This window comes from Bubalus kerabau, chromosome 16 (assembly GCF_029407905.1).
Source record: "Bubalus kerabau isolate K-KA32 ecotype Philippines breed swamp buffalo chromosome 16, PCC_UOA_SB_1v2, whole genome shotgun sequence".
Lineage (NCBI taxonomy): Eukaryota > Metazoa > Chordata > Mammalia > Artiodactyla > Bovidae > Bubalus > Bubalus kerabau.
Window position 1 is genome coordinate 9777295 of NC_073639.1, and position 144179 is coordinate 9921473.

General features: G+C 43.8%; 2 long non-coding RNA genes and 1 other non-coding gene across 3 annotated transcripts; 2 read left to right on the plus strand and 1 right to left on the minus strand.

The window, feature by feature from the left end:
• Positions 1-31400: 31400 nt before the first annotated feature.
• Positions 31401-39937, minus strand: LOC129629995 (uncharacterized). Its single transcript, XR_008703455.1, has 3 exons — positions 38963-39937; positions 33642-33774; positions 31401-32066 (listed from the first exon to the last, which is right to left on the minus strand). It is a non-coding gene; the product is annotated as an uncharacterized LOC129629995 (long non-coding RNA).
• Positions 39938-40085: 148 nt separating this feature from the next.
• LOC129629994 (uncharacterized) lies at positions 40086-89199 on the plus strand. The gene is made up of 3 exons (XR_008703454.1): positions 40086-41870; positions 46216-46373; positions 88535-89199. It is a non-coding gene; the product is annotated as an uncharacterized LOC129629994 (long non-coding RNA).
• Positions 74307-74412, plus strand: LOC129630477 (U6 spliceosomal RNA). The gene has a single exon (XR_008703731.1). It is a non-coding gene; the product is annotated as a U6 spliceosomal RNA (small nuclear RNA).
• Positions 89200-144179: the final 54980 nt, after the last annotated feature.

Genomic DNA, 144179 nt, shown 5'->3' on the forward strand with positions numbered 1-144179 from the left:
GGCTGCTGACACATGACCATGTCCATGGGGCTGCACAGGTAAGGCTGGCTCATGGAGAGAAATGTCAGCTTGTATTTCTGTATTTGAGGTGTTTGGTTTAGTGGTCTCATCATGTCACCTTTAATTTATATTTGAAACTTACAATGTGCTTTCTAAAACACAATTTATTTTAATCCTCACAATAATCCTGATGTCCAGGATTTGATCTCTGCTTTACAAATGAAGACACTGAGGTTAAGTGGTTGTTCAAAGTCCCAGGGTTAATAGAAGCTTTTACCCGTGGTGTCAGGGTAGTTCTGGTGTTTCCTACTCCCCAGGCTGCTTTCCCAGCAGCCCCATCCCTTTCAGAAGGGGAGCTTAGGGGTACTTCCTTATAAAGAGGGTGAGAAGAGAATTCCAAATCTTGAGTATAGTCCCCTACACACACACACACACACACACACACGTTCTTTCCTTGGCCTCAGCTTGTCTCTTTGTTTTCCAGTTTCCAAACTATAAAAAAAGAAATAAAAATAGCATAAGAGTGTTCCGTTTCTTCCTTAATGAACCCACCTGCTGGCTATTGCCAGAAATTCCTTTAAAGAAGCACAAACCCCTTCATTCTGCAGGTAGAAATAAAAAGCTTAAGATGCAAATGCCTGGAAGCCTTAACACAGAGATATAAATAAATTCCCTTCAAGACGAAATGATAATAGACTATTCTATCCCGCTTGTTCTGAGCTAGAGAGAAGAAATAAAAATCACCAGTCTTATACAGACTTTATAGTTCTAAGGCAGTTTTACTAAAATCTCATTTTTATACATATAGATAATATAATAAGTCTATATGTTTTTGAGCATCTATTAGGTGTCAGGCACTGTGTTGCATGCCAAGGACAGTGGTAAGTAAAGCAGATTTAGTGCCTTCTTCCATGGAACTGAGAGTACAACATTAGAAAAATAAATCCCACCAAGCTTGAGGAGAGCTATGAGGAGGAATAGGGTGGGGAAAGGCTTCTGGGGTAAGAGAACAACATATTCAAAGGCTCTAGGGTAAGTATGGGGCGTGAAAAGACCCAGGAGTGGAGAGAAGTGGGGATGGGCAGGTTAGCAGGGGCAGGAATGGACTGAGAAATGAAGGCCCAGGAAACCCTGGTTTAGGACCTTGGGGACTTGAACTCAAACTTACAGGTGCTTAAGGGGAGCTTAAAGGGAATGGGGAGACATTTGAGAGCTTTACAGAATGCGGGATAATAATATGATTTGTATTTGTGAACAAGTTAATTTTGTGGCAGGGTCAGGAATGGGTATGAAGATAATGAGAAGGATGCCGTTGTGATCCTCCAGGTGAAGGGCGCTGGGGGTTGGACTAGGATGGAAAAGTGGAGATGGGAGCATGGACGATTCCAGAGACTCTATAATCTTATTAAACAAAATCAAGGTGGTTTGATGATGAAACATGGGAATAGAGCAGAGAGGGGCTGGGGAGGACCCAAGCTCCTAGCACTCCACTGAGACAGGGTTGGCAACAGTGCCAAGGGTGGGACGGAAGATGGTTTGTTCACTTTGGGGGATGGTGGAGTTTAGGTCTGCAAGAGCAAGGAGATGCAGAACCTCCATGTGACATGTTTCCCATTTAGTGGCTGAAGCTGCCTTCCCTATGCCATGTGGCTGGACCACGTCAACACTCAGCACTCAGCATTCAGTCGGGTCCCTCCTGTTGTCTTCCCTGTGTCCATGGAGCACAGACCCTAGAGACAGTGAGACAGAAAGAGCGCGCCTCAGTGAACACTCGAGAACATGCAGTGTTCCTCCTCTGCTCAGTCTTCACCTACTGGCAGAAGGGCAGAAGAGAAAGCAGTGTCTGCAACTGATGTTCTGGGATGTTCTTGTTTACGGGCTGCAGAGCTGAGCCCTGACTCCCAGCAGCGTCCAGGGGAATTCCAGAGTCAGGAGCAGGAGGGAAGGCCACCTACCTGTCTGCCTCTGCGAACTCTGCCTGTTAGCCCAGCCCATAATGGGGTGATGGGCTGCTACCAACACAGCCCATCTTCCAAATGGATATAACAGTAAACCTCCACAAGAGGAGCAATGCAGATAAAAAGCCTGTCTCCAGACTTCTCACTGCTCTCTGCAGTTCATTTTTTATAAGTTTTGCTATTGATGATATTGTCTTGAGAAAGTGAAAAAGGGAAGAGAGAAAGAGAAAAGGAGTCCTCACAGAGGCTGAACTGCGCCTGCTCGGATTTCTTCTTTCTGAGCAAGTTTTTAGTCAATGAACAGAGAAGAGCCTCTTCCGGTCTGGAAAAGCCAAACTGTTCTCCCTGAATCCCACCGCCCCCCCAAGGTTTCTAAAATGATTGAAACTCTGTATACAGAACAGCCAATACCAGCTCAGGATAGAAGAGGGTCTGCAGTGGGCTTTTAGGAGCAGGAAAGTGACCCCGCCACACAGGGGTCCACTTCCTCACAAACCTACTTACTGAACAAATATAGAGGCCGCAATTCTCGCGATATTTCAAATCCCTCTGAGAAGAAGTAAATGAGCAACTTCACTCACAGTAAAATAAGAGGCGTATCTTGGTCTTCTTCTCTAGAAAAGCAGAGATAGGGGCAAAACAGTGAGAGGTGCAGGTGGGGAGTGAGTGAAGATCCAAGGCAGGTGGGGTGGGTCAGTTGAGAAGACAGTCTCCAGGATGTGCTTTTGGGGCTTCCCCAAGGTGGCTCGGAGAAGACAATGGCACCCCACTCCAGTCCTCTTGCCTGGAAAATCCCATGGACAGAGGACCCTGGTGGGCTGCAGTCCATGGGCTCGTTATGAGTCAGGCATGACTGAGCGACTTCACTTTCACTTTTCACTTTCCTGCACTGGAGAAGGCAATGGCACTCCACTCCAGTGTTCTTGCCTGGAGAATCCCAGGGACGGGGGAGCCTGGTGGGCTGCCGTCAATGGGGTTGCACAGAGTCGGACACGGCTGAAGCGACTTAGCAGCAGCAAGGTGGCTCAGCAGTAAATAATCTCCAATTCAGGAGACTCCAGAGACGCTGGTTGGATCCCTGGGTCAGGAAAATCCCCTGGAGGAGGAAATGGCAACCCACTCCAGTATTCTTGCCTGGAGAATCCCACGGACAAAGGAGCCTGAAGGGCTACACTACAGCCCATGGCGCGTCTCAAAGAGTAGTGAGCATGCGCGCGCGCGCGCTCTTTCTCTCTCTCTCTCTCTCTCTCTCTCACACACACACACACACACACACACACACACACGATGTGCTTCCACTCCACTCGGCCAGGCACAACTGGGTTCCTCCTGACCACAGGGCTCCCTCCCAACCCCACCTCCCATCTGTCAAGACTCATCCCAGAGGGAGCAACCCCCACCCCCTCCCCCAAGACATCCAGGTTATATCACTCACATCTTCCTCTCAGAAACCAAAGTGCACATCTGGTACGTGGTGTTTCTTTCAACGCCAAAGTAGAATAGGTGGAGCTCTGAAAGAGGAGAAGAAAGGGGGAGGGAGGGGGGAAGGAAAGGAAGAGAGGGTGCGGGAGGAAAGGTGGGGAGGGAGCCCCTTCAGCTAAAGACATCAGAAAAGAAATGCAGTGTGCCTGCCGGTGCAGTGGGTTCAGTAGATACACCACCTTTTCTTTCCTGGAGACAGGTTTCAGTAGAAGAGAAATGACAACCGTAAAGGGGGATAGGAAGGGGGACTAATCAATGGCACCCCACTCCAGTACTCTTGCCTGAAGAATCCCATGGACGGAGGAGCCTGGTGGGCTGCAGTCCATGGGGTCGCGAAAAGTCAGACACGACTGAGCAACTTCACTTTCACTTTTCACTTTCATGCATTGGAGAAGGAAATGGCAACCCACTCCAGTGTTCTTGCCTGGAGAATCCCAGGGACGGTGGGGCCTGGTGGGCTGTCGTCTATGGGGTCGCACAGAGTCAGACACGACTGAAGTGACTTGGCAGCAGCAGCAGCAGCAGAAGGGGCATACTGAAGGTTCCCAGAAGGAAAGGAACCCAGCAGAACACTATGGGGCCTTCCCAGGACAGCCCCTCCCCTTATCCTCCGCTGTAGCTCCCAGATAACAGAATCTGATGCTCACTTCCTGAGTTTTCTTACTCAGGAAACTGAGTAAGAAACTGCAACCCCCCACCCCCCACCCCCACCACAAAGCCCCTAGGCTCACTGGAACCTAAAGATCAAATGTTAACCCCTGTGACACGGTTCTGCCATGTTCTTACCATCAGCCAATCAGAGAACTGTACACAAGCTGATCCCAGATCCTGGGACCCTCCCTCCCTCACCTGACAGTCAAAAACGCCTTTCTGAAACCCATCAGGGAGTTCTGGTATTTTAAGCACTAGCTGCCCTGGATTCCTGCTGGGTTCCTGTGATAAATGCTACACTTTCCTCCACCACAACCTGGTGTTGGTAGATTGGCTTTACAATGTGTGGGCAAGTAGACCCAAGTTTAGTTCAGTACCAAAAGGACTGAGGGGGTTAGGCTGGTTATACCTGCGTATTCCGTGGGTCAGAAACCTGGAGCAGACAGCAGTGAGGAAAACTGAGTAGGGAACAAGGGCCAGGCTCTTCACTTTGGAATAAAGGACTCAGAGAGGCACCTAGGCGCTTGCTCACAGAGACGAGCTCATAAGACCAATCACAGTGACTGGTGATGAGAAATGCTGGTCTGTACCCTGAATTACCTGCCTAAAAAGGCCCAAGGAGAGATGGCATCTGATGCTGCACTGTCTATCCAGCTAGTCCAAAGGATAGACTATTTTGCATCCCTGGTGAGAATGGATGATGTCAAATTGAGCTCCTATGGATGTAACAGAAACAGAAGAGGTGGCAAGAATACACAGAAGAACTGTACAAAAAAGATCTTAATAACCCAGATAACCTCAATGGTGTGATCACTCATCTAGAGTCAGACATCCTGGACTGCAAAGTCAAGTGGGCCTTAGGAAGCATCACTACGAACACAGTGGAGGTGATGGAATTCAAGCTGAGCTATTTCAAATCCTAAAAGATGATGCTGTGAAAGTGCTGTGCTCAATATGCCAGCAAATTTAGAAAACTCAACAGTGGCTACAGGACTGGAAGAGTTCAGTTTTCATTCCAATCCCAAAGAAAGGCAATGCCAAAGAATGTTCTAAATGCTGCACAATTGCACTCATCTCACACACTAGCAAAGTAATGCTCAAAATTCTCCAAACCAGCCTTCAACAGTACATGAACAGAGAACTTCCAGTTGTTCAAGTTGGATTTAGAAAAGGTAGAGGAGCCAGAGATCAAATTGCCAACATCTGTTGGATCATCGAAAAAGCAAGAGTTCCAGAAAAACATCTACTTCTGCTTTATTGTCTATGCTAAAGTCTTTGTGTGGATCACAACAAACTGGAAAATTCTTCAAGAGATCAGACTATCAGACCACCTTACCTGCCTCCTGAGAAATCTTTATGCAGGTCAAGAAAAAACAGTTAGAACTGGACATGAAACAACAGGCTGGTTTCAAATTGGGAAAGGAGTACATCAAGGCTGTATATTGTCACTTAACTTACATGCGGAGTGCATCATGCAAAATGCCAGGCTGGATGAAGCACAAGCTGGAATCAAGATTGCTGGGAGAAATATCAATAACCTCAGATATGCAGATGACACCACCCTTATGTAGAAAGCAAAGAGGAACTAAAAAGCCTATTGATGAAAGTGAAAGAGGAGAGAGAAATAGTTGGCTTAAAACTCAACATTCAAAAAACAAAGATCAGGGCATCTGGTCCCATCACTTCATGGCAAATAGATGGGGAAACGGGAAACAGTGACAGACTTTATTTTGGGGGGCTCTAAAATCACAGCCATGAAATTAAAAGACATTTGCTCCTTGGAAGAAAAGCTATGATGAACCTAGACAACAGAGACATTACTGACAAAGGTTTGTCTAGTCAAAGCCATGGTTTTCTCAGTAGTCATATATGGATGTGAGAGTTGGATCATAAAGAAAGCTGAGCACTGAAGAATTGATGCTTTTGAACTATGTTGTTGGAGAAGACCCTTTAGAGTCCCTTGGACTGCAAGGATATCAAATCAGTCAATCCTAAAGGAAATCAGTCCTGAATATTCATTGGAAGGACTGATGCTGAAGCTAAAGCTCCAATACTTTGGCCACCTATTGCAAAAAACTGACTCATTGGAATAGACCCTGATGCTGGGAAAGATCGAAAGCAGGAGGAGAAGGGGATTACAGAGGATGAGATGGTTGGATGGCATCTCCGACTCAATGGATATGAATTTGAGCAAGCTCTGGGAGTTGGTGATGGGCAGGGAAGCCTGGAGTGCTGCAGTCCATGGGGTCACAAAGCGTCAGACAAGACTGAGCAACTAAACTGAACTGAACTGACTTGGCAGAGAGGAAACCAGGGTTCCCTTTAAAAATGTTCCCTGATCCATTCCATTTGCCTGGACAAAGGACAAACTACACCACACTGCAGTTTCTCTTCCAGGCCTCATCCCTGCATGGACTTGCTGACAAAGAATTCATTCAGAGAGCAGAGTTTTGGGGGGGGGGTCCCTCTGTTGATGGCATGTAGATCTCTTGGGAGTAAGTTCATTAACTTTTCCCTGGCAGAGCCCTGTGCAAGTTGCCGAGGGCATCTGAGAACTCCTGGACCACATGCTATATGGATCCCCATGAAGTGAGTTCCAAGGGAGCCACAGCAGCTGGGCAAGATCACAGGATATCTATTGAAAATGGCCCAAAGTATGGACCTCTCACAGCTAAACCCGGCTTGTGATAAACAGGCATTTTCCACCATGCACTCCACAGCATGCACAGTGCCTTCACCTCCCTGGCTTCTGTTTTAATAATAAGACTAAAGTTGATGATGAGCAATCTAGATGAAAGAGGTTATTAAGACAATTTCCCAAGGTCACACAGGTGATAGACTTGAGCGCAGGTCTTTTATTCCTCAATTCTCCTCCAATTCTGGGCTGGCAACCTAAAGAGGAGCCTGAGGAATGAGACTTTTGCATTTAATTTGATTATTCTTATTTAGAGACTTGGTGCATAGTTCTTGCATCTAAGTTAGCAAGCAAAGTATTTTTCAGACGTTGGTCTTTGGACCTCACCTACCCCACACTATCGTGGGCACCAGCCGTAATATCCTTTGTATCATGCATTTTCATTCCTGGTTATCACCTCTCCCACCTGGACTATTTCAAGAAGGGAATCTCCAAGCATTTCCCAGGCAGCTTCTCTCACTTTCCACTTCCCCCATCCCTCCCTCCCTCCGTGCACATCCCCAACTCCAACACCATCAGAAATGCTGATAGCACAGACTCCTGGGAATTTTAACAGCATCAATCAGCCTCACAGCTGGGGGCAGAGATAAGGGCATTCCTCTTTGAATGCCCTTTCCCTGGGTTTGTGGGTAGAGCCCTCACTTCTTCCATTTGTCAGCCTTCACCTAAAGACAAACAGATAGTATTACAATTATCTGAGGCCTTCTTGAGGACACAGGGTAGCCCTGTTTGACTATCTGGGACATTTTTAGACTTAAGACTGTGGTGGGTCCCAGAGCAGGGAGTAGGGCCTGCTTTCTACCTCCCTCCAACCTCAGAAACTTCAGAGGAAACAGCTTCCTGAAGACAACTTGTTTTGTCCTTCCTTGTCCCTTATTTATGCAGTAGACATTCCTGGACTTTCTTCCTCTGCCTTCCAAATTTTACATGGCTTGAGGGAGAAGACACTGGCTTATTCATGATTTTATAGTTTTTAATGGACTAAGTGGCCTCATAATGTAATGTAAGAAAATGATCAGAAATTGAAATATTAATTTTTGTCCCTTGCTGGTGTGCATCCTGCAGCCCATTTTGTTGTTGTTCAGTTGGGGCTCAGTCATGTCCGGCTCTTTGTGACCCCGTAGACTGTAGCATGCCAGGCTTCCCTGTCTTTCACCATCTCCCAGAGCTCGCTCAAACTTGTGTCCAGCGAGTTGGTGATGCCATCCAACCATCTGTCATCCTCTTCTCCTGCCTTCAATCTTTCCCAGCATCAGGGTCTTTTCCAGTGAGTCAGCTCTTTGCATCTGGTGGCCAAAGTATTGGAACCTCAGCTTCAGCATCAGTCCTTCCACTGAATATTCAGGGTTGACGTCCTTTAGGATTGACTGGTTTGATCTCCTTGCAATCCAAGGGACTCTCAAGAGTCTTCTCCAACACCACAGTTCAAAAGCATCAACTCTGCATCCTGCAGCCTGTTACTTAACCCATTTCTGCCTTAGTTTCTCCATCTATAACATAGAAACAAGTCCTGTCTGGGAGGATCATTGTAAGGACTCAGTGAATTAACACATGGGAAGCTGTTGCCCCCACTTAAGGGCTCAGCGAAGCTGAGGGCCCCTCCCGGACACAGGGTCTTCCTGAGCAGAGGCTCAGTGCCTTTGCACTGAATTGAGAACCAAGAGAATATATCACCCTTCCCTTTGGAAATCACTTTGTCCTTATGGCTCTTTATTTCTCCTCCTATAAACACATTGTCATGCATACAAAGACATCACAGTTATTCTATCACTGTTGCCCACCTCATTTCACTTCAACTCTAAGTTTAAAGTTTGCCTCATTCCTATCCCAATTCACCAAGGCAATTTTTTTTTAAGAATTTATTTTAATGTGAACCATTTTTAAAGTCTTTATTGAATTTGTTACAATATTGCTTCTATTTTATGTTTTGGTTTTTTGGTCGTGAGGCATCTGTGATCTTAGCTTCCTGCTAATGCTAAGTCGTTTCAGTCGTGTCTGACTCTGTGTGACCCCATAGACGGCAGCCCACCAGGCTCTTCAGTCCCTGGGATTCTCCAGGCAAGAACACTGGAGTGGGTTGCCATTTCCTTCTCCAATGCATGAAAGTGAAAAGTGAAAGTGAAGTCACTCAGTCGTGTCTGATTCTTAGCAACCTCACAGACGGCAGCCTATCAGGCTCCTCTGTCCATGGGATTTTCCTGGCAAGAGTACTGGAGTGGGATGCCATTGCCTTTTCCGCTTAGCTTCCTGAGCAGGGTTCAAACCTGTACCTCTGCCTTGGAAGGCAAAATCTTAACCACTGGATCACCAGCAAAGTCCCTCAAGGCAATTGTACGTTAGCCATCTTTTCTTATCGTCCTAATCCCCCTGTTTCATACACCTGCGTGTACAACTGGGGGAGGAAGAGCTCAAGGGGTTGTTCATGTGTTTGTATCCACCTTATCCTCAATAGGATTTCAAGTAATTCCAACTGTATGCTACAATAAGATACAAACTTAGAGGAAATTAAAGGTAAGCAGGTGAGGGCCTTGGAGACCAGCTGTTCGAGAGGTAAGAGGAAGCCAAGAGTAGAGTCAACACACAAAACCATGTCAGTTAGTGAGATCTGAGAAGAACCGGATGATTGGTCAAACTCCAGCAACTTGCTCTCCCTGCCCCAGCTGGCATCTTGGGGGAAATATCTGAAGAGAAAGCCACAGAAAATGATGATCTTGGCAAGCTCTGGGGCCACTGAAGTCTCCACGTGGAGTCAGGAGGAGGTGGAACCATGGTTGCTTTCTGGATCATCACTTGTCAACGGTGGGTCAAGTGTTTGCATTCAGGGAGAAAACACACTTGGTTTAAATTACTGTTAGGTAGTTAGAATAGGAAACAGGAGTCCAGAATGGCAGTGGCTAAAAGACAAGGAAGGGAAAAGCCCTTGAAAATAGAACAAAGGAAGGTCTGAGGACTGGAGTGAGGACCTCAGGTAGAACAAACAGCACTCCTGGCTAGCCCAGTTTACATAGGGCAGGCAGAGGGGGAGGAGAAAACATATAAAAAGAGGAGCCAAAGGGCGGGGGGGGCGGGGCTCTCTCTCTTCTCTCGGCGTCTTTTGGATCGGCATGCCCTCATGCCTCAAGGATGTATTTTCCTTTATTTTCTAAATAAAACTGAGCTGTAACACAGAGCTGTAACACTGGTGCGTCGCTTCAAATTTTTGTTTTGACGAGACAGAACCGAGGAAATTACACACTCCCCCGACATTACCAAACCTAGATAGCTTGGTGCTTTGCTCCAGAAACACAGTTTTATCACAAGTTGAACCTAGCTGTGACTTTTTGACATGGAACCACTATAGACATCATCAGTTTAGTTCAGTTCAGTCGCTCAGTCGTGTCTGACTGTTTGCGACCCCATGAATTGCAGCTCTCCAGGCCTCCCTGTCCATCACCAACTCCCGGAGTTCACTCAGACTCACGTCCATCGAGTCAGTGATGCCATCCAGCCATCTCATCCTCTGTTGTCCCCTTCTCCTCCTGCCCCCAATCCCTCCCAGCATCAGAGTCTTTTCCAATGAGTCAACTCTTCGCATCAGATGGCCAAAGTACTGGAGTTTCACCTTTAGCATCATTCCTTCCAAAGAAATCCCAGGGCTGATCTCCTTCAGAATGGACTGGTTGGATCTCCTTGCAGTCCAAGGGACTCTCAAGAGTCTTCTCCAACACCACAGTTCAAAAGCATCAATTCTTCGGCGCTCAGCCTTCTTCACAGTCCAACTCTCACATCCATACATGACCACAGGAAAAACCATAGCCTTGACTAAATGCACCTTTGTTGGCAAAGTAATGTCTCTGCTTTTGAATATGCTATCTAGGTTGGTCATAACTTTCCTTCCAAGGAGTAAGCGTCTTTTAATTTCATGGCTGCAGTCACCATCTGCAGTGATTTTGGAGCCCAAAAAAGCAAAGTCTGACACTGTTTCCACTGTTTCCCCATCTATTTCCCATGAAGTGATGGGACCGGATGCCATGATCTTCGTTTTCTGAATGTTGAGCTTTAAGCCAACTTTTTCACTCTCCACTTTCACTTTCATCAAGAGGCTTTTGAGTTCCTCTTCACTTTCTGCCATAAGGGTGGTGTCATCTGCATATCTGAGCTTATTGATATTTCTCCCAGCAATCTTGATTCCAGCTTGTGTTTCTTCCAGTCCAGCGTTTCTCATGATGTACTCTGCATATAAGTTAAATAAGCAGGGTGACAATATACAGCCTTGACATACTTCTTTTCCTATTTGGAACCAGTCTGTTGTTCCATGTCCAGTTCTAACTGTTGCTTCCTGACCTGCATACAGATTTCTCAAGAGGCAGGTCAGGTGGTCTGGTATTCCCATCTCTTTCAGAATTTTCCAGTTTATTGTGATCCACACAGTCATAGTAGTCTAATAAATTAGGTGGCACTAAGAATTAAAAAAACACTATGATCAAAGATGGACACCCCTACGTTCTGTCTCCCTCTCTCCCTCCCTCTCCCTCTCTCATCTGCTATGTAGGTGAAAGAGCTGGAGGGAAACTTTGAGAGCATCCTTTATAGGGAAGGAAATGTCCCTCAACTCTCAGACTCTGGATGGGTCTGAAAATGCAACTGACAAATCAAATTAACAGGAGAAAAGCATATACATTTTATTGAATTTGTGCATGTACATGGGAGCCTTCATGAAAAAATGAAGACCAGAAGTGACCAGAGTAGGAAGCTTTTATGCCTTTTAGGCCAAGAAATGATACATTTGTAAAGAATTGACAAGACAAAGGAGTTTCAGTTGGGGGTGGTCCAGTTAAGGCTAAGGAGCCCTTATCTTCCTTCTTAGAAAGAAGATAAGGGTTAGTTTATCAAGGTCTGTCTGCAGATTCCTCTGGTGACTTCCCTGGAATGATAAGAGTCTGTCTCCAGGAGAATTTATTTCCTGCCTTTAAGCAGAAAAGGGGAAGATTTATCTGCATTTACTGCTTTTTTTGAGTTACTTTCAGCTCAAAATAATTTTTATGTCAAAGGGACATACTTTGGGTTGACATAGTCTGGTTTTCTCCGGTGGATGAAGATCCCAAGGGACATACTTTGGGTTGACATAGTCTGGTTTTCTCCGGTGGATGAAGATCCCCAGGGACATACTTTGGGTTGACATAGTCTGGTTTTCTCCGGTGGATGAAGATCCCCAGGGACATACTTTGGGTTGACATAGTCTGGTTTTCTCCAGTGGATGAAGATCCCCAGGGACATACTTTGGGTTGACATAGTCTGGTTTTCTCCAGTGGATGAAGATCCCCAGGGACATACTTTGGGTTGACATAGTCTGGTTTTCTCCGGTGGATGAAGATCCCAAGGGACATACTTTGGGTTGACATAGTCTGGTTTTCTCTGGTGGATGAAGGTCCCAAGGTTATCAGATTGAGCCATCAGTGGCTGGTGATGGCATGGAGCTTGGCAGAGCTCCTGATGCCCACTCCAATATGTATGTCTCTCACTGAAGCAGGAGGGAAGTGGGCAGGGCATAACCTCTTAAAGAATGGCATAGCCCTTGAGGATACAACATAAACTCGTTAGAATCAACTAGATCCAAAATGACAGAAGATTCAACTTGCAGTAGATCTTGAGACTCATTGTAAGCTCATGTAATACACTAGCTGCTAAATGACACACCCACGAGTGCTATGGCAATTCCAAGGCTGACCACAAAAAGCCAAAAAGTGGGCAGTGGCCCAATTCCTGGAAATAGCTGCCCCTTTCCCAACATTGTTGGAATAATCCTCCCACTCAGTTCAGTTGCTCAGTCATGTCCAACTCTTTGTGACCCCAAAGACTGCAGCACGTGAGGCTTCCTTGTCCTTCACTGTCTCCCGGGGTTTGATCAAACTCAAGGTCCTTTGAGTCAATGATGCCATCCAACCATCTTATCCTCTGTCGCCCACTTCTCCTCCCGCCCTCAATCTTTCCCAGCATCAGGGTTTTTTCCAATGAGTCTGCTCTTTGCATCAGATGGCCAGAGTATTGGAGCTCCAGCTTCAGCCTCAGTCCTTCCAATGAATATTAAGGGCTGATTTCCTTTAGGATTGACTGGTTTGATGAAATTACCCAGCCCATAAAAACTAACCACCTCATATTTAGGGCCTCTCGTCTCCTGAGACGGCCCATGCCCTTCTGTGAAGTGTGTTTCTCTCAGGGCATTCTTGCCTCTTTGAGACAGGCTGTATTCTGTCTATGGAATGTGTATCACTCTAAATGAAAGCACTTCTTACCTATCACTTTGTCTCTCACTGAATTTTTTTCTGTGATGAGACGTGAAGAACGAAGGCTTCATTAAGTCCTGAGAACGGGGCATGTGATCTCAATTAAAAGACTGTGGGTTTAAGTCCCATCTGAGTCGTGTGGTTTCACCACATCTCCACTTTTTTTCTCTCCCCAGGCCTTTGGCTCTGAACATGCCACTCTCAACACACATTCTCTTCTCTCCATCTTCCTTTGCTTTCCCACCTCTGCAGCAAAGCCGCTGCTGGTCTTCTGACTGCTCACATGTGGGAATTCCTCCCTGGGGCTCCTCAGAATCCAAAGCACCAGGAATTTGCTTCTCCTGTCTCTTAGGTGGCATTTGGGTTATTTGCAATACAGGTGTTTACACCACACACCCAGTAACCACGTTGCTTCCTTTCTGTTAAACTATTGATTCTTCCTCTTGGCAGCTGAGGGAGGCTTTGATGTGGGGCTCTGTTGTCGTTTCTGAAGGAGGGAGTTGTTGGTGGGAGGATTTACAGCTGTTTGAAGAATTCCTCCGCCCCAGCAATTGTTCTGGAGGGAGGAACGGCTGGTGCAATTTCCCAGCTGGGGGCAGATTTCCTGAACCCTGTCTCTTTCTGAGAAGGAGAGACGGGAAACTGAAGTGCTTCCAAATAAAGATCTGAGTGATGAGATTTGATCTGAAGGGATTTGGTGGTAAACTCTTAAGAATTTCCAGCCTCCAGAGTACCAGCAGACTGTGTCCTTCCAGGCAGGCATAGGGGTTGCTCTGCAAGGGGAGGGAGCAGAGGGAAGGTGTTTATTGGTCTATATCCACCCCATTTCCCCTTTAAATTTTTCTGCCCTAAGAGACTTCCTCTGTTCTGTTGCAGCAACTCTCAGCAAGTGTAGAGTGCTTTCTGGGGACCTCGCCTTTGTTAAGTAGATCCGCAGTAATACAGTAGAGATTTTAATGTGCAGTGCTGAGTTTTAATAGACTATTAAACTACAGCATCACACATTAGCTGGCTATGGCACAATTGCAGAAATATCGAAGATGTGCTCTTGGGAAAGCACTATTTACTTTAATGGGGAGATGCTGCAATAGACTGAAAATCTCCGCAAAGGCAAAGCAAGCAAGGCCGGTGGGGAGGACCCGGGACTGTGACCTGGGCTCAAGCAAACCCTTTTCTCCTTCCCAGGCCCTGAGCCAACTGACAACCAACCCAACACTTGTGGCTCCCAGTTAACAAACGATTTTGGCCAAGTTGTGAGTTTCAAGATCACCTGGCACTCCAGGCCCATTATGAGTGGCTGCAAGGTCAGAGTGACTTTGAGGCATGTGGTCATTTTGATACTAACCAGGGTTCTTGGCCTTCTGCAATCAATAGAAATTGACTAGAGGCCAGACAAGAAATTCAGGCAAGGTTTTTACAACCTCCCAACCCCTTCCCACCCCGCACCCCCTCGGCCCACCTCCCGTCCAGGGCAGCAGCAAGGAGCAAAATCTCTGAGGAAGTAGGGGGCAGGGAGCTTGTTCCTTATATGGGGTAAGGGTAGGTGTGTGTCCAGGGGTCTGGCAGGAGGGATAGCTTAGATGCTTTGCCCATCCCTCTGGTGGTGTTGTGAGCAAGCGGCATGCGCAGTACCCTGTTTTCCTCCTGGCTCCTCAAAAGTAGCAGTTGGGTTTTTTGGTCTCTGTATCTTTTGTCCATACTTTTGCCCCAACTACCAAGCACGCAGTTATTTTTAGTCCCATATCGTTTCTTAGTATTTTGTTGCTGGAGGAAAGGTGTGTGCCCATGTGAGTGCCGCAAACCAGCCCATTTCCCAGCCTGTGTCAATTTGTCTTGGTTTATTGGGGGCTGGAGCTTTCCGTTTTATGGTTTTCTCTGTTCACTCTGGCCTGAGCAACGAGAACGCAAGGCAGATTCTTCAGAAAAGTCATTTTGCTCTGGAATTTTCTCTGCCCAAGTGCCTCCACTCCAGCACACACAACTACGTGCACACACTCAGCAGGTTTTTGTGAGGAACTCAGACTCCTGAGGTCTGTTCTCTCATCATTTCAGAGGAGGCTGGGCCTGGTCTCCCCCCAGGAGAAAGTCAGCAGCTTTCAGATCAGCTGTGATGTCAGAGCTGGACTCAGTAGTCGAAGGACCCTATCCAGCCATTATGCAAAGTAAAACTCTGAGCAGGTTGTCCACAGTCTTAAACTCTGCAGCAGAAATAAACCTTGAGAACAGAGCCATCCAAGCCTTACCCAAATGAGAGCCATGAACAGCATTTTCCAAAAAAAATCTCTCTTATCTCCTATGCCTTTTCCTACTGTGCCTTCCTGCTGGATGGCAACATTTAAAAACTAAATTGCAAATTCTAAAAAGAGGCCTGTGCCTTCCCAGAATATGTTCCTCCAAACATACTCTTTATACAAACCCAGGCCCACAGGAAGCCTGAAGGAGGCAGGAAGAAATGGAAAAGACAAGCGAAAGAGCCCCAAAATCAGTAGTACAACGAGACTTCCCCATCTGCCTAACTGGTTTGCTCATTCAGCGTTGGTAGTCACTGCTCTGTTACTCACTCGGTGACATTCCATTCTAGGTGAGCAGATGAGAATATTAATTCCGTTCATGCTCTCTTCCATATTATTATGGAATAGGGTGAATGGCTCTTTTTCTTGTTCAAAATAGACGGCTCTGTGAGGAGGGGAGGCAAGCCTCCATTCAACACAGGATTTGCTTCCTGCAGCACTTGCTTCATCTCTCCGGGGCTTGAAAACACACATCCAAGAAGGGCGTTTCACAAACTGCTTCTTCAAGCCTCTTTAAAAAAATGTATTATAAAAATAACATGTTAGACTTCCTCCCCACCTCCAACAGCAGGGGAAGGCATAAAACACAAAGGGAGTATCTCCTCCATCATCTTATATGTGCTTAGTCACTCCGTCATGTCTGACTTTTTGCAACCCCATAGACTGTAACCTGCCAGGCTTCTCTGTGGGGATTCTTCAGGCAGGGATACTGGAAAGTGAAAGTGAAGTTGCCCAGTCATGTCTGACTCTTGGCGACCCCATGGACGGTAGCCCACCAAGCTCCTCCGTTCATGGGATTCTCCAGGCAAGAATACTGGAGTGGGTTGCCATTTCCTTCTCCAGGGGATCTTCCCGACCCAGGGATCGAACCCCAGACTCCCACATTGTAGGCAGACACTTTAACCTCTGAGCCACAGTGGCTCAGGCCGAGGGATACTGGAGTGGGTAGCCATTTCCTCCTCCAGGGGCTCTTCCCAACATAGGGATCGAACCCAGGTCTCCTTCATTGCAGGCAGATTCTTTACTGTCTGAGCCACCAGAGAAGCCCAAGAATACTGGAGTGTGTAGCCTATCCCTTCTCCAGGGGATCTTCCTGACCCAGGAATCAAGCTGGGGTCTCCTGCATTGCAGGCAGATTCTTCACCAGCTGAGCTACAGGGAAACCCATCAGTTTTTATATATATATATATATATATATATATATATATATATATCAGTTCAGTTGCTCGGTCATGTCCGACTCTTTGCGACCCCATGGACTGCAGCACACCCAGCTTCCCCAGTCCTTCACCAACTCAGTTGCTAAGTCTTTTCTGACTCTTTGAGACCCCATGGATTGTAATCCACCAGGCTGTCTATGGGATTCTCCGGGCAAGAATATTGAAGTGGGTAGCACCCTTATGGTGGAAAGTGAGGAAGAACTAAAGAACCTCTTGAAGAAAGTGAAAGAGGAGAGTGAAAAAGTTGGCTTAAAGCTCAACATTCATAAAACAAAGATCATGGCATCCGGTCCCATCACTTCATGGAAAATAGATGGGGAAACAGTGGAAACAGTGTCAGACTTTATTTTTGGGGGCTCCAAAATCACAGCAGATGGTGACAGCAGCCATGAAATTAAAAGATGCTTACTCCTTGGAAGGAAAGTTATGACCAACCTAGATACTGTATTCAAAAGCAGAGACATTACTTTGCCAACAAAGGTCCATCTAGTCAAGGCTATGGTTTTTCCAGTGGTCATGTATGGATGTGAGAGTTGGACTGTGAAGAAAGCTGAGCACTGAAGAATTGATGCTTTTGAATTGTGGTGTTGGAGAAGACTCTTGAGAGTCCCTTGGACTGCAAGGAGATCCAACCAGTCCATCCTAAAGGAGATCAGTCCTGGGTGTTCATTGGAAGGACTGATGCTGAAGCTGAAACTCCAATACTTTGGCCACCTGATGCAAAGAGTTGACTCATTGGAAAAGACCCTGATGCTGGGAAAGATTGAAGGCAGGAGGAGAAGGGGACAGCAGAGGATGAGATATTTGGATGGCATCACTGACTCAATGGAGATGAGTTTGAGTAAACTCCAGGAGTTGGTGATGGATAGGCAGGCCTGGCGTGCTGCAGTGTATGGAGTTGCAAAGAGTGGGACACGACTGAGCAACTGAATTGAATTGAACTGAACAGAGCCATTTCCTTCTCCAGGGGATCTTTCCCACCCAGGGATCAAACCTGCGTCACCTGTGTCTTCTTCATTGGCAGGTGGATTCTTTACCACTGAGCCACCTGGGAAGCTCAAAGTAGGTTTCTTACCCCTTGACTACCTCTTTTCTAACTTCTCAAGGGAGCCACCATGAAGAGCTTCAGTTTTGTTTTTTTAAAAATAATTACTATGATTTTAAATGATTCTTTGTTTCAACTCAAGAAGCTATATAAGGACTGCCTGTGATGGAAAGACAGAAAGGTTTTTCCACTTTGGTTGTCCCTCTACCCTTGGTGCAAGGTCTCTAGGTAGCACATTGGAGTGAATTGCAATCTTAGCAACAATTAGTCAAGACTGAGCTGAAAACACTTAGATTGGGTACTTGGAGGAGCAAACAGGAAAGACTAGAGAGAAAAGAGGGAACTCCAAGAGAGAAGGATTGCAGTGAATTTCTTTTTCTGCATGGCTTTGTCAGGTCATGTAGCTGGTTTTCCTACCATTAATTAAAGGATTATGAGCATGGGAGAAGGAGACCCTTGATGGGCAAGGAGAGGGTCTGCTTTAAGAACCTCAACTATCTCACCTTTGTCTTCCTACATTCAAAAAACCTATATATTCATGTCAGCGGTAGATACTGGGTTGGCCAAAGTGTTCATTCGTAAGCAACGTCTTATGGAAAAACCCAAATGAACTTTTTTGCTAACCCAATAGTTGATCGCATCTTGTGGCAGATTGCATTAATGGTCCAATTCTTTGCCCTCCATCCATCCATGACCTTTGGCATGTAACTCTGCAGTCTCTTCCTGTTGTGAGGGCAGAGTGAAATTCCCACCCTTGGGTGTAGGCTTTTGTCCTTGACCAATGGGACAACAGCAGACAAGGCACAGGCATACCATCTTGCTTCATCTTATGCTTCTGCCATCACCATGAGAAGGACCAGCCCTTAGGACCCAGAGGTGAATGCGAAACCATGGATCAGGCTTGCCCCAGCTGAGGCAGAAGCATGAACCAGTCCAGTGAAGACAAACCCGGCCCAGCCCAAATCAACTAGACCCTGCAGACCTGTGAAGAGCCCATGTTGATGGTGATAGCCATTACCACTGTTTACGTTTTGTTATGGGCTTCCCAGGTGGCATAAGTGGTAAAGGATCTGCCTGCCAATGCAAGATATACAAGAAGAGTGGGTTCAGTCCCTGGGTTGGGAAGTTCCCCTGGAGTAGGAAATGGCAACCCACTCCAGTATGCTTGCTTGGAAAATGTCCTGGACAGAGGAGCCTGATGGCCTACAGTCCATGGGATTACAGAGAGTCAGACACCATTGAGCACACAGGCAAGGTTTGTTATGCCACAATTTTGTGGCAGTACAGATGATACACACCCCAACTATCTTCTAAGAACTGTTCAGAACCCTGGAGAAAGTAAAAGGAAATAAAACTGAGCCACAACTCTCATGGAACCAACGTTCTGATAGAGCACTTCACATGTGTGTATCACCTGCTTTGCGCTCCTAAGCCCAGGGGGCAGTCCCATTTTGGGGATGAGGAAATAGAGACTCAAGAAAGTCAATTTGCTTGCTGATGATAACAACCTAGTAGGTGCTGTGGCTGGGATCTGAACTCATACCTTCTGAGTCCACGTGTTACACCCTTTCCATAGCAACCTCTACCTTCTGCTGAAGTCAGCACCTCTCATGGGAGTTACAGAGGGACCTGACTTGGGTGGGAAGACAGATGGGAACTGCACGTCGGACCCAAAGAGGACTGCTCTGTTATCTGCCAAATGAGAAACAACTCTCATTTTTATCCCCTGAAATTGTTCCTCCTTGCAATTAAACCAATCTCTGTTTACAAGTATTTAGCATGATTCTAGAAATTACATTTTGAAATTATGCGAACAGAGAGAGAAAGCAGCCCACACAGTGAGTGATTTCTTGTGGGTAATTGGCTGCTGGTTCTGGCTCCAGTGATGCCTTCTCTTTTAGAGCATAATTAGTGATTTCAAAGGAAGCTGTTAGAAATGGCCCAGGTCTCTAAAGAAAGCCTTTTCTAGCTCTTAACATTAGGAGATCTACTCAAACGCATGCTGACAATTTTTCCCTTTTTGTTTTTTCTCCCTTTTATAATGACCTCTCAAGCAATTTTCCAAAGATTGGAAAGGCTGTGGATGTGTAGAACTCTTCCAGATATGGAAGATACCCCAGATTCTCATCAGAACACTTAGAATTTCTTTCTTGCTTCTTGACACAGAGTATTTGGATTTTAACAAGGCATATTCCTTTGGAATAGATTCAACAGTTTAAAAACAAAATACAAGTTTATTTCTCTCTCCTATTAGAAAATCTTTAGGCAGTCGTGGGTTGCTGTCATGGTTCCCTGTTCAGCAAAGACCAAATTCTGTCTATCTGTCATCCTTAATCTCACATCCCAGAATGGCTGCTGGAGATTCATTACATTCAAGAGCCATTACATTCAAGCGCCAGGAAGAAGGACTAGCTTCTTCCTGCTGAATCACTTTTAAGGAGATTTGCCTGAAGTTCCACAGAGCAATTCTACTTAAACTCATCGATTAGAATGGAGACCCATGGCCATACCTAGCTACAAGGGAGGCTGGGCTCAGTGCAGCTATAACATATATAGGATTCTGTTGCTAAGGAGGAAGGAAAGCTTGGATATTGGGTCAAGAAAATAGTTTCTGCCACAAATGCAATAGTGGAGAAGTGTGGACATGTGAACTGAATGAAGATACAGTTTGGTTCATTTGAAACCAACATTAAAGCTAAAGATAGGGTTAATCTGCCGGCACCAAGCTAGGAACTTGGGGGTGTAAAAGGGCTTTATCTTTTGTTCCATTCTGTTCAGTAATGTTATCCATAATCCAGATGAAGACTTTGAGAATCCTCTGCCCATCTCTACTGATGGCACAGACCAGGAAGTTTAGCTACCATGAATTAGGAACCAGAAGCTCTGGAAAGGCGAAGATAGTGGGCAGAAATAACAAGAGAAAATTTAGCAGGAAAAACTTTAAATTCAATACTTAGATCTAAAAAGCAAACTATACAAGTACAGGATGAAAGAGCCATGGCTTAGCTGCAGATTTAATCTCCACGTGTTAAAAGTAAGAAGTGACTCAGAGAAGATGTAATTGGATCTGGCCTTTGACAGGAAGGAAAAGGAAGCTAATATTTATAGAACACCTGCAATATGCCATACCCTTTGATGAGCCCTTATGGTGATTCTAGAAGATAAGTGTTACTATCCCTTGAATCACAACAGAAATAGAGACAAAGACAGAGAGAACAAATGTATGGATACCAAGGAAGAAGTGGGGGGCGGGATGGGAAGAATTGGGAGATGGGGATTGACATATGTACACTATGTGTAAAATAGATAACTGATGAGAACCTACTCTATAGCACAGGAAGCTCTGCTCAGTGCTCTGTGGTGACCTAAAAGAGAGGGGATATATGTATATGTGGGCTTCCCCTGGTGGTGCCGTGGTAAAGAATCTGCCTGCAATGCAGGAGACACAGGAGGCTTGGGTTTGATCCCTGGGTTGGGAAGATCCTCTGGAGAAGGAAACGGCAACCCACCCCAGTATTCTTGCCTGGAGAATCCCATGAACTTGCCTGGAGAATCCCATGAGGAGCCCGGTGGGCTATAGTACATAAGGTTGCAAAGAGTTGGACACAACTGAGCAACTCAGCACACATGCACACACATGTATACGTACAGCTGGTTCACTTTGCTGTACAGTAGAAATGAACACAACATTATAGAGCAACTATACTCCAATAAAAATTCATCTTTTAAAAGAAGAGAGAGAGAGAAGAGCCTCAATCATGGCCCAGTTTCACACAGCTTGTTCTTTCCTCTTTGCACAGATATGGCCCCACTGGGGTAGGAATGGAGGCACCAAGAAGCCGTGTCCTTTACTGCTGGCCTTGCCTGAAGTTCTTTCTGTAGGGACAGCTCCCTCGGGGAATGAATTCTAACTGGCTTGGAGAACGCTTTAGCCAGGTACTGTTAACAGCAATTAGTTCTCTGATTAAGCAATCAGCACTCTTTGTCACTTAGCAGAGAGCAGGGGTCCAGAGGAAGCTAAGCAGAACAGATAAGACGGGAAGGGGGAGAGATGGGAGGCAGACACCCCTGGGAGGAACAGAGTAGCGGAGAGAACCTGAGGCCTGTGATGAGAGCAGGACCTCTAGAGGCGGAGCAGCTCTGAGGACGAGTGGCCCCTTGGCGCCTCCCTCAGGACAGATGAGGAAACTGAGGCACCAGGCCAAACAAGAACTTCCCAACTGGTGGCTCAGTTGTTATTGGCCAGCTCAGTGGTTCTCATCCCTGGCTGCATGTTGGTGTCCCCCAGGAACTCTGACAAATACCTATGCTGGGATCCCACTCCAGAACCATCATGTCAGATTGCTGGGAAAGGGAGCAGGCATTGGTATTTGCAAAAGCTCCCATGTGGTTGCAATGATGGTTAGGGGGGCTTGGAGACCCGGGTGCCGGGCTGCTCAGGCAGGAGGTGCAGACTTCCCTGGGTGGTGGGGGATGTATGGGCTTGGGGATTTCATCACTGTTAACAGCCTTCTACCTAGACTCATGGCTTTGGGGATGAAAATACTTCCCCCTCAAAGACTGAGGGTCCCAAATCCTGGAGTCATTCAGTCTGGCCTCGTTATTCCTCCCAGAAGACTAAATTCCCCTTTATTCCCAGCCCACTTCTGAAACTCTCCCTCCCTGCATTTCTGCCTAGAATGCCCCGTGCCTCCAAGAGCTGTCTTCATTCGGGCTGATCTGAAATGCCCACTCTTTCATGAATTGCTCCCCAATTTCAAGAAAGGGGGGTTTTCGCTGCTTTTCTTACTTTGCACAATTATGCAACATCCTCTATATACTTACTCTTCGCTGTTATATAACTCCAGTTTTTACATCTGTGCCAAGCGACTCACCAAAGGGGTTAGCTAGACATAAGGACTCTTAGGGCTTTTACCCCAAAGGCTCTAACTCTGAAGGTCCAGGGTGGGCTCAGGAATCTGTGCTGCTAAAATCACTGCCCGCCAGGTTTGCCCCTCGGCTTATACAACAAGGTGTAAAATGTTAAGGAGGAACTCTTCTTAGAGAACACTAGTTTTATGTAATTGTGTATGTTTGGAAGCGGGTGTGTTGAATTGTGTTACACTGGACTTACCAAGTGTTCTTATTTCTGCCCCAAGAGGAAAGGAAGCTGAAAATTAATTGTTATTTTGTATCTCGGGTAGAAAGTGACTCTTTCCAACAAAAGAAATGTAAAATTCCCCTTCCATCTTCACAGTATGGAGAACACTGTTCGCAGCAGAGAATGAAATGACAATATAGGCAGATACCAAGGGGCAGAGAGAGACAGAGCTGGAGAGACAGAAAGAGAGATGTATGAGCTGCAGGCAAACAGCCTTTTGAAGGGATTTTAGAAACACTAGCTTTGAAGGAATTATAATAGTTGATAAAGAATGTAAACTGAAAAGAAAGTTTCCTGCAAATGAACAAGAAGGACTATCTTCGGTCCCTACAAAATGATAGTATCTTAGGACTTATGAAAGGGGAACAGGCAACATCTCCTCAAAGAGGAACCAAATTCAGACCGGAACAGATGATTCTCTTTGACCTTCAGACTACACGTCTGAATGTGTATTCAGAACCTGAATTCGCTGAGAAGGTGAAGCTGGAAATTGCTATTAGATCTCCAAGATATGATATACAGAGCTGCCTAGTAATAAACACTGGAGTAAAACTTGTATTTCTAGAATGTTCTCATTCTAGAATGTAGGTCCAGTGATTGTCTTCTCATCTTTGGATAAAATCTCAAGATTAAAAAAAAAAACACCTCAGGGGACTACTCTGGTCCAGGGGTTAAGACTTTATCTTCCAGTGCAGGGGGTGTGGGTTTGATACCTAGTCAGGGAGGCAAGATCCCACATGCCTTCTAGCCAAAAAACCAAAACAGAAAACAGAATGTTGTAACAAATTCAATAAAAACTTTAAAAATGGTCCATATTAAAAAAAAAAATCTCTAAAAATAAACCCCACCTGTGCTACTGATTATGAATATGTAGACTCAAATTACTGATTACATTCAGACCATTATGGTCAATGGTCAATGGTCAAGATTCAGTGCCCAGAGAAACAGGAAAGCAGAAGTCCTTCCAGACCACGTCCCCAACAGGGCTAACGTGTGTACCAGCCGCTTTGTGGTAGATGGGGGCAGGAGCAAAACTTCATCTCAAAGTGCACTGAATAGCACTTAGCCAGTATTTTACCCATATGTTTCTGTCAATAGAGACTTCTTAAACTGAAAGTTCCTGGAGGGCAGGAATTAGGCTCAGCTCATGAGGTCCCTAAGAGTCGGACATGACTGAGTGACTTCACTTTCACTTTTCACTTTCATGCATTGGAGAAGGAAATGGCAACCCACTCCAGTGTTCTTGCCTGGAGAGTCCCAGGGACAGGAGAGCCTGGTGGGCTCCTGTCTATGGTGTCGCACAGAGTCGGACAGGTCTGAAGCGACTTAGCAGCAGCAGCAGCAGGCTTTTCTATGCAAAGAGTCAGACACCCTGAAGCGACTAGCACAACACACTCTAGCAACCACCTCTTGATGCCTGAGCAGCTCTTCTCCACTTCATCCAGATCTCCTTTGTGGGTAGTAATCTTCCTCCTCTTCACTTGAAATGCTTTATGAGAAATGGAAGTTTAAACAAATACAGCCCATTGGGAGAAATAAAGCCTATGGCTGAAATTGGATTGACCTGCATTCCTTTGAGTTGGGTGATTTATTCTCCATGTTTCTCTAAGAGTTGAATCTTGGCTAATTATTTCTCTGGGAGGATTATGATCAAGAGGAGTTACATTTGGAGGCACAAACAGCCAAACAAACATTTTATTCATTGCATATAGATACTGAAAGGAAAGTCAAGGTAGAGAAGGGGCGTGTGTGCATGCTTAGTCGGGTCTGACTCTTTGTGGCCTCTTGGACTGTAGACCTCCAGGCTCCTCTGTCCATGGAATTTCCAGCAATAATGGAGTGGGCTGCCATTTCCCTTTCCAGGGGAATCTTCCCAACCCAGGTATCAAACTCCTATCTCCTGCATTGGCAGGCAGATTCTTTACCACTGAGCTACCGGGAATCCCAGACAAGGGGAGTCCAGGAGAAACAGAGTAGTAGAGAGCTGGGGCCAGCTTCTAATGGGATTTGAATTCCTGTTGCAGGCATCCAGATGATTTTAATTCAAGAGTTGATCTTTATGCTCTGAGCTGACACTCCTGCCACCAAAGCCCCATGGAAAGTAATCAGAACCACTTAAAACTGACATTTCTCAAGCTGAGAGCAGCTCCTTTGTGCTCCTGTTGAAGTATTGATTAGATTTGCCCAGGGAATTTTCCTATCAGAGGGAGAGACAATTGCAGAGGATGTTTGCATCTATTTATAAGTTCCTAGATGTGCAAGGACTTGAGGTCTCCGTAATGGATCTCCTTTCCTCCCTGGCACTTGGGGAGACCCAACTCTCTGGAGAGGTCCTTGAAACTTTTTCCTCAATGACAATTTATTGGTTTTCCCAGAAGAGGCCCTGAACCTCCAAGTTCCTTTCTTCTCCCCTGCAGAGTCCTTGTAAGAGCCTGCTGCTAACTTGTTCGTTCTTCATCATGGGCTTTCTGAGGATAGGTAGAATCTAATCTTCTCAAGGACTCTCTTGGAGTCCTTGGCATTCTTCCCTGAAAACCTCACCCCCCACCCCTGCCCACGACCATCAAAGAGTGTGTCCTGTGTAGAAGCCCCCACTGTCACCTGCACGGGTCTAAACTCAGGTGTGAAATCAGAGTGACCCAAGGGAAGAGTGAGGAGGATGCTCTCCAGGGAAGGGACTGGGACACTAGTCCTGAGCAGGGGTGACACTTGCCCTTTTGGGGCCATGAGGATGGCATGATATCCAGAGTGGACAAGAGGGGGTTGCATAAAGAGTTTCCTAGGTAAAATTTCAGAGGAGGAGACAATCAGGACCATATGTTAGATGGCAGAAATCATTTGAAATGTTTTCCTAGATCAGATATTTATTTATTTTTAACATTGTATGATTTATTTATTTATTGGCCATTCCACATGACTTGTGGGATCTTTGTTCCTTGAGCAGGGATTGAACCTAGGCAGTGACAGAGCCAAGTCCTAACCTCCAGACCACCAGGGAATTCCCTGGATCAGATATTAACAAATGCAGTAGGGCTGGGCTCTTAAAATGAGCAGGAATAAACAGGGCTTCACGATAGACTTTAGATAGTCTATAAAACCTCTGAAATCATTGTCAAAATCATAGATGTGGTCCATAGCTGTTATTAGAATCTCAAAGAGATATTGGGCTTCCCAGATGGCTCAGTGGTAAAGAACCTGCCCGCCAATGCAGGCGATGCAGTCTCGATCCCTGGGTCAGGAAGATCTCCTGGAGAAGGAAATGGAAATTCACTCCAGTATTCTTGTTCGGGAAGTCCCAGGGACACAGAAGCCTGGCAGGCTACAGTTCATGGGGTGGCAAGGGTCAACACAGCTTAGCAACTAAACAATAACAATAAAGAGGTATCAGTGGCACTTGGAAGGTTAAGAACCACTTAATCATTAGGGATGGTACGGGGAGGGAGGAGAGAGGGGGGTTCAGGATGGGAAGCATGTGTACACCCGTGGCGGATTCATGTTGATGCATGGCAAAACCAATACAATATTGTAAAGTAATTAGCCTCCAATTAAAATAAATAAATTTATATTAAAAAAAAAAAAACCACTTAATCAGTGACTTGTGTGTGTGGCATCCCTCCCCAGACCCTAGCAACCAGGAAACTTCTGGGAAAGCTGAACTAACTCCACATCAGGATAATATCAGTGGTAGGAATATTGCCCAGTGCAGCCTAGTCTCCTTGAAAGTCTACCCTCAGTGGGAAAGACTTCCTAAGCAAAACAGGAAACCCAGAGTTCATAAAAGAAAATATAGACAGATTTTATGATGTAAAACAGAAAAGTTTTTACACAGTAAAAACACTATAAACAAAATTAAAAACAAATGATAAACATAAAAATATTTATAATCTATATAGTAAAAGTTAATATTCTTAAAATACAAAAATAAAGTTTAAACATTGGGAAAAGACCTGAAGAGTTTATTTATAGAGGTAGATTCAAACAGCAATAAATAATTAAGAAAACCCACAAACCTCCCTAGTGATCAGATACATAAAAACTAAAACAGAAATACATTTCTCAACAAATAGATTAGAGAAATGAAGATCAATGATGTCTAATGTCTAGTCATAAACTGTTGTGGGAATATAAACTGATGTAATATTTTCAGAGAGAAATTCTCTAGCACCTAATTCAAACTGCATATAATTTTTGACCCAGAAAATTCACTTATAGAAATTTATTCCACAGAGAAGTCTTGCAAGTGTGTACAATGTTTACTGAGTCAATACAATAGGAAAAAAATCTGATAACAACACAAATATTAATAGTAGAACGATTCAAAATACATTACAATTGACTTGTGCTGTGGAATACTATGCAGTCATTAAAAATACTGGTGTTCCTTTGCATATATTGACATAGAAGAAGGTCCATGTTATAATACTGCACTTAAAAAAATAAATTTATGCCACAGTATAATTCTGTTTTTTCTTTATTATAAATTACAAAACATTTGTATATACCTGAGTTTAGTATATGTGCATATATTCATGGAGAAACATTTTATATAGGAATAGCCAACATTCTGGAAAAATGCATATTTATCTATTAAATTTCTCTTGTGATGTTGGAGAGTCACTTTTAAAAAAAAGTTTTCAGTGTATTGTTGAAACTAATACAGTTATGTAAAGTTTAAAAAAAAATAAAAAATAAAATAAAATTAAAAAAAAAAGAATGTTAAAAAAAAAAAAAAAGAAATTTTCAATCTCTGTGTAGTACTTTTATAATTATAAGCAAACAAAAATCTCCTTAAGAATGCTTCCCAACCTGGCTGTAATCTGGTTTCTACAAATCCTGCCTTGACCTAGTTTTGAGGTCCTGGCTAGAGGCTGGTCAGTTTCCCTTCTTGAACAGCCAATTAATTTCACACCCACAGCCACCTCTTTATGGGGCTCTCACAACTCTAGGCTGCTATTCACCTCCCCTAGTCACCCCAGGGCCAGGTACCAGACAACTAGGGACAGCCTCTAGGCTCCTGGTGAAATTACTCAAACAAGCCAACGCTAGGTCTGCTTTTCATGACTCCTATTCCTTCCCAAGGAAATGAGAATAATGGCTCTGGCCCACAGTTCCACTTTCTTTCTCTTCCTGTGACTGACCATGGTGCTTTCCTGGGTGGTCCTGCATGGGGCACTGTGTTCTTCCCAGGGAACTCTGCTCTGAGTATAACCAACTGTAAAACTCTTTCCCAGCTTTCCTCTCTTGATGTGCATCTGGCCCCACCATGGTTAATATGGTTGAAATACTAGTAAAACTTGTCTGTCCATGTTTTCCAGAAACACCCCATGGATAGACGCCCAGTGGTCACAGGGTGGATGCTGTCTGCTGCCTCTCCCCACAGGGCTTGCACCTGATGCACTTCAGCTCCACTTCATGGCTGAGGTGACTTGGCCTCTCACATCTGGTCCAGCATATCGATGGAGCAGTCATTGGCTAATGACCTGCTCATCTGGCCCAGCTCCCATCAAATACAGCCCAGCTTCATGGACCATCCTCCAGAAAACCTGACCAATGAAGCATACACAGAGCAAAACTCTGGGACTGTTAAACATGAAGCAGGCTGAAATAGGGGTCAGAAAACAGGCAGATAGATTCTCAGGAACTTGGCAGCAGGGGAAACCAGCAAGCTCTCTGAAGCCAGTCGTGTGAGCAGAAACAGGAGCATGGGTGGATATGGATGCTGAGGTGAGCACGCTGTAAGGAGCCAAATGGACACATTGAAAGGCAGGGTAAGGTAGGGGCCGAAAAAGTGGCTTGATGGTCAGAAATTAACATACTCACAGAAGAGGCAGTACAAATAATAAAGAGAAACAAGCTTGACTTCAAAGAGCTTGGATTTGATTCTGGTTGCCCTGTTGTTGGGCTAGGTGCACAGATGTGGGCACCTAAAGCACTTAAGTCCCTGCTTCTTCATCTGAAGAGCTGAGCATAGAGCTATCACCCCTCCTCCCATGGCATCTCACAGATGGCTGTGAGACACTGTGCCATGTGTCTCTCGTCACCACAAACCTGAGATCGAGGAGGCCCTAGAGCTGTAGGTGATAGAACAACTAACTGGGGGACAGCTTGATCCAGACGCTTCTTACTTACGTGTCCCTGTTCTGGCCCTTCTACAGCCCTCTGAGCAGAAGTGCTCAGGCCGTGGTGACCATTAGACAGAGGTGGGGAGACTCTGCTGCGGGGTGTCCTGATCCTTGGTTAGGCCTGATGTCCATCTTCTATATCTTTCCTCACATTGCAATTCTGGCCTCTATAGACCCTCAGATGCCACTTTCTTTGCCCAAACATCCCCTACTCCACATTCATACTGACTTTCCTCTCACCCCTCTTTGGGGCTGCTAAATTAAGAGGAACATGCCGGTACCCAAAATCTCAAGCCAAGATATGAACTCCCAAAGCCACCTCTGCCCGCCACCAGTTCCTCAGAAATCTCAAACAATTTCCATTATTGGCAGACACGGTGTTTCCTCTTTGCATGCTACTCTCCTACAACTGAAATTTGTAGACAAGAAAAATACAGCTGTTACACAGCACTAACTGGGCTTTTATGTGGCTTCACAGGCAGGAGACTGGCTATGGAATGCCACACACCTCCTTACCACGGCTTGCGTGCTGGGACCTCTATTCATTTTATGCATCGTGTGTCGCGGAATTTTCCAGGATGTGGTAGAGTCATGTGGTTTGCTCTCAGAATTATGCAAAAAGCTATTCTTTTTCTTGAGCAAGAACTCATAGGCACTCCAGAGCCCCGTTGACTCAGGCAGAGCTGTGGGGTGGGTTTTCCACAAAAAGAAGAAGTAATGAATTGACACTGACTATGTTAAGGAGTCCTCCCCAAAGGACTAGGAATTCCCTGCTCCAAGTTAAGTATGAGAGCCGTTCTGAAGCAGCAAGCCTTGAAAAACTCAGAGTGGACTTCAGATCCTTTAGCTTTGTGGTTTCATTATGTATCAGCTAAGAGAGACGCTGGAGAAGGATATGGTGACCCACTCCAGTGTTCTTGCCTGGAGAATCCCAGGGATGGAAGATCCTGGTGGGCTGCCATCTATGGGGTCACACAGAGTCGGAGACGACTGAAGTGACTTAGCAGCAGCAGCAGGAGAGACGCCCTTATTAGTTGCCTTTTTTTTTTTTAATTAAAATAATCAAGCCAATGGAGTGTTCTGTAGAAGGAAGTCTGGGAGAGCAGAGCCCTCTGTTCATTGGCATCAGGGCCCAGGAGGAAGTAAGCTATGTAAGCATTCTGAATCGAGCATGAGTATCTTGTAGATTCAGGGTGAGAACATGTATTTTCCCAACGAGAGGAGGATGAGCTGAGGCCCTTGTCTTGCAGGTTGACCTTGGCCTCCTGTGAAAGAGTGTTGTGTCTGGATTGTCCAGCCGCTCAGGGAGCACCTGGGTGGCTCACATTGCTCTGAGCTACATTCAGGCCTTCGGTCCCTTATCACTGGATGTTCACGTTGATTTGCCTCCAGACTTCTCAGGCAAGCACTGTAGCTGCAAGTTCAACCTGTAGGTGAATAAGGCTGCTCATCTCCTCTCTGTAAGCGTTTAGGATGTGAGAAGGGAGGAGGAGGAAGGGGAGGAGGAGGAGGAATGAAACGCAAATGAGGAGAGGACCTTTGGGATGATAGCAAAGCTTGGCAACGTCTGAAGGGAAGACTCCTCAACTTCTGGGATAACTCCAGCCCCCACTGCTGTGTGTGGGGTGCTTCTGCCCTGTGGGTGTCAAGAAGGCCCTCCTCTCCCCATCACACCCTCCAAAGCTCAGCCATGGCCTGCTGTGTGGTGCTTCTGTGCCATACGCTCTATTAATAGGGTATGAATTCAGTCTCATTACTTGAGCCCGCCTATCTTCACCACATTAACCTTCAGATTAAATGTTCAGAGTCCCGGCCAGGTCCACTACTAACTTTCCCCACCCTCTTTCTGAATTGGCTGCATGTGAGTCACACCCCTTTGGATACTAAAGTTCAGAGAACGCATCTGAAGATATCTCTTCTAAAACCGTCTTGGAGGCTCTGAGGAATCTTATTCCCAGACTGCCCCCAACTGAATTCCTCCTCACACTGGAATCCACAGTTTCAATGAAACATTGGCTCATGACCTTCATTTTTAGACAAGAAAAACCATCTTAGACTTCCAACTATCCATTCTAACCCAAAGAGGCTTCACAAATGATCTATTTTCTGAACTGTTGCCTCTCCTCATTATCACCATGATTACAAACATGGCCACACTATTCTTGAAAAAATTATTCAGGTTCCAACTGTGTAAAAAGATACAAGATGAAAAGGAACATTTTCTCTCCATTTTCCCATTGCCTCCTCGCAGCAAAGATTCTCAGTATTATTGCAGTTACCGTCATAACTCTAAATGACATGCTTATTTCTTTATCTGGATTCAACAACTTCCAGCTGCATCTGCTGTTACCAGACTCAGGTTTGGCTACTCGCCACTCAAAAGCCAATACTCAAGGGGCAAGTGTTGGTAGAAAGGAAAGCTGCTTCAAACAGAAAAGTCGGCAATCTGAGGAGAAGGCGGACTCATGTCCTGAGACCAAGGCCTAAGATTCTGCTCAGCCGTGAGTTGTTTTTAACTTTTTATTCTGTATTGGAGTATAGTCAATTAACAATATTGTGATAGTTTCAGGTGAACAGTGAAGGGACTGAGCCACACATATACATGTATCCATTCTCCCCCAGACTCCCCTCCCATCCAGGTGGCCACAGGACCATGAGCAGAGCTCCCCGTGCTGTACAGCAGGTGCTTGTTGGTTATCCATTTTAAACACAGCGGTGTGTACGTGTCCATCCCAAACTTCCTGATTATCTCTTCCCCCCATTCTTCCCCCATCAGCAACCATAAGTTTGTTCCTAAGTCTGTGAGTCTGTTTCTGTTTTGTTAAGTACATTTGTATCAATTCTTTCTAGATTCCAGGATGTCATATGATACTTCTCCTTCTCTGTCTGACTTACTTCACTTAGTATGACAATCTGTAGGTCCATCTATGTTGCTGCAAATGGCATTACTTCATTCTTTTTAATGTCAGCCGTGGCAGTTTTTAAAGGGAAAAGGGGAGAAGGATCTTAATGAATCATCAAGGCAGGAGGTCAAGCTCCACATCAATTTCTATCGTGTGCTGGCTGGCTGACTCCTTGTGATCTTTCTTCAGATGGCATCTCATCCCTTTGTGGTCTGCCTGCAGGATTGCTAAGGGGGCTATTGGGAGTGGAGAGCTGGTCATTCCTTTACTGCTTAATTTTTCATTCTTATAGTAATCTGGGAAAAGAATCAGCAGGTTAGGCAAGACATAGTGTGCACTCAGGAGAGAGCATAATTCAGGAGTTCGGTTAAATTACCTAATGATCTCATGCCTATAATTAGATTTTTTAAGGTTAGAGGAGAACAGAAATAGGCAAACAGGAAAAGGGCAAAAGAGCTGCTTTCACTGTTACTCCCAGCTCAGGGTAATGCTTCTGCCCCCAAAAGTGGTGAAAAGTTAAAGATTTTGCTTCATCTGTACTTGCAGATAAATCTTTTTTTCTACAGCCCCTCCCACCTCCAAGTGCCCCCTCTTTGAGGCCCTGTGTCTCTGGAACCAGATGGCATTTATGAACGTGAGGGTTCACATTAGGATGAGCTATTTTTTAAAACTATTTGTTGTTGTTGTTCAGTCACTAAATCATGTCTGACTCTTTGCAACCCCATGGACTGCAGCACACCAGGCTCCTCTGTCCTCCACTACCTCCTGGAGTTTGCTCAAATTCATGTCCACTGGGTCAGTGATGCTATCAAACCTTCTCATCCTCTGCTGCCCCCTTCTCCTTTTGCCTTTAATCTTTCCCAGCATCAGGGTCTTTTCCAATGAGTCGGCTCTTCGCATCAGGTGGTCAAAGTACTGGTGCTTCAGCTTCAGCATCAGTCCTTCTTACTTATTTATTTATTATTATTGGCTATGCTGGGTTTTAGTTGCAGTACTTAGGATTTCCCTTGAAGCACGTAGGATCTTCTGTTGCAGTGTGCTGGCTTCTCTCTAGTTGTAGTGGGTAGGCTGCAGAGCATCTGGGCTCTGTGATTTTGATATGAAGGCTTAGTTGCTGCACTGCATGTGGGATCTTAGTTCCCTGACTAGGGACTGAACCCATATTCCCTGAACTGAAAGGCAGATTCTCAATCACTAGACAAGGGAAGTCCCTAGGATGAGCTTTGATGATGACTGGTATTGGGGAGGAAGAACATTTTCTCCCCACTTCTAGGTTCTTTTGGATGGATTAAGAGTTAAATTGGCATGAGGCAGATTAACAGGGGAAAATCACACAAAAAATTAATAGCATGGATATATGGGAAAGATCCAGGAAAATTGAGTAACATGCCAAATAGCCAAATCCCTCACCTTAAATACCATCTTCAACTTAAGACAAAAGAAGATGTTAGGGTAGTGGTTGTGGGCTTTCAAGGGAGGGAAGGCAATTGACAGGGAGATGGAAAAGCGAATTTTGGCACCTAAGTGTTTGCTGGGCCCTGCAGAGAAAATGGGACTCAGATGCTGCTGCTGCTGCTGCTGCTAAGTCGCTTCAGTTCTGTCTGACTCTGTGCGACCCCATAGACGGCAACCCACCAGGACTCAGAGGGGAGCTTAAACAAACAGACTTTGCTGTAGTTCATACTACAGTGACCTACAAGGCTAGCTCCTTTCCTAGGACAGATTCTCTGTCTACATTCTTTAGGCAGCAATCTTTGGGGCCTTGGTTGTTTTCAACTCAAACTAATCTGCATGCCAAAGACAGTGATTGGGGTGTCAAATTTTGTTGGCCTACACTGGCAAGGGTGGAAAGGGAACCCACAGAGTCTCACCTCTGGTGTCCACTCAAGATCTGTACTGAGAGAGGACCAAACAGCAGAGCAAAGCTAGTGCTTCCGTATCGTCTTGCGTTCTTCTGCTCTCTTTCATGATCAGATAGCACCAGGCTAGCTGGAAGCACAGGTCCTAGGGCGGAGGGTAAAAAGCACATCAAACTCTGCCTCTGATCTCCTCATCCAGTCCCTGTTGCCCATGGGCTGCCGAGAGCACTGGATCCCTTCCCAGCCCCACCTGGTCATAGACGAGCCGAGGGCAGCGATGGGTTACAGGTGCCTCGCAAGCATCAGGGGCCCGGAGAAATGAGGTAAAATGAGGTGCCACATGGGGGGAGAGCTGTCAGCCTGAGTCTCCTTGTTCACCCTCCCATGTGCTACACCAACCTTCTGTCTTCGTCTTCCATTGTCTCATAATCCACCCCCCACCCCGCCCCGCAAGACAATCCTGCACTGGAGACTATCACAACACAGGACAGAAATCCAAAGATCTTCAGCCATCTTCACCATAGGTGATTGCTCATTGGTTGTTTCCAACACTTTAACTTGAATTTGCTAAGACTTCTCCATCTAGACGGATGCTGTCCAACAAGGTGATCACCAGCCACATATGTGACTATTTAAATATAAACAAATTAAAATTAGATAAAACTGGAAGTGTTCAGTAGCTACTTGTGGCTTGTGACCACCGTGTTGGAGAGTAGAGAGATGAAAGAGTTCTATCACCGCAGACATTTCTAGTCTAGACTTTCTATTCTGACTCTTATAGCTCCAAACTCTCCTCCCTCCATAGTACCATTCCTTTATAGCACACAAAAGCCCACAATTTATTTTTGTCTAGACCTCTCCCTAGATGGGACTCCACATATCTCTACATAAGGAAAGCTCCTTCAAAGGTTTTCCCTACGCCGAAGACCAGCTCTCCCCCTCTGATCAGAATTGCCTCTCTCCATGGGGAGCTGTGGAGAAGGCGATGGCACCCCACTCCAGTACTCTTGCCTGGAAAATCCCATGGATGGAGGAGCCTGGTAGGCTGCAGTCCATGGGGTCGCTAAGAGTCGGATATGACCGAGCAACTTCACTTTCACTTTTCACTTTCATGCATTGGAGAAGGAAATGGCAACCCACTCCAGTGTTCTTGCCTGGAGAATCCCAGGGACGTGGGAGCCTGGTGGGCTGCCGTCTGTGGGGTCGCACAGAGTCGGACACGACTGAAGTGACTTAGCAGCAGCATGGGGAGCTGGAGCACTGGAGTAATTTGCCCTTTTCTTTGGGGGAAGAAGAGCAAGCTAGCTCCCACGGGGGCCAGCAAGACAGTGTGGCCATCTTCATTGAATGGAGCCATCTCCATCTACACAGAATCTGAGGGTTGGACAAGATGTCAGACACTGATGATCTGAACTGGGCTAATCAGAACTGAGTACTTGGGCACTTACTTACTTTAGTGAACAGAGTAGTCGGTGAGTCCAACTCCCTATTTTGAGGAAAACTCTGAGCTGGTGAAACAACCAGCCCAGTTAGTGAGGAAAGGCCTGAAATCTGTGTGATGCCTGAGTGTGGGCAGAGAGATTGACCCAGGAATGGGCTACAAGCAAATGGAAACACGAGAAAAAAACTAAGGCTTTACAAATGAAATATGTACATTTCAGAAAAAAGTTTATTCTGGAATGGAATTATTTTAAATAAATCCCATTTTCCATTTGATGTTCAACATAGAATTGGAAAGTTACCCTTAGCAATGCAGCAAGAGTTAAAGTGTGTGTGTGTGTCTATTTTAACTAGGGAAAAAATCCAATAACTTTTCTTTATTAAACACTAATGTCAATACTCATGTTGAAAACAATACATTTTTCTACTCAAAATGAAAGCAGTGATGGACACATAGTCAGCAATCAATATGTACTTGCTGACTGATTGAAAGTAAATCACAAAATAAAAATACAAATTAGGAGCCCAGCCTCTGCTGACCATTCTCTCCCCAGACTAACGAGTTGTTTACTTCTCTAGTGATGGCTTCTCATTAGGGATTGTTAGTACAAAACAGTGCTTGTTGAGGCTGGGCCTAAACTAATCTGTGTTAGAGATCAGTCTCTATCTTGAGTGGTACAGCCACAGAGATAAGATGGCAGGCACAAAACCTCAATCCTTTTCTTTTTACAGTGGGTTGTGATTGAATTGGCATTTCAATTCTATGATTGGAGAAGCGCTGCTTACTTGGGGCAAATCATGGGTTTGAGGGACAAAAAAAGAGGTACTTACTGGTTAGGAATCTCAAACCAGACAGTCTAGTCTACGCAGGAGCTGTGAATGTTTGTCCTGAATGTAGCTTCTGCACATGATCATATGCCAATAATAGCAACAATTGCAATGAGCATGTGACCATTTCTCCTGCTTCTGATGAAACTGACCTTACAGATTGCTTTGGAGAGGATGATGCTTCCCTTCCCATCTCTGATAATAAAGTGCAAGCTTTATAAGTCGTAACAAAGAGACTCCAGATGTCACATCTCAAACCTCAAACAAGATGGAAGTTAAGTTCTCTCTCACAGAACAATCCAGAGCCAGCAGTCAGGATCCACTCCTCTGTCATCCAGGGACCGAGGCCAGCAGGGTAGATCATCCACTCTCAGTGTGTGGTTTCCAAGGCTGCCCCCGTCTTTTGCCATGTCTACCCAGCAGAAAGGAAAGGGAGCCTGGAGAAGTGTGGCCCTGTGAGTGGCTATATGTCTATGGAGTCATATTCCATTGGAGCTAACTTGGCTACACTTGGCTGCCAGCGAGGCTGGGACTAGTACGTTTCTAGCCAGGCTCCATGTGTTCTAGCCATTACTCTAGCCAAAAGTGAAAGTCGCTCAGTCGTGTCCAAGTCTTTGCGACCCCATGGACTATACAGTCCATGGAATTCTCCAGGCCAGAATACTGGAGTGGGTTGCCTTTCCCTTCTTCAAGGGATCTTCCCAACCCAGGGATCGAACCCAGGTCTCCCACATTGCAGGCGGATTCTTTACCAGCTGAGCCACAGGGAAGCCCAAGAATACTGGAGTGGGTAACCTATCCCTTTTCCAGGGGATCTTCCCGACCCAGGAATCGAACCAGGGTCTCCTGCATTGCAGGTGGATTCTTTACCAATTGAACTATCAGCCAAAAGGCGAGCACATAATCCAACCTTGGTAAAGAACACTCTCCCAAGCATAGAAATTTTAATATTGAGCAGAATAGCAAGAAGAATGCAAATGGTTGAAGCCAATCCATCTCAATGGCAGAGTTGCTGATTGGAGGAGGGGGAGGAGGTGGAGATGGTAGACCTAAAGGATCGTCAGCAATAGGAGATAAGCAAGCTGCAATTTCCCTCTTTCCTTCCCTGGTTCCTGGCTGGATTCAATCCCATCTATCCCCTTGAATGGCCACAACCTCCGCGTACCATTGCATTGACTTTGTAACTGGGAAGGACCCTGTGGGGCCTTCCCAGGACAGACCTCCTTCCCCATATCCTCTGCTATAGCTCCTTTCTGAAGTACCCAGATAGCAGAATCTGATGCACACCCTCTGAGTTGTTTTACAGATGCTAAAACCATCACCAAATGGAAGAAATTAACTACCTGATGATCATCCCAGACCCACTGGCACGTAAAGACTGATAATGTTAACAACCCTCTTACCTCACCATCAACCAATCAGAGAATTGTGAACAAACTGATCACATACCCTGTGACCACCCCCACTTCCTCACCTGTCCTTTAAAACTGCCTCGATGAAACCCTTTGGAGAGCTTGGGGTTTTAGAGCATGAGCCATCCATTCTCCTTGTATTGTCAGCTTTACAATAAATGCTGCACTTTCCTTCAGCACAACCCAGTGTCAGTAGATTGGCTTTTCTGCATGCATGTGAGCAGATCCAAGTTTGGTTTGGTAACAATTTCTACCAGCTAGACTCCTGGACTGCCCGAATTCCTGACCGGTTTTTCACATCTCCCTCTGGCACCCCTGTAAGCATTGTCTCTGCTTATGGCTAACCAGAGATAGTGTTCATTATTTGCAAGAAAGATGCAACTGATACAACTACCTCTTGCAACCACCTGCTGCTAAGTCGCTTCAGTCGTGTCCAACTCTGTGCAACCCCATAGACAGCAGCCCACCAGGCTCCCCCGTCCCTGAGATTCTCCAGGCAAGAACACTGGAGTGGGTTGCCATTTCCTTCTCCAATGCAGAAAAGTGAAAAGGGAAAGTGAAGTCGCTCAGTCGTGCCTGACTCTTAGCGACCCCACGGACTGCAGCCTACCAGGCTCCTCCATCCATGGGATTTTCCAGGCAAGAGTACTGGAGTGGGGTGTCATTGCCTTCTCCCTTGGAATCACCTACAGCTTGACGAAATAACAAAGCTCTCTTGTGCATCTACTGTGTGCTAGACAATGTTCTAGGCAGTAGGATACATCGATGAGTGAAACAGACCAGGACCCGGCCCTCACTGAGCCGCCTCTTCTGATTTCCTGAAAGCAAAGCTCTTGGCTTTGGGGCTCTCTTCTCTGTTTCTTGGGTGGGAGCCTGAAACTCCAGTTGTGACTCAGCAGGTTTCCCCCCAAGACAAATGCACAATAAGATTACAGTAAGAACCCTACACATGGATGAGGTCTGTTTTGAGAGTGCATTCATAAGTTCAATTTATTCACAAGCCCACCAAAGTTATCTTGCTGCTGCTGCTGCTGCTAAGTCGCTTCAGTCGTGTCCGACTCTGTGTGACCCCACAGACGGCAGCCCACCAGGCTCCCCCGTCCCTGGGATTCTCCAGGCAAGAACACTGGGGTGGGTTGCCATTTCCTTCTCCAATGCATGAAAGTGAAGAGTGAAAGTGAAGTCGCTCAGTCATGTCCAACTCTAAGTGATCCCATGGACTGCAGCCTACCAGGCTCCCCCATCCACGGGATTTTCCAGGCAAGAGTACTGGAGTGGGATGCCATTGCCTTCTCCAAAAGTTATCCTAGGTACCCAATTAACACAATTGGCTATATAGTACTGTACTAAAATAGGTTGACAGTACTTTTCACACAAATAATACATAAAAACAAATGAACACAAAAAATAAATTTTTAAAAATCCTTAAAAAGTATGGTAGTACAGTACAACAGCTGACAGGCAGGGGCTGGCATCAAGGGAACAGGCAGAAAGGGTTGCTGATTGGAGGAGGGAGAGGAGGTGGGAGATGGTAGAGCTAAAGGACTGTCAGCAATAGGAGATAAGCAAGCCGCAATTTCCCTCTTTCCTTCCCTGGTTCCTGGCTGGATTCGATCCCATCTATCCCCTTGAATGGCTGCAATCTCCACGTACCATCCTACGTTCCGGTCCTGTGCCCCAAAAGCTAACCAGTGCTTCTTCAGGTAAAGAGCATCCCCCCGCCACTTCCTGGGTCGCAGATCTCTGATTCCTCCACTCCTGCTTCTTCCTCTCGCCTCTCTCCATCCTTTCTTGGCACTTGGCACTTCTTAGCAGTGCCAGATGTGTCAAACCACAGCTTTCACACTTGCTTCCAGACATCCTGGGCTTGAAGTAAAGATACTGCACTCCTGTGCTCCGTACAGTACTATACAGTAAAGTACACAAAAGCACGGCCGCTTGTTGAGGATGCATGCACGTGGCAGTGTGTGCCAGACCCATGCACTAACTTGTGCGAATGCACACTCACATCTCTGAAAGTTTGCAGCTTGAGGGTCCCTATCCTACGTAGGGGACTTGCTGTTTCAACACCACTGCTGCTGTCCTCGGGTGGTCTCACTTTTGTGTTGCTTGTGGCTGTGTTTGCAGCATGTAAATGAATTGCAGTGCATCTTACACGTGAGTTTTTTCTGGGCAGCGATTTGACAATTAGGCTGCAGCCTCGACATCTCCACCAGCTACAGGCCGAAGGTTGGTGACAAGTTAGAATTTACATATTAGCGGGCATCAGTGTGCCGCTCTCCAGAGAACCCAAAGGAGAATTCCACCTCCCCTCAGGCTATTATTACAGGCATCCAACACCAAGGAGCACATTTGAAAAAGGATCCCTTCATTAGGTCTCCCCTTTACCTCATTGTCATGCAAATAGCCCAAATCAAGGAGTCTAAAAAGTGCTGGTGAGGTGACTGGAGAGCATCTTAAGTAAGTAACAAGTCAATGTTCAGGGCATTCCTTGATTAATTGGGGGTCAGAGCAAAATACCACAGGCTTCAGCCAATGGGAACTTGCTGACACCAAATCATCTTTGAATACCCTCTAGTAACGTGAGAAACTCCCGCTTGCTATTTCTGTCAAGTCTTTTTCCCACTTTTCCTTGAGGAGAGGAGTTTCGACGTGAAAGAAGAGGTGGGGCTTGTAAGGAGTTGCCAGCTGCAAACATTCAAGCTAATTAGCAGGGCTCCGGGCTGCAGGGCGGTGAGGATGTCTGGGCGGGGTGGGAGCAGGGTGGACCAGTACGCTTCATAATAGCAGCCTAACAGGTCTCAACCCTCGAGATACACGGTGGAAAGAAGGCATGAATAATTCAGTGAGCACGAGGTCCTGAACCCACGTTTTCTCTCATAAAGAGGAAAGCCAGGAGCCTGAGGTACCAAGTTTGAAGCCTATCAGAGCTAAATCTCCCTCTTTCAGAGCTTCTTACTAAGTGCTGTGTAGGTGTGAAAAGCCTTATTACCATGTAATTTTGTTGGGAGCAGACTTCCAAGTACCTGCTTTACTTTATATTCACACACACAAAAAAGATCAAAATGCATTTTATTTCCTAACAATAGCCAATTTGGCTATAATTATTGTAAAATACTGAATTTGAAAGCATAGAGCCCAAGTGACTCCCCACATCGCTCCCCTACATACATGAATATCTTCTTATTTATTGCCTTCCCCATAATGAACTTAGAGATAAACAACAGAAAAAGTAATTTGTTTTTTGACAATGCTGAACCTTTGAATAGAGAAAATCACACAGTTGAACACAGAGCGCAGTCCTGTGTGGTAAGTGGTATCCATGGCAACCAATAGATTTTATGCTAAGTCTGGCCTTTAAAAACATTTCACGTTTACCACTGAGAAAAAGATGGCCTTGATTTAAAAATGATACAAGTACTTCGAATGGGCATGCTTTCTGCTCTGGGCTGCAAACACAATTAAGAAGCATCTCCTCAGCACCAAATCACCTCAATAGGATCTCTGCCATCCTGGAGGAACATTCCAGCCTACTTGAAAAAAAGAGAGGAGGATTGAATGTGTTGAGGATTGAATGTGTTGTATTCTGCTGCAGTGGCTTAGGAGGTTTGGTTTTCACTGGTTCTCCTTGTATTTAACACCAGGAGTAAAAAAATAGGGAGTAAATATAGCACATGTGCCTCTTATCTCAGCCTGTGCTCATGGTGAGTGTGAAAATGTTATGGCCCACTTATCTGGGGAGCAGCTCCAATCACACCAACTTCTTATAACTTGACATACGGGATGGAGAAATACCCACCATACCATCCTCAGACGGAGCACTGTAAATCAGTGTCTGGTCACATTTAGAACTCGGGTACTGAAAATGGAATGCAGCTGTGGCAAAGAGAAGATGTTGCTCTAATGATATACTTGAAGAAAATCAGAAAGGGCAAGTCCCCTTCTTTAAAAAGAGAAAAAGAGAGATTTGATCAATGATGCATCAAAGGAAGGAAACATTAATGTCTTGGGGAGGAGTTCATTTTGCTACACTTCCTTTGATAGCTTCCTTGAGATGGCATTTCCATTTCCGTTGGTGAGATGGGTTGTCCTTTCTTGCCCAGGATGGGATTATTTCAGCCCTGCTGAGTCAGAGAAACCTCACTGTACTTCCGCTGAAGGTATTTGCAGCTGGAGGGCTTTTGGAATTGACTTGTGTTATGGTCTGAGCTGTGTTCCCACCACTCCCCCCGAAAAAATAATTCACATGTTGAAGGCCTACCCCCATACCTCAGAATGTGACTTACTTTGGGAAAAGGGCCTTTAAGGAAGTGATTAAGTTAAAATGAGGCTGCTAGAGTCAGCCATAATCCAATCTGACTGGTGTCCTTATACGAAGAGAAACTGTGGACTCATAGAGACACCTGGGTGTGCCTACGCAGAGGGAAGACAGTGTGAGCACACAGCGAGAAGGCAGCCATCTGCAAGCCAAGGGTAGAGGCCTCGGGAGAAACCAAAACTGCAGACACCTTGCTCTCAGAATTCCAGCCTCTAGAACTGCGAGAAAATTCATTTCTGCTGTGTAAGCCACCCAGGCTGTGGTAGAATATCATGGCAGCCCTGGAAAACCCATGCAACTGGGGTGGGAGTGGCCATCCGCTTACATTTTAGGACAACTTCTCAGAAAATGCAGCTCATGGGGGAAGGAGGTCAGGCTTGAAGAAGCAGCAGTTGTTGTACCTTCCCTGAAGTGGAGGGTGTCAGTGGGAGGGAAAGGCGTTTCCTTCACAGATACCTCTTCTGCCTCCTCTGATTCAGCCATCCACACTTGCCCATGGCAAGTGGGACAGCTTTGCAGTGCCTCGCCATTAGCTTCAATGAGTCAAGGATACTTTCTGAGTCATCAACATTTTGTAAAGACAAAAACTCATGCTTCCTTCAAACTGCCCAATCCCTGAGAAGGGCCCAGGAGGGTGGTGATGCCAGAAAGGGTGAGGGAGCGGGGGAAACAGGACTGCACTCTGTTCCTTGTATGCACGAGCTTTGCTTGGTGTCTGGGCCTCAGGCCCAGCATCACACGTCAGCCACCTGCCCAAAGGCAGGAGCCATCCATCTTGGCGAGATCATTTTCTTCTCTCAGTCCACAGAGAGCTCTGGGCTCTCTTTGACCAGGGGAAGAATGTTGACTGTTCCACAGACTGAAACATAAATCACTCTCTCTAGGCCTTGTTAACTTCTACTTATAAACTGTTTTAATGTAGAACTGTCAGGACCCAGTGAAAATAATGGGTGGTGACAGGTTTAGGATTAAAATCTTCTCAGGTAGTTAGGATGGTGAGTTAGGTTATAAATTGCTTTTAAAGAGCTGAGACATGGACTATGAGCTTCCCATGCGAACTCCAAATGGACACCAATGAGGCAGCTGGGACAAGTATATGCTGGTGATTCATCTTAATTATTTGTCAGCAAAGCCATCATAATCAGACATGTCTTTCATTTTGATGAAAATGACCCTTGGTAATCTCCAAAGGTTCTTGTCTGAAAAGCACCATTGAGAAGAAGTTGAATCTTCTGAGGCTTGAGATTTTATGCTTCAAGCAAGGAGGCTTGAATCAGAAAAAATATACCAACCGATGTAAAGATATAGCTCAAGTGTCCAACTATAGATGCATCCATAAATCTTTGAGATGACCTCATTTGCTTCAGTTCTGGGCGTCAGTGGGCTCTTTTTTTCTCTCAGAACTTTTTAGAGCTCAGGACTTATTGGAGAGGTAGGGCTGTTTACTCTTAGGGAGGCAGAACTTTGAGGAAGAACCAGGACTTGCCATTACAGTGCATAGCAGAGGTGTGGATGGTAGACTAAGGAAGTCAAGTGAGTAGACAAAGCAAACAGCACCACCCCCAGCCACTGAGAAGCAAATGACTTTCTCAGGGAGTTAAAAACGATGTATAGATGATTCCCTGGAGGAGGGCATGGCAACCCACTCCAGTATTCTTGCATGGAGAATCCCCATGGACAGAGGAATATGGTGGGCTACAGTCCAGGGTCGCAAAGAGTCAGACACAGCTGAGTGACTAAGCACAGCACAGAGATGTCCATCAGGTGAATGAAACGTGACTGGGAATCCAGGCAAGAGCCAGGTTGAGCACTGAGTGGGGAGAGAGGAGGAGCCCCCAGGATCAAGGAAACTTGCTGTCTGACAAGGGCTCCGCATTGCTTGGGGAACTCAGGGGAGTACAATGTCACACAGAGGCATCCCCAGAGGTCAGACTCTCAGACGCTTTTATTCCCCAACTCACTCCGCAAGCACTTATTATATGCCTGCTGTGTGCCAACACTGTTCCAGGGTCTGTGGCACTTCACTAAATAAAACCAACAAAACCTATCTCCTCATGGAACCTATCAGTACATTCTAGGAGGATCCCTCACTCCACATTGAGCCTCATCCATCAAAGGAGACCAAGGCTAGTTATGTGGTTTGTTCCTTGAGACTAGAGCTGCCTGCGAAGGGCTGGGAAAATATTTGTCAGGAAATGAGCTGGCGGGGATGGCTGCCTCAGAGTCACACTTTCTCTGCCCAGCACTTCTGGGTGGAGAAGCCTTTCCACGTCTTGGAGAAGCTCTACAATTCAGTAACAATTGGCTAAGATGTTTCTGACTCTTGAAACATGTAACTATGGCTACAGACAAACTGCATTACAGGGCTTCAGAGAACCATCTGCTAGACTTTAATTTGCTCTTTAAGGACGGAGAGGATTATAAATCATGCAATAACACATCGAGGAACATTCTTTCTTCCACATTTGCAGCTTTAAAAAAGTATGCAATAGCATCAGCTTCCCTTACCACTCTTCTTGATGAATTCCTCACCTAAGACCTCTGGTTGCTGGACGGAAACAAACTGGGATTGCAGTAATTTGGTGCAATTTTGCTAATAAGATATACTGAGTGCACATATACAGTAATTTGAAACACTGTTGCATAGGAATTTTTAACAGTTTTTTTCTTTATTAAATTTATAAGACTGTATCACATCATTCCAAAGAGTCATTAGCATACTCTCAGACTTATGATTGAAGGATGGACAACACCAACATCTAAGACTCACTGTTAAAATTATGCCAGAAAGATAAAACTTTCAGCCTTCTATCCTTAGGGAATGCACTTACGTTGCATTTCTAGCAATCAAATCCCTTATTTAGCAAACATTTGTTGAACACCTGTATTTTACTAAACCCAGTCCCCTCCAGGAGTTCCCAATTTCCTGGAAAAGAAACATGCAGACACAGAATCCCGTAAAATAGACTAAGCTGCAAAGAAGTATATCTTAAGGCACCATGAGTGCACAAAGTTGGAACCCTGCCTGGCACATGCTTCCCAGAGGAAAGGACGTTTGTACATTCCTTGAGGAATTCCCAGAAACTGCAAACAGCATATGTAAAAGTCAGAGGGGGAAGACACAGCATGGAACAGTCTGGCAACTGTAAGCCTGTTAACAAGGCTGGAGCTATGTGGGTTTTATGAGAGACTGACAAAAGATGAGGCTGGAAATATTGACTAAGGCCAGGCCATGGTATATCTTGTCAGCTACACTGGGGGATTTGGGTTTACTGTGAAAGATAACAAGCAGGCTTTGGAGGAATTTCCCTTTTTTCTCATTCACTCACCTTTGCTCACTCCATTAATGGGACTCCAAGATGGCACACGCTGTTCCCAGACAAGGTGGAAGCTAAGGTATCGGAGGATGAAGGCTTGTCCTTGACGCTGGCCTATGTATCCATGCCTGCAGCAGTTTCTTTGACTTGGGAAATAATGTAGTGGTCTAGGAAAGGAAAGGTGAAAGTGTTAGTTGCTCAGTTGTGTCTGACTCTTTGGGACCCCATGGACTGTAGCCCACCAGGCTCCTCTGTCCGTGGGGTTTTCCAGGCAAAAATACTGGAGTGGGTTGCCATTTCCTTCTCCAGGGGATCTTCCTGACCCAGGGGTTGAACCTGGGTCTCCTGCATTGCAGGCAGATTCTTTACCATCTGAGCCACCAGGGAAAGAAGGGCCCTTATCAGGTAAAATGAATCAGATAAGACATCGGTTCCAAGTTAGAAGCTTGAAATACAAAGTCTGGTGGGGAGAGTAGGTCAGTATCTTTCTAACCTCAGAGACTCGAGGTTCCTACATTGGAAACCCATGAACCTAGACTACATCTCTCTCTTAGGAAAGTCCCTAAACCACACAATATGCAACATGTAAGACAGAAACTAGCGGTAAAGGAGTGGGCAGAGAGCCAACTAATATACTGTTTTTTTATATTTCCCTCTGTTCCTTGGCGCTTTAAGAAAAAAGTCATATAAAGAATAATGTCCAGGAAATATTTTTCTCTAGCTCTTGCCCAAACTACTTTCAGATGTGATGAGATGGCATTCTGCCTTATTTAACAAGCCTGGAAACGAGAAGTAAATGAGTCTATACTATTGGAGAATTTTGAAACCCTTTCTTTAAATGGCACTCATTTGTTTTATAGGCTGGATGGGATGAAATTTAGCAAATTAAACTTGCCTTTCCATTGGAATCTGTTGACTGAACATTTCTGCTTGGACTCTCTCTCACAGTTTTGCCACAAACATTCATCAATTGCTCTGGGTGCTTTAGGTTTTCCTGTAGCTGCTGTTTGCTGATTTCCACCATGGAGATGTTTTAACCAAGTAACACTCTTGTGGAGGGAGGAAGTGTTGGTGGGTTAAAAAGAGCCCTGTCAATTCTCCCTAGACCATTCTGGGCTCTGACAGTGTCTTGATTTGTAGCGTGGGACAAAGCACTTAACCTTTGTGTCTCCAAAAACAAATGATGAATTCTGTCCCATTTACACTGTTTATTAACAGATGGGAGTTGCACATGATTAACTGCTCTGTTCCCTCATTTCCTTGACCTTAAGATGCCAGCTTCATGAGGGGTTGCTATGTGGAGACGTATAGCCTGCAGAGCCTCAGAAGAAGTGAGCGGCAAACACTCAGTGGATGATCGTGCTGCTGATGAAACTCACTTGACTTCTGAGCAAATGCCAAACTCCCTGCAGGAGAATACACAGGGAAGGTGAGCCCTATCTACTGTGGCGTGTGGGAGAAAGCTTTAAAAGTGGAAAAGGAAAGTGCGACTTCGCCAAAGTTGAACCTACCCGACTTCACCATAGTAAAGCCAGTGATAAGAACTAAATTGGTTCCAAATCAACCAGTAGGTCTGATCTTTGATGAATTACTGGAGATTAAATCAGCTAAGTGCTGTTGACATTTGGCCACTGAGCGCAGTGGGAATTCCTTGACTTGGCAAAAACTCCCCTCATCTGTATCTTGGCAGTTGAGGAGAGAAGCAACGAAGGCATGGAGTGTCTAGCTCTCCACTTCCCCTTCACTTGATAAAAGTGTCTGTCAAGTTGCTTCCAAAGTCTTCCACATGGCAGCAAAGGATCCTTCTTTATCCCCAGTGCCTGATAAGATGAAGTACAGTTCTTCCCTCTGTTTGTATGTATATCTGACTTCATAGGAAGTTACAGGGAAAGCTCTAGGGCTTTCTCTAAACCAGCATTTTCTAAAATGTGTTCTATAGGCTACTGGTTTCCAAGATCCTCTTCAGATTAGAATTCCTTGATCAAGTAAGTTTGGGGAATACTTTCAAAATTTATTTCTGAAGTGCTGGGATACAGTGATAAACAAGTCATCCAGTGTCCGAACTCCTAATTGCGGCATGAGGTAAAGTAGGAGAAAAGGCAGAGGTGGTTCCTGTAAGGTCCTGTAAACTGCAGTAAGGACTTCAGCTTCTATGATGGTTTTCAAGGCTTCCCTTGGACTCATCTCCATTCTTCTCAGACGGCCGAGGAAGAGAACATGGAGAAACATATATGCCTATATACACACGTGTGTGTGTTCGGGTGGGGTTGGGTGTGCAGGTTATGGGCCAGGGCTGGAAGACAACCAGTACTGCTGCTCACACTTAGAACTAGAAACTCACTTTACTCTTTGGACCCCCCAATGACATTCTACAATATGCAAGGATTGCATGAAATCTTTTGAATAGCTATGCTATCCATTTCTGTTATACATCTACTGTATTGATACCTCTTTGAAGGAAGGACTATACGTTGTAATGCATTCATTTTTGTTAGCCTCATAAATATACCATGATGCTGGCATGAAACAGATGTTCAATAAATGTTGGTTGAAATAAGCTATAGTATATCAAAACTTAAATATCTCAACCAGAAGGCTGGAAAGAGTTGAAGAGACCATCAGAAAACAGAATAAGGCAGCTGTCATGGTATTTCAGTTCCAAAGAGATAAACATTTGCAGAGAAAGTGGTCAAATTTGAAGTTTAATTTCTCCCATGATTTATCGAAAGGGGGCCTTAAGCAAAGCAGAGAGGTTTTCAGAGATAGGGATGATTTTCAGAGGCTTATCTGTAAGTGAGCAAAGTACCCTCTACATTTCTTCATTTTGTTTTTGGCCTGGAACCTCACAAATCTGCCTGAATCCCGTCAGACATCTTCTGGGTCATAAATCACACAGAGGCTTGGTGAGCACTAAATCAATAGAGTTTCTAATATTTGAAAAAGTGGGAAGGTGCTTATGTAACCCTGTTGGGAGAGGGGAGGCCATTGGCAGCTTGCCTTGTTTGTCCTGAATCAGATTCACACTTAGAGTCCTCTCTGCTCGCTGGAAGCCCTGTTGCTCAGATGGCACTGGGAAGATGTTGAAGTCATCAGTCCTTGGACATCCGATTTCCTTGTATTATCATGTTCTCACCATCGTTTACTCTGCAATTGGAACTAACTGCAGAGAGGTGTTTATAGGGCTGCACAGTATAGTATGGCTAACATTTCCTCTTCCGTGGGAGTAAGAAGAGCTGGAAGCTGGAACAGAATGAACATTTATCATCTGGGACAGCTTCCCTCCCAAATGTGATCATTATACCTCTTCAGAGAAACAGAGCATTTAGAGCACTTAGGTTGCACTACCCAGAAGTTTTCAATTCCTAACCCTCCATCTGCCCCGTAACGATGTGAACTTAAAGCAAAGTACATCTGAGCAGAGATACAGCCAGTCTTTACATCCTCTTAGTTTCTCTGTCTCCCCTATTTATTATCTACATCCCCAAACAGCTGCATATTGTGGGCTTTCTTTATTGAAAAAGTAGGGTGAAAATGTGTTTTGCTTTTCAGCAAACCAGGATGGGCCGAGGCTCCACCAAGTTCATGCTCCATGTACATGATGCATGAATCAGTCTGGCAAATTTCAACAGGACTAGGTATCAAAACTGCCCTTCACAGACCAGGGAGAGTTAAGTGGGAGAGAGATAAAAAGAGATGACATAAATGATCCAAGCAATAAAACTCACTGCTCAATTAGTCCCTGGGAGAGAGAGGAGATAGAGGGAACTGGTGGTTGAGGAAGAGTGTGTATCTGCTCTGCAGGGATCCTATTCATTTCACATTGTCATCCCAACCGGCTTGGCTCAGCTGCAAAATTCAGGCTGGTGGTTAATTTTATAGGAGGTCTACCTATCTCAACCCCCACTTCTGTTACTTTAAGATATTAGCCAGTTAAACCAAGGACATCCATCATCCTATGCAAATCATGCCTCTCTGTTTTGATGGCAGAGGGAGAAACCAGCATTGTATCCAACCCAGCTATGGCTAATAATTTGAGTTTCTTTCATTTTCCCAGCTACCATTTTAGGAGACACTGAAAGTGAGAATCCTTCAAGATTCATCTGACAACCTCTAGAAACCTATATGAATGTGTTTTTATAGGCTTAACAGGCTATAAGCAAGTCCTGATATTAGGCATTTTTGACATACACTTCTGCCTGACCCTGGAGGGTGTTCTAGGAAATCCAGAACTAGGGGAAAATTAGCTGTGACCCAGAAAAGCTGGTCTGTCATTGGAAAAGAGCAATTTACACTAGTAGGAACTGGTGAATGCTAATAACCACTTTTGAATTTTTCCAATCTGGTCTAAATTAGCTTTAGTACTTGCCAAGGTCTAGCTACCTAATGAGAACAATTATTTCTGGATTTCAATTAAATTGAATTAAAGAAGTATTTTATTTGCTTTTATTTGCAATTTTTTCATTATGAAAATAATATAGCCACATTATAGAGAATATGAAAAATATATTGGGAAAAAACTCCCATAATCCCCTGCCCTCACAAGATCGATCTTGGTGTAACTGAACAATATTTAAGGAGCATCGACAGTAACAGAGGCAGCGTGGAGACAGCTATAGCAATGAAAGCATGAAGTCGGAGCCTCACACACTAGGTGGGAAGACCCTACATGTGTGCATAACTCAAGAAATGGAAGGGGTAGAATGGGACAGTGCATGGTATGGTTTGTATTTGGCATAGATCTTTAGAGGGAAGAAATGAATAAGGTTAGCAGTCAGGGAGAACCCCACAAAGGTCAAGGGGAATGGGTAGTACTTTAAAGAGTGGTCAAACACAGATCAGCGGCGGGGCATAGCAGGGGAGTGGTGGAGCTGGCTCAGAACTAGGAAATCAATCTAGCATGTTTGTAAAGAATAACAAGTTTTAGATGAAGGATTTAAATGGGGGTGGGGAGTAAAATATAAGATCTAATAGAAAGCAGGAATCCTTGTGAGAAGGGACTTTGTTATCTTGTTCACAGCATAGCATGTGCCATATTCGGTTATGTGTTCAGTTCAGTACTATGTGTCACACAGGAGACACTTAATAAATCATTATTGTTCCATTATTCACTAACATATATCTAGTGATCCATACAGGGCTTGGAATAAGGGAGATACCTGATCAATATTGTTTTGACCAAATAAATCAATGAAAGGGAAGGCTCAGATTATAGAAGTTCTTGCAATTCTTCTTCAAGACTTGCAAGAATCTTCAGATTCAAAGATATGAGAGACTGACTATTGTGCTTTTTGAGTTAAGGCTGGGAAAAGGGCAGAAGGACACCAGCAGTCTGGAAAGGCAAATGCAGTAACTGAGTGTGTGGAGGAGAGGGGTGCTGGAGGGAGGGAGCACTGTTGGGAAGTTATTGCAATAAGTGTGGAGGGTTGTGATGAGAGGCGGGAGGGAGACAGTGCCAGGGAAATGGAAAGGATGGAGGGAAATGAAGGTGGAAGAAGCCTGCAGAATAAATGGGTACTGGGGGGAGTAGTCTTTAAAAAGACAAAGTCAGAATTCTCTTAAAAGCCTTAAACTTGGAAATCGGAGTATCAGTGAGGGAAAATGGGCTGTCAAAAGTATGTTCTCTTAGTGGGAGAATATGTATTCCATCTTGAACTTCTTGGGTTCAGAGTGGCTTTAGGATATTGATACCAAAATGCTGGGCCATGGAGCTGCAACTAGGCTGGGTCTAGAGGCGCCCTCAAATATTTTCATCACACAACCTTGTCAGTCCCCAGTTTTTCCATTATTTATTATTTATTTATTTTTAAATTATGTAGCATATACTACTACACATAATAGATACTTTACAAACCATAGATAAAATTGAAATTAAAAATGAATACTACTCGGCCATAAAAAAGAATGAAATAATGCCATTTACAGCAACATGGATGGACTTAAAAGATTATCATACTAAGTGAAATAAGTCAGAAAGAGAAATACAAATACCATATAATATCATTTATATATGGAATTCTAAAATATGGTACAAATGAACTTATACACAAAACAGAAACAGACTCACAGACACAAAGAACAGACTTGTGGTCGCTGAGGAGAAGCAAGATGGAGGAGAGCTCGATTAGGAATTTGGGATTAGCAAGTCAGACCACTACAGACGGAACAGATAAACAAGGTCCTACTCTATAGCAAAGGGAGCTATATTTAATACCTTGTGATAGACTGAATGGAAAAGGATATTAAAAAGATATATATATATATATACATACACACACACACACTTATGTGTGTGTAACTGAATCATTTAGTTGTACAGCAGAAATTAACACAACATTGTAAAGCAACTATCCTTCAATAATTAACTAAATAGAGGATAAAGACGAAAAAAACAGTTATTTTAAAATATTTCACTAACATGATGATTCATTTGATTAGCTAAAGCTAATAGTCTAAACAATAGCAATAGCTGATGAGCCTTCTCCACCATGCTTTCTCCCACTTGGCATCCCTGGGGGCCACATGTTCCAGATAGCATTGCTTCAGAAGAGCTGAGAAGAAGATATATTTATATACACAATAGAATACTACTCAACCATTAAAAAGAACAAAATAATGACATTTGCAGTAACAAGGATGGACCTAGAGATTATTGGTCAACTGTTACTGGGCTTTGTGGAAGTGAGACATCTGTTTGTGCTGTGTTGAGCCTCTGAAATTTAGGTTGTTGTCTGGTACAACAGCTAATGTCTATTATTCTCACTAAGGAAAGGATGAGATAAGACAGGGAAAGGATAAGTCTGGGAACAGCATTTGTAGGATTTAGGAAAGTTTTGAAAGGAGAACAATTCTTCTCTTGGAAGCACAAGGATGAGAGGATGGGGCCGGGACTGAGGGCCTCCTTAGGAAGATCCAATCTTCTTGGCAAGCAAAGGGTGAAAGGCTGTTAACCACCAAGTTTGCTGGGTGGGGGTAGTTTGGGGCTGGAGGGGAAACTGCAGGGTGTGAGACAACTGCCACCTCCTGCCTTAATTAGAGAATCAATGGGGGATCAGCAAAGGGATTGCTTAGAGTCCAGCTAAAGTTGGATCTTTCCCTGGGAAAGCTAGACAGAGCTGGGAAATGTCCAGAAGAAAAGATCTGAAATAATCAAGAAAGTGTAGTTTTTGTAGGAAAATAAGCTAAAGTAATTGGAGTTCTTCAGCTGGAAGCAATGGCTAAGAAGGATGTGATCAAAGGGTTCATGTCACAAAGGGGACGGGAGAAAGGAGGAGAGGGTCCGGCTAAGGCCGCTGTTACTGTTCCATTGCTCAGTCGCATCCGCCTCTTTGCGGCCCCGTGAACTGCAGCATGCTAGGCTTTCCAGCCCTTTCCTGAGTCCAGCTCATGGGCACTTGCAAAACTGTGCAAAGGGGCACATCCCAAAACCTGAAAGAGGTGATTTGAAGACACAGAGCCGAAGTGCTATTTCCGATAGCAGCTTCCTTACGGGCACCAGGTATGGCATAAATGTAAATACAAAAACAGCAGAAAACTGACTTCTAGACACAAATTCCAGAACTGTCCAAACATTAAATATAAATAAACAAGACTTTTGTATGCTCAAAGGCAGAGCAGAGAAAGAATGTGGTTTTGAGACACTAGAGACCTGCTTGTAAACCCTCCTACTAGCTGTGTTCCACTGTTCATTGGAGAAATATTTGCCAGACACCTACTATGTGCCAGCACTGAGCTACACAGGTTCTAACAGTAAGTGAGACATTAGTGGTCCCTGCCCTCAAAGAGTTTACAGTCTAGAGGAGAAGGCGTATAACAAATCAAGGATTGCAGAAATAGCTATCTAAATTACAATTTTGATAAGCGCCTCCAAGGACAGGCAGGAGGTGCTGTGAAAGGATCTGGAGGCACTAGAACAATCCCGGTGGGAGCCATCTCTGCCTAGCTGTGCAGAGGCCAGGCAGTGGGCGGGGCGTCCATGGTGCTGGCGTGGGGCATGCTGGGAACGCCCCTCACATCTCTCCTCCAGACCCTTGAGTCTCTCATTTCGTGCAAAGATGTTAACCACAGTCTTTACAAAGTACATTCACATCCATTGTCTAATTTGGTTCTCAAAACTACCCGTTAGGTAAAAGAGATTCATCTAGATGAGGAAAGCAGGACTTGGAGAGGTGAAGTGGTCAGCTCAAGTTCCTTCATTAGTGTTGCCAGGACTCAGAGCTGCGACTCTGGTCACCAAGATCTTTCACTTCCACACAGCCCCCTGATGACTGGTGCCCCCAGGAAGATGGAGTGCAGCACAAGATGGAGGATTCGCCTGGCTTGATGTGGCATTTTTATGCTTTTGTGGGTCTGCTTTCATAATCTTTGCTAATTTGACCTTGAGAGCAAGCAAGTATATCATGCACACGCTCTTGAGAGCATGGGTCTGGGTTTTCTTTTTTTCAAACTAAATGATGTGTACTGGTTTCCTTTCACCTATGAGATTTCCCTTCTTTTTCAAGCGCAGAAGGCAGAAAATCTTTTAGGATTCAGCTAGTGCGTAAAAATCTAGAAGGAGAGAGTCAGTGGAATGATTTGGATATCATAGAAATTAAGGAAGTCTTGGCCTCTCGGGCAAGTTTGCTGAAAAGGGCAGGAGATTCCAGGAAACAAGTGCCCCCACATTCTCTCCCAGTGCTCAGCTTTGAATAAGAGGGCAGAGTAACCTTGTGAGCGACCTGTCTGGTCCTGACATTCTGTAGGCAGGATAAAGGATGCTTTGACATTTGTGTGATAGCCTCTAAATTTTTTTCTTTTCTGTGCCTCTAAGAGCACAGAAACAGGACTTTCATTTCTCGAGAGTTAATTTCCTTCAGCAGCTTATTCACCATCTGAAGTCACAATCCTCTTTGGGGAAGCAATTGGTTATTGTGTAAAGGATTTTGAAGTTACATACTAAGGATTATGACTCTATTCGGTGGGTAAGAAGCAGTGTCAGGAGAACTCTTAAGCACCAAATACCCAGTTTTGATGAAAATGTTCCTACTGGCGATGAATGAGAGAAGGAACAGTAAAACCTATGAAGTTGTTTTAAGTGGGAGAATTGTAAATGAGAACTTTAATCCAAATGGGGCCTATCATTTTATTGATTGTGCATTGCAGTGGATTTCTGCCCTGTGTTCTGGGGCATCCTGGTTATCACTGAGCTTTGCTGATTTTATGAAACTCTCTGTTCCCATTATTTTTATCATATCACACTTACCAAAAGCACAATCCCTGGCCAGCCTACCTCAGAAGTTGCAGTGAAGAACAAATGACAAAAGGAGTTTTGCCAGAAAACACTACACATCTGCAAGAAGGTCACCCCACAAAAGAGAAAGTCCACAGCATGAATCATTTCTACGTTCCTGAGTGCTGCTAATGCACATGGTTCTACTCAAGCACCGTTTTATTTAAACGTGTACCCAAACCCAACTGAAATAACACTCATGAAATATTACCTACAGAATTTAACCCAGGATGCCAAGAGGTGGGTAAATTGCAAGATTCATAATGTTGATCATCCAGTGTCTTTCAATTTAATTTTTTGTGCAAGCTGTAGGTTTATAACCAGAGCACACTGACCGACAACTCAGGAAGTTAACTTTAGCTGTTCATGACTGTTCAGAACCTGAACTGTGCCTTCCGGGAACTGTGCTTGAAAACTGTGCTCTTCTTTACTCAGTGGAAGGAGCTGCCTTCTCCCATTTGGCTCTCAGAGTTAATTCACTCTGCAAAGGAGTGAGTGACAGTCCCAGGATCCCCTTTCCTTATGACTCACCATGGCTCCAGCCAAAAACCATTGTGATTATCCCCTTGGCTTTGGCTTGGAAATCAACTCTAAGGAAAAGAATTCTACTCTACACTGCAACCATGTGACTCTGGCAGACCAGAATAGTCTGCACAACTAATAATGGGCCAGACCCTGAAGCCCTGAAATAAATGTCACTCCTATTCAGGCCTGTTAGCAGTGGAATGTAACCATGCTTTCATGAGGGGAACAGGTACACTATTGAGTCCTTAGTAAAAAGGTTTACATTTCATCTGCATTATGCTGAATTCTCAAGCATTTTTCTGAGCTCTTCTTAGCTTCTATGTATCATTTTTCAAAGTCAGTAGTGAGGGCCCATTTATCCATATGCCCAGGTACAGTGCTCAAATGGCCATATTCCCCCTGTGCAGTGACAGGTGAGGCTATTAGTGACGATTCCAAGTACCAGGAGCTCCCATGCCTTTGGAGCCATCAAAGACTAAATCATACTCGCCATAGACTGAGGGTCAGGTTTATGATTTTGTTATAATTCACTGCAAAATAGATAGCTTTTGTTGATAAATAGGTCACTCCAGGTTAGATAAAATATTTACCAACAATCCTATTATCCTTTTTGTCAAATAAGGGAAAAAAAAACCTTACATCTTTCAAAGTTAGAAGCTAGGAGAGCCACTAGTCAAACAAATCACCAAAGGACTGTGAGGTTTGCTTTTTATTGTAGTTACCATGAAGTCACAGCCCCACCCATGCTCTTAAGGCAACATAGACTTGTACAAACACAAGAGCTTTTCTGAGCACTCGAGTCATGGTCACTGGAGGGCAGTGAACTCAAGATTTGTTCATACGGAGAAACTCAAAGGATGGCTTAGACCACAACTCTGATCCAAACACCCCAAAGAGGCACATATTTATGAGGCTTTGTCCTCAACCCAGTAATCCAAGTCCCTCCTCTTTATAGAAACACTCTTCTTTACTGGGCAGTTCTACAGGACAGCCTGTATAGGGTCATCACCACAATGGTCCTAATGCCAGCTAGGACCATGGGGTCTGAGACGACTTGTCAGTATTTGGGGTCCCTTGAAATTCGACTCGTGTCAGGGTTGTCCTGGATAACAGAGTATACCAGTTGTTTTTTGGGTTGATTTTCAGTAACCACAGGATACTGGTTAAGTGTACCAATTTAGTACTTAAATGTATTAAGTGTAATACTTTGGCATAGCTAGACCAGATTTAAATTCTCTTTTTGCCATTTACCCCCACTCCAGTATTCTCACCTGGAGAATTCCATGGACAGAGAAGCCTGGTGGGCTACAGTCCATGGGGTCACAAAGAATTGGACATGACTGAGTGACTGACACTTTTCACTTATCACTTGTTCAAGTTACCATAGTCAAATTGCATAACTGCTCTAAACCTCCATTTTTCTCTTTAACATAACAAGGATAATCATGCTACCAAGGATATCTACTTGCAGAGATGCTGTGAATTAAAGGAGATCACGTATGTTATGCCATGGGCACAGTGCTTGGCACATGGGCACATAGTGTCTTCAATCAATAATGACTATTCTTGACATACAGATAGCAAACAGGCACACAAAAAGATGCTCAATATTGCTAATGATTACAGAAATGCAAATCAAAACTACAATGAGGTATCACTTCACACGAGTCAGAACGGCCATCATTAAAAAGTGTACAAATAGTAAATGTTGGAGAGGGTGTAGAGAAAAAGGAACCCTCTTACACTGTTGGTGGGAATGTAATTTGCAGCTATTATAAAGAACAAAACTTTAGTTTTCCTTACGAAACTAAATTTAGAATTACCATTTTTCTGGACATATATATGGAGAAAATGCTAATTCACAAAGATATGTGTACCCCAATGTACAACAGCCAAGACACGGAAGCAACCTACTTGGAAGCAGAGCATGGCAATCCACGCCAATATGCTTGCCTGGAGAATCCCATGGACACAGAAGCCTGGTGGGTCACAGTCATAGGGTCACGAAGAGTTGGACACAACTGAAGCAATTTAACACACACACGCATAAATGAAGCACTTTGCTGTACACTTGAAACACAAGATTGTAAACTAACTATATTTAAATTTTAAAGAAACAGTGACTATTCTTTTTATCTGGCAACCCTCCACAGTTGTATATATGTGCACATCCAGGCTTCTGTTATCCTTATTGATTTAATAACCTAAAATCCTTTTCTCACTCGTTATTATAACAGCAATCATTATTGCAATTACTGCTTGTTCATGACATCTCACATTATTATAATTATTATTTTTATCCTGCTCTCACAAATGTCATCAATAACCACCAGCCATTAGTTGTCATTAATAATTACCAACTCCATGACATCCCACTCAAGTGTTCAGGATAAATGAGGGTTTGTTTTATGAGTCCTAAGGGCCAGCCACAAGCGAGGGGTTTGTCTCCATCAAACAAACAAGCAAAAATCCCTCAGAATGTTTAAAGTGAGTTCATTTTCTGCTCTGAGTGAAGCCGCAAGTGAAAGTCGCTCAGTCGTGACCAACTCTCTGTGACCCCATGGACTGTACAGTCCATGGAATTCTCTAGGCCAGAATACTGGAGTGGGTAGCCTTTCCGTTCTCCAGGGGATCTTCGCAACCCAGGGATCGAACCCATGTCTCCCGCATTGCAGGCAGTTTCCTTACCAGCTGAGCCACAAGGGAGGCCCTTCTGCTCTGAACTAAGCACAATAACTGACTAAATTTCTTGTCTGACCTGTAGCATCTGAAAAGACCATGTTCTGAAGGAAGACACTTGAAGGCTATGGGGTGTGTGTAAAACCATGTGCGCTGGACAGGAATACATCATCCACTTTTTTTTTTAATAATATATACATATTTTATCGAAGTATAGTGGACTTACAACTTTTCAGGTGCACAGCAAGGTGATTCAGTTATACAAATACACATATATTATTTTTGAAATTATTTTCCATCATAGTTTATTACAAGATATTGACTATGGTTCCCTATGCTATACAGTAAACCTTTGATGCTTACTGCATATCTATTTTTTAATTAGAAATCTAGCATTCTATTCATACTAAGTCAAACAAGTAGAATCAAAATGTCATAATTTTTTTAGTTGGGGAAAAATTCATGTTTTCTAAAATATATATTTATACATATTTATATGTATATGTATACAAAAGCTTTTCTACTACACTTGATAAAGGCTTGAGAAAGAACATTAAAAAAAAACAGGGAGAGATGGAGAAGTTGGAAATTGGAGAACATAAACTAAATGAAATGGGAGCACTGAATATGAAATAGAAAAAGTGAAACAAACTAGATAAAAGTAAAAAACTATCATATAGTCCAGTTGTTTTTAAACACGACTGCTCTTTAGAAACATATCTGGAGCTCTGGAGAACAAAAGCAATACCTAAGCATTCATAGTTTTCAAAAAATTTCGAGATAATTCTGATATGCATTTGGATTTTAAAAAATGATTACAGGTTTTTCTATTAGAACCTAGTTTTGGTGATATATAGAGTTCTATTATTTTTCTGTTGGCCAATCATGATACAGTGGTATTAAGTGAGTGCTAAGTCGCTTCAGTAGTGTCCGACTCTTTGTGACCCCATGGACTGTAGCCCACCAGGCTCCTCTGTCCATGGGATTCTCCAGGCAAGAATACTGGAGTGGGTTGTCATGCCCTTCTCCAATTAAGTGAGTAATAGTTACATAATCACAGTAGTAAAAGATGTTTATCGATTTCCACAATCAATCAGTTAGTCAGTCAGTTCAGTCGCTCAGTCATGTCCAACTATTTGCAACCCCATGAATCGCAGCACGCCAGGCCTCCCTGCCCACCACCAACTCCCACCGAAACCCACGTCCATCGAGTCGGTGATGCCATCCAGCCATCTCATCCTCTGTCACCCCCTTCTCCTCCTGCCCTCAATCCCTCCCAGCATCAGAGTCTTTTCCAATGAATCAACTCTTTGCATGAGGTGGCCAAAGTACTGGAGTTTCAGCTTTAGCATCATTCCTTCCAAAGAACACCCAGGGCTAATCTCCTTTTAGAATGGACTGGTTAGATCTTCTTGCAGTAGCCAGACAAAAATAAAAGATAATTTCAATTGCAAGTCACAATGGGAACATGATTAACAACAATATAAAATAATTACATATAGTTTTGGGGGGAGGGGGTCAAGCAGAGTGCTGTGGTAAGTGTAAGTTCATACATGCATATGTTTTAATCCATCCAGGCAGTCTATGACTTTTGGTTGATAAATTTAATCCATTTACATTTAAGGTAAATGTAATTTTACATTAATACCTACACACATACATTATCGATATGTATATTACCGATTTCTTAATTGTTTGGGGTTTGTTTTCTGTAGGTCTTTTCCTTCTCTTTTGTTTCCTGCCAAGAGAAGTTCCTTTAGCATTTGTTCTAAAGCTGATTTGGTGGTGCTTAATTCTCTTAACTTTTGCTTGTCTGGGAAGCTTTTGATTTCTCCATCAAATCTGAAGGAGAGTCTTTCTAGGTAGAGTATTCTTGGTTTTAGGTTCTTCCCTTTCATCACTTTAAACATATTCAGCCATTCCCTTCTGGCTTGTAGTTTCTTTCTTTCTTTTTTTTTTTTTTAATATAAATTTATTTACTTTAATTGGAGGTTAATTACTTTACAATATTGTATTGGTTTTGCTTGTAGTTTCTATTGAGAGATCAGTTGATAGCCTGATGGGAGTTCCCTTATATGTTGTCATTTTCCTTGTTGCTTTTAATACTTTATCCCTGTCTTTAATTTTTGTCAGTTTGATTACTATGTGTCTCAGTGTGTTTCTCCTTGGGTTTATCCTTCCTGGGTCTCTCTGCACTTCCTGGACTTGGCTGACTATTTCCTTTCCCATGTGCAGTAGGTTTTCAGCTAATATCTCTTCAAATATTTTCTCAGGTCCTTTCTTTCTCTTCTCCTTCTGGGACCCCTATAATGCGAATGTTGGTGTGTTTAATGTTGTCCCAGAGGTCTCTTAGGCTTTCTTCATTTCTTGTTGTTCTTCTTTCTACATTCTGTTCTATGGCAGTGGTTTCCACTGTTCTGTCTCCAGGTCATTTATCTGTTTTTCTGGCTCAGTTATTCTGCTGTTGATTCCCTCTAGTGCATTATTCATCCCTGTTTGTTCTTTAGTTCTTCTAGGTCTTCAGTAAACATTTCTTGCATCTTCTCAATCTTTGCCTACATTCTTTTCCCAAGATCCTGGGAAATTAATTCACTATAATTATTCTGAATTCTTTTTCTGGAAGGTTGCCTATATCCAATTCATTTAGTTGTTTTTCTGGGGTTTTTTTCTTGTCCCTTCATCTGGGACATAACTTTCTGTTTTTTCATCATGATTAACTTTCTGTAATATGGTTTTTGTTTCAGCTGCTGTGAGACTGTGCTTCTTGCTCTTTCTGTCTTTCTTCTGATGGATGAGGCTAAGAGAATTGTGTAGGCTTCTTGATGGGAGGGCTGGTGGTGGATAAAACTAGGTCTTGCTCTGGTGGTCAGGGCCTTGCTCAGTAAAGCTTTAATCCAGTTATCTGCTGATGGGTGGGTTTGCACTCCTTCCCTTGTAGATATTTGGCCTGAGGCAACCTAGCCCTGGGCTCTATGGTAGGGTTAATGGTGAACTCCAAGAGGGTTTATGCCAAGGGGGATCTTCCAGTGCTGCCCCTGTGAGCCCCTGCTGACCTGCCTCCACAGGAGGCCCTCCAACACTAGCAGGTAATTTTGGTTCAGTCTCCTGTAGGGTCACTGCTTTGCTCCTCCGGGTCTTGGCAAGCACAAAATTTTGTGTGTGCCCTCCAAAACTGGAGTTTCTGTTTCGCTCAGTCCTCTGGAAGGCCTATAATCAAATCCCACTGTCCCTCAAGGCCAGACTCCCTTGGGATTCCCAGTCCCTTTGTTGGGTCCCCAGGCTGGGAAGCCTGACATGGGGTTTAGAACCTTCACAATAGTGCGAGAACTTCTTTGGTATTACTGTTCTCCAGTCTGTGGGTCACGCACCAGCAGGTATGGGGTTTGATTTGATCATGACTGCCCCCGCTTCAATCATCTCGCGGTGGCTTCTTCTTTGTCTTTGGATGTGGAGTATCTTTTTTTGGTGTGTTCCAGCATCCTCCTGTCAATGGTTGTTCAACAGCTAGTTGCAATTTTGGTGCTCACTGGAGGAGATGACCACACATCCTTCTACTCTGCCATCTTCCATCCACTGTTTTTTGAGGCAATGTTCCAGAAGAAATAACTGAGTTAGTTGGTTAGTTAGCTAGTTAACTAATTTGTTTGCTTGTTTAAATCCCACATGAAATTTCAGCTCATGTAGTATACTTTAGTATACTCTGCATAGTGAATACATGAGTATATGGATATACATAAGCTGCTGCTGCTGCTGCTGCTAAGTCGCTTCAGTCGTGTCCGACTCTGTGCGACCCCACAGACGGCAGCCCACCAGGCCCCGCCGTCCCTGGGATTCTCCAGGCAAGAACACTGGAGTGGGTTGCCATTTCCTCCTCCAATGCGTGAAAGTGAAAAGTGAAAGTGAAGTCGCTCAGTTGTGTCCGACTCCTAGCGACCCCATGGACTGCAGCCTACCAGGGTCCTCCGTCCATGGGATTCTCCAGGCAAGAGTACTGGAGTAGGGTGCCATACATAAGATAAATCTCATTAACTTCCAAATTTTTCCAATTTATTTTTTTTGCTGGGATTTTGGTAAAGTTAAATACAGTGTATGAAATAGAAGCCAGATCATGGGGCTACAGCTTCCAAGGAAATAAATGCAGTGAGATATGTCTTCAGTTGAGCCATGAACTTTATGGGGCTTTGAGAGTGATGAATGAGAGGAGAAAGGAGCAACATCCCATCCTGGATTCTAAACTCTTGATTTCTTTCCTCCATGTGTCACTTGCTACTGTTTTTCCCCTGGATAAAAAGATGCAGATCCTAAAGACCCCCTTTAGAGGTCTGGGTGGCCCTCCTCGTGCCCATCTGTAAGGGGTGTGCTGGCCAGCATGGCCATTCCCACATGGACAAAGGCAGCTGGACCCACCCTCTGAAATGATTTCTGCTCAGGCAATATATAGACTCTTGATTTGTTCCTTCTAGAGTAAGGCCGCAGACTTAGGGCTTCCTTGGTGGCTCAGCAGTAAAGAATCCTTTTGGAATGCAGGAGACGCAAGTTCGATCCCAGGGTCAGGAAGATCCCCTGAAGAAGGGAATGGCTACCCATTCTAGTATTCTTAACTGAAGAATCCCATGGACAGAGGAGCCTGGTGGGCTACAGTCCACAGGGTTGCAAAGAGTCAGACATGACTGAAGCAACTTAGCATGCGTGCAGACTTCTCGGGTCAAGGACAAAGTCATACTCAGGTTGGTGTCTCTAGCACTTTGCCCGTGACCTGGTAAAAAAGGGAGGGACAGATGCATCCCAAAGTGGGTGGGAGGGACATGAAGCTAATAGGACTGTGAGTGAGCAACAGCAGCAATCTGGGCTCTTCCCATCCTACAAAATGGACTAAAGTCACCTTGGATCATCTCTATCTTTTCCTACTTGGATTTCTGTGTGGTAGAGAGGCCTTAGTTGAACCATATGAAATTTCATCTTTGTGGGTCAAAAATTCCCGACAATTGAAGTTTCAATTGAATAGTAGGCAGAGGGGTTAAGAGTATTTATTTGAGAGGCAGAGATGGGAGTTTGAATTCTGACCTCTGCTTAGAAACCTGTGTGATATGAGACAAGTTATGTAACACTTCCAGGCTTCAATTTCTCTGTCGAATTGGGAATGACAAAATCTGTGTAGTTGTAAAGATTGAAATAAGGTTGTATGTGTTGGTCACGTTCTCCAAGGTTCTATCTGCCTCTTCTCTCCTCAGCGTAGTCTGCCTTTCCTCACCTCCCCACCCCCAACACACACAGCCTGCAGTGTACTTTCTGCATCCTGCAAGTCATTATACTGTTTGCTATTTTCAAACTTGATTGAAACAGGTTTAAAAACAAGGCATTCAGTTGTGCTTTTTTCCTATTAAAATCAGAAATTTCAATGCATGCAGAAAGCATTTTTTAATTTAATTATTCAAGCTAATGGGTTTTATTGTAATGAGGTTTTTTAAAACCATTATGATGGGCAAAGGGCTGAGGCTTAAAATATTTTCATTTACAGATATGCTCTGCTTTAATGAAACCCCATATGTAAAAACCTAAACTTAGGTAAATTGGAAGCTTTGTCTACGGTTTATATTGTTTACATTACAAAAGAGGTATTCTGCCTTACAAAGCATATGTTTCAGAGTTCCTTTCAAGAGTGAGATCCCTGTGGTACACTGAGAAAGCAATGTGAGTTATTACCATGTTATTTACACACAGGTGTTAGGTGTGAAGCAGGTTTCACCCAGGGAGAGTGGTGGGCTGCCGTAGAAATGGCTCAAAATTTCATAATCAGTCAGAGAAGAGGAACTGAGATGTGGAATGACATCCTTGGCAGAAGAGAAGAGGATTCAACGTTAGACTTTCAGGGCTCCTATCAGATCTTGATGTGAAGGCATCTGTCAAAGGCACCATTATATCCCGTTAGCTAAAACTAAGTGGTGTTTAGCCATTAAAGCCATGGAAAAGGAATTGGGAGTTGTATTTTCTCTCTCCTCTAGTTTCAGAGTGGATACCCTTGACGTGTTCATGCTTAGCTCAGTTCCCCTTTACAAAGCCATTCTTTCCATCCTAGAGGATGCAGTGAAGCCTTGTTAACAGTTTTAATAGCCTGTGGACTCTTCAGACGGAAACTCTGGCCTTGTTACCCTTCCCACCCCCAACTTGAGAACCATTTGCTGAAGACCCTCTTGAGCTTCCACAATGAAATAAGTTGTTATAAAAGCCAAATCATCAGTTGTGCCATTAAAAAACAAAAGCAAGTCACCCAAACCATACTTAAAAATTTTCTTGAACCATTTAATTAAATAAAACGTAAAATCTGTTAAAATGGATATGACTTGTTAATAAAGCTATTGAATGAGGTTTTTTTGTTCAAAAGGATTGGTTAAAACCAATGTCAGCAAATCAAGGCCAGTTTGTGTAGTTGGTTGCAAGACAGGAATAGCCTTATTCTATGGAAGTGAGCAAAACTGAATTTATCTCACAATCTACATTATGAGAGTTTGAAAAGTCATTTTTTGATATTTTAGACCTATGGTCTTTGAAAGGAAACCCTCATTGTAGGATTATAGTAGAATCAGATCCTTGGATACGATCACAAAATATAATTGCTTTTTTTATCTATTAAGGGAAAGCAAATTATCTTTAAAAGAAAAGGCAAGAAGGAATGTGGTAGATGTATATCAAAGGAAAAGAGAAGAAACCAACATGATGAATTACAGCTAAGGCTTAAATATGTAAGTTATCTCTCTTCCTTTTGTTACCAAAAGTAGAATTCAATCATTTATTCCCACTTTCCAAATGCAATAGAAAACCAGTCTCCCCAGGACCTAGAATGGTGCCTAGGACAGAACAACCCACTTAATAAACAAGCTAGTTGGCATTTACAGAAGTGTGCTATCTCTTTAGGCATGGGATGGGTGTGGTCCATCATGGGGCAGGATCTGGTAGCAGCGACCAGACCCTTTTCAGAGACATAGTCGCACATTGGGTCGGCACTGGTGGTAAACAGAGAGCCACACCCCATTCACTGCACCCCGGTTGGGAACAGCCACCTATGGGCTACAGGGTTCCTGGGAGGGGTACTGGCCATGGTAGGATTTCAAGTGCCAGAGAGAGTAGATGGAGAGGTACAGGAATAAGCAGAGGAGCGAAAGGTCACAGCCAGTCTGGAAGGTGGCAAGCCTGCTGCCAACTCCTGATATTTGAGGTCAGAGTCTGCTATGGGAACTCACATCAGATTGAACCTGAAGGTGGGAGACCACTGTTCCTAGCTGTACAAATACACTAAGGCTGACAATAGACGATGCCACGGATTTAACGTGTTTATAGTTTCCTAGATGGTGAAAGAAACAAGAAAGGCTTTCAAATCTATGACCTACTAGCCTCTCATAAAGTACTACTGATTTACATATCAGCAAAGGAATAATTATGAAGAGGGTTGATTTGAATTAAGGTTTCCTCAAAACATCCCATTAATACTGGTCCCAGAAATAATCTAGAATAGATATCTCGTGTTATCCTTTAATGAGGTCCTTCTCCCTCTGTGTCAGGAAGGCATGAAACGGCACCCTGAAGCTAGGTAATTCAAAGAGAGTTTTATTACAGGAACTGTTTACAGAAACATGGGCTAGATTTAGGAAACCAACAAGAATAGTGCAGTGCTGCAGAGTGTCGGTAGTAGGGAGCCAGTCCACCCTCAGGCATGAAGGACAGTGAACAGAGAAACTTCTCCACTCGTCTGTGTAGAGAATTGCAGCGGGTGGGGAGCTGAGAAAATCAACACTCCAGTCGAACTGTCCCCACCTGCTCAACTCCTGCGAAATGTCTCACTGGCTGAACCCAATCAAAAGTCAAAGAGCACACAGGCCAGCCTCCAGGGCATAGTAGGATGGAGAAGGGTGGACAGTAGACCTGGAGGATGCAAACAGAAGCACATCTTCATTGGAAAATTAATTCTTATTGAGAAAGTCACCACAGAGACATTGCAAACTGAATGCAAATATTCATGAGAAATTGATGAAATCAACCCCATTTGACTCTTTACCATGTTTAATATTGGTGGTGTATTGTTAGTTGCTCAGTTGTGTCCGACTCCTTACAATCCCGTGGACTGTAGCCTGCCAGGCGCCTCTGTCCATGGAATTCTCCAGGCAAGAATACTAGAGTGGGTAGTCCTTCCCTTCTCTAGGGGATCCTCCTAACCTGGGGATCAAACCCTGGTCTCCTGCATTACAGGAAGATTCTTTTACTGTCTGAGCCACCTGGTACATTTCATGTCATAAAAACACTCTATCAGCAAGAACCTTTAGTTACACTGTGGGCTTCCTGAGGGCTTTATGCTTTGTTCTTTATCCTTAACAACTGGCACTGTTCCTGGCACATCATACATGTCCAACAACTATTAATATTTATTGAATGATGGAGTTATTATTCATTACTTTGAATAAATTAAAGATGTATGTTCTATTTTATGTTCTTCTCTTGTCAAAGGAAGCACGATCCAGAAAAAAAGAAAGAAAAAAATGCAGTCCCAGGAAACCTCTTTGATCTTCTACTCACATGATTGAAAATTCTTCCTAAAGTATAACATTGGCTGTCCCCACCATTCTAAGAGGATTATATTAAGCATGAAGGAATATGTCTTTGATGACTGAGAATGTAGCAACACTCAGGATGTCATTCTAAATTGTAGGCGTGGGCAGTGGGGCTGACTTTCAAGACACTCAAGGTTTTAAACACAAATAAATAAGCACATGGTGTGGGAATTGCCACATCACGTCAGACTAGTGGTTTATCCTGCCAAGAATTCTCTAGTAGGGCTGAATGTCCTACCCCTTTCCTTAAGCATGAACTCTCTAATTGATGTAGGGATGGGCTTGTTAGGTTCCAGAGAGTAGAGATTTTACATCTTCGCTAAAAAAATTTTTTTTGCCATTCTCATGTTTTAAATTGTGTTCTGGTACTTTCCCAGTTTCCCAAAATGACTTAACTCTCTTTATTACATTAAGTCTCCAAAATTTATTTTTTCTATTGCACTTCAATAGATTTTTTTCCTCTTTTACATCAACCGGGTAAGGGTTAGGTAGTGTTATTTTCTTTGCTCAAATATTTCTTTAAATGGGATACTTGAAACTGGCTCTTAAACTGTGTATAATTTAAGTTCCTTGGTGAGGTGGTTTTCAGTCTGAGGGCTCTTCAACAGACTCCTCTGAATCTCTTCTAGTCTTGAAAACCATTGATCTGCACCCCCTTGATGCTCTGGTTCAGGGTAGGTCACAGGGACACATAGGTCATAAAACACTGATGTCTGCAACCTAGAAAGAGGATTGTAACTTGCTTATGTGGATTTTCTTTGGATAATTCTGTTTATTCCCAGAGTGATTTCCTGGCAGTGGTCTCTGGTAATTTCCTGTGGTCCAGACAGGAAAAATGTACATGGAGATAGATAAAAGCCAGAAAAATTTAAACATGAAATAGATTTAAAAAAAAATTTTTAAGATAAAAATCACCTCTATCATTCAGAGAAAACCATTGTTTACATTTAATGTCTATACCAACAGTCTTTGGGGGAAAACATTGGCCACATTTTTAATAAGCTGGGACAATACTATTTAGAACTCTCCTTTTATCTCTTCTAAATAACGCATTAGGGATATTTTTTCATGTTGCTATTCTTTTACATCATTTGAAATGACTGCGTAATATTCCACTCCATCAGTGTTCATGATTTATTCAACGAATATCTTGTTTCCAATTTTCTTCTCATTACTGATGTTCTCGTGGCCATCTTAATGCCTAAATATTTGTACATGCCAATATGGAGAAATAACTGAGTTGAACTTCAAGATCAAAGAGCATCCAAAATATGGAGGATTTTGATACAGCTCGGCCACATGGCTGAGCTTTGGAATCTTATCTTTGGAAAGACCGAGAATTTGAGATACTTGGAAAGATAAGGAGAAAATGAGGCTATTTGAGAAGAATATGACGAGTATCAACGGTGAGGAAGACTTTAAAACATTCAGATAAAGAAGTAAGAGATTTGAAGTTAAGCTTATAAATAAAAATATCTAGAGGAAGAAGGTTCATAGGACACTTCAGAAATCTTATTCATTTCCTCCCCAACTTACGTGGAAAACTAACATTTCAGATTAGACATTTCAGCACTTATCCACGTTAGCATGCTTGTTCAGTGGATTATTTCTTAGAATAAAACAGATTGCAGGATCATGGGCTTGACAGTTTAAAAAAAAAAGTTCAAAAGTCAGCCTTGTTGATTTCATGTATCATTTCAAATTCCCCCCAACAAAGCAAAGCTGCAGAAGGGTATCTAACCACCTCCAGCCTTATGACCTTTGAAATTAGAGACGTGAAATGAATGTAGTGACATGTCTGACTCCTTTGCGACAAGTCTGATAAGGGTGTTGTCCCAGTTGTCTTAATGTCTGATTGAAATAGAACCTCGGAATAAATATAGCCAGCTGACATTCTCCTTTCAGAACGGTTCACAAACATGATAGGCTTAGGGAAGGATTCTGAGAATGTTTCCAAGGAGGCCATTTCAACCGTGACTTGAGGAAATTAATGATAATGATGATCACCCATTGCTTTGGTTGGCCACAGCATCTGCCCTCCATTCTGGATTTTGTGTAATTCTTCAAGCTAGGATGACCCCCAACCCAGAGCAAACATAAGGTACACCCAGAAGAGAAGGAAGGAGAGAATTCAAGGAGACAAGTGGGAGAAGAGAAGGCAAAGAAAACATGATGCAGATGGAGAGAAAGGAAAGAAATTGCTTCATTGCCATCAGTGGCAGGAGCATGATGATTTGTTAATCCTGATCTCAAGACTTTCTGTGACTTTTCTTTAATGTCAACTTGCGTAGCATTGACCCTTAACATACACATATACAAGCATACACACAAACACCCACAACTTAAATAGTCACCCAGAAACAAAACCAACAGAGTGGATGCCAGAGTCCTTTGATGAGAGGCTGATCTCTGATGAGCCAAACTTGGGAATACCTTCTGAGAAAGTCCTGTTGTGGCCTCTGGTGTGGCCTTCAAGGGCTTGGTCCAACACAGCCCAAGGGCAGGATCTTTGGTGTCCAACTTTTCCAGAACACAAGCCCCTGCTTCTCAACACTGTCACCAGGATGGAGCAATGCTACAGCTGACAGCAGAGACTGGCAGGAGCCTGAGAAAGTACCATAATATTCCAAGTTGCCTTTAGTCTCATTTTTATTTAGGCTAATTTGCATGGCGGGTTTATGCCAAATGAGGATATTTTCCTTTCTCCTTGGAATAGCTTCACATTAAAATATCACTGTTTTCAAAGTGCCCAGATATTACTGGGATGAATAATGAAACAGATGGAAAATAAGAAGGGTGGAGCAAGTTCAGAATGCTGTATACTTGGCGGAATAAATGCGCTTTGCTGATTTCCAGCCTCCGCCTACTTTTCTCATCTGAGAGCACTTTCCCCTCCATCCTGTGGAGATGTAAGGACCAGAGAGGTTCCTGGGAGTTAGCTACCACTGGAGGCACACCAGACTCTCCAGTCCTCCTCGGCACAGCCTAGACAAAGGGCTGGGCGCTGCCCGGCCCAGCTGAGCATGACGTGTTCTAAGGAGCCCGCCTGCCTAGGGAAAACTTCAGGATGTGGGGCTTCGCAACATGCAGAACTCTACCTGAAGCATCAGCCATCTTCCAGAAAGACCCCTAACTCCAGTGCAGTGTGGGTTTTCAGTATATGCAAAGAATGCAAGGAGTTCTTTATCCCTTTCCAGTTAGACCAAAGCAGGAAGCAACCACCAGCTAAATATTCGACTGACCCTGGTTCATAGCTTTGCGCTGCTGGTGACACGGTCATTTTGAGCCTCCTCGCGGCAGCAGCCAGACAGATGGATCCCATGGCTGTCCCCCCCAGTTGTAAGTGTGTTTCTGTGTCCCTCCTCTACCCAGACCTAGCCCACCCTCCACGTGAAATGCCAGCAGCTCTTCCAGAAACCTCTCCCATGCAGATGCCTGCTTTCTGTACCAAGTTCTCTCTCCGCTAAACAATTTAGAGATTAATAATGAAGCAACAGGATAGAGATTAAAAAGCCATCTGGCGAGCAGTCCCTGACACAGCTTAAAATATCCACAAAAACAAAAAGAGAAGCCAGCTCACAGTGAAAGCAAGGACTTGGGAGTCAGACAGATCCGAATTCAATTTCTCGATCTGCTGCTCCCTAGTTGTGTAGCTGGGGAGTGGTTACTTAACCTCTTCATGCTTTCATTCTGGAAATAATAGTAATATTTGCCTTATAGGAGGGACTTCCCAGGTGTCCCTAGTGGTAAAGAATCTGCCTGCCAATGCAGGAGATGCAAGAGACATCTCTGTCTCTTGATCTCTGGGTGGGGAAGATCCCCTTGGAGAAGGAAATGGCAACACACTCCAATATTCTTGCCTGGAGAATCCCATGGACAGAGGAGCCTGGTGGGCTGCAGTCCATGTGGTCGCAAAGAGTTGGACATGACTGACAGAGCAAAGGAAGGAACCTTATAGGGTTTTTGAATGAGCTGATTATAATTATAAACTGTCTAAGCAAGATAAATGTCAATTATGACAACTACTAGCCTTGCAGCTGGGCTGGATCATCCTGGGGGAGAGGTTCACTAACTTCCCGAGTGATGGAGCCAGATTAAAAATGCCCTGGGAGGGGGAGATCCATTCATGTCTGGCTGCTGCAATCAGCAAAAGCCTGTAAAGGGGCCAGAAGGCTCACGTCCCCGACCCTGAGTCTGCTTTTTGGGATCAGGAGCTCACAGAGCCATGGTTCATTCATTCATTTGCTCACAGAATAGATATTTAGTCAGTGCCCAGGAAGTGCCTAGTAAGGAGGGAAATACAGAGTCATGAACAAAGCTACCCTCATGGAGCTTATGTTCTAATAGAGAAAATGGGTTAAGGACAATGCCTGGTTGTTTTTACTGATTAGTTTTATCTTCATTCAAAGGGATCTGTAAGCATCTTGAGGGCAGAGAACAGTTCTTTTTTTAAAAAAATTTTTTAATTGAAGTATAGTTGATTTACAGGCTTCCCTGGTGGCTCAGAGGGTAAAGAATCTGCCTGCAACGCAGGATATGCGGGTTCCATTCCTGGGTCAGAAGATCCCCTGGAGAAGGGAATGGCTACCCACCCTAGTATTCTTGCCTGGAGAATCTCATGAACAGACTAGCCTGGCTGGCTACAGTCCATGGGGTTGGACGTGGCTGAGTGACTGAGCACACACAAATAGTTGAGTCACAATGTTGTGTTAGTTTTAGGTGTACAGAAAAGTGATTTAATTTTACATGTTATATGATATGTTATACATAGATGGAGAAGGAAATGGCAATCCACTCCAGCACTTTTGCCTGGAAAATCCCATGGATGGAGGAGCCTGATAGGCTACAGTCCGTGGGGTCGCAAAGAGTCGGACACAACTGAGTAACTTCACTTCACTATACATAGATATTCTTTTTCAGATCCTTTTCTGTTATAGGCTATTACAAGAAGTTGAATATAGTTCTCTGTGCTATACCATAAATCCTCATTTATCTATTTTATATTTAGTAGTGTGTATCTCGGAGAAGGCAATGGCACCCCACTCCAGTACTCTTGCCTGGAAAATCCCATGGGCGGAGGAGCCTGGTGGGCTGCAGGCCATGGGGTTGCTAAGAGTCGGACATGACTGAGCAACTTCACTTTCACTTTTCACTTTCCTGCATTGGAGAAGGAAATGGCAACCCACTCCAGTGTTCTTGCCTGGAGAATCCCAGGGACAGGGGAGCCTGGTGGGCTGCCGTCTATGGGGTTGCACAGAGTCGGACATGACTGAAGCGACTTAGCAGCAGCAGCTGCTGCAGCAGTGTGTATCTGTTAATTTCAAATTCATAATTTATCTCTTCCCCCTTTCCTCTTTAGTAATCATAAATTTGTTTTTTATGTCTGTGAGTCTGTTTCTGTTTTGTAAGTAAGTTCATTTCTATATATATTTTCAGATTCCACATATAAATGATATCATATGGTATTTGTCTTGCTCTTTTTGACTTCACTTAGTGTGATAATCTCTAGGTTCATCCATGTTGCTGCAAATGGCTTTATTACATTCTTTTTCATGGCTGAGCAGTATTCCATTGTGTATATGTACCACATCTTCTTTATCCATTCCTCTGTTGATAGATATTTAAGTGGCTTCCGTATCTTGGCTATTGTCAGTGGTGCTGGAGACGAATTCTTATAGTCCAATTGCCCACAACCATCTTCTGACGAATGAGATATCACAATAACAGCTGACGTGTACTGGGAGCTCATCACAGGCTGTTGTCCCAAGTCCTCATGGGTGTCACCTCACAAACTTCATACCACGCCACGAGGTGGTGCTTTTATTATCTCCAGAGGAGGTAGTAAAGGCCCAGAGAGGTTAACTACATCACATGGGGTAGTAAGTGGCGGTTTAGCTTTAGAAATGCTGTTATGCCCCTGAATTGGGCCCTCTCAAAATCTATGTGTTTGAACAATGAAGTCCTAACCCTGGGGTCCTAGAATGTGACCGCATTTGCAGAAAGGGTCTTTAAATACGCAATTAAGTTAGCTGAGGTTGTTGCTGCTACTACTAAGTCGCTTCAGTTGTGTCCGACTCTGCGCGACCCCATAGATGGCAGCCCACCAGGCTCCCCCGTCCCTGGGATTCTCCAGCAAGAACACTGGAGTGGCTTGCCATTTCCTTCTCCAATGCAGGAAAGTGAAAAGTGAAAGTGAAGTCGCTCAGTCATGTCCGACTCGTACCGACCCCATGGACTGCAGCCCACCAGGCTCCTCCGCCCATGGGATTTTCCAGGCAAGAGTACTGGAGTGGGGTGCATTGCCTTCTCTGTGAGGTTGCTGAGATCGTTAGGACAAGGCCTAATCCGCTATAACTGGTGTCCTCCTGAGAAGAGACGTTTGGACACAGAAAGTTACAGAGGGAAGACCCTGTGAAGGTGCCAGGAGAGAGTGGCTGTTTAGCCATCCAGCTGTGATCCTTTGTTGTGGCAGCCCTGGCATGTGAATAAATGGACTTAATGAGTATTGAAAGATCTGAAGACTCTGCTTCACTTATGAGCCTGCCACTCTGGCCTTGCCATCACTGGGGGACAGTTCTGGTCCTCTGAACACCTGGTGTCCGCAGTTCTGAACACATCCTAGTAGCCAGAAGTATTCATCTTTATCACACAAAAACTGTGACGCCCTGGCAGACGCCAGGCACAATTCATGGAACTAGACTTTTCCATCCGCTGATTCACTGACCACTCAACTAATGATATTGATAACTATTATGGCTCAGGCACTGTTCTGGGAATATAAAGGTGACCAGATAGTTTCAGGGAAGTAGCATATGAAAAATGTAAAATTTATTTAATCAGGTCATCATGCTAATGAAATTAAAATAATCTATATGATAAGAATTAAAAGGATGAAATGGGCTTCCCAGATGGCTCGGTGGTAAAGAATCTTCCTGCCAATGCAGGAGACGCAGGAGATGTGGGTTTGATCCCTGAGTTGAGAAGATGCTCTGGAGAACAAAGTGGGTACACACTCCAGTATCCTTGCCTGGAAAATCCCATGGGCGGAGGAGCCTGGTGGGCTACAGTCCCTGGGGTCCCAAAGAGCCAGACACGATTCTAGGGACTGAGCACACAGCACAGTTCTAAGAGAAGAGTTGACAGGGACAGCTGACTTTGGAAGAGGGAGCAGAAAAGGCTCAGGCTGACAAGGTGTGCAGGAGTTAACTAAGCAAAGAGAAGACCTAGGATTCCAGGCAGAGGAAACAGCCAGGGCAACGTTTCAATAAAATGGACTCACACACCAGCTCTGCTCCTCATTGCTGGCAGAATGGAGGAAGGAGAGATGGCAAAGGAGGAAACAAGAAGGGGAGGAGAGGAGACAGAGGAGAAGGGAAGGAGAAAACGAATAGAAATTGAAATCCACAAGCCAAGCAGTGTGCTTGGCGTCTTCATACAGCGCAGCCTGTATTTTCAGCTGTCACAGACACAGCTTCGCGGGACAAGGGGGAGGCAGGAGAGGTGCCCTGTCTGACCCTGGGAGAGCCATCTCCTTCCATTTCATGCCTGGCGTTGACTCCGGCTCTGCAGCTCCATGGACACTGAGGTTTTCCCAGACCACTGTGGCCTGGCACACCTTGGCAAGACCCCTGCAGCTCACTCTCAAAAGCAGGGCATCAGCCCAGCGGTGCTCTTGGAAAGCTTGCCACACACAACCAATTAGGTCCCTGGACCTTCCCTGCAGCCCAGCTACCGCATTCCATCGCCTTTGCAGCCTCCCTGCAGGATTGTGAACAAAGTCTAGGAGGACTGGTGAAAATAACAGGGGGTCAGGAAACCAGAGGAGTGTGATGGGATGTGCTGCAGGGTTCACATTCTCAGGCAAAGTCCAAGACAGCAGAAAGAATTTATAGACTGAAACCAAGACCGGGAATATATGCAGAGAGATAAACTGGGCTATTTTAAATTGCTGCCCAAGAAGTGCTTTCATGCTATATATATATGAAAGAAAAAGAGAAAGAAAAGCAAGGGCTTCAACTCAGATCAAAAATATTTCCACAGACATTTACATGCCACTTTCAAAAGGCCCAGCAGCATAAGGTCAAAGAAATTCCTTTTATTTTCTATAATTCACCATTGCTCTGAGCTCTGACTCTTGCCTCCCTCTTTTACTAAAGAACACAAGTAACAGCTAAATGAATTTAGCTAACACAATATCTCTGAAGGACTGGGAGTCTTATCCTCTACCTAGTTCAGCATTCATATTTAAGTCTACATGAGAACTTTGTTTTAAATTTTGATTCTAGGAAAAGCTTTGTTTCCTTTCCAATAAGAAAAACTACACTGGAATGATACAGAGAAGATTAGCATGGACCCTGCACAAGGCTGACACAAAAATTAATGAAGTGTTCCATATTAAAAAAAAAACAAAACAAAACTACAGAACTTACTAAGTTCCCCCTTTCACATGACTACCAGGAAGCTCAGATCATGGTTAAGATTCAACTGTGGCAATTATGTTGGTCCTTATGCTTATAACCCTTCCCTGGTGGCTCTGAGGATAAAGCGTCTGCCTGCAATGCAGGAGACCCAGGTTTGATCCCTGGGTTGGGAAGATCCCCTGGAGAAGGAAATGGCAACCCACTCCAGTGTTCTTGCCTGGAGAATCCCATGGACAGAGGAGCCTGGTGGGCTACAATCCATGGGGTCGCAAAGAGTCAGACACGACTGAGCGACTTCACTTTCTTTCTATGCTTATAATTACCGTTCCCTTGGTTTGGTCCTGATTTTCTATTTCATATTTGTACTTATGGCTCTGTGCATTTATTTTTCTTGGAATTACTGTGCCTTCTTTGGGAAAAGAGAGTATAAATTTTTAAAATGCAATTCTGTTATACATCTTTGAACTGAATTTCTCAAACTAAGAATTCCTAAATAACTCCTGTCCTTGGTCATGGTTTTAGTAGCCTTAGTCACTCTGATGTGACAAAGAGACATTGTCTTAGCACCTCTAGCCTCCACAGGAAATAACGTGAAGGCAGAGTGCATTATTTATCTATTGCTACACTTAAAAGAGTTTAGCAGCTTAAAACAACCAACATTTTTTATCTCACACAGTTACTGTGAGTCAGGAACATGGGAGCAGCCAAACTGGGAGGCTCTGGACTAGAGGCTCTCTTGAGATTTCAACCGAAATGCTGCCTGGGGCTGCAGTCAGCTGAAGGCTTGACTGAGGCTGGAGGGTCAGTTTTGAGAGAGGCTGTCCTATCCACCCCCAAACCCAATGCCAGCCAGTGATCCAAGAGAGAAAGCAAGGCTAAGCCTCCTGCCTTTTATGTCCTAGTCTCAGGGGTCACACTGGACAGAAGGCATCACTTCTACCACTTTCTATTCACTAGAAGTGAGTCACTAGTGAGTACAGACCAACCACACTCCAGAGAGAGGACCAGCACCCTGTAGGATGGGGGGAGTATCAGAAAATCGAGGGACATACTTTTAAAACACTGCTCAGAATATAAAGCTATTTTCATTTTTAAAAAAGTACATACATGTACCAAGGCACAGCTTGGTATCCAACCTGCCTTCACCTAGATGCAAACCAGGACAGAAAAAAAGCTTGAAAAAGAAAACGCTTTTCCTCAATGTATGTGCTGCTGGCAAGCATCCTGCAAAGGCAAGGCTCCAAAGAAGTTCCAAACACAGGCATACGTGGGAGAGAGAACATGTCCCCAGATGGAGAGGGAATAAGAGAGAGACACTAGACATTGCAAAAGGGAAGAAAAAGCACTACATTTCTAGCCAATCTGAAAAGTCAGCCTCACTTGAGACCAGAAGGGAAGACCAAAGCCAGGGTGATAAGGTCTAATGTATCTATAAATTACTTCATCTTTTGTCAAGCCGTCTAGTTAGACCCCAGGTGGGAAAAACGAGTGGTGACTCAGAAAGCAAGGCTGGTGATAAGAGCTGAGTTCATCTCTGGAGGTGATGAGGGATGCTGGTGAGAGGGAGGCGGAAGGGTTAATCACAGCTAGAAATGTAATCGATGTCGCCAGGAGAAATCCAGTAACTCCACTCGGCCCAGTGTGTGTCCCTGCTGTTCTGGATCCATGTCGCAGATGCAGTTAGCGTTTCATTAGTCTAGAGATTGCCCCCTCATAGTGAAAGAGGCGAATGGAAGGCAGGGACGCTTTCTAATTCATCTTACTCTGCTGGCCTTTGAGAGCAAACAGCTAGTGCTGAGGTCGATTCACAAGATACTCGGGTTTTCTTCTCCTTAAAGTCATCTTTGCTCTTGCAAAATTGCCATAAAATACTCCAATACGCACCAGCTAAGTAACCAGCTCCGTGAGGTGTGTAACATCCTTGTCATGTGGGAATTAACTAGCCTAAAATATGGATGAGCCAGGGAGTATATCATGGATTAAAGCATGTGGCTTAGAGCTTTTTTTCTGTATTAAGAAATCCAGATGCCTAAGGATATTCCATTTGTTCATTCAATCAAACTTAACTGCACATGAGCCCCACCCCCTGGGGCCACCTCCCCACCCCACACCATCCATGTGCCAAGCCGGCAGAGGGCACCTCCCTTGTGGGTGCAGACGATAGATGTTTTCCTTTGGCACGAGATCCCACAATAGGGATGTGGCAGAAATGGAGACGAAGAACAAGAAATGAACACAGGGATCTTAAGGTGGCAGCCCCTGGGTAAGGGGGAGTGTGCGTTTTTGGGCTTTTACCCCTCACTGGCCAAGAGTCCACCTTTCTAGGTCCCATGGGAAGTGCATCCGTGCGGGACTCTGGGGCAGGCACCAGACGCGCCAAGGAAGAGAAGCCTTAGGCGACCAAGGTGAGGCCGGGGGTGGGGGAGGCTAATGGCTCTGTTGGTGACTCACTGAAAAGGTGAACAAAGGCCGTGAGACAAGGCCTGGAGGTGACCAGACAGTGACCAGAGGAGAGGGTGAGACAACAGTTCAGAGACATTACTTTCGCAGTCATCTAGCCGGAGGTGACTGGAGAAGGCAATGGCACCCCACTCCAGTGTTCTTGCCTGGAGAATCCCAGGGACAGAGGAGCCTGCCGGGCTACTCTCTATGGGGTCTCACAGAGTCGGACATGACTGAAGCGACTTAGCAGCAGCAGCAGCCAGAGGTGACAGGGACCTGACTTCAGGCTTTATCTGCGGGGACGGTGACTGATTCAGAGAGGGCCTTGCAGACTAGATGTGGTGAAGAGAGACAAAGGCACCAACACTGAGGCTTCTTCCCTGGGTTCTCCCCTGGCTACCTGGGTAGCAGGTAAACCATGGACTGGGTGGAGGAGGACGACGGGACCCGAGAAGCCTGGGGAGGGCTGAAAATCAGGGCGGAATCTGGCAGTAATGGAGACCAAGGCTTAGGGGAGGGACCGCAAAGTGCCAACAACTGTCCAGTTGACGTGCAAGGCTGTAAATTACACATCACAGTGGCCCCCACACTGCGGGATGTCGACAGTTTATGCAAACCAGATGTAGGAACCAGTCATGTTGGCGGCAGATCTGATCCCAGCTTGGGATTTCGTTGTGTGGTTCTGGAAGGACAGAGAAAAATAAAGAGATGAAAAGAGTATGAGAAACCCTAGACCATTTATTACATTTTTTAGGAGGGGTTCTTTTGGATGATGTTTGCAACTTTTTCATATGCTCCAGATTCTAGAGTGAAATCTCTCAGTCGTGTCTGACTCTTTGTGATGCTATGGACTGCAGCCGACCAGGCTCCTCTGTCCATGGGCTTCCCCAGGCAATAATACTGCAGTGGGTTGCCATTTCCTCCTCCAGGGGATCTTCTCGACCCAGGGATCATACCCAGGTCCCTAGTGTCTCCTGCATTGGCAGGTGGGTTCTTTACCACTAGCATCATCTATATTCCTAAATATATGTAATATGATAATTTCTCCTGTCTGTAACTCAAAAAAGAAAAGTACTGTATCTGATGTTGGTGAGATTCATTATTTATAATCTCCCCCACCCTCCGATTTTCTTTTTTTTTCAAATGGCATTGACCAGAAGTCCCTAGCTGGCTTCCCAGGCATTAAAGATGAGCTCTTGAGTGACTTCTTCAGAAGGGCTGAGGTAATGAAAGTTTGCACGGTGTGTCTTGACTTGGCTGCCCAATGTTGGTACTCAGCTGTTCTGGAAATGACGGGTGTATAAAAGCCAAAAGGGCTCTGAGCCACCCTTCCTATTTAGCACTCCATTGGCAAGGCTTTGCTCTGCAGTCATGTTTTGGTTTTTCTTTTTTCATCCTCTGAGTTTTTCTCCTCCTTTCCCCCCATCTTCCTGCCCTTCTCTGTCCCTGCCTTCTCCAGTCCCTAGTGCTGAAAGATGACAAGAATATGCCTGAATCCCCCACAGCACATCCCTGGAGGTCATCTCCTGGAGGGCCACGTGGGTTTTACAACCGCTCCAATTACCCAGAAGGGAGCTGAGCCCTGGGGTCCCAAGGTCACAAGCAGGGGGACCATGGGACCTTAATCCAACTCTGCTGAAGCACGAAGGTTTTTGTGTTTTAAGGCCTTCCCTGTTTTTATGAATATTATTCCGTCTTGAGTGAGTTTTCAAACCCTTGGCATTTGCTTTAAAGGTAAGTCTGCTTTGAAGACTGGTGGAAATTTCAATCACATTCGTATTCATAGTCAAGGAATGAGTGGGAACTAAAAATATCAGCATTTTGGATTTTTTTTTTTTTTTTTTTAATTCTGAAGCCCTGAACAGAAATTCATCCAGTCCTCTGAGGGAGGGGATCTGGCTCCCTGGCCATTGGCACACGACCTCCCCACCCCCCGGCACACAGCCTCAGGGTTAGCCCCTGGCTCCTGGATGCTCCTCCATGGCTCTCCTGCTCAAGCAGTCTTCAAGGCCATCTTTCTAAACATGTAAAATGAAACTTCCTAAATACATTACAGATTTAACAGGTGAGACAATTTGGCTACAGAAAAACCTCAGAGCAGTCAGGGTGTTTGCGTATTAAAAGCCAAATTAGCTGACAAGTATCATCTCCCCTGCATGTGACGTCCAGCAGCTCTAAAACTTATTAGCGAGGCATTGTGGCTGGAGAGAACTCCGTGCTGCTTTCACGCCCATGCTCATTACTTGTGGGCTGGTTCTGCCTGCGCCCTCACAGGGAGGTCAGAGTCTCTGGATGTGAGCGACCCCAGTGAGTGTGGGGTTGCAAACATTTTCCTTGAAAGGCGATTCTAGCACAGACACTGATTTACCACTCATGGCTCTCATGAATCCTTCTTTCTGAAAGAAGAATGGTTCCTTTAAAAGAAAAAAAAAAAAAAAAGATCTCTGAAATCTGTCAAATTTTTTTAAAAATCAGATCTGTCTTTTGGAATATGACTTAAATTAAGACAAGATGACTCAGTCTGCCAATGGTTCATTAAAAACAGACATACCTTAAGAAGGCCATAAGTTTGGACGTGAAGAGGTTGGACACACAGCATCCCTCTGTTTCTGGAGCTCTGCTGTCCCTAAGACAAAGGCAGTTGGAGAGGTTCTCTATTTCCTTCCCACAGGGTCAAGTTGCCCCTTGGCAGTGTGGGTACGTTTTCCGATTGACAGGCTGAGTTAACAGTCTGTAGCCAAGGTAATAACCCTTGGGTAGGGCCATATCAAAGCTGATTATTAAAGTTAATTAATAGGAAGCTTAATGAACTTATCAGCCACCCAACAGTAGAGAAACTGCCAAAGGTCAGTCCTCTGCTGTTTTATTTTAGGTTAAGGACAAAGCAAGAAAATATTTACCAATGAAACAGAACACATGGAAAAATTGCTCAGGATCAGAGGCACCATGGTAACACTCTATTCTGAAGTATTCTGCGGCCAGAAGACAAGTGATAATGATAACAATTTCTGGTAAATTGTATTAGATAATGCTTGTCACAGAGACACAAGCAACTGAGCCATTGTTTCCTTACTATGAACTTATCTCTTCCTTTCATTTAAAATCTGAGGGAAAGAAACGTATCCACGTGAACACTAGTTGCTTTATGGATCAATTGCCTTAGAGTTTTTTGCCAACGCAGAAAACATAATGCCCGGAGAAATGAAAACACTGATGATCACAGTAAGTGTAGAGAAATGTTAACTCCCCGTTCACCTTTGCATCTACCCATCCCCACCCAGCACTATTGACCAAATCTTATCTGATGGCTAGATTCATCCTTACTTGGGGGCCGGAAAAAAATAGTGGTGATGGAATACATAAATACCACCTGTAGGTTACTGCCTATTTGACATTGAGGAATTTCGTCCAAACCCATGGAAGAAAGGACATGGGTTTGGGGCCAGACTGATACAGACTCAAAACATGACTCTGCCACCTACTATTAGGTTGGTGCAAAAGTATTGTGGCTTTGCCTTGTTGAACTTGGCCATTTAATACTGGAATACATTCTTAAATAAATGTGGTTTTATGATACATCATTTTAAAGTTTATTTCTCAGTTTATGTTTTTTTTCACTAATGACTTATTACTTCCTGTGCATTTGATATTTATTTTAGACTATGGAAATGATGTTAGACAGAAAACAAATTCAAGGGATTTTTTAATTTGAGTTCAAAACGGGTCATAGAGCAGTGGAGACAACAGTACATTTGGCCCAGGAACTGCTAACAAGTGCACAGTGCAGTGGCGGTCCAAAAAGTCTTGCAGAGGAGACAAGAGCCCTGAAGATGAGGGGCATAGTGGCTGGCCATCAGAGGTTGGCAAAGACCAGCTGAGAGCGTCATCAGAACTGATCAAGAAGTTGCTTAAGAACTCAGCGATGACATTCTATGGTCATTTGGCATTTGAAGCAAATTAGAACGGTGAAAAAGCTTGATAAGTGGGTGCCTCATAAGCTGACTGCAAATCAAAAAAAAAATCGTCATTTTGAAATGTCATCTTCTCATTCTATGCAACAAGAATGAATCATTTCTTGATCAGATTGTGACATATGATGAAAAGTAGATTTTCTATGACAACAGGCAATGACCAGCTCATTGGTTGGACTGATAAGAAACTCCAAAGCACTTCCTAAAGCCACATATACACCAAAAAAAATGTCATGATCACTGTTTGGTGGTCTGCTGTCAGTCTGATCAACTAGCGTTTTCTGAATCCTGGAGAAACCATTACATCTGAGAAGTATGCTTTGCAGATTGATGAGATGCACCAAAAACTGCAACGCCTGCAGCCAGCATCGGTCAACAGAAAGGACTGAACTACAACGCCTGACCGCATGTCCCACGAGCAATGCTTCAAAAGCCCAGTGGGATGAGTGAGGTCTTGCCTCATCCACCGTATTAACTTGACCTCTTGTCAACTGACTACCACTTCTTCAAGCATCACAACTTTTTGCCAGGAAAATGCTTCCACAACCAGCATGGGGCAGAAAATGCTTTCCAATGTTTCATTGAATCCTGAGGCACAGATTTTTATGCTACAGGAATAAACAAATTTATTTTTCATTGGCAAAAATGTGTTGACTGTAATGGTTCCTATCTGATTACTAAAGATGTGTTTAAGCCTAGTTATGATTTAAAATTCATCATCCAAAACCACAATTACATTTGCACCAACCTAATAGCTGTGTGCCTCAGGTCAGTTCCTTGATCCTTCTGGACCTGCCTTGCAATGCAGTTATGTGTGATAGAGGCGATGGTGCTGAATGGCCTCACAGTGTTTGGCATTGAGCAGGAACTTCATAAATCATATTAGGTTTAAGTGACAAAGAGTAAGGAACCCATTGACTTACTAATTCCTTTATCTGCATATAATTATGAAGCACATTCTTCTGTTCCCAGTTCTGAAGGAGCCCAAGGTTATCAAAAATCTCCAAGCCTGGTATTCAACAGTTCATGAACCAAGAACTTCCAGATGTTCTAGCTGGATTTAGAAAAGGCAGAAGAACCAGAGATCAAATTGCCAACATCTGTTGGATCATAGAAAAAGCAAGAGAATTCCAGAAAAACAAGTACTTCTGCTTCATTGACTATGCTAAAACCTTTGACTGTGTGGGTCACAACAAACTGTGGAAAATTCTTCAAGAGGTGAGAATACCAGATCACCTTATCTGCCTCCTGAGAAATCTGTATACAGGTCAAGAAGCAACAGTTAGAACTGGACATGGAACAACAGACTGGTTCCAAACAGGAAAAGGAATACATCAAGGCTGTACACTGTCACTTCGCTTATTTAATTTAAATGCGAAATGCTGGACTGGATGAAGCACAAGCTGGAATCAAGATTGCAGGGAGAAATATAACCTCTGATATGCAGATGACACCACCCTTATGGCAGAAAGTGAAGAGGAACTAAAGAGCCTCTTGATGAAAGTGAAATAGAAGAGTGAAAGAGCTGGCTTAGAACTCAACATTCAAATAATGAAGATCATGTCATCTGGCCCCATCACTTCATGCCAAATAGATGGGGAAACAATGGAAACAGTGACAGACTTTATTTTCTTGGGCTCCAAAATCACTGAAGATGGTGACTACAGCCATGAAATTAAAAGACTTATTCCTTGGAAAAAAAGCTATGACCAACCTAGACAGCATATTAAAAAACAGAGACATTACTTTAGCAACAAAGTTCCATCTAGTCAAAGCTTTGGTTTTTCCAGTAGTCATGTATGGATCTGAGAGTTGGACTGTGAAGAAGGCTGAGCGCTGAAGAATTGATGCTTTTGAACTGTGGTGTTGGAGAAGACTCTTGAGAGTCCCTTGGACTGCAAGGAGATCCAACCAGTCCATCCTAAAGGAAATCAGTCCTGAATATTCATTGGAAGGGCTGATGCTGAAGCTCCAATATTTTGGCTACCTGTTGCAAAGAACTGACTCATTGGAAAAGACCCTGATGCTGGGAAAGATTGAAGGCAGGAGGAAAAGGGGATGATAGAAGATGAAATGGTTGGATGGCATCACCAACTTGAAGGACATGAGTTTGAGCAAGCTCTGGGAGTTGGTGATGGACAGGGAAGGCTGGTGTGCTGCAGTCCATGGGATTACAGAGAGTCAGACACAACTGAGAGACTGCCCTGAACTGAAGGTTATATGGGTTTGGTCTCACATGAAGACCCTTCTGGACCTGGGGAAGTGTTCAGCTACTCCACACTGCCCAGGCTTTTATTCCAGTGAGTTGCCTCATCCTCTGTCATCCCCTTCTCCTCCTGCCTTCAATCTTTCCAAGCATCAGGGTCTTTTCCATGAGTCAGTTCTTTACATTAAGTGGCCAAAGTATTGGAGTTTCAGCTTCACCATCAGTCCTTCCAATGAATATTCAGGCCTTAGGGTAGTGGTTCTCAAACTTTGGTCTCAGGACAACACTTAAAAATTACTGAGGACTCCATTTCCTTATTTCTGCTGTAACAAATTACCACAAATTTAGTGGTATAAGACCCTGAAATTTTATTACCTTACAGTTTTGAAGGTTGGAAACCCAAAATTGGTCTTACCGGGTTAAAGAGTCAACAGCGCTGATGCCTTCTAAAGGCTCTGAGGAGAGTCTGTTTCCTTGTTTCTTGCAGTTTCTTGAAACCACTTATATTCCTTGACTCATGACCCCTTCCTCACATGGAAAATGCGAGGGAAAATCTCCACTTTGTCATCATCTCCTAGTGCTTCCTCTGAGCAACTCTCTTTCATAAGGATCTACATGATTACATCAGCCTTATCCAGCTAATTAGGACAATAGAAATTATTGCAAGGTCCTTGATTTAATCACATTTGTAACGTTCTCTTTGTCATATAAAGTAATGTTTGTGGGTTCTAAGAATTAGGATGTGAATAAGTTTTTACATTGTATTTTCTTTTTTGCAGACTTTAAAACATTTTTTACTTGGAGGATTCTTGCTTTCCAATGTTGTGCTGGTTTCTCCTGTACAGCATGAATCAGCTATATTATACATATGTCTCCTCCCTCTGGAACCTCCCTCCCACCGCCACCCGCCTGTCTCACCATCCAGGCCATTGCAGAGCACCAGGCTAAGCTCCCTGGTGCACAGCAGCTTCCCACTAGCCGTCAGTCTTACACAGGGCAGCGTATGTATGTCAATGCTACTCTTGCAACCCGTCCCACTCTCTTATTTTCTTACTTTAAGTATACTGGGCGCACAATATTACATTAGTTTCAGTTGTAGAGCATAATGAGTCAGCATTTACATGCATTATGAAATGATCACCATGTCTAATAACCATCTAAGGATGTTGACAAGTTTAGGGAGCTATGATTCAGCTTACCACAGATCTCAAAGAGGCTTTGTTTATGTGGATTATATCTATCAATGTCTGTCATGATAGGAATTAAAATAGAGATTTAAACACTATTCATTTATTAACCCACTAAAAAAGAGCTAAACTAAAAAATAACAGTAACAAACCCACTATAGGTTAATATAAAGAACATATTTTAATGAAAAATAATTTTACCTTCCAAAAGAAAATGAAAAGACAGTAATAAGAGTGCCATTATATCACATTTTTATAACTCTCCTTCATGTCCAGGTTAACAAGACAGCTGGATTGTCTTATCTGTTGTGATAACTATTTTGGTTGATGTATACAAAGAAAATTTAACCTCACAGAGATATGTAGTTGGAAAAGAAAAGACTATTTCAATAACCTTTCCATGTAATTATGGGTATTCTTCTTTGATACTACACCAAAACTCAACAAGAGGTAGTATCTTAAAAGTTGTGCTGTAGAGGATGAAAACATATCCATGAACTTTTTACATAATTACTAAAAATTATATTTTTAGAGACATGTTTTTCTCACAGTACAATTTTTCTTACAGTTTAATTGAGATATAATTTACATACAGAATTATATAAGTTTGAAATGTACTGCATAATGACTTGACTTACACAATAAGTTTAGTGAACACCTATTGTCTTATACAGACACCAAATTAAAGAATTAGAGATTAAAAGCTTTTTTATCCTAAGAGGAGAATTCTTAGGAATTATTCTCATAACAGCTTTCGTATGCAACATACAGCAGTGTTAATTACATTTATCATGTTGTGCATTAGATCCTTAGTACTTACACCTGGCAGTTTGTACCTTTTGACTGCTTTCATTCAGTTACCTCTGCCTTTAGTAACCACAAATCCGAACACCTTTTCTATGAATCTGTTTTTTGTTTTAAAGTATAATTGACCTACAACACTACATTAGTTTTTGTTACACAACATAGTGATTCAATATTTATTCACATTTCAAAATGATACCCACAATAAATCTAGTTATAACATGTCACCATACAAAGACACTACATAGTTATTGACTATATTCTATACACTGTACATTTCATACCCATGACTCATTTGTTTTGCAACTATAAGTGTGTACTTCTCAGTCTTCTTCACCTATTTTTATCCTCACCCCATTCTCTCCTCTCTGGCAACCATCTGTTTGTGTTCTGCATCTATAACTGTTCCTGTATGGCAACCCATGAACTTTTCCTACCATTATAGTAGACCCATCAGTCTACTTTGAATCTACTTGAATGGCTCTTTTACCCAGGCCAGATTTTAGAACATGGTATTATAATTGGAAAACGTTGGCCCACTACATCATTCTAGTCTTTCACATATGAACACATTTTGTTATACAATATTGAAAAATCAGTCATTGCATCATCATGGGTTTATCAGAAAAGTCCTTAAGAATTGGGAAGCCATCAACAGGTTTTTCCAAAACTCCAACTTTTCTATTAATAATTTTCAAGGCAGCAAATATCGTCAGATGTTTACCTTGAAGTAACAGGCTCACTTAATTCATTTTGGAAAATAATGTCTGCCTAATATCAGGACTGAATAACCATAGTTAGTTCTTCTGTTAAAAAAAAAAAAAAAAAAGATAATCCGTGGGGTGGGAGGAGTGGCTAGTTAACTCACAATTCAAATAAGTGTTTTTCCTTGAGAAAATCATCACAAATTGATATGCAACACAAGAGCTTTGCATGCTTCCCACTTAATCACACAGAATATTAAATAGGAATATACTCAAAAGTTGAGAATGAATAAAATTCATAATTTTTATTGTTTCATCAAGAACTTTCTTAAATGAAAATGGCTTTGATTTTATAGTGGTTTTAATATATATTTTTTTATTTTACTGTGATTTCCTGGCAGTTTGATACCACCACCTTAATTGGTGCTAAGGAATTAACAGCTTTACCCACAATTCTCTTTGCAGCATCAGGGCAAATGTCCAGACAAGACAAAGGCAGATATATTAGTCTAATTATTTTGATATAAACAGACTCCCTAAAAGGTCTCCTCTATTCCAAGAATGTGCTTACTCTCTGGAGCTGCTTCTGTGATATTTAACAATCAAAAAGGCTTGAGATGAAAGTATCATATGACATCCCTTATATGCAGAATCTAAAAAGAAATGATACAAGTGAGTTTATTTACAAAACAGAAATAGACTCACAGACTTACAGAATGAACTTATGGTTACTGGGAGAAGAATAGGGGAAGGGATAGTTAGGGAGGCTGGGATTGATATGTGCACACTATTATATTAAAAATGGACATTGAGCTGCATGAGTTGCTTGCATATCTTGGAGATAAGTCCTTTGTAAGTTGTTTCATTTGCAATTATTTTCTCCCATTCTGGAAGTTATCCATTCATCTTGTTTATAGCTTTCTTTGCTGTGCAGATGATTTTAAGTTTAATTAGGTCCCATTGTCTATTTTTGTTTTTATTTCCATTACTCTAGAAAGTAGGTCAAAGAGGATCTTGCTGTAACTTATGTCAAAGAGTGTTCTGCCTATGTTTTCCTCTAAGAGTTTTATAGTTTCTGGCCTTACATTTAGGTCTTTAACCCATTTTGAGTTTACCTTTGTGTGTGGTGTTAGGACATATTCTAATTTAATTCTTTTATATGCAGCTGTCCAGTTTTCCCAGTACCACTTATTGAAGAGGCTGCCTTTTATCCATTGTTTATTCTTGCAACCTATGTCAAAAATAAGTTGCCCATAGGTATGCAGGTTTACCTCTGGGCTTTCTATCGTGTTCCATTGATCTATATTTCTTTTTTGTGTGCCAGTGACATACCGTCTTGATGAGTGTAGCTTTGTAGTATAGTCTGAAGTCAGGAAGATTGATTCCTCCAGCTCCATTTTTCTTTTTCAAGATTGCTTTGGCTTTTAGGGTCTTTTGTGTTTCCATACAAATCATAAAAATTTTGTTCTAGTTCTGTGAAAAATGCCATTGGTAATTTGATATTTCATTGAATCTGTAGATGGCTTTGGGTAGTACAGTCACTTACAAGCAGTTCAATACCAGAAAAACAAACAACTCAATCAAAAAATAAGCATAAGACCTGAACAGGCATTTCTACAAAGAAGACATACAGATGGCCAACAAACACATGAGAAGATGATCAACTTTGCTCATTATCAGAGAAATGCAAATTAAAACTGCAGTGAGGTATCACCTCACACAAATTGGAATGGCCATCATCAAAAAAATCCACAAACAATCAATGCTGGAGAGGGTGTGGAGAAAGGGAACCCTCTTGCATTGTTCAGTTCAGTTCAGTTCAGTTGCTCAGTCATGTCCAGCTCTTTGCGACCCCATGAATTGCAGCACGCCAGGCCTCCCTGTCCATCACCAATTCCCGGAGTTCACTCAGACTCACATCCATCGAGTCAGTGATGCCATACAGCCATCTCATCCTCTGTCGTCCCCTTCTCCTGCCTCCAGTCCCTCCCAGCATCAGAGTCTTTTCCAATGAGTCAACTCTTCGCATGAGGTGGCCAAAGTACTGCAGTTTCAGCTTCAGCATCATTCCTTCCAAAGAAATCCCAGGGCTGATCTCCTTCAGAATGGACTGGTTGGATCTCCTTGCAGTCCAAGGGACTCTCAAGAGTCTTCTCCAACACCACAGTTCAAAAGCATCAATTCTTCGGCGCTCAGCTTTCTTCACAGTCCAACTCTCAGATCCATACATGACTACTGGAAAAACCATAGCCTTGACTAGACAGACCTTTGTTGACAAAGCAATGTCTCTGCTTTTTAATATGCTGTCTAGTTTGGTCATAACTTTCCTTCCAAGGAGTAAGCAATTATCCTCCAATTAAAAATAAACTTAAACAAATAAAATGGATAACCAGTGAGGACCTACTATATAGCACAGGGCTCTGTTCAATGTTATGTAGCAGCATGAACAGGAGGGGAGTTTGGGGGAGAATGGATATGATATGTATATGGCTAAATCCCTGTGCTATTCATTTGATATTGTCACAACATTGTTAATTGGCTATACTCCAATATAAAATTGAAAGTTGAAAAAAAGAGGACTCCAGATCATTCCTACTTGATTCCCAGTCTCTTGTGGCATTGGACTCTGCAGGGCGGTAGTTTCTCAAAGTGGGATCTGTAGAGCCCTGGGGCTTCCCAAGGTCAGTCAAATAGACATAGCCTTACAGGATTTGACAAATTAAAAGGCATTCAAATAATATGTGACAATGACAGTGATAGATTCTGTTGATTTTGCCTTGCTCTTAGGTCTTTGGGCCAATTCTTATTTTCGCTGTGAAGGCAACTCCAGCGTGACGTGGAATTTGCATCAACTGCAGGGCAGATATGTTCAGAACCTTCTTGCAGCTACTTCTTAAATAGGAATAAAGTGCATAATGCAAGCCACCTTGGAAACGTTTTGCTTTGCTTCCCCAGAATCACACTGAATCTCCTGCCAGAAGGCCTCACTAACTCAGATTGCTAAGGAGGAAAAAATAGATCATTAAATAGCAGGGAAGACCAGAATGATTTCTAAAAATAAATCCTAATTAGATACACATTTTAAAGACAAAGCTTACTTCCTTGTTTTTCCCCTCAATGTTAATTTATGGCATTCCTGCCTGTTATTAATAATCCTTTTTATCAGTCTTGGTAACTTGATACTTTATTAACACTTTTAGATACCTTATCTCATGTGATTCTTACAATAAATCTAAAAGGAACACCTGTTCTAGAGATCAACCCAAAAAAAAGACAAAGACGTTTGAAAAAATTAAGTGACTTAACCAAGTACCCAAGTACTCTCTATCAGTGTTCCATTACTGTGTAATAAATTACTACAGACTTAGTGGCTTAAAACATCACGAATCTACTATATCAAAGTGTGTGTTAAGAGCAAGAGGGCTGCATCCTCTGCTCTGAAGTCAAGGTGCTGGCAGAGGCTGCCATCTCATGCTGGGCTTGAGGCTGTCTTCTGAAGTCACACAGTTGGTGGCAGAGTTCCATTCCTTACAGTAGTAGGGCTGAGGTTCCTGTATTTTTGCTGGCTAATAATCACAGGTCAGTCTAAGCTCTTAGAGGCCTTCCTCTCACAGCATGACTTCCTGCTTCTTCAAATCCAGCTGGAGAATCTCTCTCCAGTCTGAGCTTTCTCCCATGGCTCCCAGCCCAGTGCTCAATCAGAGAGGAAGCAATTGGTCAAAGAATAAATGAGTGAATATTTGCGCCAGTTCAGAATCCTACCATTTCCTATACATTCTCTTCTTGCAACCCAACATCATTTCATCATGGCAAACAAGGAGCGCTCTGAAACTTTTTGTATTGATCTTTAACGATCTGAGTGTTGACCATAGATAGCATCGATGTTACACTGAATTTCTTAAACAGTTTCACCATCTGAAAGTCATTTTCCTATTTGGAGGCTGGCTGGCAGACATGAGCAGAACTGCTAAGTCATGCTGCCAACCAAAATCTTGGTTTCAACTTGGACTCTTCTGGTTTATAATGAGAACAGCTATAATTTTTTTGAGTGCCTAACATAGGCCCAGTGATAGATAGACAACCTGGCATACACGCACACACACTGCATACACACGTGTTATTCTCTTTGTGTTTGTGTGTGTGTATAGGTGTGTGGCGGAGGGGTTACAGATTTTTATTTTATTTCATTTCCCAATGCTTTTCTATCATACATGTATATTCTTTTTTTACTGAACTATAGTTGACTTACAATAATGCATTCAGTTCAGTCGCTCAGTCATGTCCAGCTGTTTGCGACCCCATGGACTGCAACATGCCAGACTTCCCTGTCCACCACCAACTCCCAGAGTCCACTCAAACTCATGTCCATGCGTCGGTGATGCCATCCAACTGTGTCACCCTCTGTCGTCCCCTTCTCCTCCTGCCTTCAATCCTTCCCAACATCAGGGTCTTTTCCTATGAGTCGGTTCTTCACTTTTATTTGTGTTAAAATAATGTGTTAGTTTCACATGTACAGCAAAGTAATTTGGTTACACATATATATGTGTGTGTGTATATATATACATATATATATGTATATATATACATATTCCTAGAGCCAGACATCCTGGAATGTGAAGTCAAGTGGGCCTTAGAAAGCATCACTATGAACAAAGCTAGTGGAAGTGATGGAATTCCAGTTGAGCTATTCCAAATCCTGAAAGATGATGCTGTGAAAGTGCTGCACTCAATATGCCAGCAAATTTGCAAAACTCAGCAGTGGCAACAGGACTGGAAAAGGTCAGTTTTCATTCCAATCCCAAAGAAAGGCAATGCCAAAGAATGCTCAAACTACTGCACAATTGCACTCATCTCACACGCCAGTAAAGTAATACTCAAAATTCTCCAAGCCAGGCTTCAGCAATATGTGAACCGTGAACTTCCTGATGTTCAAGCTGGTTTTACAAAAGGCAGAGGAACCAGAGATCAAATTGCCAACATCCGCTGGATCATAGAAAAAGCAAGAGAGTTCCAGAAAAACATCTATTTCTGCTTTATTGACTATGCCAAAGCCTTTGACTCTGTGGATCACAATCAACTGTGGAAAATTCTGAAAGAGATGGGAATACCAGACCACCTGATCTGCCTCTTGAGAAATTTGTATGCAGGTCAGGAAGCAACAGTTAGAACTGGACAAGGAACAACAGATTGGTTCCAAATAGGAAAAGGAGTTTGTCAAGGCTGTATATTGTCACCCTGTTTATTTAACTTATATGCAGAGTACATCATGAGAAACACTGGACTGGAAGAAACACAAACTGGAATCAAGATTGCCGGGAGAAATATCAATAACCTCAGATATGCAGATGACACCACCCTTATGGCAGAAAGTGAAGAGGAACTCAAAAGCCTCTTGATGACAGTGAAAGTGGAGAGTGAAAAAGTTGGCTTAAAGCTCAACATTCAGAAAACGAAGATCATGGCATCCGATCCCACCCACTTCATGGGAAATAGATGGGGAAACAGTGGAAACAGTGTCAGGCTTTATTTTTCTGGGCTCCAAAATCACTGCAGATGGTGACTGCAGCCATGAAATTAAAAGACGCTTACTCCTTGGAAGGAAAGTTATGACCAACCTAGATAGCATGTTCAAAAGCAGAGACATTACTTTGCCAACAAAGGTCCGTCTAGTCAAGGCTATGGTTTTTCCTGTGGTCATATATGGATGTGAGAGTTGGACTGTGAAGAAGGCTGAGTGCCGAAGAATTGATGCTTTTGAACTGTGGTGTTGGAGAAGACTCTTGAGAGTCCCTTGGACTGCAAGGAGATCCAACCAGTCCATTCTGAAGGAGATCAGCCCTGGGATTTCTTTGGAAGGAATGATAAAGCTGAAACTGCAGTACTTTGGCCACCTCATGCGAAGAGTTGACTCATTGGAAAAGACTCTGATGCTGGGAGGGATTGGGGGCAGAAGGAGAAGGGGACGACAGAGGATGAGATGGCTGGATGGCATCACTGACTCGATGGACGTGAGTCTGAGTGAACTCTGGGAGTTGGTGATGGACAGGGAGGCCTGGCGTGCTGCGATTCATGGGGTCGCAAAGAGTCGGACACAACTGAGTGACTGATCTGATCTGATATATTCTTTTCTTTGATTCTTTTCCATTATAGCTTATTATATATTTTCTTAATCCAAACAATGAATCTGTAATATTGGTAAGCCATCCTTAATGCCCATGATGTATATAAGAACTGAGACTCAGAACTGATGGCACTTATGCAGAGTCAATGTTGTGGCAAAGTAGACTTAAAACTCAGGTGCTCTTCACCTCTCCACGCAGACTTCCTATCCATTGCTGTCCCCATTTCAGGGTTCCCCTGCCGCTGAGCCATCTGCCTTCTTCACCAGGAATCACTGCTCGCCCATATGGCACCTTGGTATGAATTAGAAAATGGCATCCCTTCATCAAGATACTTTGTCACATTCTACCTGTAATAACTTGCAATCAATACAGAATTCTCTGTCTGTAATGTTTGAGATGGTGCTCCCTAGGCTGTTCAGTGTTCAACCTGCACAATTGTGCAATGTTGTGCTGGGGCAACAGTAGATTATCAAGGAGGGTCTGATTCAAGTTTTAAATTGTTTTATCTGTACTGCTGAGTCTTGGTTCCTGAAGGACTCTTGTTTCTTGTGAGAGTTTGGTGGTTCTCTGTCCCCCTGATTTGGTCAAAACCTGCTGATGGATAACTCAAGAAGGAGAGGATGGTTTATTGTTTCTCTTGGTTTCCATTCCTTGGTCTGTGAACTCATTTTTCAGGAGTAGCAATTGTGACCATGTAGTTCACGTGTGTGTGTGTGTGTGTGTTGGTCACTGAGTCATGTCCGACTCTCTGTGACCCCAAGGACTGCAGCCCATCAGGCTGCTCTGTCCATGGAATTCTCTGGGTAAGAATACTGGAGCGGGTAACCATTCCCTTCTCCAGGGCATCTTTCTGAACCAGGGATCAAACCCAGGTCTCCTGCATTGCAGGCAGATTCTTTACCGGCTGAGCCACCAGGGAAACCCATAGTTCATCTTGCTTTTCCCAGAAATGCATTGGCTCTGAGATTACAGACCTCAGACAAGTGGGGAGGAAAGCATGTGCTGGCTCCATGGGCAGAGCTGGGGGCAGAGGCCATGGCCAATACAGCCAAGCCATCCCTCAACGTTCTCTCTTGATCTGGAAGCCACATTATTCCTCCTTTTTTTCTGCAAACTAGACCGAGAAATGCAGGGCAAGCAGGTTCACTGAAACATCCTTCCAGTGAATCAAACAGATATTTGTGCCCAAGTGCATTAGGAGGAGCCTGAGCAGAGAGGGGAGGGGTAGTGTTAAAAACTAACAGTCACCAGAGGGCTCGAGGGGGTCCAGAGAGGCATAATTTCCAGCTGCTGCTGCAGTATTAATAATTAACAGTGTTTCTCGATTTTCCTTTGGTTGGATGTGGATTTTTTGATGTAGGAAAGAAATTAATCCCAGCAGAATGAATCATTAAAGTTAACTGTAGGTCATCTGGAAGGAGGCATCTGGGCTCTGACATCCAGATGATACTCAGCTATCAGACGTTACTTAGTCTCTGTGATCCTCAGTTTTCTCATCTGCAAAATGGGAAAGGTTACTGATACCCACTTCACAGGGTTGTTAAAAAAAATATCTAGTGGGACAATTGACATAAAGCATTTATTATCTAAGTGCCTGGCATTGAGCAAGCACTCAGTTAATAATAGCCATGCTATTATTAACATAACAGTACTGTGATAACATATTAACATACCTACTTGAGGGTGACAAGGCATTTTCCCCCAAGTCTTGCTCCATTTAGCAAAGTTGTCCCCAAAGCTCAGCACTTAACACCTTGAAAGAAATTCTGCAGGAAGGAGAAACTGTGGAGCAGAATTAATTCTGTGACATAAATCTGTGTGCTCCACCCGCCATGTCTGTGTCCTCCAGTTCTCTGGCCCTGGATTGTGGCAGTAATTTTAACAGAACCTAGTCTGCTGAGCCTAAGAGATAAAGAAGAAATCACTATCCTGGTGCAACTGCCATAAAAAACAGGGAGTTTCAATAAAGACTTTTATTACTAGACTGTGCAGATCCTTGCAGACCTGGGAGCCAGCTTCTCCCACCTGCCCACTCCTACATTCCTGCTGTCAGACCTAGATTTAGACCGGGGGCTGAGCACTCAGAGAAGGAGAGCTCGCGAGTCTGGATTCAGCCAGGGAAAGGTGAGGTTGGGCTCAGATCCGATCCCACCCCTGCTTCCACCCCCCTTACTGCCCCTGTCCTGGGAAACCAGTCATCAGTAAAAAGAAGAGCTGTAGATTGGAATTTTTTTAATTGAATTTGAAGTCCAATGTGATAATACGTGCAGTATACAAAAGGCTATTTGTTCAGGTAGAATAGAAATAGGGATAGGAAAAATGGGAGGATGAAGCTAAGAGGAAAGGACACTCCCTAGAACTGAATAATAATGAGCTGTCCCACGTGGCTGTGCAGGGTGTGTGGTGTGCAACCTCAACAACTGTACGTGGTGATCCTGAAGGGGCCTGAAACCCCCTCCTCTTTGACCAATGGCAAAGGCACACCCAACTGTGCTGTTCTTGAACTTACCCAGGCCCCTCTCGCAGGCTGCTCTGGTCAGGTTGCAGGGGTCCCTGTGAGCCGTGCAGAGTTGGGAATCTGTGTTTGAGAGTGGTTCTGAACCATAGCCAATGTTGGAGACCACCACAGTATCTAGGTGCTTTTGAGTCCTAGTATCTAATCAGCAGGGCTTTCCTGGTAGGTCAGTTGGTAAAGACTCTACCTGCAATGCAGGAGACCCTGGCTTGATTCCTGGGTTGGGAAGATCCCTTGGAAAAGGGATAGGCTACCCACTCCAGTATTCTTGGGCTTTCCTGGTGGCTCAGATGGTAAAGAATCCACCTGCAATGCGGGAGACTTGGGTTCAATCCCTGGGTGGGGAAGATTGGAGGGCATGGCAGCCCACTCCAGTATTCTTGCCTGGAGAATCCCCATGGACAGAGGAGCCTGGTGGGCTACAGTCCATAGGGTCACAAAATGTTAGCCACGACTGAGCAAGTAAGCACAGCATCATATCGGCAACTTGTCACTTTGGGGGTGCTGCTTATGTGCTATAGAAGGCAGAGGGTTGCTGGTTTTGTGTTTTTGGTGAAATAAAGCCATGGGCTCCAACCGCTCATCTTCTGCCAGGACTGAGGTGGTATGTTGTGTCTTTCTCTAGTAGATGAAACATAGTCTAGAGTGAGTAGGTTAGAGACACATGCTTGTGAAAACTCAGAGCTGGGATCAAGTAAATGTCTTGACCCAACATCACTCCCAGGGTGACCCCCGCCTCTGCTGTCCAAGGAGCCTGCCTTTCTCTGTGGAGGAGTTGGGATGGAGATGTGCCCTCTGTTGCCTGTCTCAGGGCTGTGCCTTCAGCCACCAGCAGGGAAAATGATGGCAAATGCTCCTGCAGTCACCATGCCATTAGTGCCAGTGGCCTTCCAGAGACAGAAAGGGGGATTCCCTTTCTTCTAGGGTCTATAGTGGGGCAACAAGCAAAAACATTTCATGGTGCCACAATAAGTGAAAATATCTCACTTACCTGAAGCTTGAATCTACCTCTTAGGAAATTCCATAGTTTGGTTTGTTTTGGGGTTTTTTCCCCTCTTTTTTTTTTGGAAGTGTGATCTTGAGGCTAAATATCGAAAGGATGTTAAAGACTTCTGCAGAGATGTAAAGGATGAGAAAATGAGGGATGCTTTCTTGGTCAGGGTGAGATTGTTTGGAAAGTGGAGTCCATGTGAAGTTTGATGATGGAATATTGAGGCAGAGAGATGCAAGAGATTAACAGCATGGCAGCGAGTCTGGGGGCTTGGTGATGGGGTAATGAAAATAGAAATGGTGCTCCACAGGAAGCAGGGAGAGAAGGAAGAAGGGAAGTTGCTAGGCAACTTCCCGGGGCAGAGGAGAGAAATCTTGAGGGAGGAGGCACTCTCAAAAGTGTACCTTTGTGCCGTGAGTGGCTATCTCTGGCCAGAACAAACAGACCCAAGAGGCTGGTCACACCTAGTTGGCAGCCGGCTGTTCATCCCCAGCTACTTCCTGCAACAATAAGCATTCAGGAAGTGTCAGGGGCACAGAGCTCCAGGAGGAGTGCAGGAAGCAGTCTGAATGGCAGCTGGGGTGCAATACCAAAATGAAAGCTGCTTATTCTACAAGTGGAGAGGAGATAATGGCATGGCCACTGGTGCCAAGGGTTGTGGTTAAAAACACATTCACCAAACGCCAACCAGATGCTGTGTTACTTGCTGGGAAGACACAAAGGTAAACCAGACATGATCCTTGTCCATGGGCAGTTCCCCATCTGGCTGGGGAGAAAGACACAAAATACATGTGTTGCTAATTAGCTATAGTTAAGGGGTATAAAGGGCTTCCCTGGTAACTCAGCTGGTGAAGAATCTGCTGCAATGCAGGATACCCTGGTTCAGTTCCTGGGTGGGGAGGATCTCCTGGGAAGGGATAAGCTACCCTCTCCAATATGCTTGGGCTTCCCTTGTGGCTCAGCTGGTAAAGAATCCACCTGCAATGCGGGAGACTTGGGTTTGATCCCTGAGTCGGGAAGATCCCCTGGAGGAGGTCATGGTAACCCACTCCAGTATTCTTGCCTGGAGAATCCCCATGGACAGAGGAGCCTGGTGGGCTACAGTCCATGGGGTCTCAAAGAGTCAGGCATGACTGAATGACAAAGCACAGCACATGGGGTATAAAAGGGCTTCCCAGGTGATGCTAGAGGTAAAGAACCTGTCTGCCAGTGCAGGAGATGTAAGAGGCTTGGGTTGGATCCCTGGCTTGGTAAGATCCCCTGGAAAAGGGAATGGCAACCTACTCCAGTATTCTTGCCTAAAGAATCCCGTGGACAGAGGAGCCTGGAGGGCTACCATCCATAAGGTCACAAAGAGTTGAACACGACTGAAGTGACTCGGCACACATGCACATACATGGGGTATAAAACGAAGCTGAAGCCTTGAGAGGATAAACTCTGGAGTAGGTTTCAAATCCCAGTCTGCATCGTGCTCGCTGAGACCTTGCAGAAGTTACTCACTGTCTCATCTGTAAAACACAAATGTAAGAGTACCTATGTCATATGGTTGCTCTGAGAACAAAGTGTGTTGACAATTGCCAGGTGCTGAGGATAATGTGTAACTAATAGTGAGGTTTGTTAAATAAGTTCTGGATACAGGTAAGGAAGGCTTCCCAGATGGCACTGCTGCTACCGCTAAGTCACTTCAGTCGTGTCCGACTCTGTGCGACCCCATAGACAGCAGCCCACCAGGCTCCCCCATCCCTGGGACTCTCCAGGCAAGAACACTGGAGTGGGTTGCCATTTCCCTCTCCAATGCATGAAAGCGAAAAGTGAAAGTGAAGTCACTCAGTCGTGTCCGACTCTTAGTGACCCCATGGACCGCAGCCCACCAGGCTCCTTCGTCCATGGGATTTTCCAGGCAAGAGTACTGGAGTGGGGTGCCATTGCCTGCTCCACCCAGGTGGCACAGTGGGAAAGAATCCACCTGCCAAGAAAGGAGACACAAGGCACACGGGTTCAATCCCTAGGTTTGAGAAGATCCCCTGGAAAAGGAAATTGCAACCTATGCCAGCATTCTTCCCTGGAAAATTCTATGGACAGAGGAGCCTGGCAGGCTACAGTCCATGGGGTCACAAAGAGTCGGATACAACTGAGCATGCACACACACACAGAGGCAAGGAACCAAAGCTAGGAGTGCGGTGCTGAATGTGGCATAAGTCCCCTTTGATACACACATCCTTGTATAAAGGTGGCATCTGGCGTAGGTCCAGCTGAGATGCTGGGACACGTCTCCTTCTCAATTATATGGTTCTTTAATTATAATACTTAACACTATATGCCATTGAAAGACACCTTCTCTGGGTGAAGGGAATCAGATCTTTTTTTTCTTTTTTTTTTTTTAAACCTCAAACACTGTATTAGTTTTGCCAAACATCAAAACAAATCTGCCACAGGTATACATGTGCTCCCCATCCTGAACCCTCCTCCCTCCTCCCTCCCCACACCATCCCTCTGGGTTGTCCCAGTGCACCAGCCCCAAGCATCCAGTATCGTGCATCGAACCTGGACTGGCAACTTGTTTCATACATGATATTACACATGTTTCAATGCCATTCTCCCAAATCTTCCCACCCTCTCCCTCTCCCACAGAGTCCATAAGACTGTTCTATACATCAGTGTCTCTTTTGCTGTCTCGTACACAGGGTTATTGTTACCATCTTTCTAAATTCCATATATATGCGTTAGTATACTGTATTGGTGTTTTTCTTTCTGGCTTACTTCACTCTGTATCATAGGCTCCAGTTTCATCCACCTCATTAGAACTGATTCAAATGTGCTCTTTTTAATGGCTGAGTAGTACTCCATTGTGTATATGTACCACAGCTTTCTTATCCATTCATCTGCTGATGGACATCTAGGTTGCTTCCATGTCCTGGCTATTATAAACAGTGCTGCGATGAACATTGGGGTACACGTGTCTCTTTCCCTTCTGGTTTCCTCAGTGTGTATGCCCAGCAGTGGGATTGCTGGATCATAAGGCAGTTCTATTTTCAGTTTTTTAAGGAATCTCCACACTGTTCTCCATAGTGGCTGTACTAGTTTGCATTCCCACCAACAGTGTAAGAGGGTTCCTTTTTCTCCACACCCTCTCCAGCATTTATTACTTGTAGACTTTTGGATCGCAGCCGTTCTGACTGGTGTGAAATGATACCTCATAGTGGTTTTGATTTGCATTTCTCTGATAATGAGTGATGTTGAGCATCTTTTCATGTGTTTGTTAGCCATCTGTATGTCTTCTTTGGAGAAATGCCTATTTAGTTCTTTAGCCCATTTTTTGATTGGGTCATTTATTTTTCTGGAGTTGAGCTGTAGGAGTTGCTTGTATATTTTTGAGATTAGTTGTTTGTCAGTTGCTTCATTTGCTATTATTTTCTCCCATTCTGAAGGCTGTCTTTTCACCTTGCTAATAGTTTCCTTTGATGTGCAGAAGCTTTTAAGGTTAATTAGGTCCCATTTGTTTATTTTTGCTTTTATTTCCAATATTCTGGGAGGTGGGTCATAGAGGATCCTGCTGTGATGTATGTCAGAGAGTGTTTTGCCTATGTTCTCCTCTAGGAGTTTTATAGTTTCTGGTCTTACATTTAGATCTTTAATCCATTTTGAGTTTATTTTTGTGTATGGTGTTAGAAAGTGTTCTAGTTTCATTCTTTTACAAGTGGTTGACCAGATTTCCCAGCACCACTTGTTAAAGAGATTGTCTTTAATCCATTGTATATTCTTGCCTCCTTTGTCAAAGATAAGGTGTCCATATGTGCGTGGATTTATCTCTGGGCTTTCTATTTTGTTCCATTGATCTATATTTCTGTCTTTGTGCCAGTACCATACTACTGTCTTGATAACTGTGGCTTTGTAGTAGAGCCTGAAGTCAGGTAGGTTGATTCCTCCAGTTCCATTCTTCTTTCTCAAGATAGCTTTGGCTATTCGAGGTTTTTTGTATTTCCGTACAAATTGTGAAATTATTTGTTCTAGCTCTGTGAAGAATACCGTTGGTAGCTTGATAGGGATTGCATTGAATCTATAAATTGCTTTGGGTAGTATACTCATTTTCACTATATTGATTCTTCCAATCCATGAACATGGTATATTTCTCCATCTGTTAGTGTCCTCTTTGATTTCTTTCACCAGTGTTTTATAGTTTTCTATATATAGGTCTTTAGTTTCTTTGGGTAGATATACTCCTAAGTATTTTATTCTTTCCGTTGCAATGGTGAATGGAATTGTTTCCTTAATTTCTCTTTCTGTTTTCTCATTATTAGTGTATAGGAATGCAAGGGATTTCTGTGTGTTGATTTTATATCCTGCAACTTTACTATAATCATTGATTAGTTCTAGTAATTTTCTGGTGGAGTCGTTAGGGTTTTCTATGTAGAGGATCATGTCATCTGCAAATAGTGAGAGTTTTACTTCTTCTTTTCCAATTTGGATTCCTTTTATTTCTTTTTCTGCTCTGATTGCTGTGGCCAAAACTATGTTGAATAGTAATGGTGAAAGTGGGCACCCTTGTCTTGTTCCTGACTTTAGAGGAAATGCTTTCAATTTTTCACCATTGAGGATAATGTTAGCTGTGGGTTTGTCATATATAGCTTTTATTATGTTGAGGTATGTTCCTTCTATTCCTGCTTTCTGGAGAGTTTTTATCATAAATGGATGTTGAATTTTGTCAAAGGCTTTCTCTGCATCTATTGAGATGATCATATGGTTTTTATTTTTCAATTTGTTAATGTGGTGTATTACATTGATTGATTTGCGAATATTGAAGAATCCTTGCATCCCTGGGATAAAGCCCACTTGGTCATGGTGTATGATCTTTTTAATGTGTTGTTGGATTCTGATTGCTAGAATTTTGTTAAGGATTTTTGCATCTATGTTCATCAGTGATATTGGCCTGTAGTTTTCTTTTTTTGTGGGATCTTTGTCAAGTTTTGGTATTAGGGTGATGGTGGCCTCATAGAATGAGTTTGGAAGTTTACCTTCCTCTGCAATTTTCTGGAAGAGTTTGAGCAGGATAGGTGTTAGCTCTTCTCTAAATTTTTGGTAGAATTCAGCTGTGAAACCGTCTGGACCTGAACTTTTGTTTGCTGGAAAATTTTTGATTACAGTTTCAATTTCTGTGCTTGTGATGGGTCTGTTAAGATTTTCTATTTCTTCCTGGTCCAGTTTTGGAAAGTTGTACTTTTCTAAGAATTTGTCCATTTCTTCCACATTGTCCATTTTATTGGCATATAATTGTTGATAGTAGTCTCTTATGATCCTTTGTATTTCTGTGTTGTCTGTTGTGATCTCTCCATTTTCATTTCTAATTTTATTGATTTGATTTTTCTCCCTTTGTTGGGAATCAGATCTTTCAAACTCATATCCCCAGCCTAAGGGAAAGCTGAGTTGCAAAGCTTGCCTTTACTATCCCCTGGAATTAGAACAGTCACATGCCATCAGCAGGGCTCCCCTGTCTGCATGGGGGCCACTACCCTTCCCTCTTCATCTATAAAACCCCAAGTGGCACTACCTTGCTAAGCTGCCTCCAGCTTTCCCTAGAAATTTTAGTGAGTCCCAGAATGCGCACGCTGGAAGCCTGGTATTTCCAACCTTCCTGGCCAGGTAAGCATGTTGCCTGTTGAACTGAAATGAATGCAGATCTGCAGAGCAGCACGTGATGTTCTTTATTGCCCCAGCCCTGTCCCCTGCAAGGCATTCATGACACTTGGCTGGCAGGACCCAGAGCCGGCCACCTGCCACAAATAGAGGTGATTTCAGAATGTCAGCTGGACAGAGACAGTGTATTTATGGCACAAACGCTTTGCAGAAGAAAGGGAGAGGGGGAAATACCATTAAAAAAAGAAGAGACAGAGAGTCATAAAAACCCATTTTCTCTGCAGGACCAGACTACCTACCCCCACCCCATCCTGCCCCATCGCCATCAGGGGCTCCAGGGTCCAGGTCATCCGGGGCCACACCAAGGAGAGCTCACTCCACTCTCAGGGTTTGCCAGGAGAGAGAAAATGATCAGTCTATGGAAAGTCCCAGTTTTCTGTCCCAAAGGCCTTGTTTTGGTCAATTCGGATAAAGGCTGAGATTCAGAGCTCTCTCATTGATCTCACACTTGAGGGCACTTGACTGAGGATGTTTAGAAATCTCTCTTGAAATGACCCCCTCCCACAGTAAACCATAGTTTTTGTGTCTAAGTACAAGGGCCTCTTTGGGAAGGTGGTGAAACGCTACCCTCTCTCCCTGCACACAGCCTCCTCTTTAGGCCTGCTGACTCTCCCCATCCTCACCCATCTGCTAGGCTGGCCCACTGACAAGTTGGCTTGACCCTTGACCTCAGGCACACATCCAAGACCACACGGGCTTAGATGGCAGGTCTGAGTAATGCCGGAGGTACCATCTGTCCGGCAGGAAGACCGTCTTCTGAGTCAGTCCTCAAGCACTGATTCCATATTTTCATCACAGCTGGTAACTGTTATTTGCCAAAATGAAAGATACCTGCACAGTCAGACCAGGAAGGCATGTAACTCAGGGACAATCTGAAATGTGAACTAGAAGTTTCAAGGCATGGGAGGATGTCTCAGAAAATCTGATAACAAAAAATTTAAAAAAAGGAAATTAGAAAATTACTCAAGAATAAGGAATTATTAAGACACTTAGAAAAACTGAGAAAGATTCCTAAACCTTGGAGAATAAGTCGGCAAAGTGTTAGTCACTCAGTTGTGTCTGACTCTTTGCAACTCCATGGACTGTAACCCACCAAGCTCCTCTGTCCATGGAATTCTCCAGACAAGAATACTGGAATGGGTAGGCATTTGCTTCTCCAGGAGATATTCCTGACCCAGGGACTGAACCTAGGTCTCCTGCATTGCAGGTGGATTCTTTACCATCTGAGCCACCAGGGAAGCCCACACTTCTGTCAAAAATCAAAACCACACAAAACGTTTCTAAAGTCTTCACGGATGATTTGCCTTGAGGCCAAATGCTCCACCTTTGGTCATCTCAGAATGTATCCAGGATTCGCCTAGAGAAATCAGAAACTTCAGTATTTCAGGCTATATTCAGATGTCAGGGAAGGGAAGTGACCACCCCTCAGAAATAATACCATCACTTATATAAACCCTGGAGTCAGAGGGTAGCTGGGATTGGAAGTATTGGCTGGAAAAGCCAGTTTGAAAATGGCCTCTAAACTTTCATTTATTGAATGAGTTTATTGGACAGACTGGCTACCAGCAGAAGGTGCCTTGACTGCTTCCTATAAGTCCTCTGTAAGAGCCCCCTGTGGTCTTGGTCCTCCCCACCCTGAGTAACACCCCAAACAGACCTTATAGCTCCAGATCCAAAGAGCTCCACGCCACATCAATGCAATCTCTTACCCATCTTTTTATCATTTCTTTTCCTTTTGTTTATTTAAAGTTCTTCCCTTTCCTCCCACTTGGGCCTGGCTAAGGGTGGGAATTTATTGGGGGAGGGGGAGGAAGAGACTTGAGCCTCTTAGTCAGGAGAGGGGGAAGACTTCTCTCTCCTTAACTTTGCCTCCAACTTACTGCATCTGGTTCAAGAGCCTCAGGCTTGAGTGCAGGGCAGAAAGGGTTAGAGGAGAAAGTTTGACAGACCTGCAGGGATGTAAGCTAGTGTTGGGGCTTCCTGGGAATAAATAGCGCAATAGGGAAATTAAAGAACAAGATGGTAACCTCACTTGCCCATAATTAGACAATGGCAGAGCATGGATTTGACCTGGGAAACCCAGCTCTGAAGACTCCATTACCCTTGCCGTGAGTGATGCCTCATGTTGCTCCTTAAGATCTGCCCCGGCATCAGGCAGTCCCTACCTCACACCACGTACCTCCACCGGGGCTGCCCCACTGTGCCCATGGTCCTTTTGGCCAGGGTCCCTCCCAAGATGACTCCTAGTTGGGTTTCTCCCATTACACTGGCACTTGGGACAACACAGCTCTGGGCATTTGACTCCTCATTGAGCAGTCCTGTCCTTCTGATGCCAAAAACTCAGTCACCATGCTCTGGTGCCCAGTTGAATCTGGGAGACAGATTTTTGGGTGAAGTAGAAAAGAATAGCTTTTTTGCTTTGCCAGGCAAAGGGGGATACAGAGGGCTTATGCCCCTGAAAAACTGCATGTCTCAGTCTGGAGGGATTTGGTAAAAATCTTTATAGCAGTAGTTCAAGGGCTAATAAGTTTAGGGTGTGTGAGGGCCTGCACTCCTTTAATCTGGCCTCAGATGGTCTTCTCTGGAATGAATTGCTGCCATCTTGCATTTCTTGGGGGTTTTAGTTTTATACATAGCATGAAGATATTGTTATGTGTATCCCTTGGGGCAGAACCGCCCCAGGGCTGTACTACTGTTTCTTGACTGTTTCTCCCTTGTCTCTGCATCCCCTCCCTTCCCTGATTAGCAACTGTTTGAATCTGCCCTTTGGAACTCAGGGAAGGTCATGGAGGCTGGAGTTTGTTCCCTACAAACAAGAAACAGGGAACACAGGAAGGCTTCGGTACTCAGGAGACCCATAGGGCCCTGCTCGGCTTCACTTCTACCCGCTGCTGGCCAGCTCCTTAGCCAGCCTCCAGTCTTTAGATCCCCCGATGTACTAGAGGAAGCAGATCTGGGAGTCCCCACATGTCCAGGGATGCATGTCCCACCCCCTGAAAGGTGCTTGTGGTTCCCTTGGCTTCACATGAGGGGAACTCCCAGTGCTGATAGCTCTCTAAAGAATTCCTCATACTCTGCCTTTTTCCTCTTTCAAGGGTTTATTTTTATACTCCAGGGTGGGCCGTAAGAGTCAAAATCAGCTTCACCATCTCTTAGCATTTCTTCTAGGCATGATCTAACATCTACTATTCTCAGGCTTTGGGGACCTTAATTGAAACTGAGAAGGCAGAAAGAACATAAAAAATCACATTTGACCTCTTATTATACATGTTAGAAATACTAAGCTCAAAAACATAACTCTGTCCTCCAGGAAAACAGAATACAGGAAGGAAGGAATAATGAGAGAGAAGGGCAAAAAGAAAGAGAAAGAGGCAAAAAGAAGCAGCGAAAGTGAAAGTGAAAGAAAGAGAAAAAAGACGGAGAGAGAGCGAGAAGGATCAGACTGAGTCCATTGGTGTAACACATGATGTGAAGGCCTCCTGTTTGTATCAAACGGTTTATCATCACAGTTGGTGTGTATCATCACAGTTTGTGAAGGCTGTTTGTAGAATCTTCTAGCATCTTCTAGATGGTACTGTCACTGTTCTACAGATGAGAAAGTTAACAGATGAGGAAATGATGAGAACCTCACAGCAGCCTGACTTGCAGGTGGTGGTGGTTTAGTGGCCAAGTTATGTCCGACTCTTGCAACCCCATGGACTCTAGCCCGCCAGACTCCTCTCCATGGGATTCTCCAGGCAAGAATACTGGAGTGGGTTGCCACTTCCTTCTCCACGGGATATTCCCGACCCGGGAATCAAACCTGGGTCTCTTGTACTGTATGCAGATTCTTTACCAATTGAGCTACAAGGCAAGCCATGACTTGCAGAGATGCCCACAAATGAGGGGACGGCCTTCCTTCCACCATGTTGCTCTTACTCTGCAATTAGCTGTCATGTGAAGCCTTTTCTTACGTGGCTGCAAGGCTCCTGCAGCCCCTGGTTCTCCCCCCGTCTGTCTGGTTACTTCTCAGTCTTCTTTGTTGGTTCTTCCTCATTCTCCCATCCTCTAAGCACTCCAAGCTCAGGCCTCTCTGCTTTTCTACCCCCACTCACCCTCTGGGAGATCTCACCCAGACTGGTAGCTTTAAATGTGATCTACCTGCTGGTGGCTCCCACGCTGGCATCTCTAGTGTGAATCTCTCCACCACCCAGCTGCCTACTTGCCATCCCAAACATTAGACAAGGGAAGCGGAGCTCCTACCATTCTGCCTTGAAGCCAGTTTTCTTCATAGACATCACACATCTGTAAACAGCAAGTCCATTCTTCTTGATGCCCAGAACAGGAACCCTGAAAGCATCCTTGGCTCCCCCCTTTCTCTCCTGTACTACACACCCAATCCATCCAGTACTTTTGGTGTTGTGACTTCAAAACATATCCAGAACCCAACCACTGCTCAGCACTGGCATGGCTACACTTGGTCCAAGTCACCATCACCCAGGATCTGGAATATCAGTGACCCCCTGGCCAGTTGCCCTGCTTGTACCCTGGCCTCTGGAGACTACCCTGCAGCCCAGAGTCTGCTCCTCTTGAAATGTTAGGCAGAGTGTGCCAGAACTCTGCAGGAATCCACGCCCCCCTACCCTGTACACATCCAGCGATCTCCATCATACTGGGAAAGTGAAAGTGTTACTCTCTCAGTCCTGTCTGACTCTTTGTGACCCCATGGACTGTAGCCCGCCAGGCTCCTCTGTCCATGGGATTCTCCAGGCAAGAATACTGGAGTGGGATGCCATTTCCTTCTTCAGGGGATCTCCTCAACCCAGAGGGTCAAACTTGGGTCTCCTGCATTGCAGGTGGATTCTTTACCACTGAGCCACCAGGGAAGCTCATCATACTGGGAGGAAAACCCCAAACCCTTCTAAGAACTATAGCCCCACATGAGCTGACCATCAGGAGCCCCCCGACCTTCTTTCCTTGCACATCCTTTCCCCTCACACCACTGATGCTGCCTTGACCTTCCCCTGCTCCCCTACACCCCTGCACATGCTGGGCATTCACTCTGCCTGCCTTGAAGTGCTCTCCTCTCACATAATCACATGACTTCAGACCTTCACTTAAATGTCACCTTCTTGATGGGCCACCCATCTCTGGCCACTCTGTCTGTATCAGATATCCTCCACACATCACGACCTCGGGTCCATTTTTTCTTACTTCTTCCCTTTGGACAGAAATCTTAGCTGATCTCTTAGAAGTCAGTCCTGGGAGATGCAAGGATCGGTTGTACTTGACACCAAGCAGTGGATATGGTGGAACCTGCATCGATTCTTACATTGATTCTCCTGCCCTTCTTGCCTCACTAACTCCTATCTCTCACTCTCGTTTCCCTAGAATTTTCTTGCCAATAAAGTAAAAGCACGTTTGTCCTCTATATCTTTGAGTCAGTTTCTGTTTTATTATATTCATTTGCTTTATTTTTTAGATTCCACATATAAGTGATAGCATAATATGTTTGTCTTTTTCTGCCTGACTTAGTTCACTGAATATAAAACCCTCCAGGGCCATCCCTATTGTTGCAAATGGCAAAATTTCATTCTTTTTATGGCTGAGTAGTATTCCACAGGGGGAAGGCGATGGAACCCCACTCCAGTACTCTTGCCTGGAAAATCCCATGGACGGAGGAGCCTGGTGGGCTGCAGTCCATGGGGTCGCTAAGAATCGGACACAACTGAGTGGCTTCACTTTCACTTTTCACTTTCCTGCATTGGAGAAGGAAATGGCAAGCCACTCCAGTGTTCTTGCCTGGAGAATCCCAGGGACAGGGGAGCCTGGTGGGCTGCTGTCTATGGGGTCGCACAGAGTCGGGTACGCCTGAAGCGACTCAGCAGCAGCAGCAGAATTCCACAGTGAGTATATATATATACATACCACATCTTCTTTATTCATTCATCTGTTGATGGACACTTAGTAGTTAACAGTGTGGATCGAGAAAGGGGGAGGGCAAGCATGGCTGGAAGATTAAGAGGTAAAAACTACTATATATATAAAATAAATAACCTACAAAGTTATATAGTATAGCACAGGGCATATAGCCAATATTTTATAATCACTTTAAGTGAAGTATAATCTATAAAATTCTTGAATCAGTATGTTGTACACCTGAATTAATATAATATCATGAACCAACTATACATCTGGTCCTATCACTTCATGGCAAATAGATAGAGGAACAGTGGAAACAGTGAGAGACTTTACTTTTGGGGCTCCAAAATCACTGCAATCACTGCTGGTGACTGCTGCTGCTGCTGCTAAGTCTCTTCAGTCACATCCAACTCTGTGTGACCCCAAAGACGGCAGCCCACCAGACTCCCCCGTCCCCGGGATTCTCCAGGCAAGAACACTGGAGTGGGTTTCCATGTCCTTCTCCAATGCAGGAAAGTGAAAAGTGAAAGTGAAGTTGCTCAGTTGTGTCTGACTTTTAGCAACCCCAAGGACTGCAGCCTACCAGGATCCTCCGCCCATGGGATTTTCCAGGCAAGAGTACTGGAGTTGGGTGCCATTGCCTTCTCTGGCTGGTGACTTCAGCCCTGAAATTAAAAGACACTTGCTCTTTGGAAGAAAAGCTATGACCAACCTAGACAACATATTAAAAAGCAGAGACATTATTTTGCCAACAATGGTCCATCTAGTCAAAACTATGGTTTTTCCAATAGTCATGTATGGATGTGAGAGTTGGACTATAAAGAAAGCTGAGCATCGAAGAACTGATGCTTTTGAACTGTGGTATTGGAGAAGACTCTTTGAGAGTCCCTTGGACTGCAAGGAGATCCAACCAGTCCTTCCTAAAGGAAATCAGTCCTGAATATTCATTGGAAGGACTGATGTTGAAGCTGAAACTCCAATCCTTTGGCCACCTGATGCGAAGAGCTGACTCATTGGAAAAGACCATGATGCTGGGAAAGATTGAGGGCAGGAGGAGAAGGGGATGACAGAGGATGAGATGGTTGGATGGCATCACCGACTCAATGGACATGAGTCTGAGTAAACTCCAGGAGTTGGTGATGGACAGGGAGGCCTGGCATGCTTCAGTCCATGGGGTTGCAAGAAGTCAGACACAACTGAGCAACTGAACTGAACTATATATCAATCAATTAATTAACTAATTAATTAAGAGTAAATGCACACAAGCTTCAGTTTTAGGCACTATGTTCTGTGAAACTCAGTTTCCAAAACTGTAAGCTTTCTGCCAACAAGACACACACATACACACACACACACACACACACACACACACATGACTTCCTATCCTTTTTCCTTCTTTATTTTTCATCTCAGCACCTATCATTGTATACTATACCATATATATTTACTGATTTATTCTGTTTACTGTCTTGGAATACAATCTCCATGACTTTTTCTATTTTGTTTACTGTTACATCACAAGTGTCTAAAATATAGTAAAGTGAAAGTGAAGTTGCTCAGTCATGTCTGACTCTTTGTGACCCCATGGACTGTAGCCTACCAGGCTCCTCAGTCCATGGAATTTTCCAGGCAAGAGTACTGAAGTGGGTTGCCATTTCCTTCTCCAGGGATCTTCCCAACCCAGGGATCGAACCCGGGTCTCCCACATTGCAGGCAGACACTTTACCCTCTGAGCCACCAGGGAAGCCCCAAAATATAGTAGGTGCTCAATAAATATTTGTTGAATGAATGAGTGAATGAGAATGAAAAGAAGCCTGATCTAAAGAACTTTGGAAAATCAACTTTATATGTAGCCACTGAGAAGAGACAGCTTCCTGAAGACAAAACTGAACCAGAGACAGTGCTTTGGATCCAAGTCTGCTGTGAAAGCCTTGGACCTCAGTAACAGACTGGTTATTCCATGTCTTAGTGGGTAGACAGGTGTAGGGGTCCCTACAATGAAGTGACACTAGATTCACTCATGGTTTATGTCTGTGAAACTGAATAAGTTAGCTTCCTGCACCTTAAAACAAAGAATCTTGAAAGAAATTAGCTTTACTGTTGTTGATATTTTCCACATGTTTAATATAAATCAAATTTGTATTGTTTCAGTTCAGTTCAGTTCAGTCGCTTAGTTGTGTCTGACTCTTGGCAACCCCATGGACTGCAGCATGCCAGGCCTCCCTGTCATCACCAACTCCTGGAGTTCACTCAAACTCATGTCCATTGAGTCGGTGATGCCATCCAACCCTCTCATCCTCTGTCACCCCCTTCTCCTCCCACCTTCAATCTTTCCCAGCATCAGGGTCTTTTCCAATGAGTTAGGTCTTTGCATCAAGTGGCCAAAGTACATCAGTCCTTCCAATGAATATTCAGGACTGATTTCCTTTAGGAAAGACTGGTTGGATCCCTTTGCTGTCCAAGGGACAATGTGTATTATTTCACATTTGGCAATAAAGTATGCTGTGAATTTAGATGACATCTTTGCTGTTATTTTTTTAATCCTTGTGGTTCTGTAATGTTCCAGTTACATTTTACCCAGAAAATCACCTTTCCTGAGAGAAAAATGCTAAAACCGCATCAAATGTTCTAGAGATTCCAGGCTGATATAAATAAATTCCCAATAGCAGAATTCACTGTGCACTTGGTCATGGTGGGATTAGGAGGGGTTATCCTGCCTTTTACATCCTCTGCCAAGGCAAACAGGAGTATCTTTATGATCATTTTGGAAATCAGCCATAGCAAAAGGCTTTTACAACAGTCAAGCAACATTTATTTGAAATCCAGACTGCCTAAAAAATATCTAAAAGTGCTTGTTGACTAGAAACAAGATCAATACAGAATAATAGTATATTATGAGTGACTCTGAATCTGGAGAGTCCTTTATTTTATTGAGGGTACAGTACATACACCAGTCAAGTCTCTAGTGAGAGAAATAGTGCTTTTCAGAGGAAACAAATCTGTTATGGTGAAGATTCAAATTATTATAGTAGAAGAATCTACAGAATAGTAGATTTCAGCAAGATGTTTGACTCCGTCAGTCATGATGTCCCCTCATGGACAACAGGGAGAAATGAAGACCTTCTTTATATAGCTAGAGTGAGGGTAACATAGAAAAAAATAATTATTATCATGTATTATTATAGGATTCAGTTTCTGGTGCAGAATAGCTATTCTATATGTGATCATTATTATTATAACAATAACTATATTAGCCATGAACAGTGAAGACTTATCATGTGTAAGATGAGTTAAATGCATCCAGTATCATCTAGAGGCTAGGAGAGCTTTTCAAGCCCCAGCTGAAGGGCTAAGGAGGGTGCAGGGCTGGGAAAAGTCTGAGGTTGGAACCCTCCAGCACTGGTCAGTGATATCAATCTCAGGTGGGTAACTGGCCTGGGACAAGACCAGGGGAGAGCTCCTGGTCCAAAAACAGCCAAGCAAAACGCAGCTCAGTGGTCACCTTAGAGACGAGAAGTGGGAGGAAGGGATGACTAAGGGGTGAGGGAAAACTTGGGGGACTGATAGATATATTCACAATTTTTATTGTGGCCATTGTTTCATGGTACGTGCAGGAGTGCTCAATCGTGTCTGACTCTTTGCGACCCCCTGGACTGTGGCCCACCAGGCTCCTTTGTCCATGCAATTCTTCATGCAAGAATACTGGAGTGGGTTCCCATTTCTTCTCCAGGGGATCTTCCTGACCCAGGAATCAAACCCACGTCTCCTGCATCTCCTGCATTGGCAGGCTGGTTCTTTTACCACTAGTGCCACCTGGAAAACGGAGATTTTTCCTCACATTTTCCATGTGAGGAAGGGATCATGAGTCAACGAATACAAGTAGCTTCAAGAAACTGCGAGAAACAAGGAAACAGACTCTCTCCTCAGAGCCTCCAAAACGCATCAGTGCTGTTGACGCTATTTTTTTTTTTGGCAGCTTATGTACATCACTTAAGCACCTCAGTGAAGGTGGAGAGAAGTAGATAAGAGAGGAGAAAAAAGGAAAAGAAGAAATAAAGAATAAATTAAGCCTTGTCAGAGATGTCAGAGTAACTAGCTTTGGGTCTGGTGCCTGGAAGTCAGTGATCAATTCCAATGTGAGACTGGAGTTGCCAGACCTGCATGCAAATGGGAATGTGTAGACGTGATTGGGTGCTCTGATGTGAGGTCGAACCCTGAGGGAGACAGAGCTGGGGGAGCAAGATGAGTGTGTCTCACAGTGAGGACAGAGTGCAGTGCTTTCGCCTCACAGGTTGTTCTACAGGTTGCTGCCTGCCCCCAGCACTTAAAAGGGGCTATGGGCAGATCCAGGCAACAGAGCTTACTGGGCCCCATATTCAAATGAAGAATCAGAAGGGCTGTCTTGGGAGGTGGTGAGCTCCAGTCACTGGCAGGGTTCAGATGAATGTTGGCTGATCAAACCTTGCTGCCTAATGGCCTAAGACACTTGTTAAAATACCCAACCCCCCCTACCCCCGCCCCACTCCCACTCCTGGCCTAGAACTACTGAATCAGAATTTCCACCGAGTGGCAACTGACATCTGTATTTTTTTCAATTTCCCAGGCAATTCTGAGGCAGCCTGTGTTTGGCGTTTGTTGCTGTAGAATTGGACTCAATTAATTATCTCTATAGTTCCAAGTTTCTATGATTCAGTAAATACCCTGGATATTTGAAATTATCCTTTGTGTCCTACAAAAGTCTTTGGGGACAGACTCCTCTCTTTTCCCGGAGAAGAGGGAAAGTCTTTCAAAATATGGGATCCTCAATGTCTTGATTCCAAGCAGCAATGACATGTGTGTAAAGCCTAGCCTGTCAACATATTCATCCCTGAAGTCCTGCCCATCTCCTGGGTGAAGGTGTCCACTCCTCCTGGGGTCCTAGCACCTCTTCTCCCCACTCTGAACTCTACAGAACCAAATATCTCACGGGCCTTTTAAAAATGGGGCCAGGGGAGCAGAGGGGGTGTCTCCTGTGTTGTCTTAGCATCATTTGTCAGAAGATTCAACAGACTCAACTAAGAATGCCGGCCCAGCAAGCTACAAAGTAATTGAGAAATCAGACCAAAGAAAAGGGCATATGGAGACCAAAACAGCATCCTCATGGTTGATAAATCTGCTACCAGAATAGCAAAATCCACAGCACAGTCCAGCCCAGCCCCCGTCACAGGCAGCGCTGGGGAGGGTGCTTCACTGTAGGACAGAGCCTGCTCTCAAATTATCTATATCACAGAGGAGCAGAGCAGAGCAAGTGCCTCTGGGGGCAGCCTGACCCTGGGAGGTGGGGAGGCAAAGGAGAGAGTTTCATGCACCCAGTGTCTCCTGGCTCTCCAGTTAGAATGCTCAGGAGGGCCAAGGTGGGGAACGATAGCAAGGTTACAGGGATGGACGCCCTCCGGAGTGGGAAGGAAGTCTCCCTGTCTCCCCCAGCTCCTTCTTCTTCCTCTTCTGTGTATGTCTTGTCTTCCTGAGTGAAGTATAAACTGATGGAACACAGGGAGTATGTGTTATCTTATTTTGATACTTTCTCCAAAGTGCCGGGTACTGTGCTGGATGTATGATGGATGTTCAAAGACATCTTCAGGACAAAGAACCCAGAAACCAAGGACAAAGAGAGAGGAAGGAGAGGGGAAAGAATGTGATGGTGATTTGCAGGCGTCTTAAGGATGAGGTAAATGGGCGTGGTGCAGGGTTTTCACAGTGGAGGCAGGTAGCCGGAACTCAGGTTCTGCTTCTGCCTGTTCCTGGCTGTATTATTCTGAGCATGGTGTCTACATTCTCACATCTGTACCTACCACAGAGCCTGTGGTGAGCATGAAGTGGGTTTTGACCTATTGATGGGTTAAAATAAAGTGGGCAAACTAAAGCCTGTGGTCAATCTGACCCAATGCCTGTTTTTACGCATAAAGTTTTATTGGAACCCAGGCACACCCATTCGTGGATGCATTGCCCACAACTGCCTTCACACTACAGGGCAGAGTTGAGGGGCTGAAATAGGTCTCACGGCCTTCAAAGCCTGAAGTATTGAGTCTCTGGACCTTTATGGAGAAGGTTTGCTGACAAACCCCTGGCTCAGAACACAAGAGCTCTCTTCTTTATCCATCAGAAATAGAAGACTCAGTGTTGGTGTTACCTTCTTTTCCTACAGTGGTTCTCAGTTCAGACAATCAGGCTTTGGGGCTCCCTCCCCACTCTCCTTCCTGGCTCCTCAAGCCTGCTTCCGCAGCACTCTCCCCAGGCATGCTCTCCGTGGTCTGGGCTTCCTGCACGGGATTCTCCAGGTTGGGACTGTGTCTTGTTCATTGATCTAGCCTAGTGCCTTGGGCAAGATCGAACCCCAGGAAATGCTTACTCCACTAACCTAGTAACCAGAAATATATAAGCACACAGTATGAACTCTCAGAAACAAGGGACTATAAACCTACAGAGGGAAAAAGGCTGGAGATCTGAGCAGGCCCCTCTGGACTTGGCCCCCGTCGCTGTGACTGGGGCAGATCTTCACGTGCTTCCTGTCGCCTGGTTTCCGTCTTTATTTCTCCGCGTCTGGCCGCAGGGGCACTGGAATAGAAGCCGTTCTGTCCTCATTGATCAGCCTGCAATCTACAGCTGGCATTGCTTTTCATTCCCTGTGGGGTCATCAGCCTCCCTGTCGAGGCTCGGGAGTTCAGGCCAAGACACGGCAGCAGTAAGGGCTTGGGTCCACTTGGACCCGCGAGGGCTCGGGGCAGACGCTGCCGTGGGAGCTGAGGAATGCGCCCGCCCCTGCGTTCCGCAGCAGGTGTGCGGGGGCATTCTTATCATGCTTCTTGTGGAGCTGCATCTGCTCCTGGCTTTCAGAACTCCGGAGCATTTTCACAACAAAATGTTAGGCTATATTTATCTATCACATCACCAAATCCCGTCTTTGAAATTTCTATCCAGAAAACATTTGAGCTGTGCTGTTAACGAGTTTAGCAACCTTGACACCTCCCTGATCCTTGACTTCTTCCTCTGTAAAAGGCGGGGAGATGGTCACAAGCCTCCCCTCCCCACCCTTGATTTTGACATCGAGTGCCTCTACAAGGTCACATGAGCCCTCTGTGCTGGAGATTCCTCTAGGTGGGATTAGCAGCTGATTCAGACAGTGACCTGCTTGGGGAGCAGGTGGCTGGATCCCACCATCTGTGAAGCCCTCTGCCTGTAGGATGCCGACCCCTGATCCTCCCACTGACAAGATCTTGCTCAAATTCACCTTTCTAAGTTAAAATTCCTCAAAAAGCTCTGAGTAGCCTGATCTTTCCCAAGGCTCCTTGGGACTCAAAGGTGAAGTCAATGTTTGTCTCCAAGTAAGAATTCATTAGCTGCTATTGCCAATCAGAGCTGTTTTCTCTGAGTGGAAACGGACTCCCTGGGACTCTGTGGGTCACCAGGCCAACAGCTTAACATGCAGAATCTACAGATGCCAGGTGTATGATCCACCAGGACTGGCAGGTAACATATAACGTTTCCTTTTCCAACTCAGCAGTCTGGCTGCCAATCAGGGACCAGCTGAAAAGTACCTGCTATGTCTAGTGGATGAGACCCAGGCCCATCAGACAGCAGACTGCAAACTTTAGATGGATCTGGAAGCCTGAATCCTTTTCCTGGGCGATCTGGCAAGCCCGCCTTCCAGTGTGACTTGAAAGAAGAGGCTTGTTTTCTTTTTTTTCCCCCCTTGCAGCATTTTGATTCCCATGGGAATCAGTAAGTAGAAATGTATTTGTAGAGTAATGGGTAAAAATGATTACTAGGTTTTTAAAATGCTCTTTCTGATGTTCCAATTCACTCACAGGTGACAGTTATGCTGACGGCCACACTTGTTCGTGCTCCAGAGAAATCTTCTTTGCTTAAAACTGCATTAAGCGCTGTTTGAAAAGTAACAGCCCTTGTGTGGCTTTCCCCTCGGTGTTCAGGGTCTTTGCCATCCTCCTCCACGGGAGCTGACAACATTTTAGCAAAGTTGGCTCTCGACACTGGAATTCCATTTGGGGCAGAGCAACGTCTCAGGATGCGTAGGAATCTGCCTCCCTCAGATCAATGGCCTCGAGAAATGTCCTGGGGAGATGATGCTGGCCCAGGGTGAAGGCTGCAGCCCTCTTCTCTGGAATGGACTTTACTCTGGCTGGGGAAAGGCCACTAAATGAACTCTTTTTAATTAAAAGCCCCTGAACCTTACTTATTAAGACTTCTGGCACATGCTGACAGTGGAATTTTTCCTGCACGGTCCTTTGGGGAGCTACCTAAATGACTCTGGCAGAGAAATGACATATAAATAACGTTTAGGATTATTATTATGGGGCTAGGTTCTCATCCTGTGTCACCGTCTGGGAATTCTACTGCTCATACTTGCTCATTATAAATACTGTATCCTTCACCTTCCCCCAAGCACACAGGGGATGAAGCAGTGGAGGGCCAAGTTGGGGTTGGAAGAGGATGTCATTTGGAAGATCCATTCATTGAAGTCAGTTTGAGAGTCATTTTGCACGTGGTTAAATAAGCTATAACAAATTATTCCCTATTTCAGGTAATTCATTCATTCTCCAAGTCTCCAGGGAGTGGTTTTTAGACCTGTTTCAGGAATGAAAACAGACTGAGTCGGCCCAGTGGGATGTGAAACTTTAGAACAATGACATTGACCTGCCACAGAGTGGAAACCAGAATCCCTCACACAGGGGCCTTTTCTCTAACCAGACGGGACCCCATCAGCAGGCAGAGGACAGGGATCGTAGATGAAGTCCCAGCATTTAATGGAAGTGCTTCTATTTGGGGACGCTCGTGCCAGATCCGAGGCTGACCACTGGTTCACCCAACAAATATTTGAGTTTGTGTCATGTGTCAGGGCCCACTCTCTGTACCAGTCTGGGTGGGAAGGGTAAAGTCCCTGCTCTCTGGAAGCTCAAATTCTAAGGTGTGGTGTGGGGGAGATAAGCAGATAAGAAAACAAACAAAGAGATAAACTCAGGTTGGCAAAAAAATGGTAGTCAACAAAACTGTGATGAAAAGTGACTGGAAAAAGTAGGCCTCTGGGATCCTAGACAGTTCTGATAAGGGTGAGTGATGAAGGCTCCTGGAAGGAGGTAGCATTTGAGCTGAGACCCAAAGAATGAGAAGCAGAGAGAACTAGAGAGATCTGACTAGAGCTTTGAGGGCAAACGAAATAGCAAGTGCAAATACCCTGAGGCCAAAACATGCATGGCACGTTCCAGGAGCAGAAAGCAGGAGGTCCTAATTGGGCCAAGTGAGTGGCAGGGGATGCTGGGAATGTGACAAGAGAAGCAGATGGTGCCAGATCACCTCCAAGGCTTGGATTAGGTCAAGTCCTGGATTTCATTCTGCGAGCATGGGCAGCTATGAGAGGTACTACAGAAAAGACTGCTAGTTGCCCCCATATTCATTCTCCCTTTCTTTTTAGTTCTGGAATCTTTGATTTTTAACCAGAAGATGCCACACAGTTTGAAAGTACATTTTCCAGCTGTATTTTGTGTAAATACACAGCTATCTGATTAAATTCTTATCCATGATGTGAACAAAAGTAATGGATGCAACTTCTGGACCTCACTCTTAAAATGATTCAGACATTACTCTCCTTTCTTTTTCTCCCATTCCAGTGACTGGAACAGAAATAGCTATAGAGCCAGTTTTAACTTTGGAACATGAAGGCAACACCATATGGCATGGTGAACAAGGGCGAAGGAGCCTGGGTCCCTGCATGACTACATGCAGCTTGGCCACCCACCTGCCCTGAACCAGCTTACTTCCTTTGTTTGAACCATTCTTTGTACTTTGGGTTTATGCTACCTCAGTTTTAGTTTGCATCCTAACACAAATTTCCATTTGAGTGTTTGAAATAGGAAAGTGACTTGATTTATGTTTCCAAGAGATCCATCTAGTTTCCATGTGGATACAGTTCTGGGGTGGAATAGTGGATGCAGTAAGACCAGAGGCCATCTAAGAGACCACTGCAGTAACTGAAATTAAGAATACTGATGGCTTCAGATAGGGTAGTCCCTCTGCACACAGACAGAAGTGAACAAATAGATACGGGATACATTTTGGAAGCGGAACTAAAAAGATCTGGAGCTGGATTAGATCATTTGGAGGGAAACTGAGGAAAGAACAATCAAGGTAACTCCTAGTGTGGAGTCCTTTGGTGACTCTCCCATCCTGATGGGATCTGAAGACAATAGAAGACGGACCCCACCAACAGGTCACTGAAACATCTCTTCTGTGGGCATCTCTGGTTGGAGCTGCCCCTGAAATAGCAAACTTGGAGACAACCCACACCACCATTGTCAGTCCAAGAATTGGTAGAAACCCACCCGAGCTGAAAATCCTTCAGGTTATTTTAGTTGCAAGCAACGGAAACCAACTCTGGCTAGTTTAAGAGCTAAATTAGCTCACAGAACCCAAGTATAGTCCTTGAAAAATAAAACAGCACAAAACTAGAACTGAGGTCTAGAAGGATGACAGAAACAGACAATACTGTTAGCTCTTTATCCCTAAATAGACCACTTTGTCTGCTCTTCCATACATTTAATAAAAGATGGTGTTTCCATGGCTTCAGGGTTTCTAGTACTTCTAGCAAATATACTAAAGCAATGTAGGCATTCTGTCTCAATCCTAAACCCTAGGAGTTTCGGAGTGAGAATTTAATTAGACGTGATTGGGGTAGGGATACTATCAACTGCAGTCAGGAGAACAAGACCAAACCCATCCCTGTGGAAAGGGCAGGTCAAGAGAAAAGGGCTTACAGCCCCTCAAAGTGCCTTTCTAACAAATCCATGTGGAACACAAAACTCAGTTCCATGAAGACCCAGTGCCGCAGGGCTCAAAAGCCCCATTGGAAGCATCCATTTCTAATACAGAGCTAAACTGAAGTCCTCTTGAGCCTCCAGATAGCTTTCTTCTTTTTAAAGTTACCTTGCATAGAAGGTGCCTCCCTTGGGGACCACTGTCGAGGACTCACAGTGCTTACAGACACTCTTTTCTATTCTCTAGCCTATGTTGCTTACCACAGCATGTGAAAAAACTCTTCTTGTTTTCTCCTCAGTAATAAGGGGCCAAATGATCATCAATTCTACCACTCAGAATAACCCTCAGCTATGGTACCTCTCGGGCTTCCCAGGTGGCGCTAGTGGTAAAGAACCTTCCTGCCAATGCAGGAGATGGGGGTTTGATCCTTGGGTCAGGAAGATCCTCTGGAAAAGGAAATGGCAACCCACTCAATATTCTTGCCTGGAGAATCTCGTGGACAGAGGAGCTTGGAGGGCTACAGTCCATAGTGTTGCAAAGAGTCGGACATGACTGAAGTGACTTAGCACACACATGGTACAGCTCAAGAAAAGCTGGATGGGAGTGGATGTGGATTTCTGTACATGACTGACCCGGACATGACCCTGCAGTCTCAGGGGTGTGTCCAAACCAGCTCTTAACAAATCAGACGGCTGTGGATGTGCCTTTTTTTTTTTGGAAGCATCTATTCTACAAATCAGTGATCCCATCTCCCTCTTCCCCTGTTGGTCTCAAATACTCATTTTTTATTCCCATCCAGGGCTCCCTCTCCACACTTCTCTGAATAAAGTTTAAAATTGAGCTATAAGAATGGATATAGCTGCTCTTTATCTGTCAAAGGAAGATTAGCCAAGGATAGTTATGGGCCCCAGGCAAAGATAGGGATGCAGTCTGCCTCTTAAAGGCTTGATTGGGAGGATTTTATTGTTATTATAAAGATGCACTTTCTTTTAAAAGTTTAGAGCTTTTTTTCCTCTTCTTTAGTCACAGAGGGTCATGTGACTTTTTTTTTTATTACTATTAGGATGCTTTTTAGTTTTAAGCCTGAAACTTTACCACATGTGCAATGAAGACTCAGAGAGTGAGCAGGTCTTCTGGGGAAAGCTTCCACTCTATTCATCCAGGGGACACTGTGAGTTCTGTCTCCTAATAATACGTGCAGGTCACAATCCCTTCCACTGCAGGACAATCCCACTGCAGGGGTCCAGGAATACTTTCTCCAAAAGGCAAAGCAATGAGAAAATAACCCTTTGATATCCTTTCTCTTTCATCATTCCTTTGACTTTTTTTTATTATGCAGCTAACAATTATGATCAAGTAGATAATATGTATTAAATGTGCTCTAAAAATATAATCTCACTATTTTTATGGGTTTTAAATTTTCCTAACAGACCTTCTGCTTGTGACATTCAAAAGCACCATTATTATCATTCCTATTGTCCCTTAGGGCTTCCCAGGTGGTGCTAGTGGTAAAGAACCTGCCTGCCAATGCAGGAGACGTAAGAGATGCAGGTTCGATCCCTGGGTCAGAAAGATGCCCTGTAAAGGGCCATGGCACCCCACTTTAGTATTCTTTCCTGGAGAATCCCATGGACAGAGAAGCTTGGGGGGTCTATGGTCCATAAGGTTGCAGAGTTGGATGCGACTGAAGTGACTTAGCAGGCACTGTTCCATAATCAAAAATCATCCCGTCCTCCTAACTCCTAGTCATCTCTATTCTACTTTGTGTGTCTATGAATTTGCCTAGAAGCACCTCACATAAATACAGCCCCTGCTTTTCAATCTACTCTCAAAATTGTGCACTGAACCTCCCCGCCACACTCTCATACAGAGGCCAGAAGCCATCCATTCTAAACTGTGGTCTTTCAATAAGACATTACCCTCTGTACACCACTTTACAAAGTCCTTATAAAACCTAGCAAGCTACATGTGAGCTCCTCCACTTTCTAGTTGAGGAAAATGAGGCTCCCACAGATTAGATCATGGAGCTGGTGAGCAGCAAAGCCAGGGTTCAACTCAGTTCCTTGCGTACCAGTCCATCCTCTTAACCGTGATGTCCTCTCCATGCCCCACTGACCATCGAAGTTGTAGTCTGCCAAAACCTAGCAATGCAGAATAGCTGTCCTCCAAGGATTAACATCCTGCTCTGTGTTGTTCAATCTTTACAGAAACCCAAGGTTGGGAGCATGTTCTTTATGTAGGAGGTACATGACCTTTGGGCTTCCCTGATGGCTCAGTGGTGAAGAATCCGCCTGCCAATGCAAGAGATGTGGGTTTGACCCCTGGATTGGAAAGATACCCTGGGGAAGGAAATGACAGCCCACTCCGGTATTCTTGCCTGGGAAATTGCCATAGACAGAGGAACCTGGCAGGATACAGTCCACAGGGTCTCAAAACAGTCAGACATGACTTAGCAGCTGAAAAACAACAACAGTATGCACGTTGCTCAGAAACAGTGCAGCAGAGTGATCCTGCCCTAGGTCTGTGTAGATTAGGCTGCATGGATTCAGCAACTGAGGGACCTCAGCCAAGGCCCTTACCCTTAATGGTTCAGTTTCTGTTTCCGTAAAATGGGAGTGATTATAATGATGATACCAATCTCACTGAGTTCTGGTGAAGATAAAGTAAATGAATGCACATAGTGTTCTTGCCTGGAGAATCCCAGGGACTGGGGAGCCTGGTGGGTTGCCGTCTATGGGGTCGCATGGAGTCGGACACGACTGAAGCGACTTTGCAGTAGCAGCAGCAGCAGAGTGCTAAGCGTAGTGCAGAGTGCTTGAAAATCATATTATACTCAATGGTTCTTATGACTGTTAACCATTTCTGTAGCTCAATGATTTTAACATTATTTTGGTCATGGATGCCTTGGTGACATTTATGGATCTCTACATCAGTTAAGATACTTTCTGATGTATCAAAACCGTGACTCAAACTGCCTTAAGCTAGAAGGAAATGTCTGAAAATAGCAGAAATCTAGAAGTGAGCAAGTCCGAGGCATGTGCAGTCACCAGTGAATGATGTCATCAATAACCCGCCTCTCTCTGTTATTTCTTTCTGTCATCTTAGCATCAGACTCAGCCTAACACTGGCTTGTGGGAGCAGATGGCTTCCCATGGCAACCAGAGCTTTATGTTTCCTGCTCAGATCTGGAAGAGATAGGGAATAAATAGGCTCCTCCTTGTTATGGGTTAGGAAGATCCCTGGGAGGAGGAAATGGCAACCCACTCCAGTATTCTTGTCTGGAGAATCCTATGGACAGAGGAGACTGGTGGGCTACAGTCCACAGGGTCGCACTCATATGTTATATTTGAGCCAACTCAAGTCTTACACCCTCCCCACGTGGGGCCACTACCAGTTTCCAGGGCAATCAATGCCATCAGGAGCCCTTCTTGGGGCTGAGGGTGGAGGGGTTACCTGTAGAAAACCAGAGTTCTCAGAAAGAGAAGACTAACAGCAACAACTTCAAATCGCTTGCATCATAAAGCAACACGCCTATTTGTCAGACAAGTTCAGAAGTTTCAGTCTCCAGAGTAAGACCCCTATGGTAGACATTCTACATGAAAGATTATCCATGGATGAAAACAGACTTCAGGAAGTTGCATATATGAAAGACGTTATTTTGCTCCCTCTTAGAACCATTTACTGAATTCCATGCCAGCATTATGCTATGGGTATCTTCCTGCTCCCCATAATAATGTTAGGGAAAACTTATGCCTCTCCAGAACAACTCATTTGACTTTAGTTTACAGACAATGAGAAACACATATTTAACCATGATTCTCCCCTTATGTCTTTTTTTTTTTTTTTTTGGGGGTGGACCAGACATTTTATTTATTTATTTATTTTTTTTAATTTTATTTTATTTTTAAACTTTACATAACTGTATTAGATTTGCCAAATATTAAAATGAATCCGCCACAGGTATACATGTGTTCCCCATCCTGAACCCTCTTCCCTCCTCCCTCCCCATTCCATCCCTCTGGGTTGTCCCAGTGCACCAGCCCCAAGTATCCAGTATCGTGCATCGAACCTGGACTGGCAACTCATTTCATACATGATATTTTACATGTTTCAATGCCATTCTCCCAAATCTTCCCACCCTCTCCCTCTCCCACAGAGTCCATAAGACTGTTCTATACATCAGTGTCTCTTTTGCTGTCTCGTACACAGGGTTATTGTTACCATCTTTCTAAATTCCATATATATGCGTTAGTATACTGTTTTGGTGTTTTTCTTTCTGGCTTACTTCACTCTGTATAATAGGCTCCAGTTTCATCCACCTCCTTAGAACTGATTCAAATGTATTCTTTTTAATGGCTGAATAATACTCCATTGTGTATATGTACCACAGCTTTCTTATCCATTCATCTGCTGATGGACATCTAGGTTGCTTCCATGTCCTGGCTATTATAAACAGTGCTGCGATGAACATTGGGGTACTTGTGTCTCTTTCCCTTCTGGTTTTCCCCTTATGTCTTTAGTCACCTTAGGTTTATGGCTTAATTCAAGGAAAAGATAGAATCAATTGTTCTGTGCCAACTCTATGCTTGTTTGTTGTTTTCCTGTCAATAGTTTTTCTTCCTCCTAGCTCAATTAATCCTTTGTATTGTATGTAAATTTGTAATATCAATAACCTCAGATATGCAGATGACACCACCCTTATGGCACAAAGTGAAGAGGAACTCAAAAGCCTCTTGATGACAGTGAAAGTGGAGAGTGAAAAAGTTGGCTTAAAGCTCAACATTCAGAAAATGAAGATCATGGCATCCGGTCCTATCACTTCATGGGAAATAGATGGGGAAACAGTGGAAACAGTGTCAGACTTTATTTTTCTGGGCTCCAAAATCACTGCAGATGGTGACTGCAGCCATGAAATTAAAAGATGCTTACTCCTTGGAAGGAAAGTTATGACCAACCTAGATAGCATATTGAAAAGTAGAGACATTGCTTTGCCAACAAAGTTCCGTCTAGTCAAGGCTATGGTTTATCCTGTGGTCATGTATGGATGTGAGAGTTGGACTGTGAAGAAGGCTGAGCGCCGAAGAAGGATGCTTTTGAACTGTGGTGTTGGAGAAGACTCTTGAGAGTCTCTTGGACTGAAAGGAGATCCAACCAGTCCATTCTGAAGGAGATCAGCCCTGGGATTTCTTTGGAAGGAATGATGCTAAAGCTGAAACTCCAGTACTTTGGCCACCTCATGCGAAGAGTTGACTCATTGGAAAAGACTCTGATGCTGGGAGGGATTGGGGGCAAGAGAAGAAGGGGACGACAGAGGATGAGATGGCTGGATGGCATCACTGACTTGATGGATGTGAGTCTCAGTGAACTCCGGGAGGTGGTGATGGACAGGGAGGCCTGGCATGCTGCGATTCATGGGGTTGCAAAGAGTCAGACACGACTGAGTGACTGATCTGATCTGATCTGATCTGAACTTCTTTATGGAAGAAAAGGGGTAATAATTTAACTAGCCCCAAATATACAAAACATATTTTGCTCAATGTCAACTGCAGCATTATTAATAGCCAAATTTAAAATCTGAAGAAATGTAAGTGTTCGGGGAATAATTGAATAAATTATGTTAGTCATCAACTTAAATATACTGAAATTAAAATTATGTTTACAAAGAGTTTGTGATAAAATGAAAAAAAAAATGCTTTTAATGTTAACTTTAAAAATAGCAAGCAAAATCGAGTATGGGTGTCCAGTTTATGACCAAACAGTAAATTCGACTAATACAACCCCTTTCCACTACAAAAAATAGAGATGTTACATTAAATTTTTAAAACAAATTTAAATATATAGCTGAGCAAAGGAAAGTGAGTAAAGGAGAGAGGAAGGAGAAGAAAAAAGGACAGAGGGAACTCCCAGGTGACAATAAAAAACAAGCAAAAAATCAAATATTGAAAGCCAGAGGAGTGATTGCTTTAAATCATACCATAGAAGTTCAGGAGACCATCAGATCCAGATACATAACTTGACGGCTATGAGCTGGAGCTCCTACGCCATGCTGAGTCAGAAGGTAGAGCACTGAGACTGGGTACGGTGAGTGGTTAAAGCTGAAATCGCCTCACGAAACCAGAACCTTCCTCCATGAATGGCAGGAATAGAACCCACTGACCCAGAAAAGCATCAGTGAAACGTGTCTCTTCCCCTGATGGTAAGAGGGGAGCCTCCAAAATCCTCCTGAGCCTCCTACACACAGAAATGTAATGTCTAAACATATTTTCCTCTAGGGTAGTAATCCCAGGCTGAAAAACTAATGAAAAATTGGTCTCAGATTGGTGAAACTTGGAAAAAATCACAAGCAAAATGCAGTTTATAAGGACGTTGTCACAGATTGCCACAAAAACAAAAACCTGTGAAGATACGTAGACAATCTAAGGAATAAAAGCAGATACAATAATAGAAAAAAAACTCATACCCCAAATTGAAAAAAAAAGAACAGTTTTAGAGAAATAATATGGTAAATGTTTTAAATTATCAGATAAAATAAAGAAGAGCTCATACTAAAAGAATTAGATACTGTAATATTGAAAACATAGTCACTGAAAGTAAGAATTGAATTTAAAAAAAAAGACATTACAATCAGCCAAAGAAAAAATTAGTAAACTGGAAAACAAATATAAAGAACTTACTTAGAACACAACACAAAAAATAAAGAGAAGGGAAATAACACAGAAATGTTAAGAATTTAAAGGATTGAAAAACAATATCTAAAAAGGATGAACAAAGAGATGATGTCTCATCAGCAAAAGTAGACACCAAATACAGCAGAATGACATCCTCAAAGTATTCAGGAAATACAATTGTCAACAAAGGATCGTATCCAGAGAAAGTACTGCTCAGAGTGAAGGCAAGACCATGCAAACGAAGACAAAGAGAGTTTATCCCTCACAGACCCTTGTTGAGAGAACTACTGAAGTTGTTTAGAAATAAAGTGAACTGAGGAAATAAGGGGGGAGCACGTTAAACACTATGGTGTTGACCAAAATAAACTGGTAAATGCGAGAGTAAATCTAAATAAGCATCATCTGCAGAAACCTTAGCATTATGCATAGTAAAAATGACTAATTTTATAGAGTTTAAAAACAAAACCTAGCCTGCCTCCTTAGCATGGTAGGCAGAGCATCAGACTCCTAAAAACCAAGCCCAAATATTCGATAATGACATGGAAGACAATCATCAAAGTTAAAGCACACTAAGCTCCTTATTTTTGTTCCAAGGAGAGTAGACATGTTGATTGAATATTAGCTTTCTTAAATCAGGTGTGCAGAATAAATTTCAAGGGTGACTACTGGCAGAATAAAAATAGATACTTACTTAAAAATATAGAAATATTCAAAATAAGTATCAGTTCAGTTCAGTCACTCAGTCATGTCTGACTCTTTGTGACACCATGGACTGCAGCATGCCAGGCTTCCCTGTCCATCACCAACTCCTGGCACTTGCTCAAACTCATGTCCACTGAGTCGGTGATGCCATCCAACCATCTCATCCTCTGTCGTCCCCTTCTCCTCCCACCTTCAATCTTTCCCAGCATCAGGGTCTTTTCTAACAAGTCAGTTCTTTGCATCAGGTGGCCAAAGTCTTAGAGCTTCAGCTTCAGCATCAGTCCTTTCAATGAATATTCAGGACTGATTTCCTTTAGGATGGACTGGTTTGATATCCTTTCAGTTCAAGGGACTCTCAAGAGTCTTTTTCAATACCACAGTTCAAAAGGATCAATTCTTCAGTGTTCAGCTTTCTTTATGGTCCAACTCTCACATCCATACATGACCACTGGAAAAACCATAGCTTTGAATAGATGGACCTTTGTTGGCAAAGTAATGTCTCTGCTTTTTAACATACTGTCTAGGCTGGTCATAGCTTTTCTTTCAAGGAGCAAGTGTCTTTTAATTTCATGGCTGTAGTCACCATCTGCAGTGATTTTGGAGCCCAAGAAAATAGTCTGTCACTGTTTCCATTGTTTCCCCAGCTACTTACCATGAAGTGATAGGACCAAATGCCATGATCTTTGTTTCTTGAGTTTTAAGTCAACTTTTTCTGTCTCCTCTTTCACTTTCATCAAGAGGCTCTTTAGTTCTTCTTCACTTTCTGCCATAAGGGTGGTGTCATCTGCATATCTGAGGTTATTGATATTTCTCCCAGCAGTCTTGATTCCAGCTTGTGCTTCACCCAGCCCAGCATTTCACACTATGCATATAAGTTAAATAAGCAGGGTAACAATATACAGCCTTGATGTACTCCTTCCAAATTTGGAACCAGTCTGTTGTTCTATGTCTGGTGCTAACTGGTGCTTCTTGATCTGCATACAGATTTCTCAGGAGGCAGGTAAGGTGGTCTTGTATTTCCATCTCTTTCCGAATTTTCCAGTTTGTTGTAATCCACATAGTCAAAGGCTTTGGCATATTCAATAAAGCAGAGTAGATGTTTTTCTGGAATTCTCTCGCTTTTTCTATGATCCAATGGGTGTTAGCAATTTGATTTCTGGCCCCTCTGCCTTTTCTAAGCTTGAACATCTGGAGGTTCTTGGTTCACATGCTGTTGAAGACTAGATTGGAGAATTTTGAGAATTATTTTGCTAGCATGTGAGATAAGTGCAACTGTGCGGTAGTTTGAATTAAGTCATTAAAAGATAGAGATTAGAAGGAAATGGCAACCCACTCCAGTATTCTTGCCTGGAGAATCCCATGGATGGAGGAGTCTGGTGGGCTACAGTCCATGGGGTCGCAAAGAGTCGGACACGACTGAGCGACTTCACTTTCACTTTCGACTTCACTTTATGTTTCTAATAAATTTTTTTCCATAGTTATTTAACATTTCATCTTTATCTCTGCAAAATGTTTTGCCTTTAAATTCGCTCGTCTGATATAAATACAAATTCCTCTATCTTGAGTCAACTATTCTTGATATTTTAGAATGTTTGCTAATGGCCTTTAGAAATTATATAAATATACATTAGTTGTTTTCCAGAAAGGCTTTGATTTAGAAAGTGTCCATTTTAATATATTAATAATATTAATGTCCATTACTTTTTTATTTCTAGGTAGACCTCCTCCAACAATATGGCATGTATTTATCCTCTTAGATTTGGGACCGTTTCAAAAGTAGAATATTCTTAGTAGGCTTTTGGTAGATAGTCTTTTTCAAGTTAAGGAAAGTATCTTCCATTTGTAGCCCATGAATAGCTTTCATTATGAGTGACACTTTAATTTTATACTTTTAGAGCATTAGACTCTTTGTACGACACCTTATCCTTCATCCCAGCTTCTATTAAGCATTGTTCTATAGGAGATCTAATCCAACAGGGTGAAATAAGAAAAAGGAAATCAGAGAAAAATGGATTAAAAAGGAAGGAACCACATTGTCATCATTCATAAATAATATGCCCTTTTTGATATGGAAGATCCAAGAAAAACTTTACATGAACTATTAGAATTAGTAGAGATTTCAGTAAACATGCCAAATACAACCACCATACAAACTAAGGTATCATCACTATATTAGCCATGTCTAGAGGATAAATCTGTGTTACAGTGTTAAAACAGGCCTGGAAATCAAAAGATAATACATATGATATTCACTATTATTTACAAACTTTACGGACATCTTAGTCTTTCTGGAAAAAAATCAGCATATGTGTATACAAGTTCTAAAGATCATTAGGGAACATTCCAAAGTGTCAAGAGTGGCTGACTCTGGGAAATAGAATTTTTTTGGATGACTTTAACAAAATTTTTTGCTTATTTATTTGGCTGTGCCAAGTCTTAGCTGTGGTACATGGGATCTTAGTTGCAGCATGCAGGATGTAGCTTCTTGACAAGGGATCGAAACCCAGTTCCCTGCATTGGGGGCATGCAATCTTAGCTACTAGCCACTAAGCTACCAGAGAAGTTTTTGGATTACTTTTAATTCATCTCTATAATTATCTGTTTTACAAAATTTCTGCAATAAGCTTCCCCAATGGCTCAGAGGTAAAAAGTCCACCTGCAAAATGACACTGGAGATGCAGGTTTGATCCCTGAGTCAGGAAGATACCCTGGAGGAGGAAATGGCAACCCACTCCAGTATTCTTGCCTAGAGAATCCCATGGATAGAGGAGCCTGGTGGGCTACAGTCCATTGGGTCGGAAAAGAGTTGGACACAACTGAGCACACGTGGATTTTATAATCTGGGGGGATAGTTTTTTTTTTTTTTTTTTTAATAAAAAAGAAAGGCATTGGATCCAAACCAATACAGCATCTGTATCTTACCCTCATGACCTCCCTAAGGAGGTATTCTAATCCAGAGAGTTCTTACCAATCCAAACTGCTTTCTGCCACATTACTTCCATCTCATCTGAAAATAAAAATTTTTAAGGGGAAAGAGAGGGATAAATTAGGAGTATTCGATTAACAGACACACATTACCATATATAAAACAGATAAAGAACAAGGATTTACTATATAGCTTAGGGAACTATATTCAAGTTCTTGTAATAACCTATAATGGAAAAAAAAAGTCTAAAGCTGTACACCAGAAATAAACCCAATACTGTAAACAGCTATAGTTAAATCATAACATCTTTTTCGTTTGTTAGTAGTATATGCCTTAATTTCTTCTACACTGCTTCCTTTAACTGTATCATCAAATCATGTGATGTTCTTTGACCCAGAAGAACCTAGATCATAATAATACCTTTACCTGAAAATGCAGCAGCTCACACTGGCACAGTCTGATAGACAGCCTGGCAGAGAAGCAGTGAGCAGTGCCTGATTGTAAGACACAGTGTAGACAATTGCAGGGGTGAGAAGATATCAGAGTGTCTGAAATTTCAGCACTAAAACCTTTAGGTTAAGCACTGGTCTCTCTTGGCTCCTTTTTCGAGACTTAATTCTGCTGAAAGTGGCTGAGACGTTAAACCTCCACCTGTTTAAAATCTCCCTTGTAAGTAGAAGCGAGTAAAGGTAGACCGCAGGAAAAATGCAGTTTCTCAGAATCTGGACTAGAGCCACCTAATTGTAAGTTCCCATCTCTAACTGGCAGGAAGGATCCTGGGAAGATCGGAAAGAGACTAGCTCCCCAAAGTCGACTTGTCTCATGATATTCTGGTGTGACTTTCTCCTAAGAAAGACTTTCTTGGATTATTCTACCAGAGTCTGTTCTATGGATACTACTACAATCCAACTTTTTCAGAATTTGGACAAATCCACCCAGTCTTACATCTATGTAATTGGCTCATAAAAGTGAGTAAGAGAACACATCAAAATATTTTTTTGCTAGGTGGGAAGTGCTGGGGGAGGGGAGCTTCCTGCGTCCCCCTCACCCTAGAGCAAGAAGCCTATACCTGGGGGCGGTGGCAGGGCCAGCCCAGGGCCTTCTGCACACCCAGCACCTGGAGGGATCTGGGCTGTGCCCACTGCAGTCTGGGGGTCTACCGGTGTTCCCGCTCTAGCCTCTCACTCAAGCCCTGCAGCTTGGTCCCATGTGGCTACTGCCTAGACCCATTCAGGTTGTTATTTAGGTTTATTTGCCTTGAGATTCCCATTAACAGGCATAGAGAAGCTGGAGAAACCCAGAAACTGGGTAAAATCTGGCCATTTTGGGTAATTTGAATTTGTTTTCTCAGGTCCCACAGGAAGTTTAAAATAATTGGAGTTTTGTCAGTCACATAGTCATTCAATCATTAAACTACACTCGAGCATCCCCTCATATGTAAGGTCCCAGCTAGGCCTTGAGAGTTGGGGGTGGACACAGAATAATTCCTGTTCCCAGGCCATAAATGTTTAGAAGGCTGAAGTATGACAACTGGCGAACAACCATGAAACAAACCATCAAAAGAAAGGCTCACGAGAGAGTTCCACACCAGCTCTGTGCTCTGCTCCAGGGTTAGGCAGACGAGTTGGAATCCTGGGTCTGACTCTTCTTAGCTGGGTGGCTTGGGATGATGGACCAGCCAGCATGCATGCAGCATGTTCTAGCACTGAACAAAGCACATGGGTCATCCCATTTCATCTTAATAGTGGTCTTAACAAGTATAGGAATTGCTGTATTTTTAGAAGGATAGGAAATTGAGGCTTTGAAGCAAGTTCTGAGATGAAGTTTGGGGAGCAAGGTGCTGATTAGGGCATCAGCTCCTGTGGAAGAAAACTGGGAGCAGGACTGGACAAATGTGAATTATGGCCCAAGTTGGGCTGAAGTGGCCAGCCCTAGATCCTCCCGCCCTCAGTAGCTAGATGCAGGCAGCAAGCCCACCGCCACCCCCAGCAGGCAGCGCTGCAGCTGAGGGAGACCCCAGGGGAGCCCACAGGCAGAGGCTGCTTGCTGACAGCACCCCCACAGTGGCAGCATCTCTGGCCCCACGTAGCTCCTCTGCCACGCTGTTAACAGGACTAGAAACGGCATATGTGGGGACTTCCCTGCCGGTCTAGTGGTTCAGATTCTGCCCCTCCACCGCGGGTGTGTGGGTTCCATCCCTGGTCAGGGAACTAAGATCCTGCATGCTGCACGGCACAGTCAAAAACTGTTAGAAAGAAAGAAAGAAAGAAATAGCATAGGTAAAGTACTGGGCACAGAGCAGTTGCTCAATAAGTTGTGGCTTTTGTTATTCAACACAGAACTGGGACAGGAAAAATGACACTGTTGCTCCCGGAAGATGTGATGCAAGAAAAATGTCATCCACTCTGACTGGGCCTTAACTCTCCAGTTCTTCCCTCCCCTGTCCGCAGCCAGCTGACACTGAGGGTCACCCCAACCACAAAGCCCCCGTCACGTGGTGGCAGAGGACGTGGCCACAGCAAGGGCCTCTCAAGGGTGTGGGCGGCGCTGAAAAAGGGAGGCCTGGTGTGTGGTGTGCTGTTCTTCAGGGGATTTCAGAGGGAAGTTGCTGGTTCTGAGAGCGTTTCGAGGAGATAGCCTGTAGGGTGGTGCTCATGAAGAAGTGCCCCTCGAGGTGGCAGTCACTGGTGAGTCCACACTGGGCTGGAACACAGCGGGAGCAGGGGAGCAACTGAGGGATCACCACGGGAGCCGAGATCCAGAGGCGGCAGAGTCTGTGGGAAGTCACCATCAGGGAGAGAGCAGCGGGCATGGAGCAGCAGTTCCTCAGCAAGCCCACGCCCTCCAGTGACTCACAGACCTCTTCCTCAAATACGAAAGTGATTGGACAGACCTAGGGATAATCATGCTAAATGAAGTAATCCAGACAGAGACAAATATAGGCTATTGCTTACACATGAAATAAAAAAAAATGATACAAATGCACTTATTTACAAAACAGAGACAGACTCACAGACAAAGAAAATAAACTTACGGTACCAAAGGGGAACGTGGGGGAGGGATAAATTAGGAGGTTGGTATTAACATATACACACTATTACCCAAAAAAGATGTCCTTTTCATTATACGGGACTGGAATGCAAAAGTAGGAAGTCAAGAAACACCTGGAGTAACAGGCAAATTTGGCCTTGGAATACGGAATGAAGCAGGGCAAAGACTAATAGAGTTTTGCCAAGAAAATGCACTGGTCATAACAAACACCCTCTTCCAACAACACAAGAGAAGACTCTATACATGGACATCACCAGATGGTCAACACTGAAATCAGATTGATTATATTCTTTGCAGCCAAAGATGGAGAAGCTCTATACAGTCAGCAAAAACAAGACCAGGAGCTGACTGTGGCTCAGACCATGAACTCCTTATTGCCAAATTCAGACTTAAATTGAAGAAAGTAGGGAAAACCACTAGACCATTCAGCTATGACCTAAATCAAATCCCTTATGATTATACAGTAGAAGTGAGAAATAGATTTAAAGGCCTAAGTCTGATAGATAGAGTGCCTGATGAACTATGGAATGAGGTTTGTGACATTGTACAGGAGACAGGGATCAAGACCATCCCCATAGAAAAGAAATGCAAAAAAGCAAAATGGCTGTCTGGGGAGGCCTTACAAATAGCTGTGAAAAGAAGAGAAGCGAAAAGCAAAGTAGAAAAGGAAAGATATAAACATCTGAATGCAGAGTTCCAAAGAATAGCAAGGAGAGATAAGAAAGCCTTCTTCAGTGATCAATGCAAAGAAATAGAGGAAAACAACAGAATGGTAAAGACTAGGGATCTCTTCAAGAAAATCAGAGATATCAAAGGAACATTTCATGCAAAGATGGGCTCCATAAAGGACAGAAATGGTATGGACCTAACAGAAGCAGAAGATATTAAGAAGAGGTGGCAAGAATACACAGAACTGTACAAAAAAGATCTTCATGACCCACATAATCACGATGGTGTGATCACTGACCTAGAGCCAGACATCCTGGAATGTGAAGTCAAGTGGGCCTTAGAAAGCATCACTACGAACAAAGCTAGTGGAGGTGATGGAATTCCAGTTGAGCTATTCCAAATCCTGAAAGATGATGCTGTGAAAGTGCTGCACTCAACATGCCAGCAAATTTGGAAACCTCAGCAGTGGCCACAGGGCTGGAAAAGGTCAGTTTTCATTCCAATCCCAAAGAAAGGCAATGCCAAAGAATGCTCAAACTACCGCACAATTGCACTCATCTCACAGGCTAGTAAAGTAATGCTCAAAATTCTCCAAGCCAGGCTTCAGCAATATGTGAACCGTGAACTTCCTGATGTTCAAGCTGGTTTTAGAAAAGGCAGCAGAACCAGAGATCAAATTGCCAACATCTGCTGGATCATCAAAAAAGCAAGAGAGTTCCAGAAAAGCATCTATTTCTGCTTTATTGACTATGCCAAAGCCTTTGACTGTGTGGATCACAATAAACTGTGGAAAATTCTTCAAGAGATGGGAATACCAGACCACCTGATCTGCCTCTTGAGAAATTTGTATGCAGGTCAGGAAGCAACAGTTAGAACTGGACATGGAACAACAGACTGGTTCCAAATTGGAAAAGGAGTTCATGAAGGCTGTATATTGTCACCCTGTTTATTTAACTTATATGCAGAGTACATCATGAGAAACGCTGGACTGGAAGAAACACAAGCTGGAATCAAGATTGCCGGGAGAAATATCAATAACCTCAGATATGCAGATGACACCACCCTTATGGTAGAAAGTGAAGAGGAACTCAAAAGCCTCTTGATGAAAGTGAAAGTGGAGAGTGAAAAAGTTGGCTTAAAGCTCAACATTCAGAAAACAAAGATCATGGCATCTGGTCCCACCACTTCATGGGAAATAGATGGGGAAACAGTGGAAACAGTGTCAGACTTTATTTTTCTGGGCTCCAAAATCACTACAGATGGTGACTGCAGCCATGAAATTAAAAGACACTTATTCCTTGGAAGGAAAGTTATGACCAACCTAGATAGCATATTCAAAAGCAGAGACATTACTTTGCCAACAAAGATTCGTCTAGTCAAGGCTATGGTTTTTCCTGTGGTCATGTATGGATGTGAGAGTTGGACTGTGAAGAAGGCTGAGTGCCGAAGAATTGATGCTTTTGAACTGTGGTGTTGGAGAAGACTCTTGAGAGTCCCTTGGACTGCAAGGAGATCCAACCAGTCCATTCTGAAGGAGATCAGCCCTGGGATTTCTTTAGAAGGAATGATGCTAAAGCTGAAACTGCAGTACTTTGGCCACCTCATGGGAAGAGTTGACTCATTGGAAAAGACTCTGATGCTGGGAGGGATTGGGGGCAGGAGGAGAAGGGGACGACAGAGGATGAGATGGCTGGATGGCATCACTGACTCAATGGACGTGAGTCTGAGTGAACTCCGGGAGTTGGTGATGGACAGGGAGGCCTGGTGTGCTGCGATTCATGGGGTCTCAAAGAATTGGACATGACTGAGGAACTGATCTGATCTCATCTGATCTGATATATAAAATAGATAACAAGGACCTACTGTATTGCACAAGGAAATATACTCAATATTTTGTAATAACCTGTAAGGGAAAATAATCTGAATAAAAATAGCTATGCTAAGTCGCTTCAGTCGTGTCTGACTCTGTGCAACCCCATAGACTATATCTGTGTGCAATGGAATCACTTTGTTGTACACCTGAAACTAACACAACACTGTAAACCAACTATACTTCAATGTAAAAATAAATACATTGATAGATAAATAGGGTTGGTGATGGGCTCATGTGCTTATCATGCATGCATGCTAAGTTGTTTCGATTGTATCCGTCTCTGTGCGACCCTATGGACTATAGCCCGTCAGGCTCCTGTCCATGGGACTCTTGAGGCAAGACTACTGCAGTGGGTTGCATGCCCTTCTCCAGGGGATCTTCCCAACCCAGGGACCAAACCCACATCTCTTACATCTCTTGCATTGGCAGGTGAGTTTTTTACAATTAGTGCCACCTGGGAAGCCACATGCTCGTCATATGTGAACAAAGATGAGAGGTGTTGCACGATTTCACCTTCCTGTACCAGCCACATTTCTTTTCTGATTTTTCTCTCTCTTGAGGCACATGTTGACTTGTTGGCCCTTTCCCGTGCCTCTCTCCATTTCAGGGGTGATAAAGTCATTGAGAGAGTTAACTCACAGTGAGACGACGGGTAGAAGCCCTTTATATGGGATTCAAAATCAATGTGTTAAGTTGCCTCAGTCAGTAGTATTGATCAGAATTACCTTGATTTGTTTTTTGTCCCGTTTTACTCTCGTCAGAGATTACTGCTTCCTACATGGCATGTTCTATCTTGATGCTGCTCGGCTACTGCCTCGACTCCCACATCTGCATTCCTTCCCTGCCGTCTCATCTTCACTTCAAGAAAGAAGGCAAGTCCACAGCAAAACCAAAAACTAGGGAAGTGACATTATTTTTCTTCCCTGGGAGTTTGCTCCTTTTTGTTTTCAACAAAATCAAAGCGCTTTGGAGGACATAAAAAAAAAAAAAGATTTTCAAAATTAGTCTGTGTCTTTATATCTCCGGCAAAGTTGTGATCCCTCCTAGGAGAGATGCTGAGCCCTGAGCGTCTGACCTCTGGCTCCACTGCAGGACCACCCGCCTACCTGCCGCCTCACTCTCTCTCGTAGCCTCTGCCTTCCCTTCACCTGCTGAGTAACTCCTTTGAGTGCCTCTACAAGGGTGAAAAAGCCAGGATAGGAGGAGAAGCAGACTACTCACAGAGGTACTAGCAGATCAAACAGGAGAGGAAGGGGAAAATGAGAGGGGAAGCGAAGGCTAATAGTGGAGCCGTCCTCGCCTAGGCCCCAGGCAGCCTCTCAGCCTCCACAGCCCTGACCTGCGCCCATCTCGGCCAAGCCCTGTGCATGAATATCTGCCCTCAGTATCTGTTTGTCCCCCGCCTAGGATGAACTTTGCCTTTTTACAGGGTGTCTGCAATCCCACCTTCTCTCTGCCCTCTTCACGGGGGGCCTCAGGAAGCTTTACGTTGGTCATAGGTGGGGCCAGGACTTGGTTAGCCGGGCTTCCCTGGTAGAAGCCCCTCGGACGTAAGGCTCCTCCCTCCTCCCTGCCACCCTCCTCCCTCTACCCTCCTCAGGAGGCTGGGATTCTAGCAAACAAAAAGGAGCCCGTCAGCACAGAGACAACGCCACTGCTTTGGCTGGCTACCCCATGCTATTGCTAGAGATTTTCCTACTTGAGAGGTGGACCTTTTTCACCTTTTTCTACCCTTGTTTGGTGACCCACAAGAGCTCCCTTCCGGACCTGGGAGGGGAGACGGGAATGGCCCCAGACCACTGCCACCGGCCTGTTGGAGATGGTCAGACAGGGTAATGGCTCAGCCCTGGGGCTCCGGTCCCCAGCTCCAGATGTGGATTCTGAGGCGCCCCCAGCCTAGAGCTCTCGGACGCCATCCCCGTCAAAGGAAAAGCTGTCCTGACCGTGAACACGAGTTGCCTTGCTGACTAAACTCCAGCCTGTGAGACATCCGATGTGCACTTTTTGTGTTACCAGGTACTATTTTAAGCATTAGACGCACATTCATCATCTTGTTTAAGAAGTGCCCGTGCACCCTGGAATTTTGCTTCAAAGCTCTTGCCCATTTATAACCCCATCATGCATGGATTTGTATGTTTATTTTTTTCCTTTTTTACTCAGATTAGAGTTGTTTTACAGTGTTGTGACAGTTTCTGGTGTACAGCAAAAGGAATCAGTTATACGTGTACATGTCACACATGTATCTACTCTTTCTTTAGCGTCTTTTCCCATACAGGTCATTACAGAGTGTTGTAGAGTTCCCTGTGCAACAGAGCAGAACTTTCTTGTTGATCCATTCTATATATACTAGTTTGCATCTGCTAATCCCAAACTCCCACTCCCTCCCTCCCTCTGTTCTCTGTGTCTGTTTCTGTTTTGTAGAAAAGTTTATTTGGACCATATTTTAGATTCCACATATAAGTGGGATTGTATTTGTCTTTCTTTTTCTGACTCACTTTGCTTAGTATAATAATCTCCAGATCCATCCATGTTGTTGCAAATGGCATTATTTCATCCTTTTTATGGCTGAGTAACACTCCAGTGTGTGTGTGTGTGTGTGTGTGTGTGTGTGTGTGTAATGATTATTTTAACACCTATGTTCTCAACTAGACTGAGTTGCCTGAGAATATGAACCATATCAGTTCTTGCCCATCACTGGGTCTGTATGCACTAGCAGTAAAGAATCCTCCTACAAATGCAGGAGATATTAGAGACACGGGTTCGATCCCTGGGTTGGGAAGATCCCCTGGAGGAGAGCATGGGAACACACTCCAGTATTCTTGCCTGGAGAATCCCATGGACAGAAGAGCCTTGTTGGCTTTGGTCCATGGGGTTGCAAAGAGTCAGACAATTCTTGGCACAACAAGCCTTGCTCACCAGGAGAGGGGTGAGGGGATGAGAAGGTGTTCATGCCAGGAGTCGACGGCTTTGGCTTGATTTCACTGTACCGAAGCGTCTTGTCTCCTTTGGATCACGAATGTCTTGGATGACCTGGTGCAAACCACAGGGCACTGCCTCAGAAGCAAATGCATGTACACTGAAAGTTTCAGACTCCTTGAAGCCCATCCACCAACCTCAACTTTGAGAATCCCCAGAACCTGCAATTTCACATTTTATTTTTTTCAAATGACATTTTTAAGGGCATTTCTCCATGACATGAATTTTTCCCTAAGCATCACTTCTGAGAGTTACAAATACATAATTATACAAATTTATCATTATGTACTTAAACTTTGTCCTGATATATGTGCATATTTCTGATGATCTGAGTCTGGAATTCTAAGGATAATATTATTGGTTGAAAAGTTCTTTTTTAATATGTGTATATATATATATATATATATTTAGTTGGATGTATCAGGTTTCTGAGGTTCAGCATGTGGGATCTTCAATCTTTGCTGCATCATGGGAGATCTCTAACTGCAGTATACGAGACCCTTTATTTGCAGCATGTAGCTGTATATTGTCACCCTGTTTATTTAACTTATATGCAGAGTACATCATGAGAAACCCTGGGCTGGAAGAAACACAAGCTGGAATCAAGATTGCCGGGAGAAATATCAATAACCTCAGATATGCAGATGACACCACCCTTATGGCACAAAGTGAAGAGGAACTCAAAAGCCTCTTGATGAAAGTGAAAGTGGAGAGTGAAAAAATTGGCTTAAAGCTCAACATTCAGAAAATGAAGATCATGGCATCCGGTCCCACCACTTCATGGGAAATAGATGGGGAAACAGTGGAAACAGTGTCAGACTTTATTTTTCTGGGCTCCAAAATCACTGCAGATGGTGACTGCAGCCATGAAATTAAAAGATGCTTACTCCTTGGAAGGAAAGTTATGACCAACCTAGATAGCATATTCAAAAGCAGAGACATTACTTTGCCAACAAAGATTCGTCTAGTCAAGGCTATGGTTTTTCCTGTGGTCATGTATGGATGTGAGAGTTGGACTGTGAAGAAGGCTGAGCGCCGAAGAATTGATGCTTTTGAACTGTGGTGTTGGAGAAGACTCTTGAGAGTCCCTTGGACTGCAAGGAGATCCAACCAGTCCATTCTGAAGGAGATCAGCCCTGGGATTCTTTAGAAGGAATGATGCTAAAGCTGAAACTGCAGTACTTTGGCCACCTCATGGGAAGAGTTGACTCATTGGAAAAGACCCTGATGCTGGGAGGGATTGGGGGCAGGAGGAGAAGGGGACGACAGAGGATGAGATGGCTGGATGGCATCACTGACTCGATGGACGTGACTCTGAGTGAACTCCGGGAGTTGGTGATGGACAGGGAGGCCTGGCGTGCTGCGATTCATGGGGTTGCAAAGAGTCGGACATGACTGAGCGACTGATCTGATCTGATCTGAGAATCTTTCAGTTGTGACACACGAGTTCTTAGTTGTGAACTTAGTTGTGGGCATGGGGCTGTTAGCTGCAGCATGTGGTGTCTAGTTCCCTGACCAGAGATAGAACCCAAGTCCCCTGCATTGAGAACGCAGTGTTAGCCACTGGACCACCAGGGAAGTCCCAGTTGAAAGATTCTTAATACAAGATACCATATTGCTTTGCGGAAGTGTTATAACATCCAGGTGACCGCTTTATATATTTTTAATTTAATAAGTGGAAAAGAGTATTTAGAAGGCATTTTCATTTTTCCTTCATTTATCTCTAATAAAACTAAACATTTTATTAGCCATTTTATTGGTTCTTTTGTAAATAATATACAAAAATTTTCCTATTGTTTTTAGGTCTTGTTGCTTTTTTTTTCCTAATCAAAGTGTATCAGTTTATGATTAATCCTTTGTCATATTTGTGGAAGATATTTTTTCTCAGTTGTGTTTTAAACTTGACTACACCCGTGGCGGATTCATGTTGATGTATGGCAAAACCAATACAATATTATAAAGTAATTAGCCTCTAATTAAAATAAATAAATTTAAATTAAAATAAATAAATAAATATTTTCCTTTCAAAAAAATAAATAAATAAAAATAAACTTGACTTTTAGTTTGTTTTGTTTTACATACTTAGTGAGGTTTTAAACTTTTTAGCATCATATCTATCTACTTTCCTCAGTAATTTAAAGTTAATTTTATGGTTAAAAATCCCTTTCTATGCAAATATTTAATTAAATATGTATTGCTATTTTAAAAATTCAGCTATTAAAGCCACGAGGAAATTATTTTTGCACATGCTATGAGCTGGTTCTGTGTGAGTGTTCCCCTGTAACTTGCTACACGTTGCACGGATGGCGGTGCTGTTATGCACGATTGCTTAGGTCACCTGATACTTAAGAGCAGCCCTTCTGAGGAGGTGGCTTTTACATTGAAGACAGCATAGATTTGCATTTTTGTTATGACGGCTTTCTGGCAAGTGGCGGGAAACTGTCTTGTTCTAACATACTCAGCTTCCTATGACAGTTTTCCAGCAGATGGAAGCAAGATGTCTTGAGCAAGTGGTGCCTTTTCTAACCCGCAAGGCACAGTATGGACCGATGCAGCACTGCCCGACTGGCCGAAGGCATCATTGCTTCCTGACCTCTCCCTCCACACTTAGACAGTATCTTCACGACCTGAAAGCTCCACCACCCTAGATGTTCACACACATACACACAGCCTTTCTTTCACGAACGTGAAAGTAACAGGCCCTCCCGCATCAGCCATTTGGCCTCTTTCAAATAACTAAAGGCCTTGAGGATTATGTGATTTGCTTCCACCTGAACTATAACCACAGGGCACTCTCAAAATAAGGAAAGAAGGGCGTCTTCTCTCACCAGTCCTAACAACTGGCCCCACAGATGGGACTCCAAACCCCCAAATGAGTAAATGTGGGGGTGGTGACATGCAGATTAATTATGCAGGAAATAATCTCCAGCAGCAGCATGCTCTGTATGCTTCTAACAAGGCTAAAAATGATTTGTGCCCCCTGGTTATGGCTCCAAGTTCTCGCCTCCAGTCCTGCAAGTATTCCATTAAAAACATTTTGATTAATTTGGTCTCAGGGCTAACTTTTGTTTGTTTGTTTGTTTGGCGTGAATAAATAGAGATTCCACACCCTGGTGCCCGGAGAGCTGCCTGGGTAAATTACCAGGAAGCAGTCAGGCTTAGAAAGACCATTACTCTCCCGGCTGACGTTACCAGAGAGACTCAAGATTTGTCTGATTCATAAAAACTCCACTGCACAGGTGTGTAGAGTGGACCTTTCCCATTTATTTTAAGGACATTCAAGCTGTCAGGAGTTGGGAAGAAGGTGGCTTGGTTTTTTACAAGGCCGCAGTGTTTTTCGCTGTTCAATGCTGAGAAGAGATTGCACATGTGTGGATATAGAACCTCCCCAGTTTAGACCCAAGTCATAATAAATGTATGTTCTGTTTACACATGGATTTAAATCATTTCACCAAGAGTAGCATGCAGCCTAGAAATTTAACTGCTCTTTCTGGTGCATGAATGGCTTCCTCTTTGAGAAAAGAAAGGAAGGTAGGGGAGAAAAGAAGCAGCTTGCATTGCACCCAGCACACTAATGGCAATAGCTTGTTTTTGCCCCGCACTTCAGGATGTGCTCACCCGGCACGATCTCATTTGATCTTCATCAAACCCCTCTAAAGTAGGAAGAACAGGGATTATTAGGCTGAAATATATAGTTATGTAAAATATTGACATGATAATACAATTCATGTTAACATAAATTATGTATAATTGTTCAAAACAATAATATTTATGTAAAATTTTACATATATATAAAGAAGCTGATATTTAGCACAATAAATTGACCTTCTCAAGTTCATGCAGTTTGTAGTGAAAGTGGAAGTGTTAATCGCTCAGTCACGTCTGACTCTTTGCAACTCCATGGACTGTAGCCCAGCAGACTCCTCTGTCCATGGAATTCTCCATGCAAGAATACTGGAGTGGGTTGCCATTCCCTTCTCCAGGGCATCTTCCCAACCCAGGGATTGAACCCAGGTCTCCAGCACTGCAGGAGGATTCTTTACCAGGCAGTTGGTAAGTGTTGCCCCAAACCTAGACTCTAGGAATTACAACATCAAAGAGTCCAATGCCTTCTTCATATGCTACCCCGTAAGCCAGTAAGGCTTTGTTATCATGACTGAGCCTGCACACACATCCACTTAAAGGGTCATACCACATTTTTAACATTTTGGCATAATACTTAATTTCCTAAGCCTGTGCAGTTACTGAAAAGCTATGTCCCTTTGTAGTCTAGGGCTTCGATAGGACTCAGCACCATCACTGATGAGATGCGAGTGGGTAGATGGACCACCATACTTACTCCTGGGCTGCTGGCAGACAGCGTCAATCACCATCCTTTCACGTTGGCTGATGTCTTGGATCAGACAGAAAAAGAAGCTGGACTAACTCCTGTGTCCTCATAAACCACAGTATGGATTGGCCTCAAAACATACTACCAAAGGGTAGCATGCTCCTTATGGTGTCAAAAGAGTAATCACTCACTTGCTTCACCTTCTACTTGCTTTGGAAACTGGAATACGAAACAGTGTTTAAACCATCGTCACTGATTGACAAGAATCAGCCTGGGAGAACACCTAGTTGCCGCCACAGCTGTGTGCTTAAATGTATTGTTCTTGACTGGATTGATTATTTAGACATTGACGATGTTTCATTTCTAAGCAAGGCATGCCAAGACCTAGCCACACCTCACATCGCTAGCTCCAGGGCACTAACACATGAAGCCTTCTAGGGCATAAAACCTGCAGCTCTATCCAAACTACAAACCCATCGGAAGGTCCGAGGTGAAAGACACCCTAAGATGCCTAGTGCATCAGTTTGCAAGTGAACTGATGACAGGACAGCTACCTCCCCTGACAGACATGCTTCTGCTCCAGCTGGAACTTTGAAATGACAAAAGCACATAACATTTCTCCCCATCCTGGTCATTATGGATCAAATTAAGCTCTTCTTGAGATATAATTGACGTACAGCTCTGTACAAGCTTAAAATGTACAGCATAATGACAACTTACATTTACTGCAAACTGATCACCACAATAAGTTCAGTTAACATTCATCTATCTCCTCATATAGTTACAAAGAAAAAATGGTGTTTTCCTTATAAAGAGGTCTTTTAGAATCTACTCTCATAGCAACTTTCAAATATACCATACAACCAGTAAGGACCTACTGTATATAGTGCAGGGAATTATATTCAATATATTGCAATAATCTATAATGGAGAAAAATCTAAAAAAGAATATTATATATATATATATATATATTTATCTGAATCACTTTGCTATACACCTGAAACTAACACAATGTTGTCAATCAACTATATACCACTAAAAATTTTTGAAAAAGATACCATATAGCAGTGTTAACTATAGTCACCATGCTGTAAAGCTAAGCTCTTAATTCCCTCATAACACTATTAATTTATTTGAATATTTATTGTCTTTTCATAAAATAAAACAAAACCTCCTTGAAGACAGGAAGAGCTTTGTTTTATTTGCTGCCTAAAAATAATACCAGGAATCTAGTAGGTCTCCAGTAAATATTTGTAGAGAAACCTGCAGCAGAAAAAAGAGACAAGACTACCCACTTGTTCCATGCATGTTGCAAAGCAGATCCATTTGTAAGCTTGGGATTTTACAGGGAATCTTAAATCATGTGACATTGAGGTAATATTACACATCTGGGCTTTTAGAAATACCCTATTCATCTATTTTATTCACTTTTATTCAGTCAGCAGTTATCACTGAAATGCCTATAAATGTGCTCAGACATCAGGCCAACTTTCTGAGGAAGCCCTCAGCCCATCCAGCAGAGATACAATCCCCAGGGCAGTATGTGAATGGACCCATCAGCCTCTGCAAGGACCCACCAGCCTCTGCAAGGACCCACCAGCCTCCCCAGGCTCATGCTCTGGATCAGGGTGAGAAACAAGTTTGGGCTAAGTCCTGTGTCCTCATAAATAGCCAAGCACAAGCACGCATCACCTTCTGCAGTGGATTCTTAGAGTGAAAGGATCATCACTTAACTTTACTTCATTTTTCTTCTACTTTCCTCTAAAATAGTTTGGTTCTCACAACCATCACTGAAGCTCAAACACAGGAAAAAGAAACTTTCTTAAATTCCTCTCTTCTTTTCCATTTTGATACCTTGTATATGTGCTTAGTCGCTCAGTCTTGTCCGACTCTTTGTGACCCCAGGGACTGTAGCCCACCAGCTTCTTCTGTCCATGGAATTCTCTAGGCAAGAATACTGGAGTGGGCAGCCATTCCCTTCTCCAGAGGATCTTCCCAACCCAGGGATCAAACCCAGGTCTCCTACATTGCAGGCAGATTCTTTACCATCTGAGCCACCAGAGAAGCCCCTTTGACACCTTACCTACCCAGTAAATTCCATAACTTCTCTGTATTATCCCCGCATACAAGGAGCCATTGCTCTGGGAGGGGCCAGCACTGCCCTGACTACATCTCTTTTTCTCAGCCATATCCTAATTTATCCTCTCATGCCAACGAGATAGCCAGGAACAGGATGACATTTTATATAAGAATATCCAATGTAGCATTCGTTTTTAATAGCAAAGCCCAGAAACAACATAAACATTCTTCAGTAGGAAAATGGCTAATTAATTATAGTACTTCCATAACATGGAACACTAAGTAGGCTTTAAATAAGCATATTTAATAGCTCAGAGAAATGCTCCTTATGTAACGATGTATGAATAAAAAAACAGATGCAAAACAGACCACTTATATAACCGCACACACAAATGTGTACACAAGAGATGACCGAAAGTGAGAAATAGAGAGGTTAATGCAATTAACTCCAATAGTGGAATTCTGGGTCATTTTCCCCCCTTATTCCCATTTTTTGTATCCTTCCAAATTTTCTACATAAACACAGTACTTTATATTTTTGTGTTATAAAGAAAGCAACACAGAGTTGTGCAGGTGTGTGTGTATCGATCATGGTTTATGACAGTAAAATAAACATGTGATAAATCAATGGTTCTCACCCTTGAGGGTGCCTTGGAATCACTTGCAGGGCATGTAGAAACACAAATGGCAGAGTTTTTGATTCAGGAGGTCCGAGCCGGACCTAGGAATTTATGTTTCTAATGGAATCTCAAATAATGGTGATGCTACTGGTCCAGGACCAGTAAGAACCACTGCTGAAGGTATTTCAAGTAGAAAGAGGTTTCTTTTCAAGCAGAAAGGGGTATTGCAAGCAGGAAGAAAATCAAGTGTGAGCAAAATTATTAGCTGTGCAGAAGAGAGAATTTAGGGGCGCTGCCCTGAGCTTTCAGGCTACACTACATTAGCCCGGCTCCAGAGATCACCATGATGGTCCTCAGATCCGGGGGCAGGAAACCACCGCAGACTTCACAGCCGCCCCTGGACCTGATGCTGTGACTGACTGTGGGACACGAAGCCCACAACCAAAACACACGTGCCAGAGGAGGAGCCCCTTTCTTGCTTTCAAATCTCCCTGGAGTGCTTCTCACCTGGA